Consider the following 144,179-nt stretch of genomic DNA (forward strand, 5'->3'; position numbering starts at 1 on the left):
CATAACGATTCACGAGTTCATGATGACGACCATAAAACTTCTGTAGTGATGACTTCAATAAGTTATCATATTAATCCTGGCTCATACATAAAACACCAAAAACCTTCCACCACTTCTCGCTGTCCTTTGCCATGTAGTGAGCCCCAGGTGAAATCGAGCTCTTGAATGTCTGTTTGGGTTGGCCTTTCCTACATGTAGGTGGTTCGGGGTCTTCCTGGCTTCTTTTCCTTGTGGTGCATGTCCAATGCAAAGCTATCTTTGGTGTTCTCTCATTTAGCATCTTTAGCACGTGAACAATAGTCATCTCAAACGCCACTGTTTAATTTGTGTGGCAATACTATTGCAGTTTTTAATTTGCATAAGATTGAAGTTGCAAAACTTGCTAGGCCAACAGATTTTGTGTATTTTACGACGGCAACTGCTGTTGAATTCCTCTACTTTCTGTATGTCGCTGTGTATTATCCTCCAGTATTCAGACCCGCATAGAAGGAATAATATGATATTACTATTGAATTTGTGGACTTCCAGGTCGGCTGAAGTCCATGGAAGGATGCGCGAGATTTAGCTAGAATGAATTGTATTGTTTAGATTTTTTTTATAATTGTAATACATTCATCCTCTCAAGTCAGGGTTTTGAGTCCACCCTCGCCCCCTCAAACTCCTGCTGATGATGATTGGGGTTTTTTAACGACCTTGAATACCAATACAGGCCTCTCACGGTCGATGTTAGTAGGTTAGTAGAACCAACTGGTGTTGGTGGCGGAGCCCAGCCTTTGGGATACCTGACCAAAGAACTCGGTCAGAGTATGTCCTCCTAGCGGCTGGGTTGCTGTGTTGACGCTCTGGGCTACTCCCAAACCCCACGTGGGTCCGAGAGCGTTTCCACACTCTAACTGTTTGGGAGTACGTCAACGTGTAGCGTGCTCAAACCCCTGACATCACTCATTCATATTTAGCGGGTATCGTCCAGCCAATTCCGATTGGTTGCTTCTCCGGGTGCGAAGCACCAATGAAAATCGATTTAATACATTTATTATTCTTTCATTATGTCAAATTTTAGCTACTGCCCTTAGACCTAGCACTTCTGTAGCGAAACAAATTCAGCAAAAATTGAGAAAATTCAAGAACGTGCGCTCCGTTTTATTTATGACGACTTTGACAGTACATTTGATTCGCTTTTGGACAAATCAAAATTACCATCTCTGAAAACAAGAAGGATGCGTACAATTGCCTTGAAGACCTTCAAAATAATTAATAAAATGAGCCCTTCTTTTATACAAGATTTTGTCGAAATAAGAAATAATTCTTATAATTTCAGGTATGTAAAAATAGCAGTGGTACCCCAGCCCAGAACTACAGCATAAGGTAAAAAGTCTTTCAGGTACGAGGCAGCCAAATTATGGAACGAACTACCAAATTCGGCCAGAGAGATCACATCTTTTGACCAAAACTACATTAATAGCTGATGCGGTGATCAAAAATGTTTTTGTAGTTCATGCAAGTTTCATGGTGATCTGCCTCCTGCCTGAGAAACTTAAACCTGTTTCATTTTGCTCTGCTGTCTGTCCCATTATTTTAAACTCCACAGTTTTAGTTGCCCATGCTTATTTTATATTTTAGTTTTCCTCTTTGTTTTATTATGTTTTGTTTCTAATACATTATGCTTTATTTTCTGGTGTTACAGTGATCACTGATCAGCGAGGCATAGCCACCTGCTCACTGGCATTGTAAGATTATAAAACTTTCGTTTTCACTCCTTTAGTTTGTGCATGCATGTTTTTTATTTATTTGTAGTCGGTTAAAGAGAACTTCAGTGCTCGTGTTATTTTATTATTTGTACATATATGCGACTTTAAATAAAATTTACTTTACTTTTACTTTACTTTACTTTTTATTTAGCATAAAATGTCTGTGGAAAGGTAAACAATAATACTAGGTAATGGACGATCCGACATAGTAACTGAAAGTTGTATGATGTCACAAATGATGCAATATGAGCAAAAATAATAACTGTAGATTCCGTTTAGAGTCTTTACTGAAAAAAATGACATTATGTAAAGCTATTTTGTAAGTTATATCGAAGAGTTTCTATTACGAGTGATTTGATTGGATTTTGGATCCGGGTTAAAATTTGAGTAATTCACTAGATGGCGCTGAACAATACCCTCTAAATATGAATGAATGATATCAGGGGTTTGAGGGAGCGAGAGTGGACTCAAGACCCTGACTTGGGAGGATGTAAATCAATAAGTATTTAATTATATTTCGTTCAAATATACTATATGTCCAATATATTAACCAGTTTCAGAGGAAATATACAAATACTGATAAGGTAACAGAAATTGCACACGAAAAGAAATTGTTCGTGTATTGAAATTACCCAAGATTAATAACTTAAATAATGTAAATAATTATCAACTCTTCCAGTTGAGATTCAGGTAACTGTATGTCTTCCCACATTCTCCCAAGTCAGTGTTTTGAGTCTTCCCTTTGAGGGGGCGAGGGTGGACTCAAAACCCTGACTTGGGAGGATGGTCTTCCCAATTGTAATTAAAATAAGACCTATCAATTATTCCATTTGATTGATTGATTTATTCCATTTCGTCCATGGGTGGACATAGGGCGACTACAGTTTCTCTCCATTCGCGTCGGTTTTGGGCGATGGTGTTACAATTCTTCCACGTTAGTCCTACTCTCTTCAGTTCAGAGTTCAAACCCCTCCTCCAGGTGTTCTTTGGTCCTCCTCTTTTTCTTTGCCCTTGGGGATTCCAATCTAAAGATTGCTTTGTAGTGTTTTGATTGTTCTTCCTTAAAGTATGACCAATCCATTTCCATTTTCGGGTTCGAATGGTGTTTTCTATTGGTTGTTGTTTTGTTCTTTGCCAGAGTTTCTTGTTTGTTATTTTTTCTGGCCATCTGATATTCAGTATATTTCTTAGGCACTTGTTAACAAAGACTTGTATAGATTTCATGGTGTTTTCTGTTTCTCTCCAGGTCTCGCAACCATATAACAGGACAGACTTAACGTTGCTGTTGAAAATTCTGATCTTAGTAGCCGTTCTCAGTGTTCTACTTTTCCATACTGGCTTTAGAATGGAAAAAGCCTGTAATGCTTTCATCTTTCTGGCTTGTACATCTTCGTCAGTGCCTCCAGTTGTACTCATGACACTTCCAAGGTACGTAAATTTATCTACATTCTCTATCTGTTGGTTATTTACCAATATTGGATCCATCTGGTTTTGTTGGATTCTCATGGCTTTGGTTTTGGCTGTGTTGATATACAATCCTGTTCTTTTAGCTGTTTCTTCGAGATGGTTGACCTGGTGTTGGGAATCTTGAAGACGATGCGATAGTGTGCATATGTCGTCTGCAAATTCGAGGTCTTCTAGACGAGATGTTAGTGTCCATTGTATACCATGAGGGTCGTTGTAAGCTGTTGTTGCTATCCAGTCGATGACTATGAGAAAGAGAAGGGGAGAGAGAATGCATCCTTGCCTTACGCCAGTTGTTACAGGGAAAGGATCCGTCAATGTACCAGCATGTATGACCTGACAAGAGAATTCTTCATACAGTAACTTAATCATGGAAATAATCTTAGGTGGAATCCCATAGTGTCCTAGAATGTTCCACAAGACCTGATGATCTATGCTGTCAAATGCTTTCTGGAAGTCAATAAAGTTTAGATATAGGGATGACTGCCATTCGATCGTTTGCTCAATTGTTCCATTTAGTCATTGTGAATATCTAGCAATATTCCATTCTACTTTTTGTTCAGGTGACCTTTCCAGACTCCTCAGGGTTTTCCCGTTGAATAATGCTGTCAAAATCATGAAAGATAAAATCCGGTTGGCTGTTCAGAAGACACCCGAACAGAAAGTAGAATGGAGGGTTGTTAGATCCTAATTCTTATTAGATTGTATGTCTTCCCAGTGTATAGATAGTATTTTCTTCACCAGACATAACTGTTGAAATTATATTCTGAGACTGGCGTTCATTTTAATGTTCGTGCCTCTAGAACTATTGAACGCCTTTTCATGACACGCATATATATATGGGTGTCTATGGCACGATTTGTAGCAATTGAGATAAATATTTATTTATATACATTGTTGTAGCTTAGCGACAGAAAAATAGTTGTAGCTGGTTGAGAGGCACACCTACCTGTTGATTGATTGATTGATTGATTGTTGGGATTTAACGTCCGAGGAGCAATATTTTAGCTATATTCAGACGATAAACATGAAATGATGATGAAATGAAAAAAAAAGGGGATGGGACACAAGGATAATAGGGTCGAAAAATTTGGATTGCCACTAGAAAAAGGGAGGGGCCGGTAGTTTCGGGCAATTTAGCCTCCTGTGGCGGAGCGCAAAGGTTCCTACTCCTATCGAATACCACATCAGGGTTCTTTAACATGGCGTCTTTCCCAACACGGTGCACCACTATGGTTTGCGGTCAGGTTTTCCGTATTATAGCCTGACAACCCCAGCATGTAAAACCCAGGGGTACCCCATTCCACCACCTGGGTCACACATCCCAGTTGCTCTGTGGGCAGAGCGCCTAGCCCCCGAATAGGTTTCTGAGCACTATTTAATCGCCTTTTACGACAAGCTTAGCGTTGCTGCAGGCATATTCTTTTAACACCCGGACCTGCACGGTGCTACATCTACCCGAGAACAGGATTTATTTCAACTACTGTGGCTTAAGTTCATTAAGGATTTGAAAAACAGTTTCGACCTGAAGTTCGCTAAATCAAATTTTGACTTGAAAATTTAAAAAGTAAGAAATGCAAACTACAGTAGTTTGTAGTTTAATTATGCATGCAGTATGTCGAATATTTTGTGTTCAATTGAAACCGACGACAAACCTGAATATAACATAACCTAGAGCACTGCTACGATGCCGTGTGGTTTTTATGAATGCCCGTCGTAATCAGATTGATTGATTGTTTAGCATCCAAGCAGCATTGTTTCAGCTATATCCGGGCGAGCTTCGTATAACCAGAGTATTGAATTTAAATCAAAGTTCAGTATCAACAATATACAACAATATAAGCTTGTGTTTAGATAATCTGAACTCGACCCCTATTCTCTCAGTTTAGCCCATCTTAATTTTTGCAATTTGACGATTATTTGAGGTGTAAAAAATCAAACGACCGATATAGATTGATTTAGTATAAGAGTAATATGATTTTTCTTTATTGTATATTTCGAAATGATTGTTGTCCCAAAAAATGAAATCTTCCATGCTTTAAACATAATTTATATCAAGGCGAAATGACCCGAGGCAACGGAAGTATTTATGTAAGCGGTCGGCTAGATGCGTCAAAATTTTGGGGCAAGTATGAAAAAATGCCAATATTGCCTACTATATAACCATTTAAAAAATAAACCTTAATCAGGACATGTGAACGTGGATTAGGGAGAAGAAGGGTACATCTTAGCTAGGGGAATAGGAGAAGGAGTGTCGGGGAATGGGTTGTAAGATGGAAGAAATGGTGAAAAATTAAGGTTGATAAGCATCGGATAATAGAATGGGAGACAATTTCAAAGAGATTGAGTAAAAAACGAATTCATTTCAAATGCACACGTACGATTTAACATTAGAAATAGTTCATGACCATAAAATGAGTCAACAGTACACGTTGCTGCCATGGCTGAGCTACTTCTAGTATATTGAAAAAAGGATTTCAAAAATGCATATAGGGCGGGGGATTTGGTCTACTGCCTATTTATAGTTTAATTGATCATGATAGTAGTGTTAAAAAAGACTAAATACTACAAACGTATGTAGATGACGATCCACTTCCATATCTCTTCACACACCGCTTCTTTAACCTTTATTTGATACAGCCCCTACACCGCATTCTTCCTTTCTCCTAAGTATCATATATTTTTTACTATGTATTTTTTAAAGGTATGCAAACATATACATATACATATATACATGTATATATTGTAAACCATTTATTTTTATTGTCAATTTATGGAACCTATATATGTTAGGTACCATTTCATATGTTATAACATTTATGTAATCTACATGAATACCATTGTTCTACAGCGGTTAATCATCAGAAATAAAGTATACACTATAATAGACAAGATGCTCATCCCGGGGATGCTAGTGCGTGCACATATGCACTAAGATTTTAAACTAAGTGTAAATGTGGAAAGGATCAAGTTGCATCAGAAAAAAAGGTAGGCGTGACCAAGAAGTTAAAATTAAATATTTATAAATCCTTGGTGTGAGGTGGCGAATGTAATCATTATATTCACGTCCACCACGACATCAATTTTCATTGTCGACAACACTCTTTAAAGCAGAGTTGAGAGTGACTCGTGTTTCCTTCAGTAATTCGTTCCGCTCAGAAATATATGAAAGTTTTGGTTAAAAGTTCATGCGCACTCTGATGTTGTGTATTCAAAACACATTGCCATTGCACTTGGTAAGTGTTTTATGATGTATTACCGTCACTACTATAAACCCGAAGAGTAAGTACATAATTTGTAACGAATTATGGCATATTGGTAAAAAAGTCGAAGTTTAAAAAGCCAATGTACCCCATTAATGCACCCCAACACAGCTCTTTATCGTCCAGTTCTATAAAGAGGCACTGCAAAGGGAATTCAACCTGGCTATCATGTATAATTCAATTAATTGGCTATATTATTGCGGTTCTGTCTTTTAGTGCTATATTGTCAACTTGACCTCTACCACCTGATATGACAAGTCCAACGTTTATTCATTGCATTAACATGATTAAATGATTCATTGTTTTAGTCCCATTTAAGTATTTTCTTCTGATACTGGATCCCTTTTTAATAATGCTTAATTGTCAGAATAGAGTCCAGAACAAACTCTGCCGTTGGAGGCTATCTTTATTTTGCTTGGTCATTTTCCTGCCACATAATATGTCCGATTTGAACAAAGACACCGCAAAAGTGATTATCTGGACAATATTCAAATTAATGAGCAATTCAAAATTTTAATTTTTTTTGCTGTACCACAGCGTACTGTACAACTCACTCTACAATCACATGCTTCTTACAACTCTGGTTGAAATCATGCATGCCAGATCTACATGTATGTACAATGTACTTAAGTCAGAATAATGTGTCAAATTTGGGTGACAGGGCACCTTGTAGGCTGTTACTTCTGTGACAGAGCACATTTTTTTGGCCTTGGCATGTTGGACAAAGAAGGGTCTGATCAGTATTCATCAACTGTCCTGTCTTGAAATATCTGCCCCAGAACATCAAGCTTCAAAATCAATCAATTAATGAACCCCAGACTTGCAATCTGTATATTACACATGTACAGTGTAATACATTTTTTCTGCACTTGTAGGCATATATTCAATTGTATTTTGAATACTTTAAAAGGCCACAATCATATCATATGGTCTTTACTATTTAAAACCCCTCAAACGTGATGTCAAATTGTTCATAGTACATTTAAATAAAAAATATTCCAAATGAATTTGATAAATGTCCCTTTTTGTTGCCATTATGATTTCCATCTTTTATTGCCATTATGATTTCCATCCTGGGAGATGACTGAAATTGAATGCATGGCCATTTTGGCAATGTGAAACAATTATTTAGTATACTTTTTTCAAAGAAATGTACTCTTTAGAATAAGGAAAACCTGTCAATGAGATTTAATCAATCAAGTTCATACATGTACAAAATGAAGATGTGGCTGAAACTTTTTAAGGATTTAATGTATGTAATCTTAGGGTTAATTGATGGAAACTTCAATTTATTTTTGTTTTGCAACATTTGGGGTGATCACATTATAAGTGGCCTTTTTCATCCTGAATTATAACCTGTATCTAAAATTTGATAATGAAAAAAAGAATTGAATCTTTATATTGTGTCCAAGCCCTATATACACAATGTACATGCACATGTACATACATTTGTACATGTGCCTATGTGACTGTAGTTTCTTAGCTTAAGTTTGAAAGCGTGACGTCTTCCCTTATTTCAAATTTCTACTGAATTAATGATTAAAATACAAATCTAACTCTACATTTGTACATGTGCCTTTGTGACTACATTTGTACAATTTTCTTGTACATGTAATATGTACAAGTACATGTTTTTTTTTTCAATTGTGTCCACATACATGTACATATGTACATATACATTGTACATGTGCATGTAGGTGATTGATTTAGCCCTCAGTTATTGACTCAAGCTACACTACTGTCAGCATAACTTATAATTTCTCCACTCTCCACAGTGGAGTCATCATTTCAAAAATTGTCTGAAATAAACTTCTGTCTTTATACCAAGGTACAGTGTATTTATTGTTCTAGCAGTTTAATAACATTTCAGTTAAAGACAGAAAAGGTAGAAATAAAGTTTAAACTATTGAAATGGAGCAAGTGTATTCCATTTATAACTTTGGTGGGGTCACAATCGAGACCCAGGAGGAAATAAGTGACTCCACTGTGAAGAGTGGAGAAAATTTTGATTGACAGTAATGTACATGTATATGTATATTGTACCTGTATATTTAGTTTCATGCATTTCCTTTTACAATGGTACTGGCATAATGGTACACTCAATTTCTGTCTGAATACGTGTAACATTGTGTAACAATGTATATGCTAAATTGATTGGTTTAGTCTTTAGAGACACAGGAAGACCCTTGCTATTTACGTACATGTACATACATTTACCAGTAATAGTGTTGACAGTCTCTCCGAAGGTTTGCTGGACCGTTGGATATCACCGATAAACTGGAAGTCCTAAATGTTTCTGATGTTAGTCATTCTTGATTCAGGTCAAAATGGACGTTAAAACTTGGTTTGGTCCTAAAAATTGTATGTCATCACAGGACCAAATGTCCTGAAAAAAAAACTGAACCTTTGGAAAGACTGTTGTTTACCTTTAATTACTTCTGAAATAACTTAATATTGCTGTTTCCCCTAGAGAAAGTTTCCCAATTTGCTAAAAAACAGCTTAGTTTTTGTCCCAAAAGGTGTAAACTTTTTCCATCTTAGTAAAGTATTGGTACATAAATTTTAGCTTAAATGTTATCTGAATGATACACAAGTCTACTTACTTATAATACATGTACAATGTACATGTCTCAAAGTTTCCTAATTTCCAGAAAATGACACATACATGTATTTTCCCGAAAATTAAAGGTAAGGTCAGTTTTTAAAAAAAAAGAAATTTTACAATCACTGCATACAAATGTAGTACAAATACAGCAGGGTATGGCTGTCCTATTGCCTAGGACAAGTAAAATTTACATTCGGACATTCAGGTATTGAATTTCAGAATTTTTTCTACTAGCTAAATTTTTCAAGTACTGAAAATTTACACTTGCTAAATTTGAAGTTTTTTGGACTTAACCTACATGACATATAGAATTCCACTAGCAAATTTTAGCAAGAGGAAATAATTTCTATTTGCAAAATTTAATTTCAAATTGCATTTAGCAAGTATTTTGCCTTAAATTCAATCACTGCCAGTAGTAATAGTTCAGTGATACCTGCCCAAGGGACAACTCAATTTCTCTGAATTTTCAACATGGATTATTAGTAGAGGATAATCTTACTTTTACATCAGACAAGTTAACACTTTTCAACCTCTCAAAAAGTAACATCAGTTCACAGTAACTTTGAAACTGTTTCCTCATTTTAGTTAAAATCTTGCAGGTATATTGTTTAGTTTTCCGCTTGATTTTATTTGAGCATATTCATGATTAACTGAGCAGTAAAGCTCCAGTTACCTGTGTTTTAGACCAGATATTGATTTCCAATAGGCAGATTGTGTAATCAAATGGTTGCAATTTCCTATGTCTGAAATCAGCTGATTTATGATGACAGTATTTTTCAAATCATTATATCTGTCTTATCAGATGCTACAGAAGAAATATTGAATCAGTGATAGCTGACTAGAATGATTAGTGTCATGATTATTGTAAAGTATACACAGGTTTGAAAACTTGTCATGTTCTATCATATTCATATATATTGTATATGTACATGTGTACATGTACAGTGTATGTATATGTAGATCCTTCTTTTCCTTTGAATTCTTTTACTCCCCTACTGGCTTTGCTGAAGGGAAATACAGGTTTGTCTTCCAGCCTGTCCGCCTGTGTGTCACACAAGTTTTCCTGACTGTCTTAGTTGATGTTGAGTTGATCATACCATGTCTGCAAGTGTACATGTACATGTTCATATAGTGGTCATGTGTAAACTTGTAATATTGTACATGTACCAAATGTACAACAATATCACTTTCATTGTAGAACTACCACATGTACTTGCAGTAAAAAAAGATGAAATATACAATAATCTTACATCATTGTCAAGCAACCATTTAGTGCCAGAAACATCGGGTCGACCTTAATATAGATTTTGTCAATATAAAATTGATTATTTAAAGTCATTTTGCAGACACCTTACAGCATGATCAGAAACTATTTATAGAACAAGTCAATCATGAATTTTCTTTTCTAGTTCTGGAAAACTGACAATAATAGCAGTGTATGATCCATAAGTAATTATCATATATTTCATGTTGTGGTTTTTTTGTGTTGTTTTTGTAGGAGTATGATTAATAAGTGGGTGAAATGACAATAAGGTGATTGCCTAGCATTTATGGACCACCAGGATAATGGACATGGCTTGAGCTAATATGATCAAAGTGGACCTTATACAATGTTTTAACTGTTGTAGAGAACTACATGTAGTAATGGAGGTAAGCATAAACAGAATATTATTGTTTAAAATTTGGGAGCATATTTGATTTGGGAGAAATTCTTTGTTCCAGCTAATTTTTTTTAAACTGTTCCCTCACAGTAAAGTGACAGGTAGACTTAGAAATGCTGGGCTTCGGTCAGTGCATCTGTCTTTATGACATTGCAAGCAAACTTTTGCTAATATGGATATTTCTCTGTGGACTCACTACTGCCATGAATATCTCAAACAAGTTGAAAATAATCAACAAAATGACTGACTATTATTGTGAGAGTTATCTTCCTTGGAACTTGAATTTTTTGTAAGGGTTCTCATGCCCACACTTTATTTCCTATTAAATATAGGTTAAATCTTAATCAAAAGTTATAATGATTAATCTCTCCAACAATTTCTGGTGGTAGTCATGAAACACTCTTCTTTTACTTACATGAAATATGATAAAAATTTAGTTTTTGTAAAACAAGTTTCAGATCTATTTGTTTTGCAGACTGGTGTATCATATGGGAAACACAATTACTGTATTTTGAAAGAGTTTAAATTAAATTTTAATATATAAGTGCTGCCTGATACATGTACATGTAATGGTGTAACCAAAACTAATTAGGAATGGTTGTTTTAAGCTTTCTTGAAATTTTTTTTCTATCACTTCAACAATGTGTAAATTTAAGATGGGTAGAAACATGTTTCAGCCTAGTCATGCTAGTTGCTAAATTAACCTACATGTTCATTGAGGTTGCAAGAAATGATTTTTTAAAACTTCATTCTAAACTTGTTCATGTTATACTTGTTTACAATTATATATTTGAAATGATTTTTTTATTGGACTTTTTATAAGTGTTCTAAGAATTTGGGATGTTTAAAATTCATGTGTATATACATATACTTTTGTAGACCTCATGTTTTATTTTGTATACCTCATTGTAAATGCATCAGTTACAAATAGGATAATTGTAGTTTTGAATGATACATTATACATGTACATTTAGGTGAAATGCTTTATACATTTATATATGGAATTGTGTGCTAGGGCCAATTATGTTTTTCACACTTGAGAATGTACATGGTACATGTAAGTAGTGATGTCAAGTTATTATATAGATAGCAGTGATTTACTGATTGTTCCCAGTGTATGTTTTTTTTACAATTCTCACTGTGAAATAAATTCAGTAATTTTACTCTCTCGCCTTCTCCCGCCAAAACGTCTAGATAAACACCAATATCAATCCGCTGTTCACAAAATTTTAAATTTGTTTTGAAAATAACAATGAATAATGGAGGAAATCATGTTCTCATCACTAGTGACTTTTTTGTGAAATAAATTTTATAGTTTGAATAGCTCGGTAAGCCTGGCAATCAAAACTATAAAATTTATTTCACTCGATGTGAGAAATTCCATAATGAACTCGTTATCGTTGTAGATTCAATGTATAATAAATAGGATAATCAATTGGTTATCGTGAATGACCAAAATATGATCACTCATGGCTAGAACGCATTAAGATGTAACTCGTTCGCGTAACAAGTTCCGCACACTCGTTAAATCTAGGCATTCTTCGGCACTTGTGATAATATTTTGGTTATATACTCTTTCTAATTAATTATCCTATTATTAAAAATTGTGATACACAAATCAAGATACCATATAAAGTTTAAAATTAATAACTTGTACTTGGTCTTTAACCACATAATTTCAGTTCAGTATTGGACTATGAACAAGTGGTACTTCACCTTATCAATAGAGGTAATCTGTAATGCCCTAATATAGGAATGATTGACGGTCAAACAAACAGCCCGAAGAGATATTTTAAAACCCTTGTTTGTATAGCTAGATAGATAATGTGATAATGATTTCTATACATATAACAAAAATGTATGATTAGTTGTGAATTATATTTGCCCAAGTATCTAATCTTTCAATAATTTGATAAGGATGTCAGTGATAGAAGTGGGAACCGGTGTTAAAACAAAAAAAGGAAGAAATTTGTTGCAGGAAGTGAAACAAGAAATTTTTATCATTGAAAAAATTTGATTAGGTCAGGCGTATTTTGACAAAGGAGGTAGATAGAATGAGCATGTGTATTGGCGTGTAGCGTGAAGAGTTTGACAGATCGGATTTAAAATATTGGCCTACATTTTCCTTTATAATGAGATATATCCGTTGAGGGTAGTTTGTATTGACAAGTTGTGAATTGTATTGGAGTTATTTCGTTCCTTGTTTGGTAAGCAATTTTATATTTTTAATGATTATTTGTTTCGGCAGTGAAAGAAATAGATTGTGCTGTCAGATATTTCAAATCAGTTCATGAAATCAGTGTAAGCAAGGTGTCAGATTTTGTCATGATTTTAACAGCATGTGATCAATAAAATTTTGAAAAAATGCATTAAAAAAAAAAACAAAAAACAAAAAAAACATGCAAATAGACGAAAGGTTTATAATTCTTTTACAATTAAACTCCTAAAAAAAACGTTACATATTTTTTAATGACTTTTGATAATATGATTAAGGATGGAAATTATATTTGTAAATTTTATGTATTGATTTGGGTGTATTATCATGAAACCATTTAGTGCTTCCCCAATCGTGGATTGTTGATAGTTTGAGGTATATGTAGATAAACATTTTAATTGCCTAAAAATGATTTTAAACTGTACATGTACAGTAACTTTTCTGGAAGTATGTCTGTATGATAATCAGACTGATTTAAAGGTGTTGAATATTCGTATAATGTATTGAAGTAGACTGGGACAAGCAGGATTCAAATGTGCTTGAGGCTATTATACCATCTTTATTGCCATATCCTGCTATTTATTTATACTGGTATACATGTATGTGTTCTAGTACACCTACATTTAGTATATAGGGCATAGGGCACCAGAGAGGAAGTCACCATAAATCCACTACTTACGTGATACTCCATAATAGTACATGAACATATGTATGATAAGTAGTGTTTAAAACCCAACATATTGTGGTGGGTAGTCATACTATATCTATTTTTTAGCTTTTCAAATGCTGTCTTGAGTTTTGGTGTGTGAATTGTACAAAGGACTGACCCCTATAACATGTACAAATCGATCCCTGTGACAGTATGTAGTCAGTTCATATATATATTCAATCAATAGAAATTTACCTCACACGAATTTCCTGTACAATATGTATAAAGATATCTGCTTGTTACACATAATATTTAATATTGAAGAGTGTAAATGTCTGTGGTTCATGCATGATACTTAACAACCATGCCTTGAGGCTGGGAAAAATTCAGATCCTACGATGTATGGTCTATATTCTGCTGAGGTTGCATTGACAGATCTTGGTTTGTACAAGATTATTATGCATGTATACAGATATTTTTTTCCACTCCATGTTCGTTGTCCCTGCCTTGGTTTATGCAAATGTAGTTGGTAAGTGTCAATTTCCTTTAATTACAAATTCTTAAAAATGGATTGTTTTCAGGATAATTTTAATGCTCTAAAACAACTAACATGGGGGAGGGGGTTGCATGATGATTTTTTTTCTTTGTCAGAGTCTGTTAAACCTCTAATGTTAGGAGGAGGTCATATTGAATATTTGATGACTTTGTCAGTCTGTTACACCTTAGGTTTTGTGAAGAGTCAAAATCATCATGGAGGTAGGAATGTCCTTCTTTCTGATTGTACTTCATTTCTTCAGTTACACAGAGGGGTACCCATCTCTTATCCATTACTCCTCCTTCTTCTGTTTCACAGAATTTTTATTTGATTATTACATAGTACCATTGTGCACCTCCTATTTAGATTTTGATCCCAATCAATTTGGATGTCAGAAGGTGCATTTTATCAAATGGGTGAGCGAGGGTATAAATTTACTGATCATTGCTCTTAAAATAGTTTAAATTCATGCATAGCATTTCATGGAACTTTCCAACTAAAAAGTATTAATATTGGTATCATCATTCCGTCAACATGTGTTCTTGTTTGAACATCTACTTCTGTAATACAGCTTATTTTCAACTGTGATTCTAATTAACCAATTTTATAATAGGGACATAAAACCCCACTAAGTCCAGGAGCAGATACAGAATCTCAGGCTAGGGGGGGAATAAGTAGAATTAAAGAAAATTTTGTGGGTAAAATTTATGGAAAATCAAGATTTTATGCAAAAATAAAGTTTTTTTTTCAATTCTAGGGTAGGAGGGAGGGGGTACATATGACATGCCCGTCCTTGGATCCGTGCCTGAAGTCTAAGGACAAAGCAAATGATAAATTTGTATCCTGCTGCCAGCAAGAAAAAGTAGGGGAAGTAGGTTGGGAAATTATTTTATTTTTCAAAAAACATTTTACATATTAAATAATACATGTCAAAATCTGTATCACATACTATATCAACCCGAGACTGACTCCTATATCACCCCAAGGGCCACCAGCCTGCGTGGTGATACAGGTCAAGGGTTGATATAGTATGGGATATACGTTTTAACATGTCATATTCATTATATCATATATTTTAACCATATTTCAAGTATGGTCTGTGAAGGGATGTGATATAAGGTATGCGATATAGGTCTAGGGGTGTGATATAGGGTATATGAGATAGGTCTAGATGTGTGATATAGGGTATGATATATAGGTCTAGGGGTGTGATATAGGGTATGCAATATAGGTCTAAAGGTGTGACATAGGATAGATGATATAGGGTTTAAACAAACACTTGTAATGCATATACAAAAAAGTTATATTTTAATCTAAATATATGATATATTGAAGTAATAGGGGAAACAATCTAGAATTTAACACTGCTTGAGCCAAAATATGGCCATGAAATGTTAGGGTAGGTAGGCTAGCAGGAAACAGACATTTTTTTTGGCTTAAGGAGGTAGACCTATGGTAAGGGACACAACTTACAAATCACTTAGACGTTTGTATTCAGGCTCTTAATATCAATCTCATGTAAGCATCAAAGTAACTTGGATTGATTTCACACTGTTTCAAATGAGCGCTTGAAAGGCTTTGATGAAATTGAATGTGATACAAACATATCACTGATTTCAAGAATTATGTCCCTTACCCTAGGTCTACCTCCTTAAGTCTCTACTCAATAGGAAAACCACTGTCGAAATGAAATAAATATTAGGTGTTAGTGGTTGAATCTAATAGTGGTGAAATTAAGTTAATATATCCTAAATCATGAACTAAATAAATTGGTTTACAATAGTAGGTCATGCACATGTAGGCCTAGGCTCTCCTTAATGCAGATCTGAATATCATTTTATTCAACATCAAAAATTGTTATTATATATTACTTTGTAAATAATATCTCTTTTTTATAATAGTTCATGATAGCTTAATCTTCAGTATCTTAGTTTATTTGAAAAGCTTTCATTCACGATTTGATGTGGGTTTATTTTTACAATCTTTTTTTGCACCCTTGGTTTTGTAGTGTATGCCAGAATGTGTTTCTTGGCCAAATAACAATTAAATGATAGTTTAAGTGCCTATTGAGTAATAGACTTTAAAGATTTTTTGGTGTAGATATTGATACATGTATCTGTACATGTATATGTAGCAAATGGTTTTTCTTTTAAGACAATGCAAATGAAGTGAGTGTTTCCTAATACCCCTTTGAAAAAAATAGGCTAGCTTGGTAGTTTTTTTATTTTACAACTTGTTTACATTGAGTCTTTTATGGAAACTTTCTGATATTAAAAAGTGTGTATCAGCATTGAAAAATTCCCCCCCCCCAAAAAAAAAAAAAAAAAAAAAATACGGTACACCATTTTTAGCTGGCAAACTATAGCATGAGTAGGATAACCTCGATAAGTGCATAAGTACCTGTATTTATCATGATTTCATTTAGATGATGTGCATGTATTTTCATTCCCACACTTTTTCTAAGTCTAATTATATTTATCAAAAGTAATAAGCATAGTTTAATGTGTTTGTGTTTCTTTCAATGATATTCTTTAGGAATTTCTCACACCTTCTAATTCTCATTCTATATATATATGTCAGCCAATCCTTTGAGAACATTTCATTTTACCTAATCTTATCTGATAATTTCAGTACATTTTGCGCTCAATAACTGAACTAATTGGAATTTATCTACTTAAAACAGTTTAAAGTACAAGTCTTTTGTCTTATTTGATAAATGGTGTAGCGGTAATAGCTGGTGTCAGTTTTCAAAACAGTCATGTTTATTGACAGATTGATAATTGTTTGTGTACATGTATTGCATGTGGTATTTTGGAAGATTTGAATTCGGTCATCATGATGGACATGACAGCTGTGTTCTAGACGTGTTGCTGAAATTACTGTGAGTATAGGCTTTGATTTTTCTGTGTATTGTGGTCGGCATCTAAATGTCTTTAGTTTTAAAATTGTTTCTGTGTACTGGAAACCTGTATAAATATAGGAATTCTAATGGTTTTCTTTATATTCCAGTGCTAGACTTTAAATCATGAATTATTTCTGTATCAAAATCATGTGGGCATCCTAATGTTGTCATTTGAATTCTTTTGTATATTGAGGGGGGATATTTGCTGGATTTGTGTTACAGAAATATCCATGGAACTAAGCCTTGCACCAGAATTTCTTACATGTCTACTTTAATAATTATAAAGTTGTGTAAATATAATGAGAGTTGGTATGATGAATATGTCAAAGAGACAACAACCCCACCGGAAATAAAATGTTAGCCCATGATCAATCTTCACTGAATGACAGAGAAACACTGACACCACAGGGCAGGCTGCAGCAGGCCCCAAAACATCATTATACACAGGTACATCGAAAGGGTTGCCCTTATTTACTTAAGTAACATAAAAATAAACTATCGGTGAAAACTAAACAAAACAAGACATGCATGTCTGCCTGCAAATTTATCCTCACACGAAATGTTTCACCCAGCAAATTACAAAATGAAGGTGTAATAGGGAGTTTATGGTTTGTGTGTACATGGTGTAGGCATATCATTTTCTGGTGATAAACCTAGTTTTAAATGCAAAATCGCAATTTCTATGGGCTTTCATGTAAGGATTCCAACCCTTAACAACACATAGAAATATGCCTTAAACTTGAGCTGTAACAGTTTATGTTGAAGTTGACAGTAATAGAATACATATCTTCACTTCAAATTATGTTTCTTATACCATTCAGTTGATATTCTAGACTGTTTCCATTCCAAAAATGTACTACAAACATGTAAGCTATACATGTAGGCTTGTTTTAATTAAAGAAAGTTTATCTAACAAGGTCCCCAGACATGTTAAACCCTTGTAATTAATTTTAAGGCTAAATGAAAACTTGGGTACAAACTTGAATGTACATAAGTCACTGACAGAGAATTAAAGAGCTTTTTAAAACCCATATCTTTTGTCATAATTGTTCAGAAAGGGCTTTAAATAATTCAATAGAATTATTTGTCCAAGTGTTTTTATGTCAGTGATCATAAGTCAAAGAATTTATATAGATACACATGTAATGATGATTGTGTATTGACATAAGAAGGAAATATTTGGCAAGGGACTTGGACCTGCCCATGTAAGGTGAAGTTTTTTTGCTTTTAAGTAAACTTTGTATTAAATTTTGCTAGTTTTGTGTTAGTCATAATAGATACCTTGATTAATTATTGGAGTTGAAAGTTTTGTATCATATGGGAAATGTTTAATATTGTCTATCAACTTGTACACGTAATTGTAAAGAAGTCTTCAAGTCAAAAGAGCTAGTTAACTTGTCATTTCAAATAAATGTTTCTGTCTAGTACACTTAGTTTTTGAGATTATTTTATATTTTGTTTGATACTTTTTGAGATTATTTTATATTTTGTTTGGTACTTTTTGAGATTAATTTATATTTTGTTTGCTGTACATGTACTTGTATTAGATTAAGATTGAAAGGCATTAGTTATCAAATGGGTTTTGACTGAGATAAGAAAGTTACTAGGCCGTACTTAAAATAATGTTTGTTTTCCATTACCCTACCCTCTCTCCTGGTTTTTGGTAGATACATGTAGGTAGGGAAAATATTTTTTTCCTAAAGTTCATCTGATTCTATTATCGAGTAATCAAGGGAACCAAGATTCTAGTGAAATCATAAGAACCCATTCCAGACAAAGACCAGACAGGGAAAACAGACACACACACCACAAAGAAAATAAAATAACCAAAATATGTGCAAAGAAACAAGAAAAATATGAGCAAATTGGATTCCACTAAAAACTTTGAGCATGGACCATGGGCACTCAGGTATGGTAAGTGTCTTCTGTTTTTTCTAGAAATACCCGCTGAGTTGCTCATAAAAAGTTGCTTAAAATATTTTTTAAGTATCTTGTTAGAGATTGGCAATAAAATTATTTGGAAAGGGCCAATTGCATGTTTATGCACTTGCTGATTGTCCCAAAGACTTAATTGCAAGTAAAAGCTGGATGGTCTTATTCTTGGTTTACATTTTTATCCCTCACTTGGAAATTGTGTTGATTTTTTTTTTTATTAGAGTGAATCGGATTTTATATTTTTGTCCTTCTGAGGTTTTTCATTCCTACTTGCTATTGATATCCTTACTTGCTGTAGAAGCTTAAATATCTCACAACAAAAGATGGAGCTGAAATTTTAATGCAGGTTCTCCTATTACTGTGAAGATTTGCATATTATTGGCATGTTTTTCCTGTTAAACATTGAACACATGAAGTAAAAGGTTTTAATACCCCACGTTAAGGAAGATACATTTGCATATGTGTGTAGTTTTAATTGTCTTCTTACTCGTTCTGTTTTTTCATAGGTTAAAATTAGCACTAGTCTGAGGTCCAAGACCCTGGACCTTTTGCAGTACCATTTACCTACATTAACTTATACATTTAAGTCCTGGACCTACAATATTAACATGTATGTTTCTCTTATTGAGGACTTTTTACTTTTCTTTAGAAGAAATCTTCATTGAAGATGCAAAGAAGTGCAGAAACTTTCACACTTGAATGTAAAATTGAAACCTTGACAACTATTTGCAGCTGTTTGTTTTGACTAGTACAATGTACTTTGAAGGAATGTATTAAAGTAGACTAATTAACCCTCAGACAAGATTAAATGCTTTTCTGACTGTACTTTTCATACCTTTAGAACTGTAAATGACATTATAATTGTCACATCAAACAAATCCATTCTTTATGTTTAAATTTAAATTTAATGATTTGACTTGTTAACCCTATAAGACTTTAATTGCTCTTAAGACAATTATTGTACTTGTAAAAGTCAGTCAGAGCTTACTGTGAATGCTAATGCCCCACTAAGTACTGATTATACATAAATTTGACTTTTCCTTGCCTGGAGGAGCATGTTTTGGGGTATTAATTAAAGTCTAAGTGTCTATTACATATGACACAGCTGTCAATCACCAGGACATTAATATTTTGTACACTGGTATTGCCATTAGGGGGCGCCAATAGGGGTGTAGTGATACTGTCATTTTTAAAAATTCACAGTTAGTGTAATGTTTTCCATACTAAAGTGTCAAAGTGTACAAATACTTTGTCTTGTCTACAAACAAATTTCAATTTTTTTGTTTAGAGTTGATAATTGTATCAACACCTCATCCCCACTTTGTGCCCCAGGTTGTAAGGAAACAGACAGTGTGAAGATAAAAGATTTTAGAGACTAAAGGATTATATAAGAATTAGAGATGTGACAGATAAAGAGCTATAAAATTACATGTACATGTATGTACAACCTGATACAAGTACTGATAGGACAATTATTAATTTTGGATTTTTCTGAACTGGGCACCACATGTCAGTTTGTGATGATGCAATTTTTGATTGTGAGTTAACACTACATTTTGAGATATTTCTTGCAAGGGGCAGAATGATTGAATATTTTGATAGTTCAGTGATAAATTCTTTATTTTATTGAAGACAGATATCAGTTATTGATTGTTTTTCTGTTTTGTAAATTCTATGGCTTAATATTTAAAAAAATTTACATATGCATGTCTGACATTGATTGTTACTTGAAAATATCTATGCAAGTAAGGTGGATTATTGACATTACACTTATATGTGAATATATAGCTGGTATATTAAAAACTTTATATTTAGCCTGTGTGGGAAAGTATGCTGTAGCTCTAGGCCACTAAACCAAGTTTTTGGATTATACATATACGTGTATTCAGTATGTTATCTATAATCTGATTTTACTTGTAGGAAAATGTACTTAAAACAATGCATTATTTGAGTTTTAAATTATTTTGGTTTTTAGTGAAGGAATCAGAAATTAGAATGCTGAACTTAGCTCTAGAAATTGGGGTTTGTTTGTTTGTTTGTTGGGGTTTAAGGTCCGAGCAGCAATATTTCAGCTATATTCAGACGATAGAAATTGGGGTAATCATGCCATTGCGTAAAGGGTTTAGGTTTAAAATTACATAACAAAAAGGCAGAAAAAGTAATTAAAGCCCTTACTTATAAGTTAGGGTGACCTTATAAACCCAACCCTCTTGGTAAGGTTGCATGAAACTAATATTTTACTCGTTTCTAAAATTCGTAATACATGCATTTCAAAATAAAAAGAATATCTAGTATTATTTATCATACATGTCTATGAGTATACATGTAAAAAAATATCAAAATCAGCCCTGAAAAACGTAAGTGTTTCAAATAAATTTGGAAATTGCATAATTCACTAGTTGAATATGTGACTATTAAAACAATATTTCATTGCTGTGTATGCATGTGTTGCACTAAAATTATTGATGAAAATAAAGCAAAGTAAGAAAATTAGGTCGAAGCGTGTTAAAATAGCTTATTTCAAGACACATTTTTATGTAGACCATATTAAAGGCATATGTCAAACTCTTTAATATTTATACAAAAATAGCCTTGTGTACAATTACAACTCCTGACAAAAGATTTTATTGTTCATATCTTGCACTCTATATTTTTGGATTAAAAAACTACCCCTAATCTTCTCATTTTTGTAAAAATTCTTTGAAATTCATTTAGATTTTTGTGCCTTCCATTTGTCTAAATTATGTCACAACAGCTTGTATTTTCCGTATACATGTATTAGTAATCAAATAGTATTTTAGCTTTAAAATAGGTAAATAGAAATCTCAAATAGTAAGTCGAAACTTTGGGAAAGTAGGCCTGGAACTCATGTTAGTGAATTTACCCTTTTAATGCTGATAGACATATTAAGTAAATGCATACTGGGTTATTTTGATATAAAAGATCTTAGATTTTATATTTAACAAATTTATGAATTATAGATCATCACTGTATAATATCGTGATGAATTGATGCTTAATTTAGATCTAATTTATTTTGATGATTTGAAAAAAAGTTTTCCTTATAAATCAATCCATACATATACATGTACATTTAATGTTAATTGAAAGTAAAGAATGATGGAAATAGTTGATTGCATATTGTTTATTGAAGAAAAGGGAAATAGATGATGTACTGTGGGTACAAGAACACAATTAATTCCCCTTGATTTTAGTTGCACACGAATATAGTTCCAACTGTGGTAGTAGGTACCTTCCACATTTTTTCATATTTTTACTTGAAACTTATTTGCTGAAGTTTTGCCTCTAATTGGTGGAAAATAGGTTAAAATTACATGGGATTTTTTTTCATTAATCAATTCTGACTAAAAGTTGTGATTTGGTTCAGTGGAAAAGGTTAAAATTTAGGACTTTTAACTCGGTTCATTTGTCATGTTTACCCCTATCTCTGAGTTACATGTATTAATTTCAGAAAATGACGGTAAAATTTTCTACAATTTATATATAATATCCTGTTTGTACATATCTTAAGGCCAGAGAAGTTTAATTCAGATTGCGTGGGTGGAATTTTTTTAATCTGCTCAAATGTGTATATTGAAATGCACTTGAAAATTAATTGTGGACTCGTGCCTGTGTACATGTATGTGAGATACACATATTCTCTTGGTCTATGTTGATTTACACATACATGTATGTATTGTTTTCTATTTGATGATTGTGTCTATGAATAGTTTGACTGGAACCTAAATTTTCATTTTGTTAATAAATTGGATATATGGAATTTGTGCATCTACATGTATTTATGTAGGTATTAATATACTTGTATGTATGTATGCAAACCCAAGGGCTAATCGATACATCAATGACAAGGAGAAGTTGAAGTAAATTCTGTTTGAAAAATAACAATATTGACATTTTTGTCAAGGTAATCTATTAAAAAAACTTCACCCTATCAAAGACAAGGGAAAAGTGAACACAAACAAGGAGAAGTTTTTGCTCATTTCTCCCTCAGGTTTAGGCCCTGAAACCTGTTAATAGCAATTAAATTTCTAAAGGAGAAAATTTGTGCTGTAGTTAATTTTTGATTTCTTTTTTCCAGATGTCATGAAGCAGATGTGGTCTAAATTCTATCGACAAGAAGAAAAATGAAACCAGGATCAAATATGGAGAGGACATCTACACCAATACGTCCAATGAAGGTGAAACCAGCAGCCTCTGCAACAGGAATGAAACATTCACAATCAGCAAACTCTGACCTGAGTTCATCTGGTCAGGCAAAAACTCCAGTAAAGGCAATGTCTTCACCTCTTGGTAAACCATTTCTAAGTAAAAGTCATGAAAACTTATCTAGTCACCAGAAAAGAAAATTAACTGCTTACATTGAACACCGACCTAAATCTAGTCTTGGACTTCCAAAAGGAGCGGAGTCAAAAAAGAGTAATAAAGAGAACATGAATAGAGATAAGTCGAATGGAGGATTTGCCAAACCTAAACCTGTGAAGGCAATGCCACTTACACCAATAAGGAAAGCTTCTAGTATCCAGCACATTGACAAAACTAGTTCACAATCAACAAAGACCATGGCTGCCTTTAATAGAATGCAGAGTATGAAAAGAGCACATAGCACCCAGAATGTGAGTAAAGACAAGTTGTCAAGGAAAAGGACGTCTGCTCCTGCAGATGTTATGGCTTACAATGCTGAGCTTTTAGCAAACTTTGAAAAGGACAAGAAGCTGTTAGAGAAAAGGATTTCTGAGCTTATTCAATTGGCTGAAAATAGAAAAGCAGAGATTGAAAAGTATAAATATGAAATTAAAAGGTTAAAGGAACAAATTCCTGCACATGATCTTAAAGATGAATTAGGTTTCTTAAAAAAGGAAAATCAGATGATGAAGGATCAGTTGAAAGAACTAGGTCATCCTATTGACCAAACTACTGACTCTGAGAAGTTATCGAAGCTTCAGAAGAATAACAATAATTCAAATAAAAGCAAATCTTCTGAGGGTGCTACAGGTGAGGCTGCTATGCCTAAAAGCATGAGTTGTGATAGCCTTTCCACTGATGGAGTACGTGCTATAGCTTTCTCTGTAGGAAAGGAAGACAATGTTGAAAGAGAAAGAGCATTATCAATGCCCACTTCAGAACCTGGGAATATTCTAGATCATTGTAGTACTCCAGAACATCCATCAGGATTTTCAGATCATCACTGGGAGAAGGCTAGTAGTAAAAGTAGTGACGCTTTGAGTGAAATCTCCGTTGTATGTCTTACTGAGAGAATTCTGCAAATGGAGGAGAGTCATTATAGTACAAATGAAGAACTTCAGGCTACCCTACAGGAGCTTGGTGATCTTCAACAAAATGTTAATGAATTGACTGACGATAATGAGCAGCTTACAAGTGAAAAACATATCCTGTTAGAATCTTTATGTACACAGACTGAAAAGTTGGAACATTGCCGCACTCAGATTGAGCAGTTGAAAGCTTTACTTATCAGTGGCAATTTTCCTGAAAGGTCTGAAAGAGAGCAACAGCTTTTAGAGCTGTTGAAATGTGCTCAGGAAGAGCGAGAGGAGTTATTGCGGAAACAAATTGAACTCTCTAATGCTTTGAATTCCTATGAAAATGAGCATAAGGAAGCCCAAGATGCTACTGATGCTTTGAGAGACAAAATACAACTCCTTGAAGATAAGAACAATTCACTGAAACAAGAAAAACAGGCACATGACGCAACGATCTTGGAATTGAAACAGTTGGTAGCGAATGAAAAGATTGAAGTTGATCATTTCCAAACTTTGTTCAAAAATGAACAAACAAAAGTTAAAGAGTTAGAACAGTGTTTGAAAACAGATAATCAGTCTGAGTTAGAAGAAGTCTTACATAAGACAAGACAAGAAAAGGACAAAATCGAGGACAAGTTAGCCAATATGAAAGAAGTGCTTCTTCATACTCAAAGTGAAATGGCGAGAGTGAAAGAAATATGTCAGCAAAAAGACGAGGAGATTAAATTACTAAAAAATAATTCTAGGAGTAGTGTTAGTACCTTAGAATTCAAATTAGAAAAATTAGAACTAGAAAAGACGGAAAATCAAACTGAAAACGAGACACTTCGTGAACATATTGATCAGCTACAGCAAGATTGTGATCGGTATTTGAATGAGAAAAAAGAGTATTTGAAAGAGTTGCAAGAAGTCAAAGGTAAATTGAAAGAACTTCAGGCTCAGAAATCAAGTTTAGAAATAGAGCATATTGAGCTGAAAGGAAAATATTCTGAGGAATGTGAAGAATGGAAACAATTTCAGAAAGATTTACAAACTGCAGTGTTAGTTGCAAATGATTTCAGAGTTGAAACACAAGATGACATGGAACATTTACAACAAGAAAATGCTCAACTGAAGGAAAAGTGCAATAAACTTAGTAGTGAAATTGAAAAATTCAAATGTGAAATTGATAATTTGAAAACGCAAAAATATAATGTTGAACCATCTAAATCCACCAGCATTCTGTCTGCAGAGTTAAAGGGAAAAGTGATTAACACTGTTGACAAGGAACTAGGGTCACTACGACAGAGACATGATAAAAATCAGATCCAATCAGTTAAAACATTGATAAGATCCATTGAAGAACAAGTTAAAAGTGGCTGCTCATCAATTCACTCTAGTGGTAGTAGTTCCAGGAGGAATTCAGACTCTAATGATAACTCGCTGAGTGGAATTAGGGAGATTCATGATAGTGTTAATGTTAAATCTCCTACTTCACCTATGAGTGATAGCTCTTTATTGAATGTGACTTCTCCTGAGGTAACGCTGAGATCAGTGTTGAAGAAACCAGGTGACCGACCTCCTCCACTGAGACACTCTATGACTTGCATTCCTTTTGATGCTCCAAGATCGCCTAGTGATGGGCCACCAAAGTCTGCCCCACCAAATTCCAAGTCCGATACTTCACCTACAATCACGTCCATACTGACACGGCCTCCTGCCAGGAGAAGCAGTGGTCATGGTGTTCCAGTTGGGTAAGTACAGTGTACATGTATTCAAAGTTTCATGTAAATATGTGATGATTATTGAAAAAAAAAAAAAAAAAAAATGCATTGGATCATTCTTATTAATATCTTACATCAGGCTGTATTGTATGTTTTAGTTAGCCATAAATTCAATATTATAAAAACTGATAATTTTCACTAATACTTACACACAAACATGATAAAATTTCTTCATCAGTAATTTAGGACATTGGATATTTTAATTAAGCCAAAAATGTGCTATCTTTTACATACATGTATTCAGTAGGAATACTGTACATAAACAAAGAGAAAATTACAAAGAACAAAAGAAAAATTATTACAATAAGAAGAACTGGGTTAAGTGCAAGACTATAAATGTATAGTATTTACGTAAAATTTGCATGCACAATTGAAATTGTAGTCTCAGCTTCAAAAAGATGAAAAAGGTAGAGTCCAGGGTTTGACACTAACAGTAGTCCGGTAGTCCTGTGCCTACCCTATTTGACGGAGTACAGCCTTGAAATTTGAATTAGTAGTTCTTTCTCAAAATTTGATTAGTCCTATGAAGAGCACAGCAAAACAATTTTGAGGACCACTTACAATGTACATGTAATTTATCTATCAAATACACATGTAGTCCTGTGAGGTACCTAGCAAGAAGAGTAAGTGTCAAACCCTGTAGACAAATGATAGAAAAAGTACATGTAACTCTCACAAATCCTTGACCTTAATGATTCCACATGTACATTCTGTACTTGTAGAAGTACATTGTACTTTTTCATGATGAAAATAAACTAAGGGGGACTTTTACTTTACCTTAAAAACAGCAGATGAAGGAATTGGCTAAGGTCTTATATACTTCAAACATTACAATGAATAAAATTTGTCTTGAACTGAACAATAAGAAAATTTGTCTTTAAACTCACACAGGGTTGAAGGAGAGAAGAAGGAAGCCCCAAGTAAAGACCCACTTACAGGTCTGGCCAAACAAATGGGTGGATCTAAGAGAAATGCTCTACTAAAATGGTGTCAACAAAAAACTCTACCATACAATGTAAGTGTTGTGTAAATGTACCTACACATGTACATGTAAATAAAGTTCAGTTTGAAGCAAGTAGGGATAGACCATAACATTTCCCTCTCATTAATCACTACAAAATTTGGGCATTGTTACATATGTATGTACATGTACAAGTGTACATGTAAAATTTAACATGCTTACATTTAGTAGCACTGTAAAGAAATTTGTTTGAACCCCTTTCAAAGACTTTAAGTATTTTTGTTTTTTTGATAAGTTTTGTGTATCATTTTAAGTGCACATGCACTGGAAGGAAGTATCAAGTTAAAGTGGGGCATGAATTAATTGTTTTTCATCTGTTATGTCTGTATATTTGTGTCATGGTGATTAAAATTTCATATAAGGTCAATAGTGGGAGTGCATTTAGGTTTCTTGTGAGACAACTTCTCACCATTTAATTAGATAAGCTGCCCCTGAAGTCATTTCAATGATCTATGTACACAGTGTTTCTGGCTGATTTAAAGTTAAATTGTGTCCTATTATACATGTATTTAGGCATTTTAAGCTGCTTAGTTTAAAATGATCCCCTCTTGGGATTACATGAAAACATGGTAAACATAATATATGTTTATAAACTCTGTAACTTCCCATTCTTAAACTGTAAAAAAGTATGTACACATTAAACTGTTGAACAATTTTGTATCATGGTTTAATGCTAGTAAAATAATGATTTACATACAGTGTACATGTACATTGTTGGAAAATATCTAATTTATTTGTACGAGCTTTAGAAACTGGTCAGATTGTTTTTTCCTGAACTTTTATACTGTTTCACAGCAAGTATAAATGAATTTGATATTTTGTAGCAATGTATATGTATATATTGTTTTTATCCTGCAAGTATATTTTATAGTGACATATGTCAAATACATCTTGGAGAAAGATACTAAAATAGTATACCATCTTTTGAACGTGGATGTACAAATGTTTTAGGAAGCACCCTAAAACTGGCTAGCACTTTTTTCTGCATTAGGAATGTCTAGATAAAGAACAGATACAAAGTATGGTGAAACTTAATAAATGCACCATCATATAACCTGAATTCATAATAGTAAATACTTTCAGAGATCACCAAAAGGTCTTCTAGTGTAAAGAGTTATTGCCCTTGAAAGATTAAAAATGACCTTTTTTTACAGTTTTCAGCCAATATCTAGAAAACTATAATAGATAGAAAGAAACTTTCAATCACTGAAATGATCCTTATGATAGTCCTACCAAAGTCTTCTTGAGTCAAAATTGTTGGACAACTCCTCGTTAAATTTATTTCCCTTGAAATACAAACTAATCAGGTGAGCGATTCATTCAGGCTCCTTAGAGCATCGTGTTTTGTCTATTTACATATAAGTATCAATCTAGCAATAACCTTTAGCTTAGTTATAAGGAAAAAAAGGTCACATTATTCATTCATGATTTTCTTTGGCTTTGAAACATAATTTCCCTTTTTCAGAAATTGATATTACCATTACAGTTCTTCTTTTTAAGCATATTTTCAAATGTACTTCCAATTTTGACAATTTCCACTTCTTTGTTTGCTATTTATCGTGTTTGGTCATCATGAAACTTGCATACAGCACTTTATGGTGTGCTGTTATTAAAAAAAATGACAGGACAAAGAACTGCTCTATCTGTTGTGCTAGTGCTACACATGATGCAATCTTTTATGTCTGTTTTAAATATACATGTACATGTTGTATATATAAGCAATATTTTGCCTATTTCACTTTCTATTAATTGTACATGAAGGCTCTGATTGGAATTTCAATCTTAGTGATTTATATGTGTCAAAAATGTCCTTACATGCTTTTCATGCATAGAAACAAAGTGATGTAATTTTTTGCTAGATCATTATTTGTATTAAACTCGTCATTTTTTAGTGTTATCATTCTTTTCCTTTCATAGTACATGTAGTATTTGAGTAATTTAAATATTGCAAGTATCCACATTATTGGATTAAATGCAGTTACATGTATGTTAAACAGGTGTTTATTAGTCAGTAATTTCAAATTGTAGTATTTATCACTCAGTAGGTGTTTGATGAAATGCAGAAGTCTCTTTGGGATGGATATATGCATGTACATGTAGGACCAATGTTCTGTTACATGTACTTTAAGTTGTTTTGATATTTAATTAAGATACCAAATGGGTCTTCACTGACAAAATTCATTGTAATTAAATGATGCTTTAGTGGATAGAAGTACCTACTTGTACATGTATTGGGCCCTTTTCTTTAATTAAAATATAGTAACAACTTAATGCCTGTGGCCCTTTACTTATTTATGTACTAAGTTGTACATTTGAGCTATTAGGAATTTGAGTTGTTTAATTTTTTATCAACATCTACAAGTAGTTTCAGAAGTTTTCTTAAGTTTTCCTCCTAGCTTTTCTAATTTTTATTTATTATGTAAATTTTAATAAAGACAATGTTTTCTTGATCTTTATTCTTTAGTATGGTTTAGATCACAGGACCAGTAGTTCTTGTTTGAATTTACAGGGTGTCGACATCACTAACTTTAGCAGTAGTTGGAATGATGGTCTAGCTTTTTGTGCCTTGTTACACAGCTATCTACCAGAGAAAATTCCATATGCTGAACTTAACTCGGAAGATAAGGTATATTTATGTAAATGTGGAAAAAAAACCTAATCAAACAAACAAAACTGGAATTTGTGATTACACAGATGTTTTTTCCTATAGTACATATACAAAATTTTGAACTTAATTTTGGAATAAAAATGTATAGAACAATTAATAAAACTGAAAACTAAATGGTATGCCATTAATCCAGAAATTTTAGCAATAACCTAGAGCTCTTTTCCAATTGTTAGTAATCTAACTGCCTTAACCTACATAATTTATGATTTGATATTTAACATACAAATCTTGCAAGACGGGATGTTATAACTGATTTGTAAGTTTAAAATATGTAGTGGAATAATGATAGAACATAGCACAGTGAAGTCATTGCTTATGGTTATATTTCTTTCTTATGGTTCTTTGCTAAAAGTTGGTTTTGTGTTATATCAATCAGATGTACACGTTGTGGTCAGGAAAACATGTCCAACTATTCAACCAAGTGTCACACTGTTTTGATGCTGAATAAGAGGCATTCATCACTGCTTAGGTTTGTTTCTTGGAGCCCTCATTTGAACTACCATTATATGTATGCTTTTATATATTTTTTTTTTTCAGAGGAAGAATTTTACCCTGGCATTTGCTGCAGCAGAAAGTGTAGGAATTAACTCGTCAGTTTTGGTGAGTTTATAGGATTTTGTTGTACGAAATTTTGTTCTGTAAAAATGTGATAATTCACATTTTTGTCCAAGAACTATGATAATTCACATTTTCGTCCAAGATTATTTTGATTAATCACATTCTCGTCCAAGATTATTTTGATTAATCACATGTTCGTCCAAGAATTTTCCTCATACTTAAACTTTTTCTATTGCTACTTCACCTCCCACAGTGCTCACTGTAGATAAGTGATCTGCTTTGCCACGTGGAAACTTATTTTTGTTCAATTAAGCCATACTTGAGATAAAACATGATAGTCACACAATTTTTCAAAGTACTGCAATATTAGATACTAATATTTTGAAAATTATTGTTGTAGAATATTCTGAGTTGTAGTGGTTAATGGGGACATCATAGAGATTCCAATAAAGTTGAATAACATTGACACTTTAAAAAGTTTGGGTTTCAAATTCACAATTTTGAACTAGTACCAGTGCATAGCTTATAGAATATTTTATTTTTTTACCCCATAGTCCATTTTCTTTAAAGATACTTGCCATACTTTAGTCTCTGTTATATGATATATGTATAACATAAGATAGACTAATGCATAATGTAGACAATTAAATTGTGAAGTAACTTTGCAAAAATACAGATTATACAGTATCATAAATATGACATGGACTTTTTAATTTCCTTTTGCCTGCAGTATTATTTAGTGGATCTTTTTTGCAGAATATTAATGACATGGTATCAATTGAAAGACCAGATTGGCAAGCTGTTATGTCTTATGTAACTTCGATCTACAAACATTTTGAAGTGGACAGTAAATCATGATACAGACAAAGTCTCAATAATTAGGATGTCAGTATCATAAAGGTCATTATTTGGGACATAATGTACACAATGTGAGGACCATTGACACAAATTCAAATTTTAGATGTGATTTTGTGCAGATGAGGAACTAATGATGGGATTTTACAGTGCAATGATTTTAACGATACAGAACATTTTTTATTGTCATTTATAGCAGTATTTGTAAGTGATACTTTGACTTCATTTAAATTTTTGAGCACCCTTTTATTCTCATGAACTGAAAAGCATAATAGATGTGGCTGTATTTACACTGAATGGATTGTATCAGATAGCTGCATTTTGTTAATGTGTTGTTTGCTATTGACTAAGCATTGAAATCTTACTTGGTTTAGAAATCCTTTTCTGAAGATATGCATCAACCACATAAGAAGATCTGCATGTTTACGTTTAGTGTTGTATATATATATAAGTGATGGTACAATGGTATATGAATGGCAGATGGTTTTAAATGCCTTGCCTTAATTATAATCTCATGCTGTTAGGTATGGCATTTGAGTGGCAGATGATTTCAAATGTCTTGCCTGAATTATAATCTCTTGCTGTTAGCTATGGCATATCAATGGCAGATGGTTTCAAATGTCTTGCCTGAATTATAATCTCTTGCTGTTAGCTATGGTATATGAATGGCATATGGTTTCAAATGTCTTGCCTGAATTATAATCTCTTGCTGTTAGCTATGGCATATCAATGGCAGATGGTTTCAAATGTCTTGCCTGAATTATAATTTCTTGCTGTAAGCTATGGCATATCAATGGCAGATGGTTTCAAATGTCTTGCCTGAATTATCTCTTGCTGTTAGCTATGGCATATCAATGGCAGATGGTTTCAAATGTCTTGCCTGAATTATCTTTTGCTGTTAGCAGTTGCTGTGAAACTTGTTTAAACAGAACAGGTAGCTATTTTTAAATCTTGTAATGTTGCTAATACTTTCATTCCCTCACACATAAAGTTGAGACAGTGCTTTCTTTCATAACAGCCCTCCAGAATCTACTTTGACTACAATGAAAATCTGGAACCCTATTCATTTTCAAGGTTAAAGTTCATGGTCACTTTAGGGTATCAAATTTCAGGGGCAAATTTTACGCACAAAAAAATGTTGCTGTAGTTTCTGTAGCCTTTGTGAAAAAAAATGTCCATTTGTGTTGAAAGGACTAGGTGATTTTTGAAAATTTAATTGAAAAATTTGATGCTAAAGTCCAGTTACAGGGATTTTCATGATGTTGAAATATTTTCCTCTGAGAAACATGAAACATGTTGTGTTTGACAGTTAAATGGTCCTTACAATAATTCTAGAACCAATTATGTTTTGAAGTATTCAAATTTTACTATAGGTTTTGTACACTCACCTTCCTATCCTTTACAATATCTGAAGTTTTGAATCAGCCCTTTTTACTGGTCTCTCTGTAAAAATACTTGAACTTCTCTAAGTTACATGTGATCTGCATAAGTAAAGAATCAGCTATAAATGATTGAATATTTTTTACAATGTAATAATATAGGGTTATTGCATGAATACTGGTGAATATTTTTCCAGATACCAATGAAAGTTTGCGTGCAAATACAGGGATATATTGCATGCTTTGTTGTCTTTTGATTTGAATAGGAACATATTTATTACTATATAATAATAGAATTTACATAAAGGTAGATTTAAAGTAGATTCATTTATAACATATTGAGATTCCCAAGTTGATTTGAGATTTTTCCTGATTGCTCAAAAGTCCTGTTGGTGTGCCAGTATGTGAGAAATCAAGTAGCATTTATTGCGATGATGTATATATTACATAATGTTAATGGTATGCTTAAATGTGTGATTTCCAAGTTTAATGGCCATGTAGAAAGATAAAAGTGGCGGTGTTACGACAGTTTAAGTGCTTTAATTTATTGATGTATAGTTCGCTTGTATGGTGCTTTTTTTTTTAAAGTAATAATCAAATTGTGTCATAATTTTGCCAAAGATTGCTGTATAATCATACACGACTACAATCTCTTGCATGCATTTAATGTGTAAAAATATAAAGTTAAGGGCTTACATAACATTTGTAGGGACATGATTAAAACATGGTGCTGTGTCTTACATAACGGTTAACTTGTGATTAAGTAGGGTTTCTATATTAAATTTTTTAGGTATTTTTTTTTACTTTAAAACTACATGGTTTTCTAGGAAGTACCCCTTTCTGGTATATGGTAAATATTTGCATGACTAGACAAGCATTTAGTCTTTGTAATTTGCCAATTTTCAGGTGCACAGTGACCAAATTTGTGAAATAAAAATCAAAAAGAAATTGTAAATATTTTATCTTGCATTTTCAGGCTGTCATTTCTAATCTGGCTAAAAACACATTTAAATGACTACATATGATATAGTTAATAGTACTTGCTTATACAACTCTTAAACTGGCAAATTATATGTTTGATCTACATACAAGAGATAGCCATGGTTGAGGCCTGTGAAAATGAAATTATCTAGTAATCCCATTTATTAGTATTGTAAGATTCTGTTGTCTAGGAAATGAACTGAAAGTTACTGTCAAGTACTGATACTGCAGAATGCTGTTATGCTGTTATTATCTGTAATGCATTCAAGAAAAGACTTGAAGATTGTATACTTCTGTTCAAATTTGAGTTCATGATTTACCAGTTTGTAGTCAGATAAAACAGAGGACTGAATGAATTAGATAATTGGTGTGAGTTAGCAAAATCATTTAAGGAGTCAGACCTAGGGTAAGGGGCATAACTCTTGAAATCAATGATATGTATGTATCATAATCAGTTTCACCAAAGCCTATCAAGCTTTCATTTGAAACAGAATGAAATCAGTCCAAGTTACATGTACTTTAATGCTTACATGAGATTGATGTAAAATGCTGAATAAAAACGTTTCAATGATGTGTAAGAGTTGTTTCCATTACCCTAGGTCTACCTCTTTACATAATTGAAATCAAATATCAGAGCATATTGTTATTATTTTAAATGCATTCCAACACCCACAATTTTTCCTGTGGTAGTCAGTTTTGCTAGGGAAAAAAATCAAATTTGCTGTTATAGTATTTTGCATATTTTAAAATTGTTTTAAAAGTGGTACTGTAATTTATTTTTCTGACTGAAGAAATTAAGGGTCAACAAACCATTTAATGTATGTGTCTTTATGTCTAGATTTTTTAGTGTTAGTCTCTGTAAGAATCAGGCAGTGGCGTCACCCAGTGGAACATGGTAAGAAAAAATTTGTCTTTAAACCATCGGAGTCAAGGAAAATTTCAAAGAAATGCACTGAAAATGAACATTTCAAGGGTGGATATCTGTCATAAGCCTCTTTTTTTGACAAAAGTCGGAGCAAATCCAGTTCTGCAGAGATCAGAAAATGTCTTTTCAAATATTGAAAGCATCTTTGAGTTCAATTATATTGTCAGATCAGTAGATTTTTGAAATGCTGATGCTGATTTTTCTCATTATGCCTGATTCTTACAAAAACTTATAAGTACAGTTTCATCTTTGACTCTTGCAGTGTGTGATAAGTCCATATTTTTTTTCAGTTTTTTAAACAGTGTCAAAGAAAGCTGTATGGCATATAAATGATTTGACAGCCAATGAAAATAGTAAAGGAGATTAGGAAAGTGAAGGGAAAAATATTTAATTATATCGTGTTCTATAGTAAATACAAGAACTTGTGGAAAATATTCTTCAATGGAAGGAAACCATATTATTTTTTTTTTTGCCTCAAGTATCATGCAAATTTTACTTACAAGGCTATGATCATTTAGGTATTGGTTAACTAAATATTTAACAATTGAAAATAAAACAACATTAGGTCTAAGTAGTATTTTATTAGTACCTTCTAATTACAACTGCTGAAAAGAGTTTGAGATTGATTTTATTTGTATAAGATTTGTCTTCATGCTTTTCGTTTCTTAATGCATAATATTGTGTCTTCATTTTAAGGCATAATGTAGATTGATGATGCTTGTGCTTGGCTTTATGCTAATTTGATGTGCAATATTATGAGTCTTGGTTTTAATGTTTTGATGCCATTGTTATAATCCAAGTTTTTAGTTTAATGGTGCGTTTGAAAAGTGGATCTATACTTTAAGGTTGTCATATCAATGTAAAACATGTCTTGTTTAGTGAGTGGAGCAAAGTAGTTCATGTGCCCATTGCTTGAAATTGTATTGGAGATGTCAAGAAAATGAAAATACATGTATAAAGTATAGCAAACATTTTCGTTAGTGTTTCAATGTATTTTCTATCTATAAAACTATCAAAGTATCTCTTTCTACTGTGAAATCTGTCTGAACTGAACTCTCTGCTGTGAAATCTGTCTGAAGTGAACTCTCTGTTGTGAAATCTGACTGATTGGAACTCCTTTTGAACTGTGGAATTTCTTAAGCTAAGGCAAGTGTTTTGTTTATCTGGTTAAAAAAAATGTAAACTTGACACATGGTTCAATTAGGAGTGGTCTTACTATGCTTGTCTTTGTTGAACTATTGTCATCCATGACTCCTATCTTCTTCTTCAGCTCTTTCAGACCAGTAGTTATTTGTGTATTTTCCTCGTTCTAAATTGCAAGCTTTGAGTCACAAACAGTGAGAGATCTCCTTCAGGGTCAAAATTTTTTAAGTGAGTTACATTTTTGGCAATATATAGGGTCAGTCTTGTAAAGTGGTCCTTTTACACTACTGTCAACCAAAATTTTAATTTCTCCTCTCTTCACAGTGGAGTCACTCATGTTCTCCACTGCGACTCCACTAAAGTAAAATTTGGGATAAAATTGCTCCATTTCCTACTTTCCAGTATTTATTTCTGTCAATAACTTAAATGTTATTAAACTACTAATATACTTAGGTATAAAGATAGGATTAGTAAACTACAGACAATTTTTGAAATGGTGACTCCACTGTGGAGAGTGGAGACACTGTGACTCCACTCATAATATCTCCACTCTGGAGGGTGGAGAAATTAAAATTTGTGTTGGCAGTAGTGTTTGTACATTCCTTAATCATATCAAACAAATGTTGTGTTTCATAAGATATTCTGAACTTGGTTTTACTGTAAATCAATTTGTTTTTGTGAACAATTCACTTTTTCTGACTTTGCATTGATGTAATAATCACAAAACCTAGATTGTTAGGACTAAAGAATTTCTTTAAAGTCATAACACCCATTTAGATTTTTTGTTTGAAGCAGGTTTGTATGTGTTCCTCAGTTTTATACTAAAATACTAAAATGAGATGAAGAGGCCATTTACCCACATTTAATATTGTATGAGGTAATTTTGCACCGTATTCTTAAAATGCAAAAAAAACTTGTGCAAAAAAGAAGTTGGTTAAGAGTCACACAATGTACTTAGATATTACGGTTGCTCTTAATGAAATCCACTACTGTTTGATGTCAAGGGTTCAAGTATAGGAAATATAAGACTCAGATTCTAAAGTATCAACATCTATGTTTACATGTATAATTGTACTTGGAAATTCTTGTGAGTAATCTGCCCTTGGCTGTAATATTTTCAAAACAGATTACTGCTTGTTTGCCAATGTTTGGTACAGGTTGAAATGTAAAGCACTAGGTAAAGTTCAGTTCATATAGCCATTTATTTTCAAATGTAATACTCAAGTTAACTCCCAGTTTGGAAATTTAAAACTGAGAATATATTTTTTAATGATAGAACTTGGTAACCTTTCATTTCACAAGGAGTCTTCTTTATTTAGAACTCTATTAATCTAGATGGTATAAATATATACATTTGTATACATGTGCATGTATTCCATGGGAACCTATTATACTTTTAAAGTAGCATACTTTAATTGATGGGTATCATTTTTCAGGGTTATAAAGTAATGTTGTGCCTATTTTAATTGGATTACATATCTTTGAAAATATATGAATCACCACCCCTATTTTGAAAGTTAGATAATTTTGAAATTGAGTTGAATGGCTAGACGGCATGTATTTGAACTTACCGTATGTTTTATATGATTGATTACCAATAGGGCCACATTTAGATATAACCTTGTTTCCTGACTCTGAATATTTTTGTCAAACTTATCTTTGGGCTCTTTTTTGGTCATGTAAAGCTTGTTTTGGTCTGATTATAAAGATGTCAGTCACCGTACCAAATGTCCAGTAGTACTGATACATCCTTGGGAATCACTGTTGGTGGAAAACCCTTTTATGTTTCCCTTTTTTCAATGCAAAATTTTTTCCTGCAAAGATACAATTTTTTTTTTTAACAAAATGGCAATGAATTTAAAAAGTTTACGATGGGTGTGAGAAACAGAGTTGATTTTATCTTTTTCCTATTTTGTGTATTAGTAATGACTTGGTGGTGAGACATATTGTTATTGTACTGTCTTGTCACACTAGTTAGCTCAACTCTTTAGAAACTACTGCAATTATATTCATGAAACTTTGCAGGTAGTTAGGACATGATATATAGCTTCGCCTATTTCCAGGACTTGATGATCCACATAATTTTGTGGGCGTTATTCCCCTAGGAACTTAAATGAAGGTGGGGGGAGACATGTTTTTGAAGGCAACTGTTCCTGTTCTTGACTAACTGTCTCATTAAATACAGAAATAATCAAGAGTTTGATCTCATTGTATGTGTACATATATTGTTGTTTTCTTGCTCATATTACAATGGTATCTGAAATGAATTAATAAAACAGTGAAATCTTTTGTCTTGTATTGGCATCTTGCTTATAAATTATACCTTATTCTTTTTCTATTGAACTGCAAGAAAATTGCAGTTATATAATGGTATGGCACTGTTGTCATCTTAGTCCTTGTTCAATGTTGTCCATGTAGTCTTTTGTGTGTATTCGTTAATTTATCATAATATTTTACTTGGTACCAAACAACAAATGGAAAGTTAGTATTGATTTTTGGGGTTATGACCCAAAATGTTTTTGAAAGAGTAATCAAGGGAACCAAGGTTATAGCGGTAATCAAAAGAATGTAATCCAGGGACAAAGACCAGACATGGGAAACAGACATACACAACAAAGAACATAAAGTAACTAAAATCATACATATGAAGTAACAAAAGTAAATGAGCAACTCGGACTCCACTAAAAACTGGGAGCATGGACCAGGTGCACCGGTAGGGTAAGCGTCCTACCGAATTAAGGGTCTAAAAAAGGCAAAAATCAAACTTTTCGTAACATTTTACTATATGCTATATAACTCCAGTAAAGTACATGGATCTCTTTTCTTCGAATGAGGTGCCAGAAGCAAATATTTTCCTGAGAGAATAAATTGAGAAATTAGTGAATGAATTGCTATTGATTTGTACAACAAGGTATCATACCACAAAAAAAACCAAAAAAACAAAAAACAAAAAAAAAAGAAACTGACAGAGTCAATTGTGGCTTGAGGGGAATAAGAATTAGAAGTGAAAAAAGGGCCATAACAAATATTTTCATGATTTCTTAAATTTTAGATTGTTCTCTTTGTTATCGAACCACTAAAGGAAGGAATAAAGGACCAGCAACAAGCATTTTACTGATGTACATGTATGGGTGATATCTTGATAAAAAGTGAATGGATCTCTTTGAAAGTGTACTAAATTGTAACCAATCCTGGCAAGGATCTTTTTGAGAAAAAAAATTTACTTGTCCATTAAAAAAAAAAACAATTCTATATTTTCTCTGTTACTAAACAAGGTAGATTTTCAAATAAAAATATCGATTTTGTTTGCTTCTTGCATGGAAATAAAGATTTGCACAAGAAAAAAAATCTTATCCAACATCAAATCCCAGTCGCCCTACCCGACATCATAATAAAAATGGTTGTTACCTTAGTATAGGGAACTGACAAAACCTTTTGTTACCATCAAATGATATGACTACATGATTTTAAATTATCCAGGTTATCAATACAGGCAATTATCGTCTCTAGTTTTTGCTTTCCTTTTCAAAGTTTTGGAACTTTTTAAAACACCAAGAGGGGGATTGGGCATCTCATCTGTTCAGTATAGTTAATAATACATTGTCAAAACCAATCACAAAATTACAGGACTTAGTTAGCACTCCCTGAAACATATAAATAACCCCCTTTAGGTTACTCAGTCCTAGAAAGTGGTTCCGAACTAATGGTTTTCTGTAGAATTCTATGCAATATGAAATAAAAAAGGCACTATCAACTATACGATTTTTACCGAAGTCCTACAAAACGGATCTGTGTGAATATCAATCCATCTAACTTAATCAAGGTTTGAGGGAAATTCAATGTCTTAATGTTACCAATACCATATCTATTATTGAAGGAAAACGAGACAGATCGACAAAAAAGTTGAACACATTGAAGATTGAAGCGGAAATCAAAAGAACGTAATCCAGGGACAAAGACTAGACATGGAAAACACACACGCAATAAAGAACGTAAGATACCAAAATAATCCAAATTAACAAAAGTAAATGAGTAACTCAGACTCGACTAAAAACTAGGAGCATGGACCAGGTGCAGTGGTAGGGTAAGTGTCCTCTGCTTTTCTAGAAACACCTGCCAAGAAACTCAACAAAAAGGTTTACTCTCAATTTTGGTTATCTTCCTTGGCAAGCCCCTGTATCTGAAAAAAGCAAGGAGACTATAATTAGAACAAAGAACAAGGTATTCATGATCCCTGGACAAAGACTAGAAAAAAAAACAAACAAAAAACAGACAAAATACCATAAAAATCACATTTACAAAAAAGAATACAGATTCAGACAAAAAAGACAAACAAGCATCCCAGGTTCCACTGAAGACTAAGATATGGACCAGTTGAATCAGTAGGGTAAGCATCCTCAGCTTTTCCAGTAACACATTGAAGGTATAAAGTGAAGTGATGAAGTATAAATAGAAATGGTGGATTTGTGTTGTAGTTACAACAAAGAAATCATAAGTTAGGTGGACAAAAGAATGGACTAATTAACAAAAAGACAGATTAATTTTGGGATTTAGATCTTCAATCTTCCTGTATATTAAATTTGATTTTAATGCTGCTGATGAGAGGTTACTCCTTGAAATATGTGTATCAAAATTGGCAATATATATGATTGGTATTTTCGTCCCCCGTGACATGTCGCAAGGGGACGTGGAAATGCAGGGCATCTCAGTTTTTGTGCACCTTTTTTTGGAATACTCCTACCAAATGAGTTTTTTTTAGTATGTAGCCTTATTATGAAGTGTTACTGATTAAGTTTGAGTTTGGTAACAGTTGAATGATTTTTACAGAAGTTACAGCCCTTGGACTTAGAAAATTTCCACATTTTTTGTAATGCTTTGGAACGCTGTTCTTTTATTGTATTTAAAGACCATTTAAGAACCCTGACTTTTTGTTCAGTGGGTGAATAAAAAGATCAATAAATAAATAAACAATTCATGTCATAATACTTTATTTTCCCTAAATGACAAAAATCAACATAAATAACAAACAATAAGATATAACAAAACAAAAACGATATGCAATAAACACAAATAATACCCAAATTGTCATGGATAAAAATATCAATGGTATGATCCAAATACCTAAATATTAAAATATTGATTTTTACCTCAGTTGCTACTAGTGATGACCAAACTTACAGGATAAAGAAAGGACTCCTGAATAAAAATGACTGAGTTGAGAAACACATCTCTTGAGTTTTCCTTGTCTCCTCACAAATAAATCAAATGAAAATTACACATTAAGCATAGATAGCTAAATCATAAAAAATGTTCAAGTTGATTTTGATAAGTGCCACTGGTTTTTTTCTTTATCTGATAAAGTTTACACAAAATTTCATGAGTTATCTACCTTTGCAGGGCATGCAAGGAAAATGATATAGAATTCATAGTAGAGGTGTAATAAAGGTTCAGCCATGCTATAAAGTGGTGTGATAAAAATTAATTATTTGATAAAGAGTATGACATCACACTCTTTATCAAACTTTTATCACACTACTTTATAGCATGGCTGAACCTTTATCACACCTCTACTCAGAATTCTCTATCATTTTCCTTGCAGAGTTTTTCAAACAATGTGCGTATATTGTAATACTTTCCTGTTTAAATACATGATAAAGTATATATTACATGGCAAATCTGTACCACTTGTCATATCATCCTTGATCAATATCAGCCCCTGAGCCAGAGGCCCTCCTGCTGATATAAATATCTTTGGATAATACAGCATGTGATACACATTTTACCTTGTATTATTCTCCATGTATCACATAAGATGGAATAACTATCAAAATAGGGGGTCCAGACGTCTTCCCAAAAATTAAGCCAAAATTAAATCACTTCAAAAATAACTACTTAGACAGTATATTCTATACAATGATATAAACATGGAATTTCCCTACTATTCTCATAGTGTGATTAAATATGCATGCAACTTTAAAAAGTTCAATGTTGGCAAAGCAGTTTTAAGTTATCTCACATTTCAAAAGTTTTCTCCATTTCCATTTGAAAGACTGATAGCCCCTAATTCAAATCTTGAAAACAAATTATTTTTCAACTCTCCTTAGTAAAATTTAAATTTTTACATGCTAACCAAAGCTCACATATCAAAATTTCAAATTTTACTATCATGGTTGGAGAACTTATTCAAACAACATATACATGATAAAACTAATAATTGATTCTGTTTATAAACGATAACTTTATATTGTAAAAGTCATCTTGAATAATTTTAGGATATCAATAGTAGCAGTCATTGTAAAAACCTTGTAAAAAAAGCAAGACCAAAATAAAGCATGGATTTCATAAAATTAAAATGCAACAGTTTAACTACATTTTTAGTACATGTGTATATGTATTTCCCTCATTATCAATAATAACATTTTGATTTTCCAGGATTTTTAAAAATTTCAATGATTTTGAGAAATATATTTGTATAAACATTCAGAATTCAGTTGTTTTGCATTAAAAGAAATCATATAAGGAAAAAAACTCACTACTTCAACACTATAAAGCTATCCCTTAGAATTCTTGGTGTGTTGTTATTCATGGACTATCACAAAACCTACAAACATGATTTTTTCCTTTAATTTCTGGCCATGGCTTTCCTCACATGAAGAAATAAAACATCTAACTACCTAACCACATCTAAAGTTGTGAGTCGTAAAGCAATAAATCAACATCTTTTTTAAGAATGGCGAAAAAGTATAAAATTTAAAAAAATGCACTTATACCCAGGTATATAATACAGGTATCCTTAAAAAAAAAGATTATTTTAAACAGCATCTCTTGGTTTGGCATTTAGCTGTTGAATTATAGGGCAGAAAACATTAGCAAATACTTTCAAAACCACAAGTTTCATTTAATTTTACAATATTTCTCTCTTAAAAACCTTTGTCTGTTACAGGTAACATTGATGTCATGGGTTATCTACCTTTGCTGGGCATGCAGACAGCCTTGACATACAAGAGGAGTGGATAAAGAAAAGAAAAAACTATTACAATTTTCCAGAGATACATGTTACTCTGGTATACGACTAATAAATAAAAACTTTTTCTTTTTATCTAAGGATGAACAACATTCAAATCAATGTACTGCATCAAAACACATGGTTTTGTTGAAAAATATTAAAATTCAATATATGAACTATGAGACTTTTTTCTGGAAAATTGTATTAAATAACAAAATTCTAAATTAAGCCAGCATCTTTGTCTCCAGGTTCAGTATTAAAGGGCTATAAATGCAATAAAATAAATGCAGACATAAAGTTTTGTTTTTGTAAATGAAACTTAAACCATAAGCTAAATTTGATAATACTTACAGCATTGACAATGACAAAAAAAATTACTCTTCATTATTTTGCCCTGCATTGATATAAAAAATATCCCTGATTATTAAAAATAATGTGTCAAACAATTTTTAACTCTTTAGGCTTTACAAGTAAACAGTACTAAGTCAAACAAACACAATACAACAACACATGAATAACAATTTCAATTGTAATGTAATTTTAACGAGCCCCGTTTCATAAAAAATCTCAGATTGACGGATTTGAGAAGTTTTATCAAACTGGCACTGAATCTTATATTTTAAATGATTCTACAGCCTGTACACATAATATCATATAAGTCTAGACAAATACAATGTATAAAGTCTACATAATATTTATGTGGCAAGTAATTTTATTGATCCTTAGCATGAACTGAATCAGATATTAATAATTTAAGTTAAATGAACACTCCATGCAAAAAAATATCAATACAGTATTTTTTCTTCTGAGACAATAAAAGCATTTTAATATCAATTTTACACAAATAATATCTGAGCTAAAATATATCACAAATAATTTTTAGATATGGAATGAAAAAAAAAATATATATATATATATATCTGAGGAAGGATATCTGTTATCCGAAATATTCAATTTAAATTTTACCATCTTCTGGTGATGTTATGTTATATCATGAAGTAATAACAACATGAAAATTAGAGTTACTGAAAAAAATAAAATACAAAGTCTAACTCTTGGAATGACCCGGCATCGAACCTCTAATCTCTGAGTAACGATAATAATAAAAACAAGGGCTACTAAAATTTATCGAATTGGATTTAAAGTTATTAGTATACAGTTGGGCACTTGTTCTGTTTCACCTTATCAATTCCTTTTCCATCTTTCTTACTAAGTATTTTTTATGTAAGAGTATTTTTCTCTTTAATTAGATAACTAATCAAATTAAGATATTGATTTTTAATAATTCTTAAATTGCAACCAAACAGAGTGAAGATTAAATGCAATTCAAGAATGAATGATGAATACATGTATTAAACTTTTTGCCTGTCCAAATAAAGATAGTTTCTTTTTTCTTTTAAAAATCGTAAAAAAATAATTTAAGGATTTAACTCAAAATTTTCTACATTAAGTAACAGTTGATAGGAAAAATGTAACTCGAAAATATATATTTTTTGTTTCCAGGAATTTTCCAGGTACTATTGGGTGTCACTCTGAAGTTCTTCAATTAACTCTATTTCATTCTTTTATTTACTTTTTGCCAGATTTTCCAAGTAATCCTAGTCAATGCTTATATATAAAGAGAATAAATATGGTGAATATGTCAGGAGACAACAACTGAGCTGAAAATGTCAGCCCAAGGCACCCCATCTATCTTCAATGAATGACGAGGAAACTCTCGCACCACAGGGCAGGCTGCAGCTGGCCCCAAAATACATTATACACAAGTACAGCAAAGAGGTGCCCCTATATACTCAAGTAACATAAAAATAAACAAAAGATGAAAAAGAAATAAGATACACAGTGACCAGAAATTCCTGACTTGGGACAGGTGCAAAAAAATGGCAGGGTTAAAGTACTTTGGCATGATAACAACCCTCCCCTTTAAAATCTGGCTATATATTCATGTACACATAATATAAAACTGTCCCCCGATATAACCTCTGATTAAAGCAACATTAACAATTAAAAATAAGGTGCAACATCCCAGCAGCAAAATAAAAACAAGTTTGAATACATTCTGCAAATATCGCAATTCTTCGGCATTGCAAAACAACAACAAAAAAAAAAAAAAAACAATGTATAAAAATATACAACAAAACTGTTTTACATAAAAATAGTTTTGTACATAAAATCATTTTTCAAAAATGACCACTATAAGGTTAATCTAAGCTGCAAAAAGTCACCAAATCAAAATTAGCAGAACACTTAGCAATACAATGACAAATTAATATCAAGATTGTATAGTTTTTAATCAAATAGATTATGAGATCAACCAAACCCTGAATATATATGAACTATGCTATATAGAACACATGTTATGCATGTTTTTTTTTTTAAATTAAAATTCATATTTGTTGAGAAGCTATTACTGAGTGATATGAATACACTTGTATGCACTGTAAACATAACCAATTTTGTGGGAAACCATTTTACCCCTGGTAAGAAAAAAGTTGGTTCTTTCGTTTTCAATAGCAATTTTACATTTCATTGGAAATTTATATCTGCTGTTTATCATTTATAAAATACAGAGTTTTTTTTATGTTATATGCCCCTCCACACAGTTCAGAAGTTCAAAAATAGGTATAACTCCCACATATTCAGCAGAGCATAAATTCCAGGTTTTATGCACAATTACATATCATGTCCTTACCGCCTACAAAATTTCATGAAATTTGATACAGTACAGACAGACAGATAGATAGACAGACTAACAGACAAATTCTGAATAAATACCCTTCAAATGAAATATTGTCTATCATAAATATACATACATGTATGCTCTAAAACATAAAGCAGCACAAAATATCTTTACACAAGCAACAGGATAAAATATAAATACATATACTATACATGAGATCATATGTGGGAGAATACATCACATGAACTATATCTAAATAATGTGGAATTACTATTGTTTGTGGGGTACCAATTTTTGTAGTTTCCGTGGTATCAGTAAACCATGAAATTCAGTTCCCCATGAGAAAAATATTAACCATTCATTTGTATCATGGAGTTGTCAAATCCACAAATTCAAGAATCTATGACCTGATGATTTTCCCATTAACCATTAAATTTGGTACCCACTAATAAAAGTACTTTCACAGTACAATAATGATTTCAAAATAAATATCTGAGGAATCTATACACTATTCTGACTGATAACAGCTAAATGATTAATAAAGAAGATGCATTCTAATCACTTTTAGTAAATGAAAGCATAAAAATGTAATTGCAGTTACTCTTACTCTATTATTTCTATTTTTACAGGCTGTTTTTTTTTACAAAAAATATTTCTTCTCATTTGTGAGTACATATTTTACAGAGATGATTGGCAAATTTTTACTGCCAACGACAGGATAATATTTGCATGCTCAATTTATGCTTAAACATGTATGTTTTACGAAAGAACATTCAACACTGAAATTCAAATATTAGCATTATTACCAAAATCACTGTTTTTTCCTTTGTGCTATAAATTGCAAGCTCTGTGATGTCAAGCAAGGATTGTAGCAATGGTATAAAATACTGTGAAGACACTATTTCAAAAATTTAAAACATAACAAAATCTAACTCTGAGAACTATTGACTATCCTATTTCTACAATTTTGAAAGTTGAACATTGGAATTTCTAGGCATAACCTTGAAATTCTAAAGTTTCAATGCTCAATTGTAGAAAACATTAATTAATTATTCACAGAATAAGATTCTACATGTATTTTTAAAAGAACCATTTCTTGGCCCTTATTGTATCCCAAAACATACATGCACATTCACAGACAAATGTGCCACACAGGAAAATCATATGGTTTGACACACATGATTATCATGTGTTGATCATAATAATTATATATAATTCAGTTTACATATTGTGTGATTATCATGTTTCCAAGCCAAAATCAAGATATGGGAATCATATGATATTCATATGACTATCATGTGTAAATTATCATATGAATACAAAAATGTATCACATGTGGCAAATTTGGCTGTGTAGTAAAACTTGTGTAAAGGAGTAAGATTTAGGGTAAGGGACACAACTCTTAAAAATCATTTGAACATTTGTATGCAGCATTTTACATCAAACTTTAGTAAGCATCTAATTAACTTGGATTGATTTTTATTCCGCTTCAAGCGAAAGCTTGAGAGACTTTGGTGAAATTGAATACGATACAAACATATCACTGATTTCAAGAGTTATGTCCCTTATCCTAGATCTACCTCTTTAACTGAACCCTATATGACTATACAATATGTTTGGTTAAGACAAGTGTTTAGCTTATACTTATTCAATGTACACTGATTTTAAAAGAAGGGACCTCAGAATATGTCTTGTTAAGACAGGTTTTCACTTTATTCAGATTAGACAGGTTTAACTGTAATTAAATAGCAGTCTAGGTAAGAATCATGCAAATAATGTAATATGTAATACAAATTTTTATTTTTGTTATTAAGTTGCTTTATGGGTCTATATGATGAAATGTATAATCATTCACTCTTAGCAGCTAATCCATATGGAAAACAGTTTCGATTGAACTTAAGTGTCATTTACAGAGTCATTTCCCTTAATTTTGAATTTTATAGTGCATTCCTTATAGTTTTTATCTCCGAAGAAGTTTCTATGAAAAGCCACATAATATTTTCTGTTTACTTAAGCATTTTAAATAAAATTATAAAAAATAAAAATATATAGGCTTTCCAACCATGTATCACATTTTACATGATTCTTAGCTGGAGTGCTACTTAAACTTTATTTTAATATCTATATTTAGTATCTGGAGAACACCATGTAGTATTAAATACATATACACTTTATTACATTCAAGATTAAAAACATTTACAAAAGATTTAAAAAGCTTCTTTCAACAACAATAAATATACTTTAATTTCAAGTGATCATGAGGTATATAAGGTAAAGCCCCAGAAACAGAGAGGTAAAATATATACATGTTCATAATGTTTTCATCTATGACTTAACAGTTAACCTACAAATCTACATACTGTATACTGTAACCAACATTTGTCTTCTAGAACAAAAAAGTTACGAAATAAAATAACCTAGAAAAACCAGTTGCAATACAGCACATATCTATCTATAACTTCCTAATCAAATATGTTTTAACCTTTTTATTGCCCTATGCTACTATTAAGGGACATAGTATGATATGGCCCTTATTTGGCCCCCAGCAATGCTGGAAATTAGAAATTTGATATGGAGAAGTTTCTTTTTCTGTTGTTAAGAATGCTAAGAGAATGATTTTAATAAGCACGTTCAATAACAATTATAATCATATCATCTTTCAATGATTGACTCTATCATGTCTCGATTTGGCAAATCTGGAAATTTTCTATAAAATATGCTGAAATTGGGCACTTATCTTTAACATTTTTGCAATTTTTTAGTGCCTCTATCACCTTGACCACTCCCCAAAAAGATTTCTTGATGCAACTATCAAAGGAGTGCAAACCAGTTAAGATATCCCAGGGTCACGTTGCTGGAGACTTTTGAAAATAACAAAATTAGCATTTTTACCAATTTTGTTGTTTTTGGCAGATTTTGGCAACAAAACAGAAAATTAATGAAATGGTGAAAATTTAAAACCATACTGGAAAAATTTGAATCACCCATTTAACAGGTATATATTTAACTTACTTCAAACTTATTTGGGGCCAATTATGGCCATTATCATACAAAGTCCTTTCTTTGGTTTCTGTTTCATAACAGAGGAATTTTAATTACCCTAAAATGTTTTATTTTTTTTCAGTTTCAAGAATTATCATTAACAAAATGTTTGTTTATACTTCAGTTCTGTCTATTTTCACAGAAAATGTAGAACATAGTCACATGGTGCACCAATGATTTAGACCAACCCCAACTTTTCCTTTGACAATCATAATTTTTGTCTGATTTGTAACCTCATCAAAAATCATAATTTTGTTAGCAGCAAATATTTAATACTAACATCTAATAAAAATCAACTCAAGTTCCTTCTACTGGTGTCGAGTAAAAAAAAAGGGGGTGGTCAGAACCATCGATGTCCTTTTATGTGTATGTGTCTATAGTGTACACATACTGATTATTCCATAAAATTTGTTTTTTCTAATTTAAAAACAGAAATTTAGTAACTATATAAAATTCAATAATGGCACATAATTACAGTTATATACTCCAATTTGTTATATATGACAACAACAAAGATAAATATTGAACTCCTTATTGACAATATCAATATTTCTATTGTTATATGCACTATATAACCTATCGGTACATACATATATATATAGATATTTCCTTAAGGTGCAAAATCTTCTATTTTCATTTTCCTCTTTAAAATATTGCCTCTACTATCTTCAATCAGAACAACCAGAGTTATGGCACTTGATGGCATGTTGTGAACACGGGAATGTTTCAAGGTGAAGGTCACAGGAGGCGGATCATGTAGGAATTCCCAGTGATGAAATACAACTCCCTCCGGGTCCTTCCTTAGTTCAATCAATCTCAAACCACATGGTGCTGTAATTTTATTTCTGAAGTAAACAGGGATAAAAAATTACACACTTATAAATATATTTATCTGCAAAGTTCAAGGTTGTGTTTGAAATGTAACAAGTTTTTTTTCTAGAATTGATTCTTGCATATCCCCACTGGTTGAGACAGCATCCACATGAAATGGAGCATCATAAAAAAAAGTTATAATTGAGTATTACAACTGGACAATTAAATGTGTTTTGACAATGAATCAAGAAAGTGACTTTTCCAGGAACTTTAAAGCCCCGATAATTAAAATATAGTTACAAAATTTCAAATGAGGTCACTGGGTCTTTTTATATAACACAGTTATCTCCCTTTGAATGCCATTGTGAAAAGTGTTTTCATTAAGCCATATTCAGGGTAAATAATTTGCAGCTCTTAAATAATCATTGACTGCTATTCAAAACACAATTTCTTACTACCTGTCAGGAAACACAGTCTAAAAATAAAAAAGAAATAATTCAATAAATATCCCCAAGTCTTTATTAACACACTGTCCCAAATGGGTGCTATTTCCTACATAATGCTTTAATATGTCAGCGTGCAAAAAGAGTGAATTAACATAAAATTAAAATCAAATTGCTCCTGTCTAAGCCTTATATCATATTATTGATGACTTACCCTGAAACAGAAGGTAATTCTTTCTGACAACATGGTTTGAACAAGTTAAACCATCTGCAATTAAAAATTATAGACTTAAATGAAGTATTGCAATAATTGAATGGAAGGAAGCAGGGGTATTGCCAAATGAGGTTTGCTCACAGTTTCTCTAGTGCTTATATGTATGTAATTGAATGTAAGATATACACATGACAAACAGCCATAAAAGCCAAACTACTTAATTGTAAGAAAGTTTTTTTATTTAAACTTGCAACTTGAAATTTTAACTATTACGGAGGTAAATCTTTCCCTGAATTCTGAAGTAAAAACAAATGGTTTTCAAAAAAATATTATAATAGCAATAAAAAATGAAGAGAATTTTTTAAAATCAAATTTTCCTGAAGGTAAGCATCAATCATTTCAATCTCCGTTTTTCTTCCATAAGCTTGTTCATATCACATATCTCCTTCAAAGTAAGCTCAATTACTCTTTTAATTCAAAATTTCAAGTACCCATTTTTCTATATTTGCCGGCCTCTGTCAGTGTTTCATAAAATATCTCAAAATGAGATCTTCCTCAATTCTGTGAGTTTGTCCTCAAATTTTTATATTTCTAGTGATCTGATTGGTTGAAATTTGAATTGAGGAAGGATTTGAGGAATGAAGATCTCAATTTGAGATTCTTTATGGAACTGGGGCCATATTAAACTCAATTAAATAATTATCACTGGAGTTTACATACTTATGGTAACATAAAAGAACAGCAGACGACCTGTACCAGTGAGCACCACCATCTTGGAACATTATATCAGGAATTCTGATTGGCTCCTCTGGAGAGTTTGGTAACCTGGCTGGTAATGTTCTCATTGGAGACAGAGACATAGACCGGGAACCAGCATGGGCTGGTGACTGAGGAGCTGAGGTAGAACTGGTAGATGAACACGAACTGTTCCTTTCTGAGAATGAAAAGGATGAAAATTTGACTTATTGATTAATTAACCGTAATTCAACAAGCTTTGGAAGATATTTATAGCCTTTCAGAATATCCTATCAACTGTAATGGATCTGCTTCATAGATGACTGATAAACTGAGCTGGAGATCATGATCAGTACCCTTGATCTCAAAAGAAACAAACAGAGGAAATCTACTTGCCAGATCAGGTACTAAGTTTACCTAGGTCATGCAAATTCAAAAAGAGAAAACATGTGCTGGTTTACTTAAAGAAACCTTCACCAGGAACTGTCATTTATGATAGAAACTCTTCATTTTGGTACAATGAATTCCACTTGATTGCATAACTGTTAATTATATATTCCTGTTAATTGCATAGAAACTCAATGAACAAAAACATTTTCCTTCATATCCATGTAAAAAATTCCTCTCATTTGCATAAGATAAGACCAAAAATTAAAATATGCCCCACATAAACATTGAAAAATATGAGGTAATTTCCCTAGAAATTAATATTTTCTAATTGCATATTCCTGTTAATCGCATATTTTTTTCTGACACATAGGCTATGCCATTAACAGGAATCCAAAGTATCAAATTAGAATTCTTCAAGATTAAGATAAAAAGTAGAGTTAGTAAAACATTAAGAACAACTAGTATCTAATATTACAAGTAAAATGCAACATGTTTCCAATGTGACAGCATACATATACATGTATGAAGTCAGCTGACAATATGTACCAATTACAAGTAGCATTTTTTCATTATAAATATCGGAATCAATACACATTATACATGTACCTCTGACTTACATATGGGTTGGTACTAAAAACTACATGTAGAATCAATACACATTATACATGTACCTCTGACTTACATATGGGTTGGTACTAAAAACTACATGTAGAATCAATACACATTATAAATGTACCTCTGACTTACATATGGGTTGGTACTAAAAACTACATGTAGAATCAATACACATTATACATGTACCTCTGACTTACATATGGGTTGGTACTTAAAACTACATGTAGAATCAATACACATTATACAAGTACCTCTTTTACTTGTTTTATTCAGGACTTTTCCATCACTACTCAGAAGCATTTCAGTGACCACTTCATATCCTTCCTCATGCTGTACTGTGTGATGTTTCTCTGTACCGTCATAATTCTTGATGCTTACTGTCAGGGCAGAAGGGGATTTTGCTCTTTTGAACCCTGTCTCTAATTTAACTATAACAGGAGAGGGTGATGTGAAATCGCTGCCATTTGGAGAAGGCTAAAATACATGCAGATTGAAACATAGAATCTAGTAGTGCAGTTGCATACATGTACATAAACTATAGTTAGTGATTTTTAAAAGACACAAAAAAATTTTCAAAATCTTTTAAACAGGTGATTTATTTTGAAATTTTCATTACTTACAAATACATTATACAGGCAAAAAGTTTTTGTCCAGCAGCAGATGTAACTTACCTTTCTTATTGGATTTTTGAAAAAAAGCTTTGAGGGTGAACTTGACTGGCTGGAATGTCCTCTGTTACTACGGTTACCAGAAGACGCACTTTCTTCACCGGAGCTTCCTGAATTGGAATGCTTTGATTTAGAATTCTCACCGTGGCTGCCTACTGAAATATTTGCAACTAATTTAGGAAGACTATCACTGCTGCTGCTATTCTCTCTGCTTCCCTCTGAACTTTGTCTGCTAATCTTTAACCTTTGAACTGTAAACACCATATGGATATCATCAAAGCCCCTAGCCATTATTCCTGTTGGTGTATGTGCGAGATCAAACGTATGACCAAGTTCATGTAGAGAAGCTCCTAATCCAGTGGCAAAGTTTGCCCAATAGGTCTCTCTAGAAAATAACAAAAGGAAAAAATCCAAATTCATGCTACACAAATGTATAAGCATGTACATTTTTATACACCCTACTCATACACAAATTGATGTTGCAACTATCTCTTTAGATGTATAAACCAGAATATTAAGATTTATCTGATAGATTTTCCTGTTTTCAGGGTATGGTCTTTTACTCTCTTATTTAAAAAAAAAAACCGAAAAAGCAAAAAAAAACAAAATAGAAGTTGCACTTCTTTTTCCTTTTCCAATATCTGATTTAGAAAAGGACAAACACAACTTGAATCATGATTTGAAAGGGATAATCAGTAAGTTCTATGTAGCAGTGTTTAATTACAGGCACATGTAGCAATGGCTCATACAAATGTAAGTGTGAAGTAAAATTGGCCGATCGGTACATTTTTGAAAGGTAGAGGAACATGACCTAAATTATCTTTTAAACAATATTCGCTGTAGCACAATTGGCCGTGAGTATACATTATTTTGAAAAAAAAATGTAATTTCTATCATCCTCTAAAAACATGTATTTACCTATATGCACTATCATCCATGAACTTAGTTCGGTCTATCTTTCTCCTGTCTGTAAATCTATCTGTTATTTCATCTATCTTCCTGGCCCATGTATGGAGACTTCCAGTACCAAACAAGGCTAAACCACCACCTCCTGTAAATGACAAAAACAAAATCGTTTAATTAAATGTAAATGTAACAAAACCACTATTAGGCCAACTGACATATTTTTTTTTTGGAACCTCCATTATTTTAACTGCTTGATCAATAAGTTGTAGTTAGTATGCTAATTAGGCACCCTTCCCCCCAAAAAAATGATCGGTTTCCTACTACCATATTTTTTCTTATGTCTACCTTAAACATTTTATGGCCATTTTGGCTCAAGCACTATAAAGTCTGGATTGTTTTCTCAATAACACAATGTAAAATGTTTTTGAAAAATAAAATAATTTCCCTATCTAATTACCTATTTTTTTCTTGCTGGTAACAGGAAACAAGACTATTAATTTTTTGGCCTTACAATTATTCATTATTCTTCAGACCCTCCTGTAACTCTTGTAAGAATGTTTTTTTAAAAAAAAAGTTTTTATCATTTCAATCCAATAATTCATATTTTTCATCAAGGTTTGTGATATGTATATTTAAAAAAGTTCAACAGCACTCATTCCTCTTCAGTGTTTTTACTTAAAACTGGCTTGAAATAAAAAAAATTACTAACATTTATTAAAATATGAATGCAGGCTTTAGCAAGCACATGTAATCATTCATACAAGTTTAAGCATGCAAATGATTTCTAAACAAATAATATTTTTCATCTACAAAAATTGTTCACAGTACTACAATATTTACATGTACTAACCAAGAGCAGTGTGACCTTTAGTAGACTTGAGAATATCTCCATGAGTTTTTGGCACAAAGTTTTCAGGAGGAAAATATCTTGTAAAAGACATGAAGCAGAACCATTTGCAGTATTCTTTTGAAGGTGAATCAAACTCAATCAATTCCCGAGCAAAATAGGCCCACAGCTCATCTCCACTTAGTTTATGTGCTTCTTCTAATTTCAGCTTGGTTTTGAAAATCTTGCAGACTGGCTCACCATTCAAATCATGTTCTAGCTGGAATGTACATTTTTGGAAACCATGTTCTGACATTTTCTCTGCGGTAAATGACTGGATCAGCATAGCTGCAAGAGTTATCCTCTCCTGAGCACCTTCCGATGAACAATCTTCATCATCTGGACCTTGGAATTGCCCATCATCGTCACAGCAGACAATGTAAACAGGACGTACAAATCTTCTCGTCTTTGGTAGATGGAAGTAAAGGGTCAAGGTCAAAAGTTCGCTTCCCCATTCTATACTAATGGAGTTCTTTCCGCTAAAAAGTTTTATTAAGGCTTTGAACTTCCCATCAATAACTGGCCATTCAATCTTTGTCTTTTTCTTATCCGATGAATTCCACACAGTAACATCACCTTGGCAACAAAGTTCAAGGTCACCAACAATCAATGGCAGATGGTAACAAAAAGTATCACCATCATTAACATTCAAAATTTTCATAATTTCCTGTCACAGCTAAAACATCTACCAAACATGTGAATGTACATCTTCTGTAAATAATAAAAATACATGTATGTACTGGATAAGAATAACTTACAAATGACATTAATCTCAAAGCAGGTTTGCATAACAATTTTTAAAAATAAAGCATTAATGGAACATTAAGTAATACCCTACCGTGTACATTGTAATGGTGAAAAAATGTTCAAAATGGCCTAACTTGATATCTTCATTTTTGGTCCAGATGAAAATTTAATCCAAAATCTTGATCGCTCATTCAACAGACTCTTAAATGTAACATGTATTTCGTGGTACTAAAATACTTTGCAAAATTTTCAAAAACATTCATTTATATGTTCTCAAGATCTCATCTTGAAAACATCAGGGGAAGGGCAGTCAGACTTACACATAACTTTTTGGAGGGTTTCTCGGCATTTTGTGTGGCGGGTATAAAAAGAGGCTGACATTGTAAAGAAAACTACATTTTTAGGACACTCTTAATCTCCTACAGCTAGTTGAAACAGACCAGTTCCAATTTCAATATAAATTTAAGTAGGCTGGTGAGTAATTTAAATAGGTCTGTAGGTAGAAATCTATCCTGCATTACACCAATATGTCCTACCAAACTACCAGAGAACACATGTGTGATATTTTGGACACTGTCTTTTAATATTGTTGTTGTACATGTACATGAAAATGAAAGTTCATGAGTTGCTTTGCATTTACAAATGTATATGTACAGTCCACAGGACCATATGTCATGATCAGTGGCGGATTCAGGCTGGGGTCCCCACTAAAAGTTGCAAAGGATGAGTTGTCAGGGGTAGATTTAGGTGGTTTCAGGTTGAAGCTTTGATTTCTTGCTAATTTTACCAAAATAGATATCTACCTTGCACCCACTCTAGAAGAATATTTCAAAAATATAACCTCAAAAATTTTTTTGCTTTGCTCTGCGAAATTCTTTAATGTGCCCCCCCCAATCTAAAATCCTGGATCCACCCCTGATGGTAATTGCTAAGCCATTATTTTAATCTGAGGTTTAAGGGAGGCAATCAAGCAAAATAAAAATTAACCTCCCAAAAAGGCATAACTATTTGGGCTAAATAAAACTGATATATTGGATAAATATGGAATATAATGGACATAAACTAAAGTGACACCTTTCTCATTTTGCAGATAATCGAATGTTGTATAATTAAATTTGGACTCCACCCTCTATAGTCTATAGTATAGACCAATGTATTCATTGTATTCTTGAGCAGTGCTCATATTAATTTTTTTTAAACAACTACTGTATATCACACGAAAATGTAAAATATTCCTTCATTCCTGGTAAAAGAACTTGGAAGTTTAAATACGTGGTTCCCTGTTCCCTAGAAATTACCTAGTTCTTCTTTAAATAACCTGACAATAAATAAAAGTTCCAAAATTTGTCAATAAACAATTTTGTCTCCCTTGGTGTAGCTGCATGATTAGCTCCCTTTGAAAGATTAAAACTAAAACCGCATACCGGTTATAACAACAACGCACAAAAACTTTACATGGTTGCTTATAAATATATATAACACATTGGTCTATAGAGGGTGGAGTCCAAATTGAATTATACAACATTCGATTGTCTGTAAAATGAGAAAGGTGAAATCTGCAATAGATTGATGTCATAAGCATGATATGTGTATCATATAATCTGTCACTTGTGTCCCGTTTTATTAATAATCGAATATCATTTAGGTTACAGACCACCAATTCAACCAATGAGCATTTGGAACGTACGCAAAAATAGTCCTACGCAGAAATTACCCCTGTTCCTCATAGTGCTGTGAAAAAAGTTCTCATCTCATTTAAAAAATTTAAACAGTTTCTGAAAGGAAAAACATTTCTGTACATTTTATAGGTGCATTTTGCTTCTTGTGATGTGAAGCCTAATCTCCATAATGATTTCTAAATATACCCCTATCTTGTGAAAACACTGGGATTCCCCATGCTATTTACAGACACTTCACTTCCGGTGACCAGTACTGCACTGCAAGTCTGCTAACCCCACATGCCATTTTGAGGATTGTGAGCTGACATATGTAGAATCATGCTGATATATAGTCCTCTGCAGGTTAAAGTTAAGGTAAAGTCCAGAGAAGCCATTGAATATTGTGAAATTAGCATAGAAGCCTATGGGAAGTGGAATTAGTGGTTTTTAGCCTATAATTAGTGCAGCGGACGGATAAGGATTTTTCGAATTTTTGGTGGGCTTAAAATAGGTCTTGGTTTAAAAGAGTAATCAAGGGAACCAATGTCATAGTGATAATCAAAAGAATGCAATCCAGGGACAAAGACCAGACATGGAAAACAGACACAATCATTTTATATATACACTTATTGGACTTTGATAGTGCTCAACGAAAAAATGGTAGATACAATGTGCTAAGGAAAGCCAAAAAAAAAAATAAAAAATAAAAAATAAAAAAAAATAGGGTAGGTAAAGAAACCTTAAACAGTCAATTTTTTTATCTGGACCCCTCCACATACTAGTAAAAACAAAGCTTTATCATTCAGCCAGTAAGTTTAATTGTATAGTCAAATGATACAACAGTAATCAAGGAAACCAAGGTTATAGCGGTAATAAAAAAATGGAATGCAGGGACAAAGAGCAGACACGGAAAACAGACATACACAACAAAGAACATAAAGTAACTAAGATCATACATGTAGGATTTAAAATCTGAGACAAAGTTCAGAGCGGCCATAAATAAACAGATTGAAGAAGACTTTAACCACATTAATTAAATATTTAATTCTAACATTTTGACTTTTCATTGGTTACATTCTACTCTTTTCCATAAATAAGGCGGGTTTAGTTTTGTATTTCTGAGTTGTTCATTTACGTTTGTTGCTTTGTATGTATTATTTTGGTTCCCTGTCTGGTCTTTGTTATTTTATTTCCACCAGAATCTTGGTTCCCTTGATTACTAAATTAGTTGTATTTATAATTGATATAATTTTACTTAAGGCCATAGTTATTACATTTTTAGTTTTACTTTTTTTTGTATAAAACCCATGGGTAGGAGGACGAAAACATTCAACTGCTGACGATCGTCTTATCAAGAATAATAGTTTGAGTTATTTTATTCCTATATGAAATTATCTAACAATGAAAAAATTCTAACTATTTTTCTTAAAATCTTGACAAGGTTTGAATTTAAAAACAAAGTCCAACAACTTTCTATTTAACTTTCTATTTTTCTATTTCTATCCATATACACCAGGTAAACCACAAAAAAAAGATAACCTGCCCTCACTATTTCATTGACTCCAACACCACTCCATTCATTTTAACAAACAAATATTTAGGGCGGAACCTCTCTTGTGGTGGAACTTCTATAATAGAATACAGGTACCTATGGAACCGCTAACGGGCCGGAACTTATATTATGCGACACCGTCTATCCACCCCTATTATATTCATTGCAAAACTAAGCAAAACCATTTTTTTTTTAAATCGCCTCTCTAATGGAGTTAATATTGGTGCCATATGGTTAGCTTAAATGGATTTTAACCAAAGTTAGAACAATGAATATGCATAGGAAGATCTTGAGCCATATTTTCAAGCTGGTGCATCAAAGGTCATGGTTGATATAGGAATACTTGATTAATTGCCTATATATATATCGTTATATGAACGTTGTAGAATAAACATCCATCGATAAATTTTAACCAGACTTATTCAGATGAATAATTTACAAAGACAAGCTCATTACGGGATATATATTTTTTTAGGAGATATCTGTGGTAAGTGTGTTTTATTTTGTGCAATAATTGTAATGTTTCCATTATGTATTCTAGTTTTAGCGGCTTATATCGTTAGTAACACATGGTAGTTAACCATAGACTTTTGGACATAGACAACATAGGTGACGACGACGTTTGAAGCTGATGGATTTCCATAGTTTTGATTTTGACTTTCCGGAGTACTTCGGGTATCTCCGTCTCATGGTTGAGTTGGTCGCACTGTCTTGACTTTTTGATTGGTTGCTACTTTTGGCGGTTTATTTTCCTCGTGCAATTTAATTTTGTGTACTTGTTCTTATGTTGTCGAAGAGTTCACAACGAAACCTTTACTTGCATTATTCTGGACATCACCTTTTTTTTTTTAGATAGCTTCGAGTTAGGTTCGTTACTTACTTGCATGTACATATCTTGCATAGTTTTGTTCATATTTGCCGGACTATACTATTTAATTCGTTATGGAAGTCTGGTATGAATGCGTTCGTAAATGATGAACTGGTTTGTTTAATTAATTGTTTAACTTTTTATTCATAGTTTATTTTCATTATTCTTTAATTGCAATAACCTTTCTATTAAAATAGCAAACCCGTTCCATGAGATTTGCATAGATGTACATATTTAGGGTGTTGAGCGAAGCGGTTAATTTTAACAATATTGATTAAAGGTAAAGTTTATAACTGGTTCATTTTTACGGCAATTTAAGCCGGTACTTTTACTCTCCTCAAAGCTATAGAAAGTATATCATGGGTTAATTGTTATTGACGGGTATGTCATGGGGTGGCCCCATTATTCAACTTTATGATGTTTATGACGTAGAAGCACTTGCACGATTTTGTGAGGTAACTGCTCTTTAATTTTCTCGGTATAGTTTTGTTGTGTATTTTATTCCTTACGACATATGCAAGCATATGCAAGCTTCACGCATCTGTATTTTTTATTCAATTAGAAATCTGGTCAATTTACTTAAGATTTTTCCATGATTAGTTTTGAATACCGTCGATTAATGACGAATCATTAACATATTAATTTATTTCATTTGTTCTTTTAAAAATAACGCATATTATTTCGTTTCTTTTGTATTTTTGCAATTTTTAGTTAAGATTAACTTTACTGAGTATTACGCTTAATGTTATATCCGTTAAATGCTAGATGTATATATATTGAAATGTTCATTTTTGTAACAGTGCCCTTTTATTCTGAAATTGATCAATAAATTGAATGAACCCTAACAGCGTTTTGTTTGGAAGACCACCCCAAAAATTAACGCTACCACATATCATCAATGTTCTACAGGATAACCTAGCCATTTTTCCTGGTGGTTTTAAAAAGAGCTTTTCAAGCACTTAACAAGCACTAACCCAATTCAGTTAAAAAATTCCATGAGGTCTGACAAATACTGCATGTTTTAGTAGATTGCCTTTACATAGTTTAAGCATACAATATGTATAGTCCGTCTACCCTTTTCTACGTCTATCAGAAACTTATTAGAGTGTCCAAATTGGTTCTTAAAATATTTCGGGGCGAGGGGAAGCAAAGCTCATGCGTTGCTGTTGTTATTTCAGAATCTGTTCTAAAGGGAGGATGCTTTAAATTCAAAGCAAAGAGAAGCGTAAAATATTTATATTGTATTGAGCCACTGACCCGGAGTCTTCTGTTTTCCTGGACATGGAATTTTTTTGCAATTTTCAACAATTAGCAAAATCTTTCTGTTGCTCTTGATTTATTCTTTATGTATCCTATGATAAAACATATGTACATGCATATAAGGGTGTAAACCTCTTCTAATACTCTGCATTTTGCCTGTTTTTAAGGACTACTCGGTACTCCGAACATTGAGTACCGTACCCTGAATTTTTAAAAAATTGTACCCGGTAATCCAAATATTTCTTACTTGATACTCAATGCAGTTAGCATTACTCGGTACAGTTTTACTGTTAATTTCAAAATTTACTAGCACGTCTTATGATTTGTTCAATTCCGCTGGATTGGATTTTTTTTCAACGTTATTTTGAAATGTTGAAACAACTACCAACAACGATCAATGTCAAAAAATGTACACTGAGATACAAAATTAAGACATGAAATAAGCCTCAAGCTAGGACACTGTACGGGTGCTTGCTGATTTACGAAAGCAAGGATATGGAACCAACCAAGAAAAGTTAAGACAGTTCAAAATAAATACCAGTAGTACATGACAAAATATTTCTAGTAAATAAGAGACCCCCCTAAAGTGTATGCACACCCCACTAACTGATAAGAAATGCCGATTAAGTATTTAATTTCTTATAAAAGGCCATATTTAAGGTATATTCCTTCTCTCCTATCTGCACTGAGGATTGTACCCCAGTCGCCACACCCAATATTTTGATTTTTGCGTCTAGTGACGGCTTTAAAGTTCCAATTTTGTTTTTGTTTTTTTTTTTATATTTTAGATCGTTCAAGTGGGCTTAATAAAAGTAAAATAAATTATTATTGAAACAAACCACAGGAAAACGATTAAGAATTATACATTTTGTTATGTTCGCACTGACCTCCCACCCTGAACTATTGATATGTTTGACCTTTTATGAAACGCTTCCAACACCAGAAACACAATGTAACATGGACGTGAAAAATCATAGAGTTCCGTAAAATAATCGCTTCTTCAAATAACTATTTCATTTTTTTTAAACAAGACCTAAAGTTGACTTTCCTGTGTCCGTACCGCCTCGATTTTGTACCCCCGGTATCCACGTATTCATACCCCCAAATGTGTGCCTGTACACAGTGATATAGACGAAATGTGACAAAGACGAATGCTGCTTTCAATAGTTGTTAAACCAAAATTAAGGTAAAAAAACAATAGGAAAACGAAAAAAATAAACAGAATAACTGAATGAATCTAGCTTCTCATTAATCATTAAAAGAGAGAGAGAGAGAGAGAGAGAGAGAGAGAGAGAGAGAGAGAGAGAGAGAGAGAGAGAGAGAGAGAAGAAACGTAGAGAAAACGAAAAAAATAAGCAGAATAACTGAATGAATCTAGCTTCTCATTAATTATTAAGAGAGAGAGAGAGAGAGAGAGAGAGAGAGAGAGAGAGAGAGAGAAAAGAAAAGAAACGCAGAGAAAAGCATATTATTATGCATGAAACATTTACAATGTATGTTCACCGAAGTATGTACCACATTTTAGTTTTTGCACATTTACAATGTAAAAGTTATTACCGTTTGGATACTCATAATGTTTTAAAAATATTGGATTGCTACGTCAGAACACGCTGTTCAGTTTATATTGATTTATTTTGAGCAAACGACACAGTATACCTCAGTTCCATCTTTGTATGGTGGACATCTGAGGCTTCCACATTTAGCTCTTACTGGACAGAATAACCCTTCATTGTCATTGGAGCTCCTACTGTCCAGGGGCTCGGCGGTTTTGTCAATGCAGGTGTATTCGCTTCTGTAAGCAGCTTTGTGGTTTGACGTTAAAAATCCACTATACTCCACATTCCAGCCATCGTAACACGTCTTACGCCCTACAAAAGTAAAAAATGTAACATATTTTCATTAAGATTAAAACTTTTTTTGCTTGAATAATAATAAAATAAGTAATATAACAAACAATGACATCAAAATTTCTAGGTGAATATCCCCCTCCAAAAAATGAATAGATATACCTGGAATCATGATAACAGACGATGCCTGTCGTCGTCGACAAACTGCACATGGCACTTCTTTCTGAAATAAACTTGATGGTAATCCAGATGTTTTTGACGGACTTGCAATCTCATACTCTGATCCGTACAGTAAATCATTTGGATAGGAATAAGCATGTCCGTTCTCCGGGTCATTTGGTAAGCATAACGTATTAACTCCTCCGCCTACTACATCATGTTTCATGCCTCCAGCTTGTCCTTGTAATGTAATAAACATCACAGAAATGTAAAGTACAACGCATTAATGCACAAGTATGCAAGATATACATGCAGGACTGAATACAACTTTAATGTCGGTCATTATTATCCCACAAATAAAATACCTGGTCGAACTATGGCTTATGACTACATGTACGTCTTAAAATATTATAGAATTCAATCATACGAAATTATTTCTTTTATGACATCATAAAATGCATACAGACATACTTGAATAGCTGCGTAATTCTGTAAAGGTATACACGTTACCATAAAAATAAAGATGTATCCGTATATATCATATGTTTAGATAAAAATATACACTTTTTGTATATGCATTATAATTGTTTGTTTAAACCCTATATCATTTGCCCTATATCGCATACCCTGTACTACAACTGTAGACCTATATATCGCATACATTATATCGCACCTCTAGACCTATATCGCATACCACAATACTTGTTACTCTCGTAGTGGTATTAATTCAATGTGGATCCTGAAAAATTCGAAAGATCTTTTGGAGACGATCAGTTCAAGAATATTATCTGAACATAATAGCATTAAAACCTATGATTTTTCAACACTGTATACTTCTATTGCCCATACTCAGTTAAAATCCCGACTTAAAAACATTATACATCGTTGTTTTTCCAAAAAAGATGGTACACCTAGATACAAATATATAGTTCTTGGTAGAGATTCCTCATATTTTTTAAAATATAGTTCCAAATCATCTTCCGAATATACAGAGGAAGATGTTTACAAAATGCTGGAATTTTTAATTGACAACAACAAACGGTCGGCATTCCAATGGGAACAATTTGTGCTCCTTTACTTGCTGACCTATGCCTTCACTCTTATGGGGCTGACTATATAGCTGATCTGGTCCAAAAGAAAGAATATCGTTTGGCTAGATACTTTAATCTCAGTTTCCGCTATATAGATGACGTATTATCTTTAACCAATCCTAATGTCGGGGATTTGATACATCGCATCTACCCAAAAGAACTTGAGATACAGACACTGTGAAGTCAGCCTCATATCTTGACCTACTCTTAGAAATCGATGGTAAAGGAAAACAACTGACCAAACTTGATGACTTTTCATTCAGGATTGTTAACTTTCCTTTCATCTGTGGCAACATCCATTCAGCACCTGCATATGGAGTGTTTATATCACAACTCATACGTTATGCCAGAGCTTGCCGAAACTACGCAGACTTTTTGTATCGAGCTAGAACTCTAACAAATAAGCTTCTGGAACAGGGTTATGTTGCTACAAGATTGAAGTCGTCACTACAGAAGTTTTATGGTCGTCCTCATGAACTCGTGGATCGTTATGGTGTATCCATCTGCACCATGAAAAGTGATTTATTCAACGGGTCACAGTTTTCCTTTCCTCGTTTGTCTATCCCGGACTTGATTTTTTATGAGCAACTCGGCGGGTGTTTCTAGAAAAGCAGAGGACGCTTACCCTACCGGTGCACCTGGTCCATGCTCCCAGTTTTCAGTGGAGTCCGAGTTGTTCGTTTGGTTTTGTTACTTTGTATGTATGATTTTAGTTACTTTATGTTCTTTGTTGTGTATGTCTGTTTTCCATGTCTGTTCTTTGTCCCTGGATTGCATTCTTTTGATTACCGCTATAACCTTGGTTCACTTGATTACTGTTATATCGCACCCCCTTTATTACTCCCCTTCACCATGCAACCATACTTAAAGTAGTTAAATGTATGATATAATGAAAATGACATGTCAAAATCTGTATTACCTTCCGTATCAACCCTCGACCTATATCACCCCACGGGCCGGTGGTCCTTGTGATATAGGAGTCACTGGTTGATACCGCATGCGATATAGTTTTGACATGTAATATGAGGTATTGAATGTTCATTCCCTAAAATTCCTAATGCGCATCGGTTATAACCTGAAGACCAGCACACACACACACACACACACACACATATATATGACTGAACACAGTTTGTTTTCTAAGACCTGAAAACGTCAGTAATTTTGATCAAATATTCACCTGAATACACCAAATCTGTCGAATTTGGACAGGTTTTCCGTCCCCATCTTGTGAATGTCGTACCAATATCTATATAAAACATAAGTATTTAGCTTCCGAGGCGTGACATAAATTGTCGTAAGTCAATTGATATTTGTGTACGTTTTTAGAGGTGCAAAGTGTAAAGATCACTTAGAATAATTGCGAGTTTATAACGACAAATCTTCGCTCAAATTTCAACTAGTTGGCATAATTTGTAAATGACGATAGTTATTTGCCGAGGCTATAAAACATACTGGATATTTATCTTAAATTTTATATTTGTATCAATTAATAATATTTTATCCGAAAACATATACACTTACCAGTTGATTTGCTTGGAACTTTACCTCCCGACTTCCGGGAAGAGTATAAATAATGCTGCATCATGTCAATTAACAGTTGGTCCGATGGAGTCAGGTTGTATCGTTTACAGTCATGACTGTTAACAGACATACTGGCCAAGAAAAACGTCAATGCTATTCTAATAACCATATCTCCTAAGAAAATTTTTAAACTCAATCGTAGTGAAGATAGGCATTTGTAAAAACATGTCTACCCACTTAGTTAATCGAAAAAAAGCCAAGCAAACAAAAAAAAAAAACAAAAAAACAAAAAAAAAAAAAAAACAAAACAAAAAAAAACAAACAAAAAAACAAAAAAACAAAAAACAAAACAAAAAACAAAACAAAACAAAACAAAACAAAAAATAGAAAAGCAAACAAAAAACGAAAAAAAAAAATTAGATAAAAATAAAACTAAATAAATTAATATATATATAAGATAAATACATAATAAAAAAAATGACATTTGGCTTTGTGCAATAAATACCATCTCCAACCAATGTAAAGCATTTGAATAGAAGCAACGATGCATTTTAAACAGTTCATGTGTTACAAACTAATGCAATGAAATGTGAAGTTCAAATTGCGGCAAAGTTTAACATTGACTATACCACATGTTTTTGACCGCTTCAACATTCACTGAGTGTTTGTAGTACGAATAGAAAAAAAGAGTTTTTGTAAGATGAGTTCTGTAACAGATGTGATATCCTAACTACAATTTTGCGTGTGTGTCTACTGTTTGATTTTTGTAGTTTATATAGTTTAGGTATATATTTTATATTAGTATACCATAGACTGAGTGCTTTAGAAAACTTTTTGTTTTGCATTTGTATATACTGTGACACATTTTGTTTTACTTGTGCTACAAACGCCTCAATTCCCGCATGATTCAGGACAAAATGCAGAATATTTGTCAAAGCTGCCTTATATAATCCTATATGTGTGTAAAGATATTTTAGGTCTTTTAAATGTTCTTAAAAATTAAGAAATAAGCCAAGTGTCATACTGTTACGTGAAATATGTAAAGTATGCCCTTTCGATTTATATTCTGCACAATTTTTCGAGCTGAAACTGCTTTTAATTACTGCATGCATTTTAATGCAGTAGATTGTCTACTGTCTAACTGCGTTGGATCTTTACAAGACCCGATTGAGACTTGTAAAAGATGTTCGCTGTTCGTGTTCGGCAATTTTGGTTAGATTTGTGTACCCCGCTGGTTTTATCCATTTCATAGCATTGATATTTTTTGCCGGGTGACCCCACTTTTCTTATCATTATTTCATTTAACACACGTTAGAATGTTATGTTGGAATTTTTATGAAATCCTTGTTAATTTTGCAGTATTTTAATAAATAAAATCTACTGAGAGTATACTTATGAAACATCAAGAGAATTTTTTTCCGCCAAAATTTCAAATGCTTATATCAAAAACTTTTTTTCTTATAATATTGTTTTAGCATGAAAGATCTTAAAGAATTTCACACCCTTTAACATCCTTGTTTTTCTTTAACAGAGTAGTGAACATCCCAGTTTTTAGTGGAATCCGAGTTGCTCGTTTGGTTTTGTTACTTTGTATGTATGATTTTAGTTACTTAATGTTCTTTGTTGTGTATGTCTGTTTTCCATGTCTGGTCTTTGTCCCTGGATTACATTCTTTTGATTACCGCTATAACCTTGGTTCCCTTTATTACTCTTTTCCAATACGTCATATTGGCTCAGGCCAATTTAGATTTTAATCAGGCCAAAATGACGTATTGGACGGAAAAAAGCCGTATTAGCCAACTAAATTCCGTATTGGACGGCTACATCCCGTATTGGTTCACTTTTGTATTTTTTATAGTATCGACAGTTTTGATCATATTTAGGCTAATATTCGAAAGTTAGATAATAATAATTATTATTAACCGACTTACTACAATATGTATAGAAATGCCCATCCTTTATGAACCGAAAATTTCGACAACTGGTCATTACGAACCGGAAATTCCTATACCCATTCATTACGAAATCACAGTCATGCATTACGAATTTCAAAACTGGGCATCAATACGGGGCCATTATGAACTAAATCAAAATGGCGTACATTTCTTAAAATTAGTGACAACTTTAATGAAGAGTGACCTAATAATTTAATTACTTAGATTAGGATATGTAATGTTCGCTTAAAGATGGTACTGGGCATAAGTATAATAAATTGTTAGGTTTGCGATTTGGGAGGATCATTGGAAAAGACAACAAAAATGAAACCTCGAAATGGGAGCACATACTTTTCTATACAGAAATGCTAAAAAAGGCGACTTTCGTGTTTAGTGATTTTTAAAAACGGAATGTGAAGTCAAATCTCATTGTTTTGCACGAATCTAGGTGTTGAAATTAATCTTCAAAGTAAATTTCTTTTCTCCTTTAACTCTCCTACCTTGTGCGCTCCTCTGTCAAAACGACATTAGAAAATAGCTTGATTCCAGATGAAAATGCACACACGAGAATTGTTAAATATAAACAAAAATAGCACGCACGCAAGAATACAAAAGCACGCAAGGAATCATATGTTACTTTTGGAAAAGAAATTCATTACAATTAAAATAAAGTCAAACATTCAAAATAAGTTTGAACAACACACAAGAATAATTCAATACAAGCAAAAAAATGGCACACACGCCAGAATATTATAAGCACGCAGGGAATCATTGCTCTTCAATAGAGGTTCTTTATTCATCATGAAGGCACACAAGAAATGACAAGTTCATTATGCACACAAGCTTCTGAATCAATTATAGTATTTCGGCACAGTTGAATTACGGGTTGTTGTACTTGACTCTAAGATCAGTAGTCAAGACAAAAGTTCAAGGTGACATGAATCTGCGCCGCGCTTTCGCCATCAGGAAAGAATGATGGATTCACTCCATCAAATCAACTGTACAACCGTGTCGGGGGACATCATTACCTACATAGATCGTCAGGCATCACAATTAAGGCATACAAGCTTAAGCTGAAAATAAACACAGAAACAAAGAGCAGTACATGTTTTCTAGAACATATATAAGTTTGCTTCAGGGTGGGAATGGGTGCTTTATTTTACTAATCTTAAAATGAAACAACAATGTATTGGTGCGTACCTGTCAGAAGTTTGCAGAAAAAGGTACCGGAAATCCCGGGGCGATCCCTTTTATATCGATTAAGGGAAGTATCTCGCTAAAAGGTACCGATTTTGCGCCTTAACATTAATGACCAGTGGACAGTTTCAAGCAGACACAGAAGAACAACTCAATCGCGTTTCATGATAAATGTATTTATTCTGTTAGTCGAATAGATGCTAGTATGTCACTAAGTGACATGTGGACTTGAAGTATTACTCGTCATTTTCCCATTTGATTTTGGCATTATCATCTACCATATTCATCTATCGAAAGATAAGGTATGCATGATAAAAAATTACTCAATTAGTTAGTTTGCCAAATTCAATAGTTTGAGACTACCCCTAGGACTTTATTTTTTATTTCTTATTTGTATGATTAAAAATTATTATTGCCATAGAAGTAAAAAACCCACTTTACTTTTCTGTAATATTCAAATTCACTTTTTTTGTAGTCAATATTTACCAGTTAATTCGTATAAACTGATAAATAAAATAATAATTAAAAAAATAACAAATACAAAAACAAAAACAAAAACATCAAGTATGATTCTCTAATTTTGTTCTTTTCAAAAAAAAAAAAAAAAAAAACAGAAAAGAAAATTGTCAAATTTGCAAGAACCGTTTTGTATTGAAACCGTCACGTTTTACAAGATTACAATTTTGAAAGGTATAAGCGATCTAACTTTTGAAAGGGATATTAGAATAACATATCTAATATGAATATCACATGCAGAAAGACAAGCAGGTAGTATGTTTGCATGCAAAATAGGATATCCCAGCTGTTGGAACGTGTATTATAGAAAAAAACCACGATGGTGATTTGACAATCCAAAATCTTTCTGTGTGGAAACAGTAAAACTCAAGGTAAATTTAGTTCTTATGAACATGCTTATAATTTGAATACAAATAGAATAAAGTTAGCTGTGCTCTTATCTTCTAACAGACAAACATTTTAAGATGAAGTGCATTATTGTCAATGGCGCTTAATATTTTGTTTTATTTTCACAATACAGGTATCATGTTGTTTTTGTTCATACACGTTTATTATGAATTAAGGTACCCTTGGGCCAACATCTAGTATTTTTAAATATTATGATGTGAGCATTGAGTGATTCATGTGAAATAAACGTCTTTAATATTCCATTTACATGCATTTTATCGATAAAAAAAATATTCTTTAAGGCAGTATAATATAATTCTATCTTCTAACTTATCTTTTTCAACAACACACAAATTTGATTACTTGTTTATTTATTTGCCCTTTACCATGTTTTATTTCCAATCTTATTTATTTATCTTCCCTTTTTTTGCAGTTTATATACATATATTTCAATCATCGAAGGTAAATATTATCTTTCATTATGAAAAGGTAAGGTACACAAACAAACTAGTTCAAATCTCAGTTTGCTAATTTTCAGATGATGGTTATGATAAATGCAGCCATGATAGTTTTGGTGTTTAGCGTATACGTCAGCAGTCATGATTGTAAGAGGTACAATCTGACACCATCGGGCCAGATGTTAATAGACATGATGAAACATTACCTTCATTCCTCCAGGAAAACTGAATGCAAAACTAAGAAGTTGTCAGGAGGTGACATGAAATGCTGCCAACAGTCATTTTCATCCTTAACCAATTATTTGTTAAAGCATCTTCTTTTCTGTACATGTAATACAGACTAAGATCAGTCATCCATAACATTTAGGAAATAATTCATATACTACCAATGGAGAAAATCAAATACGTACAAATTCGATATCTGTATAATTCTAATATTGAAAACCAACGCAAATTTTCATTTGTCTTTCGAAACACTTTGTTTGGTGTTTATTAAAACAGTTTTTGCTGCTCTGTCGTATTATCAACCTAAGTTTAACTTGTATATATAGTACGGGAAATTCCTTCAATAGCCTTTTGATAATTCAATCGTCAAAGTTTGGAAGCAATAATTTGTGTATCGACAGTGATATTATTATCATGTTTTTTTTTGTTTTTTTTTTAAATTCGGGTGTCAATCATATATTTCATATGAAATTTAAGACGTATGAACAGGAAACATATACTTTTCGTGTTTTATTTTAATAATGATGATTCATGTTCAAATTCATTTGGGGTAACTCCAGTCATGTTTTCCCCATTATGTAAAGAAAGCATATGATTAATTATTGACGAGAGCATTGCTGTTACCAAATTGTTTTCTTCTACAATATATATGTGTTCTTTATTTAAATTTACTTGACATAAACTCTTGTAAGTATTATCATAAACAAAAATAATCATTTCAAAAAAAACAAAAAAAAAAACGCTATTTATAAGAAACAATTTTGTTCACATGATTACATAATAGTTTTACGTATTTATAGTGTTAACCAATTTCTGTCGTACCGATGTTCTTTGTTTTGTTGAACGATACGCCTCCGAAGAGATTGTAATAGTTGTATTTTCTACTTGATCCATCATACCTATGTATAGAAAAAGTATCAATATCCGGTTTGTATCTTCATTCATGAGCTAAACAAAATTCTATTTTCGTACACGAAGAAGGGTTTTGTAAATGGATTTGAGAACCAAACCAGTCTTTGAAATCATTAGCTAGCTTTGATGTTTCAAAACAAATCGAATCAGAAGTTTTTTCTTGGATATGGATAGTCAAAACAGTCAACAACTTCTGAACAATTTGGACTAAAGCTTTTCGGACCATGATAATAATACGGACAATTAAAACCTGATTGAAGGTTATTAGAATAATAGGAAAGATCGAGCGAACAAATTTAAAGGTGGTACATGTATAAATTTGCTTTTCATCGGTAGCGTTTCAAGATTCACCTGTTTCATTTTAGACATATAGTTTAATAGTGGAATGTAAGAATTTCAAGTGTTTCAGCGAATAATGTATGACATAATTCGCTTCCCATACATAATAGTCGACATGTCAGAGTTATACAATCGTCACTTTCGTCACCATAACCTGTTGGATCATTTAAAGATCATTTTCAATAATGATAATAAAAGAACTTGACCTTCAATGAATGTTCTTTGAGTCTTAATAATGGACTGTCCTGCGTTGCCTAGTCATGATTTCCACGCATTGGCACTCATACTACCTTTTCTCTTACAGAAAATTTTACTGCTCTTTTGTAAAACCACCAAAACTTGTAAATGGATCATTTAGTTATATTTGTGTTTTTTTTTTTTAAATTTTATAACTCGCCAATTTTCGCTTTTACCTTTCCAGATTTCGCTACGACATATACACAATGGGGTCGCAAAACATGTCCTGGTTCTGCCGAGATTGTGTATTCAGGTAAATATTTCTCAATGTATACCCCAACCCAAACCATATTTTAGCCTTAATTGGAACTTTAATACATGTGTTTACTTGTTTTTATGACATTTGAACTAAATTGTATTTAAGTGATATCGGAGTTTACGCGGGTAGTTACCTTACAACTTTATTTTCGTTGTTTAAAAAAAAGGTGAAATGATTTGAGATATATATGCGAAAAATATGAATGTGTTTTTTAACATTTGTGATAAATATTGGAATAAGGCAAGAAATGACACGAACCGGCGATCAGCACCCTTATACAAATGCACATGACGCTACACAGTCTCGTACGTTTTTGTACCATTCTTTTCATGCTAATGCATGTTGTAATCAATTCCTGAGTATATTTTACAGCGAAACATGTCTTAAAGGCACTCTGAATATTCCAAAACGTATTTAAACCTTACATATATAGACACTTTTAACCTTGTGAGAACCTTGGCAAATCGAAGAATTCTTGTCTACACCGAATTGATTTAAGGGTCCATAAGGGTTTAAATCTGACAGGCTTCAATGTATATATACACAGGTTTAGCTCATATCATAGGTAAAGCATGGTGTTCCCCAAATGTGTGTATTGTATTTCATACATCATAATTTATATACACTGTATACATGTATATATATTCAATATAACTAAAATATTTACTAACTGTATGACATGATTTATAAAGTAAGAGTTATCACTCTATTATTATGCACTTTATGTAAGGCAACAGTAATCATGGTATACAAAGTTATGTTTTTAACAGGTTACATTTAAAAGTGTTTACATGTCGTCATTGATATGATTGTCCAAGTATCAGATTGTAGGTGACATTTTTTTACCATGATATAGTATTTATTTACTTATGTTCATGTTGACATTTTGTTTAACATAGATGGCAAAAAGGAGTAAGTTGTAATGATTTAAGTCGATTTTTTTCTTTCTGTTCCCTTTTTAAACCATATTACGCTTAAACAATGTATCAGTTTTACACGCACATTGAAGTCTAGTGAAAGTATGATTCATTTCTGATATATATGTACAGTGATCATCTAAGTAGAATAATGATTTTGTAATTATTATTAATAATTGAAAGAGTGAATAACCAAAATATGATCACGAGTACCGAAGAACGTCCAAATTGAACGAATACATGGAGTTTTAACTTGACACGAATACTTTTATTTTGGTTATTCACGAGAAATAACTATGCATCATATATTTTGTATATATATATAGCTGTTTTTATCCATAATTAATAGTTTTTATCAACTTTTTCCAATGTTGTGATCACTGGACTGATATCTGTATATTGACGTTTTTGAGGGAGAAAGTCTGGCTCTCAAATAACAGAATTAATTTCACAATATAATTTTCAAAAAATTAATAAACAAGTCATCTAGTTAAATCACTGCTTTCTATATAATAAAGGTTAACGTTGCGAAATGCGAAGAGCTTACAATAATGTAGCATCAATAAACCCTATCGGTTTTGGTCTAATCTAAAAAGTGTATTTGTTACATTAATATTTCGAGTCGAAGAAATGTCAATTGTATATATAAGTATAAGTTTTTGTAACAATCAGGCAAAATGGGAAAACAATTATAAAAAAAACGTCGATCTGATAATATAATTTCCCTAAAAGATACAGGAAGACTTTATTCGTAATACCTGAGCATGGTGAAGTTATCTTTTAAGGCCAGTCTGGAGGTATGAAACACAATGTTCAAGGTGGAGGGATAAATACACTATGCCTTCCAAAAGACCCTGAAAATGGACCTGCATATTCCTACGACAATGATGTGCTTTACGGGTTAGAGTATCAACATGGCGGTTCCACTAAACTGTCTGGACTACCCTAAAGTTTGTACCAGAAAGAAGTGCCATGCGCTATTTGCCGGCGACGTCGTGTGTCGTCTGTTATCATGATACCAGGTTCGTTTGACCAAATATCGTTAGCTTTTTTCGCTTTTTTACTATTTCTAACTAGCATTTCAAATGAGGTTATGCAATGTTATTGGTTCGAAGTCGATTATTTAAGGGGTATATTTCTAATATTATTTATGGAGTTCACTAGGTATTCTCTATGTATTACTAGTCCTTTTCTGATGCCGCTTCAAAGTGTGAATCCAAAGCACGTCCTAACATTATCAGTTTTAAACTGTTTTTCTTGAATTTGTGATAGGACATAAGACGTGTTGCAAAGGTTGGAATACGAATACGGCAAACCATAAAACCCGTTACAATTACGACTGCCTGGACAAAACTGCAGAACCACTAGATAGCAGAACGACTAACGATAATGAGATGTTGTTATACCCTGTTAAAGCAAAATGTGGAAGTTTGAGATGTCCACCGTACAAAGATGGAACTGAGATTTACTGTGCTGTATGTTCAAAATAAAAATGATTTTGATTTTTCTATTCGGATTACTTTATTTTTGAAACAGATGATTACTTAAACAATGTAAAATAGTCTTTAAAGAATAATCAATAAGTTACTTAAATCCTTACCAGGTCCTTAATAAAAAGCAAAACATTTATAAATATGAATAAGTTGCCCAAAAAATCAAAGAATATAAACATTCACGTTGTCAAAAGTATCAGGAAGTTTTTTTCCCGACAGTACAATCATATCATCTTAGTTTTAAGTGTTTTTTTCTGTTTATCAGGAAAACAGAAGAGACAAGGTTCAACCTGTCTCGTCGTTTGATTTTATTTTGCAATTATGTAGTTTTTTAATAGATGATGACAAAAGATATCTAGGACATATATAGATATTTTAGTGTTGAAGACTTGTTTTGTTTTCCTGATTTAGTAAATGTTTTGGTGTTTACCTGCCAATAAACTTTTCAAAACGTCTGAAAATGATTTGAGAAATTTATGGCATGCCCAGTGTTAAATATCTTCAGTGTCGCGCAATGAGAAAATGGCGGATTGGAAAGGCTAATAAAAATATCATATTGACTGCCCTGCATATAATATATTTTAATTTAGACTTATCAACTGTTCCATGTGGGACCAAACAACGTTATTTCATGAATTTACAAGCGTTATTCGAAAGGGGAAAACCCAAGCATTCTGAAAAGGTAGTTTGAACAGAGAGTAGAGTGGAGTGTTGTTAGATCCTACATGCAGTGACTGCATGGAACAATTGATAGGTCTAATCACAATTACATTGGTCCTGCATGAAGCTTGATACAGGTAACAATGTCAGTTCATATCATGATATAATTTGATATATACACTAGAATTGCCACATATAATGACCGTTCGATTGCACAAAGTGAAAATTGGTAACAACAACATTACCGAACACTTATCCAATCCATAATCAAATCAAGTCCATAATAAACCAAACAAAATAGATATTACATCAATGGAGTAGCTGGTAGCACAATGATCCTGACTTCGTTCAGGCATTTCAAACGAAATGGTGATAACGTCTAGGTTTTACAGCGCGTTAAACATCCATCTTCAATTGAGGTGTGAATATACCGGTTGAGATTTACTAGCAACATTGGTATACTGTTATTTAAAACATTTAACATCATAGAAAATCCATGCAATGTTTTAAACATATTAAACAATTGATTACAGTCGCCTGAATTTATGTAAAAGGTCACGTGCATTATTGTTCTTACAGTAGCACTGAATTATAGGCTTAACATGTTCATATCTATCATAACTATTCGGACCGCTCCATTATGACATTAAAAATGTCATGTTACATCACAAGGTAATCACAAAATAGAATGTATACATGTAGGGATTTCAATTTCAAATTTCAAAGTAATGTGATAAAAAAATCTAATACTTGCTTTGCCATTTTGATTTTGAGCTGAGCACTGTGTAAATACATTGTTTAAAATTCCATGCACATTTAAAATAGCTAGTTAGTAAACGTGTTATGGATTTTCATAAATCAAGGGAATGACGTTTAGTCGATTGCGTGGCCATGGATCATTACATTCCCCCTTTAGCCATTATAACAGACATTTGACATTTAACTGTCTATTTATTGAAACACTTTCATTTATACTTAAATTAAACAAAATTAAAAAAAAGAAGATATATCTACTAATAAATGCACTAAAGGATACTTTGGTATTTGTAAAATCTGCCTGTGTGCATGATAGAATGAGTTTTTATTGTAAAATACGTCTTACTATACAATTTGCAAAACATGCTATTGAAAAATCCCAATAATTCATATGTGGAGCTTGAAAAAAACCCTCGCTAGACGAGACACCTACCGAAAGACACTATTCTCCATACATGTATTTAGCTGACTTTGTATTTATATATTCCCTATAATGCAATGTATTATACACATGCTTTAAGAATGCTACCATATCCAAGATAAAAAGATAATCGTTATGAGACGTTTTTATATTTCAATACAGTGACATGAATGAACGCTCTCCCTTTTTCCGTAAAATAAAACTTAGGAATGTATTATAAACAATTTGTATGTGAAAATACTTTACTCAGGTTCTTCTTAAACAGTGATTGATTGATTGATCGTTGGGATTTAACGCCCGAGCAGTAATATTTCAGATGTATTCAGGCGTTGAACATGAAGTGGATGATAAAATGAACATGAAATGATGATGAAATGAAAAATGGGATGGGACACAAGGATAATAAGGTCGACAAATTTTGATTGCCACTGGAAATAGGGAGAGGGTAGGGTCGGACAATTTTACCTCCTGTGGCGGAGCCCTATGGTTCCTACTCCAGGAGAATACCATAGTAGGATTTTTGAATGTGCGAAGAACGTGACATCTTTCCCAACACGGTGCACCACTATGGTTTGCGGTCAGGTTTTCCGTATTATAACCCGACAACCCCAGCACGTAACACGCCAGGGGTACCCCATTCTACCATCTAGGGCACACAACCCAGTTGCTCTGTGGGCAGAGCGCTCTAGCCCCCGGCTAGGGTTCTGAGCACTATTTAGTCGCCTTTTACGACAAGCTTAGCGCTGCTGCAGTCCTATTGTTTCGACAACCGGACCTTCACGGGACTCTTAAACAATGAGTAATGTTAGTGTATTGTAATTGTTTTAGTGCTGATGTGACCGCTGATTTACCGATTATACTTTACGACAAACGTGATGACTTTTCATTCAGAATTGTCAACTTTCATTTCATCTGTGGCAACATCCATTCAGCACCTGCGTATGGAGTGTTCATATCACAACTCGTACGTTATGCCAAAGATTGCCGAAACTACGCAGACTTTTTGTATCGCACTAGAACTCTAACAAATAGGCTTCTGGAACAGGGTTATGTTGCTACAAGATTGAAGTCATCACAACAGACGTTCTATGGTCGTCCTCATGAACTCGTGGATCGTTATGGTGTATCCATCTGCACCATGAAAAGTGATTTATTCAACGGGTCATAGTTTTCCTTTCCTCGTTTGTCTACCCCGGACTTGACTTTTTATGAGCAACTCGGCGGGTGTTTCTAGAAAAGCAGAGGACGTTTACCCTACCGGTGCACCTGGTCCATGCTCCCAGTTTTTAGTGGAGTCCGAGTTGCTCATTTGCTCTTGTTACTTTGTGTGTATGGTTTTAGTTACTTTATGTTCTTTGTTGTGTATGTCTGTTTTCCATGTCTGGTCTTTGTCCCTGGATTACATTCTTTGGATTACTGCTATAACCTTGGTTCCCTTGATTACTCTTACAATAGCATGCAAATGCTTTTTAATCACCACTCGTATATTCATGCCGCAATGCAAGAGTGACATTTAACTAGATACTAGATTTAACACACCATTTCGGTTTAAGTGCCTGTACCAAATACCAATTGTTCCGGTGGTGTAATATACATTTTGATAGATTTTGTTAGAAAGGGGATTTGAATTGTACATTACATTGTTGTTTCATCTTATTTCCGTATATAAGACCTATATTATTAGTCTCCGAATAAAAAGTTCATTTTAGAAATCAAAACTTAAATTTTCGATAATCTACTACAGTATCTAACTAAAGGTCAAATGTTGATACATCTGAATCGTTAATGAAAATATAAGATGCTTCTGAATAAAACTCCGAATAAATTATTTTCATTTGCTACCGTTCAAAAACGGTCAATCATCAAAATTCGATTTGAGGACGACTAATAGTCAAATCTGCCAGTCTAATGTGAATTAAAATAGTAATTTGTTAAATGCAGTAAAATGTGGATTTCTTAATATTGTAATGATCTTATTTTTGAAAAAATAGTTTCTTGTTTTTGTTTTTGTTTTTGTTTTTTTTTTTATTTTTTTACTTTTTGTTTTTGTTTTTTGTTTTTTTTTGTGCATTTAGTTTTGGTCGTTTATTCATTACAATTTTACTGTTTTGTTTTGTTTGGTTTTGTTTTCTTTCCTCATTTTTCTTGCTGTAGAATTATGGCTAATTGAAACCATATTTGAGTAAATTGGTTCAAAATAACGGAGTACGTCTTAAAGTTATATCACTAGTGGCTTATATTGGTAACTAACTAGGTCATGATTGAAAAAGACCTGATTCTTACAACGACAGACACTAACGCTTCAGTTCTGACATGACTTAGTTTGCCATCGACCATGAATAATGAATTCCAGAATGATAACCACCTTTAAAAAGGGAAATGAAAGTAATGCACAAACAAAGCATTACCAATGGAAATGACTACCCTGTAAGCGTTCATCACTGAGTATCCGTGGCAAAAACACATCAATCGGGCTGTTTCTATTGTGATGGGGATTTTGCAATGAGGAATGGGGACAATGGGAAATGAATAATTGGGGATGGTATATGGTATCTGGGGTAAATGGGAAGTTAAAACCATTCAGGAGCGGTTAATTTGAAGCAAAATAATTATACTTTTTCTTTCATTATTGCGGCAAATTAATTAAGCATCAGATAAAAAATGTTCATTTAACTGTCCTATAAATGTACACAGTTTGCATCATATTGACAATCCGCCTAATTTTTTATTTAGTAATATTTTTAAAAATACTTTTTATACTCAATTTGTTTTATTTTCATTTTATCAGCAAATCGGTACTTGTTTGTAGAAGAGTACTGGGCGCTTATCCTCATAATTCCTGGTCCATGATCCTGGTTGTTTTAATGAAGGCCGGGTTGCTCATGTACCTCTTTTTCTTTGTATATGTAATTTTATGTTTTTTGTTGCGTGTGTTTGTTTTCCCGGTGCAGGTTTTGACCTCGGAGTGCACTCTTTTGATTTTCACTCGAATCTTGGTGCCCATGATTGCTCTTCCATAAATAATTTCATGAAACGTTACATTTTATATCCATGTCTTATCTGAATATAGTTACACTCTTCGACCATTATAGCAAATGTAAATGTGATTAAACATCTGCTTTTATATAAGTGTTTCTTGTTTCAAAGATAATACATATTAAACGGAACATAAGTAAAGTAATTATTATCTTATTATATCACACTAAGAGAGGAAGGCACAAACAAAGGATTACTTTATGTGAAATTGTCCAAAAGGACAGAAGAATCCATCAATACACGACAATCTGGTTGGCGGTCTCATTGGGAAAAGGGAGAACAGTTATAATTTTTATTGGAAACTTTAACTATTTTCACTTCGGTAAGTACCTGTATGGTTTGAAACAAATTGATTTAAATTATCCAAGTACTGACTGCGACTCTAGTGAATTGAATTTTCGAATTTGACGTCTACTGCTGCCCATTACTCTTATTTGGCAGTAAACCAGGCTATGGAATTACCCCCCCCCCCAAAAAAAAAAAAAAAAAAAAGTGTAGAAAGTCACCTCCGTTTGCTTACATTCTTAAACAAAACAAAGTCAAAATCAGGAATATAAAAAAGATCTATTGACCTTGTCGTGTTTCCGTATGGAATTTTTATGTGGAAATTGTTGGTGCAGTCATTGGGGATAAAAACAACATATAATGGCGCTTAAGTTTCAGCTTCTAGCATTGTCAATAAGTAATTATATGGTAATTAATATGTTTCTTTGTTTTTCCTATCAAAGAAGAAGATATCAAGATTGCACAGATTTAAAAATGTAGTTTTATTTCATTTAGTTTGATGGGAGAAAGAGATGATAATGTATTTTTTTAAAAAATAGATGAATATCTGTTAAATATCTGGAGTGCCTAAGATTATTACATTAAGAAGTAGTCAAGGGAACCAAGATTCTAAAAAGGACGCAATCTGTGGACGAAGGCATGACGGCATAAAATATCCAAAATAAAAACAAAAGTAATAAGTACAAAAAAGTAAATAACGAGTTACGTCTTAAAATCATATCAGTAGTGGCTTATATTGGCAACTAACTAGGTCATGATTGAAAAAGATCAAAGTCTAAAATGACAAATGGAGGTCACGGTTTAAAACTTAGTGAAAGATTGTAAATTGTAATTAAGTGAAAGTCTTTGTAAGAACTAGGCAACATGGGAATATTCAGAAAGATACATGCCAAAACCTATTAATCAGACAATATATGTTTAGTCGAAGACGATTTCTGTATTTGGAAAGACCACAATTTTGTTCTCTGCATCACTGGATATATTCAGAAATTTACAACAGAATGTTAAAAAAAATAGTTTTTTTGACAGAGTTGGCTGCCCTTGAAATGCTTATTTTCAGTGCATTTCAATGGAATTATAGCTCAAATGATATGGACAATTTTGCCTTTTTTAACTTGATTCTGAAGGAGCAAATAGTCAAAACACTAACAAAATTGTGTTTTTTTTCATGCCATGTTTCAATCACCCCATGTTTCTTACAAAGACAGACTAACACTTAAGTTCTGACATGACTTAGTTTACCATCGACCATGAATAATGATAACCACCTTTAAAAAGGGAAATGAAAGTAATGCACAAACAAAGCATTACCAATGGAAATGACTACCCTGTAAGCGTTCATCACTGAGTATCCGTGGCAAAAACATATCAATCCAGCTGTTTCTATTGTGAATGGGGAATTTGCAATGAGGAATGGGGACAATGGGAAATGAATAATTAGGAATGGTATATGGTATATGAGCAACTTGGACTCCAGTAAAACTGGACGCATGGACAAGGTGCACCGGCAGAGTAAGCGTCCTTTTCTTTTCTAGAAACACCCGCCGAGTTACCCATAAAAAGTCAAGTCCGGGTTAGACGAAAGTGTCGCTTTGATTTTTCATAATAACTGTTTTGTTATATATATCTCTGAACTTACTTTCAACAGGTAATAATTGCTGTACTAAAGATGTTTGTAGCAAAGTTTATTTTGGCATCACTTGTCATCAAACTGTCATCCGAACTTCATTTAAGCAATGGTATGAATTTATGTACAATGGTTATTAAGGAAACGAAGATTCAAATAGTAATCAAAAGATAACTGATCCATGGATAACTGTACGACAAAAAAAATATATACACATAACATAAAATTTGAAATGAAAAAAAAGGTGTAATCACTAAGATAAAATGAGCAATCCGGACTCCATAAAAAATGTAACATTGTACATGTATCGCACCACATAAACAATAAAAAATCGTAACACTTTTCTTTTAACAAACAAATCAGGGTGAAATAATGTTTTATTGTATGGATTTTGTCTATCATTGAAGACCGTGTGATGACCTGTATGAGTTTAATTGTTCGCTGCTTGGCATTTTGTGGAAGACTATTTATTTAGCAATTATACTACATCTCGTATTTTTATAAAGTCAAGATAAGATTATAGACGAATACATATTCGATTACATGTACCCATCCTTTTTTTAATATAGATTTTGTTTTAAAATAATTATATTTTCCATAGCAGTAGATTATGACGTGTTACGAGTAATTGTCTCATGCTTTGTCAAAACAACCTTTTAACAAAATGAAATTAGTCATCATTCATATTTAAAAACCACAAGATATAGCGAGTGCTTTAAGGATCAAAATTTCACAAAGAAGTAGACAAATGGATTGTATTTTTGTGTTATGAGAGCATATTTCATATGGTGTAGCATTTTTCATTGGATATCATGATCACTTGATTCAAAGGAGACTTCCGCAAGTGACATTAAATACATCCCTTTCGATGAAGTAAAAAAAAAAAAAAAAAAAAGTGCGTAACCATTGCACATCAGTTTTTGAATTATTTCATTAAATAAAAATATGTTGAAACAAGTGCACTGGCGACCAAAGATATAATAATAGGTTACAGAAATGTAGCTACGTAAGAGTCCAGTGGAATTGTGATTGCAACGATATGTTACCACAATTAATAGTTTATGTAAAACAAAAATGTGCAAAATTGTAATGACGCGTATTCATTGTTGCCAATAATTCTGTGAGATCATATTTTTAGACTCTTTAGGTTAAATTTTTCAGTCTTTTTGAATGAATGTGCCAAATATTAACAGGCTATTTCAGACTCTTAAAATTGCTTTTTTTAAAAATATCTCTTAAATCATTTTATAGACGTTTTAATATTTACGACTTCCCTTGTATAATTTTACGTAAACTATGTGAAATTGGACCGTTATTCTAGTCATGAATATTTATTCTTCAACAGATGATCGGCGTTGCACAGCTGCAAATGGAATATGTGTAGCCAAAGATAAATGCGATAATGAACCGATCGTAGGAATTCATTGCTGTAATGGCAATATCTGCTGTAAAAATTCAGCGCAATGTATGAGTATAAAATATTAATAGGAGATGTACCTAATGCATTAAATGTACTTTATATATACCGATTCATGATACAAAACACAATTTAAATGAATGTACTGATATGTCTACGTGTAATACATCAACATTTATGTTATAAAGTATATTAATGAGTTTCTATACCGGTTCATGAATAATTTTCACTATTTAAAAAAAATCTAACTGAAATTTGTATATTATCATTTGGTAATTTTTATAACCAACAAGAAAAAAATTGTGTAGGTCACGTAATTTTGTAACAATCAAAGTTTAATATTTGCACGCGTCCTTAGTCGTTTATCGTCCAATACATTTTCGAATTGACGCTCAAAAAGTTTGTTTTACGAAAGGGTTTTCTGTTATAACCGATTATTTTTCTTTATTTTTGTATATGGCAACATCCATTCAGCACCTGCATATGGACTTTTCATATCACAACTCATTTTTTATACCAGAGCTTGCCTGAAAGCAGATGTTTTGTACCATGACGTTTTACAATTAGGCTTTTTATACTAAAGAAACACTCTTTCATGAACTTATGAATCATGATGCTTTTTCGGTCTTCACCACTAGAACTGATTTGTTTACACCACTTTCACACCTCTGGGTCGATACCTCTGCTGGTGGATTTTGTCCCCGAGGGTATCATCAACCCAGTAACACAATTTTTAAAATTAATGGTTTTAAAATGAGGAATGGAAGTAAAACTGGCTCGGACGTCGCCCGGTATAAAAAGGTCCGAACCTGACAGCAGGTCGGACATTCTGTTGTCTTGTAAGAATGTGGTGTCCCCAGATGGGAATCTTAGCACACTCACATCTTGTATGGAAAGTGCCCCGACCAATTCAACTAAAAGTACCCAATCACACGTTCAGTCTGCAGACCATCTATTCCAGTACAAACATTCGGACTATTTCAAAATTGTCAAACCATGTCTTATCACTTTAAATGATATATTTGACGACAACGATGACGAACAACATCGTACCATATCAAAATATGGTATTAAAAATTGCAAAACATGCAACATTCTTATAACCGACCCTTACTTCTCCAGTTCCCTTACAAACAAAACATTCCATACACGAAGTCACGATGACTTAAGTTGCAAATCAACAAACTTAATATATGGATTAGAATGAAACTTATGTGGTTTAGTTTATGTCGGAGAAACGCACGAACGATTAAACAACAGAATGTGCTGTCATCGTTTGGGAATTAATACCACCGAATTCCCGACAGTTTATCAACACTTTAATCAACAAGATCATTCAATCCTCTCTATGAAAGTTCGTATTTTAGAAAAAAAAATTACCATCCTACGAACAGTCCTGTTCCAAGTAAAAACTATCGTAGGGAAAGAGAGGAGTACTGGATACGCAGACTAGGTACTGCAATACATTATGGATGCAATGACAACATCAAAAGTATAGGAATCCTTTCAAGCCAATATAACTATAGCATAAATGATGAATTTATGTGACAAAAATCCAAGACGGGAAAGGAGTCATGGCCATCGCCACTATACGTCACCTAGGTAACACGATGTCTCCATAGATGGTCTCCTTCCTTTCATACAAAAACCTCTGGGACTTCATCACATTAAAACTTTATTATATATCTCTCACTCTACTACACCCCCATTACAAAACAAGTCTCGACACTCATGTTTCTGACCCCACCTTATCATTATACAGACTTGGTGCCATCATTTTGGATATTGGTTTCCACAGACTCTTTAAACAAGTTTCCATAAATTGGAATTATAACTTTAAAGTTCTTATGGATGCCGTCGAGGACTATGCAAGAAAATGGATAAAACGAGAACAAGAAGACATTGATTCTCTGTGGTTAAAGGCCGTGAGGTCTTTAATTTTGAAACGAACTTGAGTTTTAAGTAGGTCAATGACTGAAAAGATTACATCAGTTTTCAAAAATCCCGATGTAGCAAAAACATTGTCTACTATACATGACAAATATGTTGTCGTACCAGCAGACATAGCCCAAAACAACATTGTTTTTGTCTGCAAAACGTTTTACATCCAATGTTTATTATCAGAGGTTGACCAGAAAATAATAGCAGTGATAAGACCTATACTACTACCACACTCTCCAAAGAAGAGATTGTAGAAAACCATAAATCTGTGCTATCCTCTTTTTGGTCTCTCTACCAAGGACGATGATAGTGATTTACCGTCTATTTAATGCATTCCTAAACTCCACAAGAATCCATACAAAAAACGTGTCATAGCTGGATCTGCAAAATGTACCACCAAACCTCTTTCATAACTTTTAACTTCTATACTCACAACTGTATGCAGTCCTACCACAACACTTGTTACCCCCGTAGTAGTATTAATTCAATGTGGATCCTGATAAATTCCAAAGATCTTTTGGAGACAATCAGTTTAAGAATATTATCTGAATATTATAGCATTAAAACCTATGATTTTTCAACACTGTATACGTGCACTTCTATTCCCCGTACTCAGTTAAAATCCCGACTTAAAACATTATATATCGTTGTTTTTCCAAAAAAAAAGATGGTACACCAAGATATAAATATAGTTCTTGGTAGAGATTCCTCATACTTTGTAAGAAATAATTTCAAATCATCTTCCAAATATACAGAGAAAGATGTTTACAAAATGTTGGAATTTTTTGTTGGACGTGTTTTTCAACAAACGGCCGGCATTACAATGGGAACAAATTGTGCTCCTTAATTTGCTGACCTATTCCTTCACTCTTATGAGGCTGGCTTAATAGATGATCTGATCCGAAGAAAGAATATCGTTTAGCTAGATCCTTTAATCTCAGTTTCCGCTATATAGATGACGTATTATCTTTAAACAATCCTAATTTTGGGGATTTGATACATCGCATCTACCCAAAAGAACTTGAGATAAAGGATTCTACAGACACTGTGAAGTCAGCCTAATATCTTAACCTACCCTTAGAAATCGATGGTAAAGGAAAACTATTGACCAAACTTTACGACAAACGTGATGACTTTTCATTCAGAATTGTCAACTTTTCTTTCATCTGTGGCAACATCCCTTCAGCACCTGCGTATGGAGTGTTCATATCACAACTCATACGTTACGCCAGAGCTTGCCGAAACTACGCAGATTTTTTGTATCGCGCTAGAACTCTAACAAATAGGCTTCTGGAACAGGGTTATGTTGCTACAAGATTGAAGTCATCACTACAGAAGTTTTATGGTCGTCATCATGAACTCGTGGATCGTTATGGTGTATCCATCAGCACCATGAAAAGTGATTTATTCAACGGGTCATAGTTTTCCTGTCATCGTTTGTCTACCCCGGACTTGACTTTTTATGAAAAACTCGGCGGGTGTTTCTAGAAAAGCAGAGGACGCGTACCCTACCGGTGGACCTGATCTATGCTCCCTGTTTTTAGTGGAGTCCGAGTTGCTCATTTGCTTTTGTTACTTTGTATGTATGATTTTAGTTACTTTATGTTCTTTGCTGTGTATGTCTGTTTTTCATATTTTGTCTTTATCCCTTGATTACATTCTTTTGATTACCGCTTTGGTTCCCTTGATTACTCTTTCACACCGTGTCATAATTTTTTTTCTCGTTCGTCGACGTGACATTTCATGAGCACTTTGCCAAGTGTTTCTGGAGAAGCAGAGGAGACCTCCACTACCAGTAGTAGTGCACCTTGTTGTTAACCCTAGTTATTAATGGAGTTTGGGTGTTTTAGGTATTTCATGTCATTATTTGTAAGCGTCTTTTTTTCATGCCTAGTCTTTATTCTTGGAGTATTCCTATTGTTTATCTGCGATAATTGGATCCCTTGATTACGCTTTTGAATTTTATTTTTGACACTATATTTGCCTATATGTATGAATATGGGCTTAATCTTAGAAAAAAGAAATACATTAAAACTCAGATTTAGATACGTCTATTGTACAACCAAGTTATACATATACGATATGAAATGATTATGATAATCTGAAAAAATGTATCATTTTAGGTGTTAAGGCCAATGAACGATGCAGCAATGCCCAGAATGACCGAGTGTGTGTTTTTTCGTGTGGTGGCGTTGGTTTGCAACCAGTCGAAGCTGATATTGGCTTAGAATGTTGTGCGGATCTTACTTGTTGTCTTTATATAAATTAAAATATAACGAATATCTTTTCTGAAATTGTCATTACCTTAAAATGACTCACAAGAAGGCAAAAAGAAAATGTATAGATAATGTAATTGCCAAAAATAGAGTGTTCCTTTTTTGAACGTTTGAAATTTGGTTATTTCGAATCCAAAAGTATACGAAGTGGCTTTCCTTTGCGACATACATTTTAGCACATCCACACTTACCGCTATTATACGCCAAAATCAGAACCACGTAAAGTTTTCCCACTACATGGTTATTGAAAGATCAATTTGTAAATTCATCCTGAGATACCCTGTCACTAAAAAGAATAATCAAGGGAACCAAGATTTTAGCGGGAAATAATAAGAATGTAATCCAGTGACAATTAAAGTAACTCTAGTTATAATAAGTTAAATAAATCGAATTTGTGTCTAATAATGGGGAATCCATGGACGTTGATTGCAATTGCCTATGTATAATGACATATTTTACATACACTAACGTTTCGATTGTTTTTAGAAAAAAAAAATAAACAAACAGATGTCGCTTACCCCAACGGTACACCTGGTCGAAGTCATTAAATATTTAGTTGAGTCCTGGTTGTTCAGTTACCTCAGTTTCTTTGTATGTGTTATTTTGGTCTATTAATATTTTCCAGTCTTTCCCATATATCATATTATTTGAGTTTCGCTTGAATCTTGGTTTCTTTGATTTCTCATTCATTTCAACGGACATGAGCTAGTCGGGCAGAACGGTGAATGTCTAACAAAACAAAAACTGAAATTACCCATCCTTAGCACGCGAACTCACTTTGTGTTTAATTGAGGTTATTGCTTCTAGTCGCTGAGTGTTTTTCTTCATTTTTGTTTTTGTCCGTCTTTTTGTGGGTCCTTTCAACATGTTTTCAACCGAATTTAGATCCAATAATTTATCATTTTATTTTTCATATTTCACATTATCGATGGAACTCCAGTATGTTTGATTAAATTAAATGGGAAATGGAAATATTATATAGAAATGCCCAACGATCAACGACAAGGTGGCAGTATCCCTTTGACAGGTCTATCATTCATTTAATTTCCATCACTGAAAGGTACAATTATACAGAGATATAGCTGCAACTAGTTAACATAATACTCCAAATTGATTAAATCTTCAGACAAAATGTTTCTTGCTTAATGCTAGTACAAAATAAGGTATTTAATCAAGTTAAATGACCTCAAGATACTACGAAAGTTGAAAAGACAGTTTAAAATGTATCCATCTTGAACAAAACTTTTCCCTAAGAATATGGGCTATAACCAGTCTACATATATATTACTATGTAAAGCTTTTATCAATGACTCAAAAACATCAGTTATCTATGTCAGATTATAAGATTACAACAATTCTGTCGAATTTGGACAGGTTTTCCGTCCCCATCTTGTAAAAGTCGTACCGTCATCTATATAACAGAGAAGTTTTTAGCTTCCGAGATTGTCAATTGATATTTGTGTGTGTTTTAAGAGAAAAGTACAAAGTGTAAAGATCATTTCGATTTATTGCGAGTTTATAACGACACAATATCATTAAACACCTTAGATCACATGTTAACTGGTTGGTATTATTTAATTATTGACGATAGTCAGTCGTCGAGATTTAGAAAACTGTATATTCAAATCAAATATTATATTTGTATCAATTATTAATTTTAATATATAAAAAACTTATCAATTGATTTGCTTGGTATATACATTCCAACTTACGGAAAGAGTGTAGATAATGCTGCATCATATCAATCAAAAGTTGGTCCGATGGAGTAAAAAAAAAATCGTTTACAGTCCTGACTGTTGACAGACACTGAACAAGAAAAACGTCACTGTTATGCATGTACTAATAACCAATTCTTCTAAAAAAAAACAAAAAAAAAAAAAAAAAAACATCAATATGATAAAATCAAGTGTAACTTAATAATTGAAATAAAATAAACTGAATAATATATAGTAGAATGAATTAAGAAGTGACATTGAACGAAAGTGCAATAAGTATCAAGAGTAAGCATATTATGCTCCGCCTGCAGCACCTGCCATATTGTAAGTGGTTAAAATGATAACGAAGCCGTTTGTTACAGGGGATAGACAACGTTTATAGCTAGCGATTATTTATGTTCTTAGATATATTTTTTATAATGTTTACGTATGTATCTTATTCAGCACACAATAAACAATAGTATTAGGTTTATACATGTATACAATATTATTTGTCGCTACATACCTTTCTTCTTGTTATTTTAATTTCGATGAAGCAGTGTAATTAAATGTTTCTCTGTCTCTTGTAAGCAAATATGATGTCCTTTAAACTGCTAGAAATAAATATAATTAACCTTTGAAAATAAGGAAAAGAAGACGTCACACAAAAACCCTTTTTTAAATTCAATGAAACAAAGTAATTAGATGTTTCTCAGTTTTTTAAGCAAACATGATGCCCCTTCAAAATGCTAGAAAAGAATGTAATTAAACATTGAAAAGAATGGAAACAAGACGTCACACGAATAACATTTTTTTTAAACATTGTTTACAAATATCATATAAAATGTAAAATTAATCAATATATTATATACACGCTAAAAATACTGTTACAAAATTACATATTACTAAAAATATTTATGAAGTTTTAATCAATATCAGTGCAGTAGAAATTATGCGTTAAAATAATAATTAAATTTTGCGAATTACTTATATGTCCGTATATTATTGTAGAAATAATGCAACTTTAAATTCTAAACTCAAATTAATCTTATAAAAAATCCATCGATATGTTTGAAAGCTAAAAATTTCTAGATAGCATAATTCAAATTACACTGTACTTGGGTTAATATTGATCATTTGTTTTTGTTAGTTTTTCTTTCTTGACTTTGTTATTGATGTCTAATATTTTTATCTGTTCGTTGTGTTTGTTTTTATTTATTTGTGTATTTTGTCGTGGTTAAAGAGACAACTTTAATTTTTTGTAAGATAGTGAGTTAAACGATTAAAAAAGGAAGATTGAAAACAAAATATGTTAGTAAATTAATCTGGAAGGACAATTGAAATACTAAAAGCTGTTGTTCAACGTCCAATTTTGCAATCACAAAGATCTAGGACTGAGTCATCAGTGGAACAGGTGTGAATTTGTGAGGTAACCCCCCCCCCCAACACCATACTTTAAAATTGGTTTAAGTCAAATGTAATTGAAAAAATATTATTTCGCTATATCACTCAAAATCCTTGAATTTGACAGGAATATTAATGACATAATTAGTTTTGATTACAGATGTTTTGCGGATACTGATTGTTCTAGTTGACCACTTATTAATACTAAGCTTTGAAATAACCATGAACAGATTTATTTAGCACGTACAAGCTCTTATGTGGTTTCCACTGGTTACATAAGGTAAAAAGGGGTAAAATCAATACAAATTTCTCGCTAGTGCATTAATCTGTAGGTTGTCAAACACCAAAAATAGATAACTTTAAATATGAAACACTTCGTTTGATCTTTCAATACATTTGACTGAAACAACTGCTCGCCAAAATTGTTTTCTGAATAGTGTTGTATAGTTTTATATAATTTGTTTTTTATAATCCTCAATCATCAATATACATGCATTCTATGTTTGGTTGTGTACAAAATAATTTTTGTTGGGTTTTTAATATGCATTAACATGCACCTTTCTGATTCTGATGTACATATATTCGTATACTTAAAAGAGTAATCAAGGGAACCAAGGTTTTAGCGGTAATTAAACGAATGTAATCCAAGGACAAAGACCAGACATTAAAAACAGACACACACAACAAAGAACATAAAGTAATTAAAATCATACATACAAAGTAACAAAAGCAAACGAGCAATTCGAACTCCACTAAAAAGTGGGAGCATGGATCAGATGCACTGGTAGGGTAAGCATCCTCTGCTTTTCTAGAATCACCCGCCGAGTTGCTTATAAAAAGTCAAGTCCGGGGTAGACAATAAAGGAAAGGAAAACTATGACTCGTTGAACAAATCAGTTTTTATGGCGCAGATGGATACACCGCAACGATCCAATAATTCATGATGACGACCATAAAACTTCTGTAGTGATGACTTCATTGTTGTAGCAACATAACCTTGTTCCATTTGTTAGAACTCTAGCGCGATACGAAACGTCTGCGTAGTTTCGGCAAGCTCTGGCATAACGTATGAGTTGTGATATGAACGCTCCATACGCAGGTGGTGAAGGGATGTTGCCACAGATGAAAGGAAAGTTGACAATTTTGAATGAAAAGTCATCACGTTTGTCGTAAAGTTTGGTCAATAGTTTTCCTTTACCATCGATTTCTACGTGCAGGTCCAGCTATGAGACTGACTTCATATTGTCTGTAGTATCCTTTATTTAAAGTTCTTTGGGGTAGATGCGATGTATCAAATCCCCGACATTAGAATTGTTTACGAAATAATACGTCATCTATATAGCGGAAACTGAGATTGAAGGATCTAGCAAAACGATATTTTTTCTTTCGGATCAGATCAGCTATTAAGTCAGCCTTATAACAGTGAAGGAATGGGTCAGCAAGTAGAGGAGCACAATTTGTTTCCATTGAAATGCTGACCGTTTGTTGAAAAACGCGTCCATCGCACTGGACAAATATGTTGTCGATTAAACATTCAAGCATTTTGTAAAAATCCTCTTCAGTACATTTGGAAGATGATTTGGAATTATTTCTTACGAAGTATGATGAATCTCTACCAAGAACTAAATATTTGTATCTAGGTGTACCTTTTTGGAAAGACAACGATGTATAATGTTTTTAAGTCGGGATTTTAACTGAGTGTGTGGAATAGAAGTATACAGTGTTGAAAAGCATAGGTTTTAATGCTATTATATTCTGATAATAGTCTTGAACTGATTGTTTCTAAATGACTGTTCGAATTTTTAGGATCCACATTGAATTAATAACACTACAGGAGTAAAATGTGGTAGGACTGCAAACCGTCTTTGACAGCTGTGAATATAGAAGTTAAAAGTTTTGAAAGAGGTTTGATGGTACATTTTGCAGATCCAGCTATGTAACGTTGTTTTAATGGATTCTTGTGGAGTTTAGGAATCCAGTACATAGACGGTAAATTACAGTCGTCGTCCTTGGGAAGCAGACCAACAGAGGATAGCACAAATTTAAGTTTTTCTTCAATTTCGTCTTTGGAGAGTGTGGTAGCGGTATACGTCTTATCACTGCTATTATTTTCTACGTCTACTTCTGATAATAAACATTAGATGTAAAGCGTTTTGCAGACAAAAACAATGTTGCATTGGGGTTTGTCTGCTAGTACGGCATCATATTAGTCATGTATAGTAGAAAGGAAAAAGTATGAATACCAGGTATTCTTTAATTGTTATGTAGAACGTTCCCTTGTTTCAAAACAGAAGCAATACAATTTGTGAAATAAAAATACTTTTATTTTGAGCAAACAACACAGTAAACTTCAGTTACATTTTTGTATGGAGGACATCTCAGGCTTTCACATTTAGCTCTTACTGGATAAAAGTACATATCATTATCATTAGTTGATCTGCTGTCAAGGGGCTCAGCAGTCTTGTCAATAGAAATGAAGTCACTTCTGTAATGGGTTTTATGGTTTGCAAACAAAAACCCGGTATACTCCATATTCCATCCCTTGTAACAGGTCTTACGTCCTATCATAAATTGAAAAACAAAAACTTGAATTTGTCCATACTGTAGAACAAATATCTATTTTCACACTTCGAAAAAAAAATTATTGTCATTACTGAGTAAAACACAAATACCACAACACAACAAGTATACAAACAATGCAGTCGTAATATTTCTCTTACATTTCTTGAATGTCAAGCGATCAAATACGAAAAGATAAGACAATTGTGATTGATCGTACCTGGTATCAAGATGATAGATGAGACACAATGTCGTCCACAAACAGCACATGGTACTTCTTTTTAATCTAAACTTAAGGATAATCCAGATGGTCTCACTGTCCTGTGATGCTCATATTCTGACCCATAAAGTACATCATTCTCATAAGAGTAAACATGTCCGTTTTCCGGATCATTTGGTAGGCAGAGCGTGTTTACGCCTCCACCTTAAACAGAATGCTTCGTATCTCCAGCCTGGTTAGATATATAGAAAATATATTGCCCCATACTTGCTGTAGAATAAGTATTGGGATAATTTTAACCTCAAGCGAAACGTCCTGCAGTAAGTTAATCTTTTGGTTGATCTCTAAGTAAAAGTACTGAATATATCCACACCATTTCAGAAGCTGTAGAACTATTTTACACATGTTGGGCGCACAAATTCGTAAATTAGTTCTCTTTTTCATGATGCAATATAGAATCGATCATCGGCAAAGACAAGATAAGACTTCTCCTTAACGTAAAATATAAAAGTGAAAACCGACATTGGTATGAGTTATGAAAACTCATGAATACACGGATCGATGTATACGATCAAGCTTGTAGTTATTGAAAGTGACAGCAGGATTCCCTAAGTATAATCAATGATGTTTTTAGCAATAAAGCAGAAAAATTAACTGAAATTAGATAATGTTACATGTATATCACTCGATGTAAGGTAAATGTTTCTTTTCTGCCGTTGTCTGACATACAAAAAAAGAAAAACAAAAAGAAACAAAACAAAACAAACAAAACAAAAATAAATAGAAAAAAAATAATAAAAATAAAGAGAGAAAAATTTCAGATGCACATTTGTAATCATTATATATTTTCATTTTAAACAACGAAATATATATTTCCGAGATTAACAAACGTAACAACAAGTCTCACACCTTTTAAATTAACATGTATTTAAGTTCATTAATCCAATTTGTTTGATGAATACTTTTAAACAATTGACTGTATATGTTTCATATTATATACTAATGATGTATGTTATCTATGAAGTCTTACCTTTTTTACTTTATAGAAGCCAAACATGATAATATATGTACCTGAATAAACTAGTTCTGTGGAATCAGGACACGTTTTACGACCCCATCGTGTATATGTCGAAGCATTATCTGGAATGATAACATTTAAAAATGTTGTGTTTATTAGTTATAAAAAGGTATTAAAATTACATTGAAAAAATGATAATTTTTACAGAATAATGATAGTATTCTGTATTGTATAGAGTGAAATGTAAATACAGTTTGAACTTATTACACAATTCTACAATAAAAACGAACACACTTTGATCTGAAAAAAAATTGGGGAAAGTTACACAGAATGCTAATCCATGAAAACTTAATACAGGTCAAAATGGGAAATACATCCACTCTTTTTTGCCAGTAAAATTCTACAATAATGTAATTAAGGCTAGAATTGCGTTTATTAAATATAATTTAACAATTGGAAAAAGAGCATATCTGTATTCCTTCTAGATAAAATCATAGAAATAAATTTATCTATCTAATACGTTAAAAATGTAGGTATATATTTTCTGTCTTATACTCGAAGCTAGCATATCAATTTTAAATACATGTAAACACATATATTGAATTTTGACAAATTAAAGTAATGCCATAATATTAAACATAGCGATTTGTATGACATACATATAGGAATAATATAATTTGATTGTTAATTTCTCATCTGGGCAAGCTAGGTTATTTTCCAATAACTAATTTGGTACTTTAACATCATTAACGTTCATCGGTCCGTGATTCAAATAATTCCAAACTAAACAGAGCATTGATGAACGGACACATGGTACTTTTTATTTTAATCGTTTAGAAATTAAATTATAAGATTGTTTTTACTTTCTGACCAAGTTATTACCTTAATTTTCTATCTCAGATTGTAAACAACCAAATGCCGACCGGATTTAAAAAAAAAGGTCATCTATCAAAATTGTCAATATCTTAAAAACAACTTTGGTATTTTAAAGACAATTGATTTTGAATCGTGTTCTGTTATCTTTTGGGTAAGAACGATGTTTATTATGCCTGAGTCAGGATATCAGCTGAGTATGGGGAATAGTAGTTTGATAAGTTAAAAGTTCATGTTTTGATGCCATTAAACTTCGATGATAATTTAGCTGTTAGGATTTTCATAAGATTTTTTGAATTATGCAGATTTCTCATTAACGGAGGTACACCTAGGGTAAGGGACATAACTCATGAAATCACTGATATATTCAATGTCACCAAAGCCTCTCAAGCTTTCGTTTGAAGCAGAATAAAATGAATCCAAGTTAATTAGATGCTTACTTAAAATTGGTGTAAAATGCTGAATACAACCGTTCCAATGATTTTTAAGAGTTATTTCCCTAACCCTAGGTCTACCTCTTTAAATGATACCACTGTAGGAGTAACAATTGTCGTGGTTAGACTGGAGACCTCTTTGTCAGTATGAAAGTCAATAGGTTTTACATTTTGCATCTATGAATCGTTGTTTGTATAAGAACTTCTTGCGTTTCGGAATTCAATATCTGGACGAAAGATCACAACTAATTCAAGGTTTTCCAAGGTCTTTATCTTTGGAGACAGTGATAGCAGTATAAATCTTATGAGTGCTATTATTTTCTATGTCTACACCGATGATAAAAATTGGATATAATGCGTCTTGCAGAAGAGTATAACGAAAATAGGTATTGTGTATATGGCAAACCTCACCGGGATGAAAATATCAGTCCAAAGCTACCCATTGGTCTTCAACGAAAGACGAATAAACCCTCATACCACAGGGCAGGCTGCAGCTGACCCCTAAACATCATATTACACATGTACTAAAGATTTGTCCGTATATACTCAAGTAACATAAACATGAACAAAAGGTGAAATCGAAACAAGGAGGAAATTCCTGCTTTGGAATGTCCACAACCCTGCCCTTTCAACTGTGGAAAAAATATTACACAATTAAACACACCTAAAATAAGTTTTAAAAAAGTTAAAAATTGTTGTTTTGAGCCTTGTCTGCTTGTACAAGACCATACCTATATTTGCCATGTAAAGTAGACAGTATTTTGGCAACATCAATATCATTAAAAAAGGAATTTACACTCACTGACCTACTCAGAATTCTCATACGGTTTAAGAGTAACGACCACAGCATTTACCTACCCAGACAGCGTATTGACGTCTTCTTGTTCTCCTCGTTTTATCGATGTTGAAAATATCATTTAAATAAAGGCCTACGCATTTTGAAATTAGCTACACAATTCTGAATCATTGCAAAAGTGTTAAATGTCGTTCATGTTTTAATGTTCTGAAATATATTTGTACCTGTATACACTAGTTCTGCAGAACCCGGACATTTTTTCCGCCCCATACACTGCACACATATCTATCATCATAATACGAATTACGGTTATCATTACGAATACTGTAGTTGAGTTTAGTATGAGTAATATCTATTTTGTCTATTTGCATGAAAAGGTTTGAATTTCTAAATTAAAAACTTTCTATTGTTTAGTAACTTCATATTTTTGTTGTGTATGTGTATTTTCCATGTCTGGTCTTTGTCCCTGGATTACATTCTTTTGATTACCGCTATTACCTTTGTTCCCTTGATTATCCTTCCAAAAGTTGACAAACCGAATGGTTTGATTTGATTGACAATGAAACTACATAAATGCGCTTTAAAAGTATCAGATAAATAAGCGTTAATGAATCATGTATGGTAAATTTCATTGGTAGATCAAACTGCATTGCATAAACATGCATAAATATGAGACTATATTGCTTTTTACTGAACATTTACCTTAAAGGAATGCATTTCAATTTAAGAATTTCCATGTATTGTCATTTATTTCATGTACAACTTCTTATATTTCTCAATCAACATTTAAAATAAATCGTACAAAAATGAGTTTTGAATATATATATATATGTTTCGTTTAGGAGGTTTATTTACATCATTGATTTATATTGGCATTTGACCTGTGTAAAACCTAAATCACTGGCAGTGTCTGAATTTTATAAGGATGTGCACTCGAAGAATTAATTACTTATTTGTGTTGTCACAAAAACGAAAATAACATGAATCTCCATTATGACTTATTTAAATGAATTTAATTATTTTAAGGAGAGAGTTCAATGTACAATATACATATTTGATTAAATTAGTTCATTGGGTAATTTTATTTAAAAAAAAACATTGCGTCGACAGATCAATCAAACTTTATGTCAGGGTGTATATTTTCCTTGTATACTTATGATTTCATTATGCTAAACCCTAAAATAGGAGGATTATGATTGATTTGCAATATGGTGAGATGTTATACAGTGGAGGTCTTGATCTTGCATGCCAGTAACTGCAAGTTGTCCTGTGGTTTTTGTTGCTAACTGTGTTTATGCTTGTTTGTTGATGTTCTTTGATTTACTGTGGACTTAGACCTCTAAGAGTTTCATACCGTGTCATTTTTAACATTGAGGTGTTTGCATTTGTTAGAGGTAGGCTATAGATTATGTCCCGTCAAATTAGTAATACCAGCTGCAATTTATTTTTAGCTTGTTTAAATTTAGTAATATATAGTCTTTGTACATTTCGTGTGATGTGATTTTGTTATATGTTAAGTGTTATGTATGATTCCAATTGTCGTTTTAGTGTCCGGTCGAAGGCATATTCTGGATTTAAAAAAATCTTACCGTTTATTGAAGGGCCATTGATCTATTTTGGTCGTTTGTCTTATTGTTTGGTAAAATATTTGTCCAAATAAAGAAGGACTTAAAATTCTGAGTAAATATTTAAGTAATTGACGATTGACACATTTAGATATGCAAATGAGTAGATGTCACATAAGGCTTAGTTATTCGTCTGAATATCCAAATAGCTCTCTCAATACTTGAGCATACAAAGAATTATAGAAATATATAAGATTAAAATTACATCAAGCCTAATATAAAAGGTTTTTGTGTGCAGGAGAAAATATTTTCAAAAATGAGTTTTTAGGATTTTTTTTTTCGAAGCTTGTTTTAAACAGAAACGGACTATAAATTGTAAAGATAACAAAAATAAGTGCAAATGTAGGGATTTCAAATTCTTATCAAAATGATACAGAAATAAACTAATAATTGCTTTGCCATTTGTATTTTGAGCTGAGCATAAAAAAAAACATTGTTTAGATTTCCATGTACATTAAAATTTTCATAATAAACCGATAGTTAAGTTTATACATATTTTTCATATTTATAAAGTAATGTACCTGACACAAGTTAAATCAACTTATGTAGTCTTCTCAAATATATCATATTTAACAATTAATATTATAATTATAATCATTATAGCATGACAAACATGTACAAGTAAACATTTTATCAACAGAAGAATGCATGAAAAATAAAACGTAATACTCTATCAACAGATGTTTATTCCGATGACGATGTGATGATGATAATGTCTTTAAGATCAAACATTAAGCAACTATTTAGATAGAAGAAAACATTTTTTGATATATTAAGACGTATTTAAAAAACTAGTTCGTTCTGTTCCACAGTCAACGACTAAAAGTTTCAGCTAGTAATAAAATCGATGTTTATAATTCAGTTTTGAAGAAGCCATCTCAGATTTTGAAGTAAGTCATGTCTCGCGTCAGTATACCGGAGCAATTCAAAGAAGTTATGATAAACATCTTCTCTCTAGTGCCCACATTGACAACTACAATTGCTAATGATGCTGACGCAAAAAATGTCGTAATTCAGGACAGAAGCTTAGCATCGCAGCTGTGTTAACAATACATTTAATCTTCTAGGACTATTCTTTCTACACGAGAAATATACAGGGACTTGAATATTGTTAAGTGATGATTCTTATTTTGATTCACAATTTAAATTTTGAAATAGTTTCTGAATTTCTTGTCAATTTATCAAGTGCATTCCATTCAGGTATACTTGATGGAATGAAGGAATTGCATGTTTTTGATAGTGTACAGAACAGTTCCATTATATCATTACCGTTTCGTAAAGGATATGTACTCAAACTTTGAATACCAGGGGGTATAAGCTCGCATAAACATTCAGTAGCAACTCCTTGCTTGACGTTACAGAATAAATGGTTTTCTACGTTTTCTACGTTTCGACAACAGCTCCCATCCCAGTTTATTATAAATCTTTTCTGATTTTGCAAACAATGTAAATCCAGTTATTATCTAGATGAAGCCTTTTTAGTATTTGACTGTTGACCTCTCTGCAATAATCACATAGATCAGATACAAACTCTAGTATAGTGCTTTTTTAGACTAGGTATTTTTTTTCTATTTTTTTTGTCTATTTAGGGAATATCTTAGTTTTCTCAAGACATTAATGTGTCTGGAAAATTATATTTTGAATGTGAGGAAGTTATTCCTAAGTGAGAATTACTGACAGAGATGTCGTTCCCATAAAATTCAAAATGCCTCTCCGGTAATATGTCCTCGATAAGTAAAAGGGCCCTTGGAAGAGTGAAGTTTAGATGTTTACGTTGCCAGGGACCATTACATTCTTCCATGAACTGTTATTAGAGGCATTTGACATATAACTGGCCCGTTATTGAAAAACATGTTCATTTATTAAATAACACAATAACAAAAAGTGGAAAAAGTTCCGTATATCCGTTACTCATTCTCTTGTTTTGCCTCTCTGAATGCATTTTTTTTTAATAAATGTTCTGTTGTATGACTTAAAGCACACAAGTGACCTTCCACTCACATACATGCACAAAATATTGTTTCAAAGAGCAATTTCCTACTAACCTGGCAAATAAAACATCTTTTTACATTGTTTCTAATGTCTAGGATTTACCTTTAAAAGAAGTTGGCTAGTTAAAATGTAATACATCTATGCACTATTAACAACACTTTATGAACGTTTTGTTATGAAATGGAAAACTGGTACCCAACGGTGCCCCTTTCAATATCAATAAAGTTCCAAAGCGAAAGTTTAAACAATTCTGCAGAATGTATTACAAAGTTACATTCTGCGAAAATTTCTTCCACGAATGGTAAGTATTTATATAATTATTTATATGTTTTAACATTATATATTCTTAACTTCTTGTATTTCGTATGATGTACAATCAAAAGAGAAGTCCTTGATTTACAGAAATGCAACTTGGATTTGTTAAACACTTTAGTCCCTTGGACAACTGCATATAAGAAACGTTTCAATAAGTGTTTAGCGTTTATGCATAAACTGATTCTAAAACATTTCTGGGGATGTTGTACATTTCAGACAATCAAATTTTCAGTTTAATATGCGTGGTTTATTATATGTTTTCATATCATCAAAAATTTTACATAATGAACTTAACATTGAGTTAACAATTAAGATTTTGATGATTATAGTACAAGTGCATTAGATTGTAAGTTATGCCAGTCTAATCCAATTTGTGCGGTAAACCGATTTTATTTTGTTCTTAGAAGGAGACTTACCAGTTTAATAGGTAAGTTTTTTCACTATTCAAAAAGTGTTAAGCTTTATGAACATATGTAAGTTCTTGTTGTTATCAAAATTAATCTTTTATTGTTGTTTATTCATGACATTTTCATCATGTTAAAGCTATTTATAAGGATTTTCTTTGGAATCCCATGTAACATTGTTTTCCTTTTGTAAATCTGAATGTAGACTTTCTCAATTTAATCAATAAATAATGCTCCATCACTCTTTGATGTGTTTACTCATCGTTCAATAGTTGTATTTCAGCTTACAGTATCCCAAAAAAATCTAAGATACTGAACATTGAACTCTACAGATAAACATATACACCGATATAGCACCCTACAGTAATATTTCGTTTATTTTCTGGTTTCTGAAGATCTAGTGTTGACATGGAAAGAACTTTGCTGCTTATAAATAATAAATTATCCTTACAAAAATGTGCAAGTTTCTAAATTAAAATGTTGGCTTCATTGTCTTCTTTTTCTAAACAAATATTGTTTTAAAGTTTGAAAATTCATATACATAATTTCACGACTTGTCATAGTTTTTCCTTTCCTCTTTTGTCTAACGTAGACTTGCCTTTTATGAGCAACTTAGCAGGTGTATTTAGAAAAGCAGATGACGCTTACCCTACCGTTGCATCAGATCCATGCTCCTAATTTGTAGTGGAGCCCGAGTTGCTTAATTACTTTCGTTCCTTTGTATGTATTATTTTGGTTATTTTATTATGTTGTGTGCGTCTGTTTTCCATGTCTAGTCTTTGCCCTTGGATTACATTCTTTTGATTTCCGCTAGAATCTTGGTTCCCTTGATCTATCTCTCTAAATCCCTTGCAGCAGTGTCAATTAAACTTCTTAATTGTATTATTTCAATGACGTAAGCCCTTTGTTCATTTTTATAACATTCCTAATTTTTATTTTGATTTATCGGACTTTGCTCATAAAAAGGGTGGATGTACTGATTTTGCTATTGAATTCTGTAGTTGTTTTCCTTTTTGGACTTGTTCATGATAATGGCAAGATTACACAATAAACTGAAAACGCTTTTGAAGAAGCTTTAAAAAAATTATTTTGTTTGTTTTTACTTATAAATTGGATGTAAGATCTTATCGAGTATATATTTTTAAGGATTATTGATTTGTAGCGCAATCAAAATTTAGAGCTAAATAAAGCTTGCTTTTTGTGTCCAATTTTGCACTATCTGTTCAGGGTACTACCTCTGCGGGCGTATCTAACTGCGTTCTGCAAAACAGTTTTTGTTTTGTTTTGTTTTTTTGGTTTTATATGCGATAGCTTCAGTGGTAGTTAACTATTTGTCATGATATATTAGCGGTAGTTTTTTTTCATTTTCTCGGTAAAAAATCAAACGCAAAAAGTATGATGTGATTAAGGGAAAGATCATGAATTTAAAACAGCGCGAAGGTAGGTTGATCGCAGAAACTGCGAAAAGAAAAGACGATAGAAAAATTACTGGATTTACAGTATTGTGTACTGATGCTAGAGAAAACTTACTATGTAAAATAGAATCATTGAGTACTCAGGTTCCTAAAAGGGTATAACATATTATTTAAATTTGAAATTGAAGGAGGAACAGGTCCAACTCAATTTACCATCTGTGTCCAGGACCACAAAAAAACTTACAGTATTATAATCGTATCTGCTGTCAACGTCGGTTTCCAGGCATTAATCAAATAGAAGTGGGTGGATCAACTTGAAATTATACCACGTAAAAGACTGTGATTAATTTTGTGGATTGACACTTGAACCGTTTCAAAAATAGTAACCATTATCATGATATCCTGACAGTGAGTATAAACGAAAGGTTCTCTTCGAAATTGTAGCACATTTTTCCGGGGTGAGGGGGGAGGGGGACATATTTATCTGTTATTGAAGACAAACTATTTCATTTTCAACTTCCTGCTATGGCGATACCAATTTGTGCCCACTCGTACACCTCGGGCAACACCTATCTGTGTCCACACTTATACTTTAAGTATGGTTCTGTCCAAAAATCAGGCAGGGGTGATTCACCATATCTTAAAATAATCAATGAAATTGTATAAATACATTCGATAAGTCCTAAAGACAACTCTTGCAGTAGAACGTAACCAAACTTTACGTGCTGATATCCCCAGTAGGCAATTTGCGCGTTTATTTTTGAATACATTTTCTGTGGGGCCTATTAAATGATTTCCAATAAAACATATTTGGGATCTCCTAAATATCTTGAAATATTTTTTGACTGGTTATAGTATAAAAACCCTGTCGGGAAATTTTCACGCATTTTTGTCTGTAGTAGAACAGAAAAACATAGAACGTTTTAGTATTGATATGTCCAGGGACTACTTTTAAATGAACTTATATATCATAAGACAGTTTGTATGGGCCTACAGAAGGATTTGCAATAAAAAAAATATTTGGGGTTATGAAAAGCATGAATCATCCATCATAAGCCTCTGACTGGTTTTAAGGCAGGATTGTAATTAAAACTATTAAACAAAAGAAATTTAAAAACGTACAGTATTTCTTCCAATTAATCACACACACACACACACACACACACACACACACACACACACCAAAACAACAATTGACTAAAATGGGCCTGACTGTATAAAGTTTGCCAAAACTGTTATAGAAAAAGGTCGATCATTTATATTTACCGATTGCAAAAACCCTCGCTAGACAGAATATCTACCGAAAAAGGCCGTTTTTCTTATATCTAACATTGTTTTGATATTTTCCAGTATAAAATATTTGTATATTTGTTTCTTAATAATTGCTTTAAAAATGCAGCAATGTCCATGATTATAAATTTAGACCTAAAACATCATTCATGCAGTATTTTTGTGATGTCAATACATCGACATGCATGAATGTTTTACTTTTATTCGTAAAGTAAAATTTAGGAATATTGTAAATATTGTAAACAATTTTACGTAAATATACTTTACACATATCAAATGATACAAAACTTTCAATCAATAAATGAAAATACATGCACGCTAAAATATACTTAGTATGTCACAACTGTTACAAGTTATTACAAACAATATTATTTCTATCATGTACACTTTCAAACGATATAAGTGGTGTACATTTATATTCAAAGTGTAATTGTATGTACCACAGAGAAGATTTATACTTAACTGTAGCATAGCATGTTAAACATTTTATATTATTATTACAATTATCATCCACTGCATTTTTTATAAAACCACCAATTTCAATGTTTTTCAAAGTATTTGTTTAAATGTCTTCAAAATCTTTTTACACTAGTCAATGTCGATAATTTGTTGGTTTTTTTCATTCGAATAAACTTAATATATATCACAGTTTAAGACAGAAACAAAAACCACAATTACACAAACTATTCGTTCACCCTTGTTTTTATTTAAACTCTCAAATTCATGTTTCCCATAGAAATGGTGATAATCAGTGTGATATTGTTTCCTTCATGACTGTTGGGAATACAGCTTGACCCTATGGCAACTATTGCAGCATGATATTAGTACAACGATACCTGGACTATAAAGCATGTGACATTGTGCCACCGATTGGCTTCATTTGTTTAATTTCCTTTTACACAATCTTCTTCTGTTTTAATTAAATGCTAAAAACAATGAAATAACCTCCTCTATAGATCGAGAATTAGATGTTTGTTCTGCTTTATTAAATTGTACACCTATCAGATATCTATTTCTTTCAGGTGAGCGATTCCGGTTGTATATGTATTTTCATTCTTGAAGGAAAACTTAAGTGACAAATCGAAATTTTAATCATTTGTGATAGTTCGCACCAATGTTGTTTTTTAAACATAGATTCATCACCAATAGAATTCTTAAAGATTTTATAAACTAACTAATGTAGCATTAAACTGGTTATATGTTATTGTTTACTTGTCACATACCGCTGTAGTCTCATGAGCATGAATATTCAGTTCTGGTATTATTTTGTTTGTGAGATTATTCATATTTGCATGTAAAATTATCGAGATACACACTACATATAAGCCAATAATAGAAAATATCATCATTTTGCATGAGACTGAGGACGAATAGTAGCTATAGGATTACTACTTTTTCTAGTATCTGAGACAGCTACAAATTAATAAAAGTATAAAATTGGCGAATTATAGTCACGGATCACAATGATTGGACGGCTACATTTTTGGAATCTGCGACATTATCAATATGAATCATAACTAACCATAATTATCATTATCATTGATTAAATGTCGATTTTTAAATATCAGAATTATTCGACATAGTTAAAGTCTAAGACGTACATTTTTATTAACATAACCACAAAAAAATCCGAACTGGCCGTTTGAAATAAAACTCAGTTATTAGGTATCAGAGTATATTACAGAGACAATGATGCTTCCCTAGGTTGGTGAAATGTCCCGGTTTGGCCCATTGAAAACACACGATTTCAACCACAAATATCGTCCATTGACAGTTATGTACAAGCAAAAGCATCCATATACTTAGTATCCAACAAATCCAGTAGTGAACACGACGAGGAAACTGACAAAACATTTTGTTTTCTTTCTTCGAATTGTCTCTACAATATATCAAAACACCTACATTTTTTAGTCATGTAAACATAGGATGGGTTAATTCAAGTAAAATTTCATACAAACAATTTGCGCAAATGATATATAAACACCACACTACAGCATTTGGCGCAAAATGAGACGGATAACGTCACCATAAAGGCTTTGTGTATGAATGCTAAGAGATTACATTTTCAGAAAACAGCCTACATTGGTACCCTCATTGTTCAGAAGCTTAGAATTTTGTGTCTCAATTTTACGTATAATTAAGTCAATGAAAAGATCAATTTCAGGATGAATGAATGAACTTTATTCTCATAAACTACACATTACATAGTTAAAGAGAAACATATCTTCAATAATGTATAACAATTATATGTATGTGTGAAATATACAATACGTAATAAATTTAGAAGATTAACCTGGAGGACTGACTTTCATATTTATCAACTTTACAAATCTGCTTAATTTTTCTAAAACAATAATATTTTTGTGTTGAACAGATTATCGAACTTAAAAATATTATGATTTTTCCAACAATACTGAGGAAGTAATTTTTTTTTCTAACTAAAACAAAATATTTGCAAGATAGAATAAAATGGAATTCGTCACTCGAGTCGCAAAGACAGAGCCTCTTTCCTAGGAAAGCCTTGCCACCTTCCAGTCTCGATTGGCAAACGGTGACTACCGCATATTTGCATAGAGTAAATAACAAATTGTCTGGTAATAATTCAAGATATTTTTCAAATTGAACATTTTTTTTGTATATTCTATAACAAAGACATTTTGGTGATTCGTTTATCTAAGATAAACACAAATGAGCAAACTGATCTTTAAGAATCTGTTCAATATATTTTGAAGCACCTCTGTCAACATATTGCATATTCCATAAACCAGACACGCCACAGTTGTCTAAAATGTTTTTGATAAATGATAGCCACTTGTTATTAATACCATAGTTATTATAGTTAATAAACAGTAACTTGTATAACAGACTAGACACTTTGCTGTCTTTCCCTGTTGTAAGGCTACCCCAAAAATTTACCAATTTAGCCTTTGCTGTTACCTATAAAGGATATCGTCCCAGCTCGGCATATACAATACAGTCTGGAGTAGATTGTTTTAAATGTAAAATATTTTTGCAAAATGTTAAATGTAAACGCTCTAAAATGTCCATGTTTTCAAATGCCCAAATCTCAGAACCATATAATAATATATAGGAACAACACATTTATAAACAAATGTCTAGTTGACAATCTATAGATAGCTTGTTTCGTCTACATTTTCTCAGTACACCATACATCGCTTTCAAACCTTTTCCGTATAGATATTTTCGGGTTGTTAAAAAGGACCTACCTTTAGCGAAATATAAACCAAGAAATTTGTTATCTTTTACAATCTCAACTTCTTTACCATTTAGAGTAAAATGGAGGTTATTTGCTGTTGCACCTCGTGAACATATAAGTATTTTTGTTTTGTCGACATTGACAAGTAAATGCAACTGTTCACAGTAGTTTTGAAACTCATCTAACATGCTTTGCAACTCTGCGCTGCAATCCGCAAGTAATACCGTGTCATCGGCATATAAACAAAATATTTTTAAATACATATCAAGTTCAGATTCTAAATCCGCTGTGTTAGAATCAAGACCCACCAAATTTTTAAAAGGAGAATATTTTGTAAATCATGTAAATAAACAGAAAATTGGCGAACACCTATTTCACATAGGAAATAGTCTGATTTGTTTGAATTGAGCATAATTCTGGATTTAATGCTATTATACTGAATAATGTTACCAGTTAGTCATGCTTCTGGCATTATTCCTGTATCAAGTATATTATTAAATACATTCATATACATCAGACATAACATCAACAGTAGCACATAAATATTCTTTTATTACAAAATCATCTGCTGGAGACTTGTTATTTTTAGCATTTTTGATAGCTCTAATAACTTCCTCCTTAGTAATAGCTTTGTTAAGCTCAGCATTTACAATAATATCGCCAGATGAATTACTGTTGGTATATCTTCATAATTCTTATTTACCTCCTGAAAATAATCAAATAAAGTATCGATTTCTATATCATTACTGTGCACTAGTCTATCCCTATTCAGGACCTTCCAGTATTCACAAGATTTTATCTATTTCTTCAGTTCAAACTTATAATTCTTAATACTATTATGTATAGTTTTCTTATAGATCTTTTCACTAGCCTTAAGGCGTGGTTTAAAAATATTAGAACCAAAATGTTTGTACAATCTTTGCGCTTTTCGAAAATCTTTTCTCTTTCTATAACACTCCTTGTCAAACCAATCTTTGGTTTGATTTTTATCAGGATTATTTTTCACGACATTTATATTCCGCCGAACACCAAATGTTTGTTTTGCCGAATTAGGCAAAACATCTGTTATTTCAAGCACAATATTATTCATACAATTCTCATCAACACTTTGTTAAACATTAGTTTTTGATAAAATATTAGTATAATTTTAGCTCTTCAACTCCGTTAAGATCAATATTATTTTTATAGTCGTTAATCTGTTTTGGTCCCAGTGACCTATTTTGTCAGAATAAGTAGTTTGCATTTCTTCATAACTCTTGTTCAAGTCATGATGTTTATGAATATCAACAACTAAATGTAAAGGAGAATGTATATCTGAATAGAGAATGCTAAAATCAATCACCTCAAAATTATTAACCCTGTGCATTATATATGCAGTACAAAACGTATAATCAACAACACTGGTATTTATGCTCGTTGCATTACCATTTCTATCCCCAGGTATTCGCCCATTTAATATAAACACATTGTTGTTTTTACAAAATGATAAAAATTTCCTTCCATAGTTATTTATAGTTTTGTCTACTGAAATTCTATCTCTTTGGATATTCAAAATGTCTAATTCCTGTATATCAGAAAACTGTTCACAAACAGAAAATTCATAATCAAAATTATTATTTTCTGTCTCACTAGAAATGTAACAGTCTGGCAAAGTACCAGTTCTACTATTGAAATCGCCAAAAAGAAAAATGTTTGAAAAATCCTTTTACAAAATTTTAAAATCCAATTCAGTCTCATTAAATGCATCATTTGATGCATATCGAGAATTTTTAGGTGGAATGTAAACTAATCCATACACAACATCATTAGGCACATTTACAAGATTTTTATTCAGCTTGAATCAATAAATATCTGGGCAGTTGTCTCGATCGGAACTATATGTTTTTCAACCAACAATAATACCACCAGATTTATGATTCCAACAAGTTTTTCTATTTTTGTAGAAAAATGCATAATTATCTAAATTTATAACATCCAAGTCATTTAATTTAGAATCTGAACAAATAATATCTCTAAACTCTGAACTCAGGGTATAAAATTATATTTTTAACACCACAGACGTTTAAGACTAAAGTGTAAACACTGTTCAAGAAAAACATTCTTATTATTGACAAGGTTTTCATAATGAAAGTCAGTTACGGTAGAGTTGGTCTCGTCATAACTCTGTCTGTTAACCGTTGATCCTCCTTGACCGGATTAAGTCTGTCTCTGGGGTCCTCTGCGGGGTATACCACGTCCTCGAGTTTGAAATTCAAACTTAGGTCGGGCTCCTTGTTCACGGGTTGGAAGTCTCTCATTTGTTTCCATATCGGCTTCGCTTGTAACTAGTGACATAAATTCATTACCATCAATAAACTATCCCCATAGAACAAAGCCCCAATCTCACTGGAATTTCTGTTGTCATGTGGTTCGGCAGCCATATCAATAATAATAATGAGCTCTATTTTCTGTCATCAAATATCCCGTTGTACTCCTTATTCCAGCCTTTGTAACATGACTTGCGTCCTATCAAATTGAGACACATGATAAATACTCTTATTCGTTTCATTGAAAAGGAGGAAATTAAAATGTTGGCATTTGTTTGAGATTAAAGTAAAATTGTAAGACATATAGAATACTTTGGAATACATGAAGAGAAAAAAAATAAAGAAAAGAAACTGTTTAAAACAATGAAGATGAATGCATAAGTAATTTAGTTTATTAGAACTATTAAAATATAATCATGAAAATACGCCTACCTGGTATCATAATTAATGACGTTACACGTCGTCGGCGATACACAACGCATGGTACTTCTTTATCATGTAAGCCCTATGGTAGTCCAGATGGTTTAGCCCCACTAACCTCATACCCTGACCCATAAAGAGCATCGTATTTAACTGAGAATGCATGCCCATTTTCTGTATCATTTGGTATGCATTGTTTATTTACGCCTCCCCCTTCAACATTGTATCCCATAACCCCAACTTATCCTAATCATAAAACAGAAAGCATGACATATTATTTAATTATATTTTATAAGTGTTATTTTAATTAATATCAAACAATTAATCTTATTTATAAGAATATTCTTGCCAGTTTACTCTTAATGACACGGAACTTTGCATAAGCTATCTAGCATCTTTCCGAATCCTACCATGTTTGTTCGTTTGTTGGGGTTTAACGCCCGAGCAGCAATATTTCATCTATATTCAGGCGATGAACTTGAAGTGGATGATAAAATGAACATGAAATGATGATGAAATAAAAAATGGGATGGGACACAAGGATAATGGAGGTCGAGAAATTTTTGATTGCCACTTGAAATAGGGAGAGTTGGGTAGGGTCGGGCAATGTAGCCTCCTGTGGCGGAGCCCTATGGTTCCTACTGCTAGAGAATACCACAGTAGATTTCTTTAACGTGCGTGGAACGTGGCATTTTTCCCAACACGATGCTCCACTATGGTTTGCGGTCAGGTTTTCCGTATTATGGCCTGACAACCCCAGCATGTTACACGCCAGGGGTACCCCATTCCACCACCTGGGGCACACAACCCAATTGCTCTGTGCGCAGAGCGCCCTAGCCCCCGGCTAGGGTTCTGAGCACTATTTAGTCGCCTTTTACGACAAGCTTAGGGCTGCAGCAGGCCTATTCTTTTGACACCCGGACCTGCACGGGGCGGCATCATTGAGGATAAATATACTTTTTGTTGTTGATTTTAAAGTGAAGTGATCTAAAATATAAGATTATTAATAACGCTCTAATAAAAATAACCTTGTTTTTGGTTGACGCCCAAAGGTCATTCGGAAACTCTGGTATAATCTTGAGCAAAACGTCAAAAGACGTTCATGTGTTATACAATTTAGATATTTCATCGAAATTTATCCTACCACTTGCATCTGGTTTGTTTGGTACTTTACATTCCGATTTCCGAGAAGAATAGAGATAATGCTGCATCATTTCAATTAACATTTTGTCCGATGGAGTAAACTTGCATCGTTTACAGTCATGGCTGATTAACGGAACTATTAGCAACACAACTGTCACTACTGTTTCCTTCAAAGCAATCATCTGAAACAAAAAAGTATCATTCAGGAAAAGGTTCAGTTAACAAAAAATAAATAAATAAATAAATAAATAAATAATAAAATAAATTAAAATAATAATAAAAAATGTAAATAAATAAATAAATAAATGAATAAATAATAATAATAATAATAATAATAATAATAATAATAATAATAATAATAATAATAATAATAATAATAATAATAATAAAAATAATCTTTACAATAACGATTTAAAAAGATAATACGAGTTAAGCAAAAAAACTAAATGAAACCAAACAAAGAATTAAACCGTCATTGACCAATCAATGTATTAATAGATTCTTCATACCTTGCACATCTATACAACTATACCTCAATCTAACGTGTCTTTGCCGTCCCAATAAAATATTGTTCCATTATTCCAACAGAGGCAGCACAGTTTTTAACTCACTTCTTCACAACATATGTGATATCCTAAATATATTTGTGCCTGTTTGTTAGTCCATATTTGTTTTCAGTGTTTTTTATCTAACTGAAGTCTTTGTAAGAATCAGGCAAGATTGGAACAATCAGTAACATCCTTGTCATAAACCCACAATCTTACTATTTTGTTTCACTTAACGATGATTTTTTTTTGTCTCTCTGCATCACTGGATTTGTCCAGAAATGTTTAAAAAGAGAATGTTAGAAAAATGAGATTTTTACCAGAGTTACCTGTCCTTAAAATATTCCTTTCCATTATTCAAATATTTCAACTATTCATTGTATTTCTATGAAATTATGACTCAATGTACAGAAACTATATTGATAATCTTGTTTTTTCCTTAGATATCTGATGATAGATGGTACAAAAAGTCAAACTACACTTTCCTACAATGTTTCACAGACTTCCTGGTCTTAACAGAGACTGACACTAAAACCTAACAAGACTCATTGCAAAGAGTGATATTGCCAGATCTCAAAACAGCAAAAGCAATAGTATATTCTAGAAAAGTATTGATTTGTGATATTGACGTAAATTAATAGCTGTATTTTATTGCCCTTTCTGAATATTGTACAGTTTATAAACCACTGCTACTGACACTTTCCAAAGGCTTCAATGCTTCTTTTACTAAGTTTCATTATGTTACGGAGCTTTTATCCCAATTTTGATATGAAGTAGGTGGCATGAATACGCCAAAATATAAAAAAGACCCTTTTACACTGCAATCGTTCTATTTGAGCAATGAAAATGTGTTGAATGTAGATTTATTGGTGATATACGGTCAGTGACAGTATATAGCACTTTGGCCCCGCCTACTTTTCTACTTTTGCATGAAATACCTGTTTATCGTAGCGTCACTATCGGGGCCACAAGTACTGAAGAATTGAGAAAAAAAAAACACGTCGTATAAAAATATAACTTGATTTTAAAATGATAAGGATTGCAGTATAAAGAAAATAACTGTATATTGACTAGAAATAAAAACAATATATGAATTCGGCACGAATCGGAAAGAAAGCTCGGCGAGCCTCGCGTTTCACACCGATTCTAAACCTCATCCGTATATTGTTTTTATTTCTAGTCAATATACAGTTATTTCCTATTCATAACCTTGAAGAAGAACACCGGCTTCATTGAAGTCAATAATCGAAGTAAAGTATGTGAATTCCTCCAGAACTTTAAATAAAGGATACTACAGACAATGTGAAGTCAGTCTCAGATCTTGACCTACACTTAGAAATCGATGGTAAGGAAAACTATTGACCAAACTTTACGACAAACGTGATGACTTTTCATTCAGAATTGTCAACTTTCTTTTCATCTGTGGCAATATCCCTTCAGCACCTGCGTATGGACTGTTCATATCACAACTCATACGTTATGCCAGAGCTTGCCGAAACTACGCAGACCTTTTGTATCGCACTAGAACTCTTAGAAAATATGTTTCTGGAACAGGGTAATGTTGCTACAAGATTGAAGGCATCACTACAGGAGTTTTATGGTCGTCATCATGAACTCATGGATCGTTATATTGTATCCATCTGCACGATGAAAACTGGTTTATTCAATGGGTCATAGTTTTCCGGACTTGACTTGACTTGACTTGACTTTTTATGAGCAACTCGGCGGGTGTTTCTAGAAAAGCAGATGACGCTTACCCTACCGGTACACCTGGTCCATGCTTCCAGTTTTTAGTGGAGTCCGAGTTGCTCATTTACTTTTGTTACTTTGTATGTATGATTTTAGTTACTTTATGTTCTTTGTTGTGTATATCTGTTTTCCATGTCTGGTCTTTGTCCCTGAATTACATTCTTTTGATTACCGCTATAACCTTGGTTCCCTTGATTACTCTTTGCCCTTGTTTTACAAAAAAGCATTATAAATATATTGAAGGAAAGACTTGTCAGTACGGTCATATCTAATACCATGAGCACTTTCTACTGTTCTAATGGACATCCATCACAACCAAGCTACAAATAAAACGTTATGCTTTTGTAATGATGAAGTTGTTGTTACATGTAACAGCAGATAATTGCCAAGCATCAAAACTAACTCTTTGTGCTTAAGTATTTGTTCTTCTGCTTCAGCACAGAAACGTTTTCTGATGTGGCATTTTCCAGGAGAAAATAGTGTAAGCAGAAATGGTCGAAGGCGTTTATTTAAAATTTGAAGTAATTATCAAAAATATTGTTGGGTGATATATCTAAGCCATAATGCCTTTTATTTTAAAAGCAAAATGTTCGTTCCCTCAGACAAACGTAATAGTTTTCACCCAGGTGGATGAACAAAAAGACAAACACTGAATCAATCAAATTCCCAAGTCTCCGTGTACCGTATACAAGATAACTCTGTGAATCTATGAAGCATGAAATAGCTAAATGACAAAACAATGATTGTTACAAAGAGTATATAAAAAGATATAACATTACAGAAACAAGTAACCCAATTTGTACTGCTGATTAACTTCTTCACAATGCGCACGTCACATTACACAGGCTAAAAAAGGAATTTTTACAGACTGTTTGTAGCAGATTACCTTTACATAAAATGGTTAGTAATTTACTGAATTTATTTTTTTAAAGAGTTTGTTGACTTTGTGATGTTGAGGATTTACCGTCCTATATTTAGTTGTCATCTTCCATTTCTTTTTTACATGTTTTGTCGGATTGTCCTTTAAGGATGTTCGTAAGTCATGTTCAGCCATTTTTGTCAGATTTTCGGAATTATCTGATTTTATCCATTTTATAGCTTATATGTTTACAATATACCCCAACTTTTGTTACTCTCCATATGTAGTTTGAAAGTTTCTATGAAATTCTTGCATTTTCTGCAATGTTTTGTTAAGCGTGTAAGTTCTCCTCCTGCTTTAAAGGTGGTTCGTGCTTTCCGCTTTATGTGTACTCTTAAGTTCCTTGAACGGGGGTTTTGTTTGGGAGTTTGGGATGTTGAATGTAGAAATCAGTTTAAATTAAGTAACTTTGAATTATAAAAGAATAAGACTAAAGTTCAAAAATTTAAACAAATCTTAATATACATTTTATAGGATTTTTAATGGGGAGGAAAAAGTATCTATGAACTAATTAAAATGCAATTTTATACTCATGTATATATTTGATAAAGAGAAAAGCAATACGAATTCTATGGAGAATGAGATTTTTTTCTACTGGAATGGGGAATAATTTAGGAATAATTGGGGAACGGGGACGGTATATGACGTTAATAGGAAATTTATACCATTTAACAGCTTTATGCATAGAAGATATAATAAACATTAATACCACCCATCACAAAATAAATAAATAAATAAAAGAAAATAAAAGAAAATAAAAATAAATAAAAGAAAAAAAAAATAAAAATGAAAAAAAATAAAGTGCTGGTATAGCTGATTGAAAAACTGTGTAACAATGTTGACGAGGAAATCAATCATGTATGTACCATAAATGCAAGTGTTTTCGTTTTTTTTTTTAAATTTTTAAAAAATATTTTTATATAATATAAATACAGTGTATTCATTGTTCGCTTAAAGGTCACTGAAAGTAAACAACAATTTGGTTCATTTAATTTCCTACTCTTGCATGCACTACCTGTTTATCGTAGCGTTACTATTGGACCCCAGGTGAGGATACAATATAATAGACACAATGTATAAAAATTTTAAAAAATAATATTAGGATTGCAATATAACAGTCATAACAGTGTATTCTCTAAAAATTGAATACGTTATTCAAATTTGGCACGATATGGAATAAGAAAATACCCCGCAAAGCCCTGTGCTTTTCCTCGATTGTATGCCCAGGTAAGTACACTGTTATTGGTGATATACCGTGTATAATTTTTTGCAACTAACAATAACATTATCGTGTAATTTGTTTGGTAAATTGACGAAATAAATATGTTATTCCCTCAGTGGTTGCGTCAAATTAATTTTGCAACAATGGAAAAATTCTCGGTGTTTAGTAGAATTTGGAAACTCATTTAATTTTTATTTTTTGTATGTATTATTTTGAATGTATTAGTTCTGTGTTGTGTGCTCCTGTTTTCATTGTCTTGCCTTTATCTTTGGATTGTAATCTTTTGGTTGATCCTCGAACCTAGTTGAAGTATATAATTTGTTATTTTCAGAACGAATTATGGTGGAGAAGATGCGAACAGAGATAAAGTAGTCTTATATTCATTTTTGTGAAAACAATGTTTTTTTTATAAGAAATCAAAACTTAAATCTTCGATAATCTATTACAGTATTTGATGCTTTGAACGGCTCTAACCAAACGTTAAATGCGTGAACATCTGTATCTTTAAAGAGAAGATAAGATTCATCTGAACAAAATTCCGAAAAAAGATCGATATCTAAATAACCCATTTCTATAGTCGAGTTTTGTCAAATGCTTCCGATTAAAAATGGCCAATAATTAAAATTCAAAATTAAGAATCACATCTGTCACTCTAATGTGAACTGAAATGGTAATTTGTTACATGTAGTAAAATGTAATAAAAAACACAAGTTTTTTTTGTTTTCTTTGTTTTATGCATTTAGTTTTAGTCGCTTACGTATCTTAGTTTTATTGTCTTGCTTTTTGTTGTTTTTCGTTCGTTTTCTTCGATTGAATTAGTGGCTAATCGAAAAATGGGTCAAAGGAACACGCTACGTCTTAAAATCCTATCACTAGTAACTTATATTGGAAACTGACTTGGTCATGACTGGAAAAAATCAACGTCTAAAATGACAAATGAAGGTCAATGTTTTAAACTGCATTTAAAATGTGTAAGTAATGATTAAGTGTAAGTACGAAAATGTATTTGTAAGAACCCGGCAGCATGGAAAAAAAAATCAGAAACAAACTTGCAAAACAACATAATAATCTGACAATAAAATTTTACTCAAAGGTGAAAAAAAAGACAAGTTCATCTATGTATAATTGGATTTGTTCACAAACTTTTCTGCCTTGAAACGTTCACTTTCAGTGCATTTCAATGGAATTATAACTCAAAATGATGAGGAAAATCTTTCCTTTCTTACTTGATCTGAAGGTGCAAATAGTCAAATTACACTTACAAAATGTTCTGTTTCATTCATATCATGTTTCAATCACTTCTTGATTCTTACAGAGATTGACACATAAGTTGTGACATGACTTAGTTCGCCATTGACCATGAATAATGACTTTGTGAATAAAAGCTACCTTAAAAAAGTAAAATATAAAGTAGAGCACCAACAAAGCAATTACCGATGGAAATAACTACCAAGTCAGTGTTCAACACTGAATATCAGTGGCGAAAGAGACATCAACGATTATTTACCTAAGAGACACTTGTATGTTAGAGACTATGAACGTCTCCTCCAAAATGAACATTGACTGTGCAGTCATTTCAATTGGTAATGCTTTGTTTGTGCTCTACAAATCAACAACCCATTTCCAATTAGTTATATCATTTTTGGTGATTGTGAACCACAGCATAAGTGATATTTAGTGACTCTGATGTAGAACCATCCTTTTCATTTAATATAAAAGTTGGCACGACTAACGACCTCATCGGTATCCAAGGTTAACGGATATGTATAAGAAAGTGAGGGCATATTATTTCTATATTGACCAGAAATGAAAAGGATATTCGAATTCGATTTTGCCTTACAATGCTTCACGCAGACCACCTTAGCCTTCGAACATGACACTTTTATTGTTCATATGTCTTATATAAGTTTTGAAAGAGTAATCAAGGGAACCAAGGTTATAGCGGTAATCAAAAGAATGTATCCAGGGACAAAGACCAGACATGGAAAAACAGACATACACAATAAAGAACATAAAGTAACTAAAATCATACATACAAAGTAACAAAAGCAAATGAGCAACTCGGACTCCACTAAAACTGGGAGCATGGACCAGGTGCACCGGTAGGGTAAGCATTCTCTGTTACAATGGGAAAATAATCATGTTGTTACAATGCTTGTATGGAGAAAACGTCCCATGTTTTGGTATATGAGGGGAAGAGGAATTGGAATTGGGTTTGGAGTGTGACGGGGATGTGAATTCTATTGAGAAAGATGGGGTAATTATTTTCCTAAAAGTATTTTCAAGTGAAAAATATTTCAAATTGAATTAAGAAATAACAGCTTAAAAAATTTAAAAATATATATATCAAATTCGATGTTCTAAATATTTAAAAATGAAAATGCAACTGGAAAGATATGGGCAAACTGGAATTTTTCTACAGAGAAATGGAAATTGACAATTGGGAATGGGAATATGGATAATGGGAAATGAAATAAAGGAGATGGTATAGTGTGTAAATGGGAAGTTTATACCATTCAAGAGCAGTAATCTGAAGCAAAATAAATATGCTTTTTCTTTCACTATTGCAACAAATTAATTATGCATTTTACTCTACTGTTCAGCAAAACTTGACTTCACCAAAGTACAAATCTTACTTTTTCATTTAACTGCCCTTTGAATGTACACAGTTAGCATCAACTTTTGACAAAAATGCATCATTCTATATTTTATTATATTTTAAAAGAAATATTATGAGAAATCAAAACAAAAATTTAAGGAGATAGTATCTCATTTCTTTTTATTTCATTGTTTTAATTTTAAATTTTTCAACTTATACTGAAATAATATTTCTCATTTATATATAGTTATTTGCTTATGTTCATATAAGGTAAATAACCTGATATTGAATTAACCTTTTTTTATGTTTTTTTGTCTTTTTTATTTAGTTTTGTAAGTTTTCTTACTTTAATGTTATTCGTTTTTCCTTTTTATTTGTTGTTTACTTTTTCTTCATAGGTATCCTAGGTATCTCAAAAGAATACATAAAGAGTAGCGCTGTCAGAATCTTCCCTTTTTAAATGTGAAAATTATGGACACTTTTTAAAACTGATTACACAAATTCGTCTTTTTGTCTATTTGAGAATTATATTTTATGAAAATATTTACTGCTCGTTTTTAATGAAGACCGAGTTGCTCATTTATCCCTGTTTCTTCGTATATGTAATTTCATGTTTTTGTTATGTGTGTCTGTTTTCCCTGCGCAATGTGTGACCTTGGAGTACACTCTTTTAATTTTACTTTGATTACTCTTTCATAAATAATTTCGTGAAACGTCACATTTCATATCCGTGTCTTATTTGAATATAGTTACGCTTTTCGACCATTATAACGAATCTAAAATAAATTAAACATCTGCTACTTATTCCTGTTCCAAAGATAATACATATTAAACGAACATAAGTTAAGTATCATTATCTTGTTATATCACACGTAGAGTGAAAGGCTTAACAAAGGATTACTGTATTTTGAAGCTTTTAAATATATGTATTGTTTTGTATAAATGTCTTCTTTAAAACAAGAAAGAAAGAAAATGAGGCTAAATAGATATGGACAAATCGTTGTTGAAAGTTAATAGAATATGAGCATTTATCGTTTCTGCTTCCCTTTTTGACCCTCAGGGAAGTAATCACGGAAGGAAATGATATTTTTGATAAGCATTCATTCAGCATATTTCCAAAATACAGTGTAGTTTTTGACAGCTGATTAGAATAAGGTAGGGGATTGCAAAGAGACTGATTACTTCACGTATTTACGCATTTCTACCACCTTTTAGGTATGACTGTGGTGACTAAACAGATTGCACGAAAGTAACATGCAAACAAATTATTTTGATAAGGTTAATGAAGTAACTCCAAAAAAGTATTGTCACTGATTGACTTATATGGAATGTCCGTTTTACGATATACCATACATCCAAGCATCTTTTATCTATAAGCTGCTTCCATTTTTTAACCAGACGTTAATCTCAACGACCTAACCACCGGTGCTTTGCAAGAAGCAATAACTTATTATAATAGGCAACTGAGTTCTTCCGCTTTCCTAATGGTCCATCCTGTACAATGGTGTGTTTTCTGTCATATTATTTTTGTTGGTATGAATTTAAAATTTTTAATACTCCATTTTACTGTTTATGGAATGCAAGATATCAGCAAGTTATGTACATGAACATAACCCATCAACACACAAAAACCGGGTTGGCGGTCGTATTAGGGAAAGGGAGCAGATAACATTTTTCTTGGAAACTTAAACTATTTACACTTCGGTAAATATTTGAATGATTTGAAATAAGTTGTTTTAGAGTATCCAAGTACTTTCAGTGGCTCTAGTTAATTAAAAATTCGAAGTGGACGTCTGCTAATGATTCTTAAACGAAACTAAGTCCAAGACGGGTATATGAAAAAGGATTATTGTCCTTGTTGTGTTTCCGTAAGGATTTTTTTGTGTAAAAATTGTTGGCGCCGTCATTGAGAAGAACAACAACCCATTTTGCCGTTGGAGTATCCGCTTTTTAGCTTTTAGCAATAAGTAATTATATCATAATTAAGATGTTTCTTTGTTTTAATGATTATGATTGCAAAGATTTAAACATCTTTTTTTTAAATATTGTGATTAAAGAAAGAGATGAAAGTGTAATTTTCTGAAAATAAGTAAATGTCTGTTATAAATTTGTAGTGTCTAAACTGATAGCATTAAAGAGTAACTAGTGAGCCAAAATTCTAGCGAAAATCCACGGAAGCAATGTAAGGACAACTACCAGAGAGGAAAAATCGACTCAAACCACAAAGAAAATAAAAAAAAAATAACATATATACATGTACAAAGAAGCGAAAGTAAAAATATAAACAACTATGATTCCACAAAAACCGATGTATGAACCAGAAGCAAGGATAAGGTAAGCGTCCTCTGTTTCCTTTTAGAAACACACGCCGATTGCTCATAAAAGTCAAGTGCGCGATAGGTAGATGGAAATAATGCATGATGACCTTGGTTTTCCATCATTTCAATTCTAATATTCATCTTGATTGTACCTCTAACAGATAAAACTTGCTGTACTAAAGATGTTAGTAGTGAAATTCATGTTGGCATCACTTGTCATCAAACTGTCATCCGAACTTCATCTAAACAATGGTATGACTTTATGTATAATGGTTATCAAGGAAACGGAGATTCAAATTGTGATCACAAGAACTCTGATAAAAAAAAAGAAAAAAAAAAAAAGAAAAGAAATGAAAAAGAAATACGATGCAACTAGAATGCAATGATAAATTTCGGCCCAACAAAAATTGTTACAATGACCAGCTTCTCTGGTAGAGTATACATTACCTCTACATATTAACGCTATAATCGGAATACTACATTTTTAACAAACAAAACAGAGTAAAAATGTTTTCGTCTTTTATAAATAGTTTCATATAATTTTATTGGGGTATTTTATGTTTGTTTGTTTGTTTGTTGGAGTTTAACGTCCGAGCAGCAATATTTCAGCTATATTCAGACGATGAGCATGAAATTGATGATAAAATGAACATGAAATTGATGATAAAATGAACATGAAATGATGATGAAATGACAAAGGGATGGAACACAAGGACAATGGGGTCGACAAATTTTGATTGCCACTGGAAATAGGGAGAGTTGGGTAGGGTCGGGCAATTTAGCATCCTGTGGCGGAGCCCTATGGTTCCTACTTCGGGAGAATATTGGGATATTTTACAACTTGCTTTAAGGTATGGGTTTTGCTCATCATTAAGGACTGTGTGATAACCTGTAACTGTTTTATATTTCGTTGCTTGACATTTGGTGAAAGACTATCTCATTAGCAGTAATTTCCTATTTTGATATAGTGAAAATAAAATAAAATAATAGATGAATACATAATGTAATATTTATCATGTAGTTTTAAAACTAGTATTTTCTGAAGCACAGACAGATGGATTGTATTTGCGTGTTATGAGAAATTATTGGTTTTGTATTTGGAAGATGTTTAAAAACAAATATCGATAATTTATAGCTTTCCGCTAAAATTGTAAAAGTGAAATTAAATGATTCCCTTAAGATGAAGTAAAAAAAGAAAAACAATAAAGAGTTCATACCATTGCACATTTGTTTTTAAAATGCATCATGAAACACAGTATATGGAAACAAGTGCACTGGTGACCTACGATAAGATGACAGGTTACAAATATGAAGCGACGTGAGAGGCCGGTATAATTTTTATTGCAACGACATTGTTATCATAATAAATTGCTAATACATTGTTCCAAATAATTGTGCCGTGTGTTTATTGTTGCTAATTATTCTGTGAAATAATATATAGACTCATATGGTTAATTTTGACAGGCTTTTGGAATGAATGTGCCGGACATTAACACATTATTTCAGACTTAAAATTGTCGTCTTTTTTTAATTGAATCTTTATTCTAGTCATTGATATTTATTCATTAACAGATGACAGGCGCTGTACAGCTGCAGATGGAATGTGTGTAGCCAATGATAAATGCGATAATGACCAAATAGAAGGAATCCATTGCTGTAATGGCAATATCTGCTGTAAAAATTCAGCGCAATGTATGAGTATAAACATTGATATAAGATATACCTACTGCTTTAATTATACTTAAGACAAACCGATTCACTATACAAAATAACATTCAAATAAATGTACTGATATTAACATATCGTATAGCCGGTAATCTTCGGAGGGTGCTAATTTTGGCGTATTTTAGCGGTCGGTATAAAAATGCCAAAAATACATCCAACGAAATATTTACCCTGAGCTCATCATGAACTCGTGAATCGTTATGGTGTATCCATCAGCACCATGAAAACTGATTTATTCAACGGGTCATAGTTTTCCTTTCCTCGTTTGTCTATCCCAGACTTGACTTTTTATGAGCAACTCGGCGGGTGTTCCTAGAACAGCAGAGGACGCTTACCCTACCGGTGCACCTGGTCCATGCTCCCAGTTTTTAGTGGAATCCGAGTTGCTCATTTACTTTTGTTACTTTGTATGTATGATTTTAGTTACTTTATATTCTTTGTTATGTATGTCTGTTTTCCATGTCTGGTTTTTGTCCCTGGATTACATTCTTTTGATTACCGCTATAACCTTGGTTCCCTTGATTACTCTCTCAAGTACTTAATACCTAACTTAGCGTCCGCCAAATTTAGAATCGCAAAATTCTACACCCACCAACGTAACCCGCTATATGGTATTTCATTGTAAGTATATCAATGAGTTTCTATATCGGTTTACAAATAATTTCCACTATTTTCAAAATATTCTATATGCAAATTGTAGATTACCATATAGTTATAACAAAAAAATAAACACTTTTGTTTAGGTCATATGAGTATATATTAACAATCTAATGTTTAATATTGGACGAATCCTTAGTCATTTATCGTCCAAAACATTTTCCCATTGACGCGCAAAAATTAGGGTTTACAAAAGGGTGTGTCCATCATAAGTGATTATTTTTCTTTCCCAGTAACAAAGTTCTTTATTTTTGTATGTGACAAATTCGGCACATGTGTAAAGATTTATTTCACAACTCGTGGTTTACACAAGAGTTTGCCAAAACTAGTCAAACAAACAAAAACAAACAAACAAAACACAGATATCAATACGACCCTTGCGAAGATGAATGGGATCAATACGATATTAAGTAATCATGATGATACGAATAATTCATCATTTTAGGTGTTAACGTCAATGAACGATGCAGTAATACCATTAATGATCGAGCGTGTTATTCGTCGTGTAGTGGTGGTTTGCAACCAGCCCAAGCTGATACTGGCTTTGAATGCTGTGCAGATCTTACTTGTTGTCTATATTTCAATTAAAAATAACGAACAGTGTTGTTGGAGTTATTATCTTATTTTTATATTTATCCTAAGATAATGTCACAAGGAGACAAAACAGAAATGTGCAGATACTTTTGTAATTGCCGAAAAACGTCGTTTTAGGGTTCGAAATTTGAACATTCCGAATCCAAAAGTAAGCGAAAAGGTTTGACCCTTCTTTGCGACTTTCTTTTTAACACATTTAAATTTACTGTTAACATACGCCAAAATTTTATGGAAATCAAAGAAATTAAATTTGTAAAGTTATACTAAAATACCTTGCCACTGAGCTATGTTTAGCGAGTTTCTCTGATAAGAAAAGGTTCAATTAATCGAATTGTATCTGATTATAGGGAATCTTTGGACGCCGGCAGGTATGAGTTGATTGTAATGGCCTAGCAAAACAAAACAGAGAACGCTAATTCCACCGGTACACCTGGACAATGTCGCTAGCTTTTTAGTTGAGTCCTGGTTTTTCGTTTACCTCAGTTTCTTGTACGTTATTATTTGGTCATTTCATTTTCTATGTTATGCTTATCTTTTTTCTCTGTCAAGTCTTTACCCTTATATCATATTATTTGAGTTTCGCACGAATTTTCCCCGACTTTCCATCCTCTTCCTTCTACTCCAAATAACTTGGGATAAATAATACTACAGACTGTGAAGTCAGATTAATAACTAAACTTCGATAGTAAAGGAAACCTTTGCCCAAAGAATACGATAAACGTGAGAACTTTTCATACCGTATAGTCAACTTCCCTTCAGCACCTGCATAATGAGTTTTCAAATCATATCTCATATGTTATGCCAAGCTTTCTGTAACTATGCAGACGTTTTGCACCACGCTAGACTTCTTACAATTAGTCACCTGGATCAGGCTTAAATTGCTACAAGATTGAAGTCATCACAACAGATGTTTTATGGTCGTCATCAAGAACTTGTGATTCGTTACGGTGTATCCATTTGCACCATGATAAACGATTAGTTAAACTTCTCATATTCTTCCTAATCTCTTTCGTCTACTCCGGACTGGAGTTTTCATGTGCACCCTTAGAAAAGCAGAGGACGCTAACCCTATCTGTGCACACGGTCCATGCTCGCATTATTTAGTGGAATCTGGCTTTTATTTGTTACTATTTACAGGACATGTACTCATCAGGCAGAACAGTGGATGTCTCAAACAGCCAAAAAAAAAAAATAAATAAAATAAAAAAAAAAATAAATAAATAATAATAATAAAAAAAGCTCGAACCCGTTTTTCTCTTTCTTTTATTTTTGACTTTCGTTTTGTGTGTCCTTGTAAGTTTATCTCATGTTTTCAACCGAATTCAGACCCAAGGTTATATATATACAATTTCATTTTTCATATCCAGTTTTGGAAATCGACTTGAGTGTTGTAAATATCCGCCATGATTGGCTGAGACTAATTCAGGAACGGAACGGGTTATTTCCGGATCTAAATTAATTGAAAATCACAGCGTCAATATACATTTAAATAGAAACATAGCGTCTGTATATTGATAAATTAAAAAAAAAGGCTTCATGTACGTGGAATATCCTTTGCATCACGTGATCATGATAACCAATGAACAAGGAAGTCTGTTGCACCATATGTAATATAAAAACATATAATCTTATCAGCAGTTAACCTTAGTACTTAACATCCTGACTTCAGGGAAGAGTGTAGAAAATGTCACACAATATCAATAAAAACGTGGTCAAATAAATTGGGAACCCTGCTGTTTAAAATACTAATGACAAATGGAAAAGACAATGTGTTATTTTCCCGAATCAAAAATGAAGCATTATTAATTCTAAAAGGAGTTGGATTAATCTGCATAACAAACTGAAAAAAAAAATGAAATTCAAAACAATAATAAAAAAATGAGGGAATATAAAATACATATTATTCATATCACAGTATATGATTATATAACAAATTTGGCAAATAAATAATAAATAAAAACTTTATTACTTAAGTTTTACACGGAGGATTAACAATGGTGTATTTCAATGGTGTGCGGAATAAGCATAAACAATCATTATAATTAAAACGCCAAGATTCTCAGATATCATTCAAATCAAATGTTGTTTGACAATTGGACAGTGTCGCAAAAACCACTCACATTTTCAGGACTACATTATTCAAGCATTTTCTGAGAGGGCAGACTGCCGCGTCAAAAGTGAATTGCATGGTCAGACATTGCCCGGTGCTTGGAATATTTCCTTCCTTAATGTTTTCCTCCTGTTTATTAAAATACCAAATATTTATTTATTTTAAAATTATTTTTATAAAATGATGTAATGATAAAAACGAGTGACAGTGAATATGGTTTACGATGACACAAAATCAATGAAACCAAGACACGGAAAAGTGTACCTATAATAGTATGTATCTAGATAAATATTTATTGTGGAGAGCATGCTAACCCAATATCAGTTGAAAGGGGAAAGAAAAGAAAAGATATTAATCTTAATTTCTTTTGGGTAGATGCGATGTATCAAATCCCCGTCATCTATATATCGGAAACTGAGATTGAAGGATCTAACTTATACCCGATGGGGTCGCAAAACATGTGCGAATTCTGCAGAACTAGTGTAATCGGGTTAGTAACTTTCATCACGTATTTCTGTTCAGAAACGGATATTAAAGCAATTTATATTATTTTCCTAAAGCTGTCGTTCTTCTACATATCTAATTGATATCAATTTGTTTGTAAAAACGTATATGTATAAGTACATATATCAATTTCGTAATAAAACATCTTCTTCAAATGGAGACAAATGCGCAATAGTTAATATTATTGTTTTATATGTTGAAAACTATTCTAACAGACATTGTCGTTCTTTTCAACTCGGCGGGTGTTTCTAGAAAACAGAGGACGCTTACCCTATCGGTGCACCTGGTCCATGCTCCCAGTTTTTAGTGGAGTCCGAGTTGCTCATTTGCTTTTGTTACTTTGTATGTATATTTTAGTTACTTTAGGTTCTCTGTTGTGCATGTCTGTTTTCCATGTCTGGTCTTTGTCCCTGGATTACCGCTATAGCCTTGGTTCCCTTGATTATTCTTTCACTTTGTTTTACTGTATTGAGTTAAGTTTGTCTCCCATATCTTAAATCTGTTTTGCTGGATCTGTGTTGATTTGGCCTAAAATAAAGACCACTATACAACATATATACTACCAACAACTGCCAATTTGTGTAGAGTGTTCATTTTTGCTAGACCTATACTTTTACAGTACAAGACTTAAAGGCAATTATTTTCATCAATAAACATCATTCTTTTGTCAGATATTTTTTTCTTTCACAAATTAGCATCTGACAAGTAGGAACAAGTATCGGTAAAATCAGGCTGCCGTACAGCACAATAAAAAAAGCAAAACCCGAAATAAACATATATCAACAAACAAAGATAACAAAGAAACACACACATAAAAAAGAAACAAAACACTTTCACAATGTGAATTCACTTTTGTTCTTTGTTTTTTTTTTTAGCTTTTTTTTTTGTTTTTTTTTTCAATTTCGTCAGGCCCCATGCAGGTCCGGGTGTTAAAAGAATAGGCCTGCAGCAGCGCTAAGCTTGTCGTAAAAGGCGACTAAATTGTGCTCAGAACCCTAGCCGGGGGCTAGGGCGCTCTGCCCACAGAGCAACTGGGATGTGTGCCCCAGGTGGTGGAATGGGGTACCCCTGGCGTGTAACATGCTGGGGTTGTCAGGCTATAATACGGAAAACCTGACCGCAAACCACAGTGGTACACCGTGTTGGGAATGATGCCACGTTCCTCGCACGTTAAAGAACCCTACTGTGGTATTCTCCCGGGGTAGGAACCATAGGGCTCCGCCTCAGGAGGCTAAATTGCCCGACCCTACCCACCTCTCCCTATTTCTAGTGGCAATCATAATTTGTCGACCCCATTGTCCTTGTGTCCCATCCCTTTTTCCTTTCATCATCAATTCTTGTTCATTTTATCATCAATTTCATGTTCATCGTCGGAATATAGCTGAAATATTGCTGCTCGGACGTTAAACACAAACAATCAAACAAACAAACAATTTCGTCAGATGTATATAAATGATGGTCAATGTTTTAATTATGAAATGTGTATAAATGAATCTTGTCCGATTCTTACAATGATTTCTACAGGTGAATTAGCTAAAATAATGAACTAAAAAAATTTTTCTTATCCTTCTTTTTTTCACAGTTTCATGTTTAAATTTAAACTTTTAAAAAGGAAATAATTTCAGTTGATGTAAAGGAAAACAGTTATACCAAATTACATGTTGACAAACGATTCAGATCTGTTTGGAGGAATGCGACATATCGAAAAAGGCGGTAGTGTGAATAAACTATGTCTCCCAAATGATCCAGTAAATGGACGTGCTTACTCCTATGACAACGATGCGCTATATGTATCTGAGAATGAAATAAATAGCAGTTCAAAATCTTCAGCACTGCCAACAAGTCTGCACAATAAAGAAGTGCCAAGTGCTGTTTTTTGGCGAAGACGTGCGTCAATCATAATATCAGGTAACTTATATATATTTATCAAACTTTATTTCCGACAGTAAAGAAAGTGTAACATTTAAACTAATTACTCCAAAAGGCCTGGAAGGTACTGTTTCCCAGGTCAATATTTTTTTAAACATTTTTCCCCCTTTTTCCATTCGATTCTCATCGGTTTATCAAAGTACAGATGTTCTAAAGGTTTATCCGTGAACGTTAGAACGCTATTAATTTCTTCATTTTGTCGACTATTCATTCGAGGAACAGTCAGTACATTTATTATCCCTTGATACCAACTACAACCTTAGGGGTTGCATCAGGTAATAGTTGGTACCTCAGTTGGTACCTCGGGGTTATAAATTAACTGTTCTTCTTCACGAGCATTCATGTATAATACCGGTCATATATTAAAAAAAAACTTCTTTTTTTTTTACAATAGACTCACATAAAACATACGAAAATGTGCATCTTAAAAAAAAAAAACACAAGGTTTGCAATAGCATTGTTTGTCATATCTACCACAAAATCTATTGAAGACAATTAACCATCACGTGATTGCGATGCACAATACAAATCGCCATCACCAGTACTCTGTTATTAATTCGGATCCGATAGAGATTTTTTGTTAGAAATACGTAAGCGTTTTAATGGCAACTGTTAAGTTTAGACTGGTTGATAAAGTTTATTTTTAGTATGTAGATAGAAATGCAATGCATATTCGCTACTGACTTGTTCAATTTTGGGTCGAATTGGAATTGTTACAAGCAACGTTTTAAAAAGTGTTCCTTATATGGTGGAGTAAAAAAACCATATGACAAACAAATGTCATGCACGAATCTAAATGAATCAAATTCGAGAATTATTTCTTGAAAAAGGTCATTTGTTATATAAGTTTCATTGTTATCACAATATAAATACGATTCCTTATTTGTAGACTTACAGTTTATATTCAGAGAGCAGGACAGAAATAATAGTTTCATGTTGATTTGATTTTAATCACTAAATGTTTTCAGATATTTAGCTTATTCTGCAAAGGTTTTATCAAATATGAATAAAATAAGAAATTTATCATTGTTCTTCAAAATGTTGCTTCCCACTATATACAACCTTTCTAGGCTTCTGTCTCTGGAAAGCGTTTATAGCTACTAGAAAACCCCACTTTTTGTTCATTTAGCAGTATGGAGACATGGAAAATAGTGGCTGTTTAATATTCTTCAGATTGAAGGAAATATAAATAAAATTCTCAGTTTTAATCTCATGGTGGAAAGTATAAAATTATTCGAACCATTGTATATTTGTTTTGTATTGCCTCTGAATTGTTTTCGTTTTCAATTTATTTCATTATTTTTTTTGTGCTGGCATTTGTTTCTTGTTCTCTACAACATTTCACACAAACTGTAGATCCTTTTCTCAATATGCACAGTAAACGTTTTTTCACAACGTTTCTTTTTTTTCTTTTTCTTCAAGGAAAAATTTGGTTTAGATGGAAAAGTTATTAAAGCCCTAATGATTATTCTTCCGAATTATAATTTTGAATCTTTGTAGGAAGAAAGTCGTGCTACAAAGGTTGGAATATGAAATACAACGGATTTCTGATGGCCGATCACATAGGTCATCACAAGAGCGAGTATACTTGTATTGATATCGTTGCCGATTCCCTTGATAACATAAATTCTGATGATAAAAGTGAACTTTTTTATCCAGTCAGAGAGAGATGTGAAAGCATGAGATGTCCTCCTTACAAAGACAGAACTGTATTTTATTGTGTCGTTTGTACGAAATAAAGATATTACCGAATACATTTTTTTTCTTTTTTAAAAACTGATCATACTTTTATTCCATTGGAAATGCATGAGCATAGTTTAAACATAAACAAAATGTAAAAGATCTCTATATATAAATATATATACGATGAGTGGATCATCGGCTGAAAAATAACAGATGCAGTGCATTGTATCGCAAAATCTACCTATGATCTTCTAAATTATATAGGGCATTTTGCTTGGTTTTAATTATATGCCCTGAAGTGAGGAAAGTAGTAGAGAACTTTATAAAAAAGGTACCGTGAATTTGGATATTCAAGGCTGAAGAAAAACAGGTGTCAGGATAGTGTATACGAAATGCACTCTTTCATTATCTTTAACTTATTTTTTTGTATTATTAATTCAATTGTATATATGTCTCAGCAATGAAACACACAACCTTGCAGACTTGGTAATTAGCATACACATGTATGTAGATTTTCTATCAGTTTAACAGAATGGTATATATTGTTTTTCCTATAGGTGCAGTCAATGCTTTAGCCACTATAGCTAGCCCTATGCCTACGACTAGCACTGATTGTCGTCAGCCACTATAGCTAGCCCTATGCCCGCGACTAGCAGTCAATGCCTTAAGCACTATAGATTGATTGATTGATAGTTGGGGTTTAACGTCCGAGCAGCAATATTTCAGCTATATTCAGACGATGAACATGAAACGGATGATAAAATGAACATGAAATGATGAAATGAAAAACGGGATGGGACACAAGGACAGTAGGGTCGACAAATTTTGATTGCCACTAGAAAAAGGGAGGGATGGGTAAGGTCGGGCAATTTAGCCTCCTGTGGCGGAGCGCAAAGGTTCCTACTCCTATCCCACAGCAGGGTTCTTTAACGTGCGAGGAACATGGCATCTTTCCCAACACGGTGCACCACTATGGTTTGCGGTCAGGTTTTCCGTATTATAGCCTGACAACCCCAGCATATAACATGCCAGGGGGTACCCCATTCCACCACCTTGGGCACGCATCCCAGTTGCTCTGTAAGCACTATAGATAGCCATATGCCGGCGACTAACAGTCAATGCCTTTAGCCCCTATCGCTAGCCCTATTCCCGCGACTAGCAGTCACTACTTTTAGCCACTATAGCTAGTCAAATGCCCGCAACTAGTAAAATTGGTGAGGGATAGTAAAAATTAATGAAAATTTATTTTATGCCGTAACCGACTACGCAGACTTTTTGCATCGCACTAGACTTCCTACAATTAGGCTTCTAGAACAGGGTTATGTTGCTACAAGATTGAATGCATCAATACAAAAGTGAAGTTTTATAGTCGTGATCATGAACTCAAAGATCATTACAGTGTATCCATCTGCACCATTAAAACTGATTTGTTCAACGTGTAATAGTTTTATTTTCCCCTTTCGTCTACCCCGGACTTGACTTTTTATTATCGACTTGGCGGGTGTTTCTGAACCTACCGGTGCACTTGGTCCAAGCTCCCAGTTGCTCATTTACTTTTGTTACTTTGTATATATTATTTTAGTTACCTGATGATCTTTGTTATGTTTTTCTGTTTTTCCATGTCTGGTCTTTGTCCAATTGTTTTAATCTTTTAATTTCCGCTGGAATCTTGGTTCCCTTGATTACTAAATCGAATAAATAAGAGACACTTGTCAAATTTTGAAAATAAGTGGCTAAAAGGGAAAAAGCGTGGTATCATTAAATTGTATGTGAAAAGTTTGTTCTAATCCGATTTGTTTTATTCAGATGTCAATGTGTTCCTTTGACAATTCTTCTGTAAATTTTGAACAAGATACATCTATCTTTTGAGTTAAAGGGATGCGATATGGACCACATCCAAAATATTGACTTTATTATTTGTGGTCTGAGTTTAATTGCTTTGTTTATGGGCTGCGTTTTTTAATCATATTTCAAATATCTCTCACGATTTTCGACTTAAAAGGGGAAAAGGTGCAATACCCTTTTTTGAAGATTGAATGAACTCGATTATTCTTATAAGAAGTTCACAGGATCTCATATTTTTAAGTGATCAAATGTGTATCAAGAGCTGTTTCTAAACTGTGTTCATACTTCCTTTTTGTGTTCTTTCGAAGAAATGCAATGGTCTTCTTTTAGGTATTTTTTTTGCTTGTAACACCATAAATGATTTTAAGAACAAGAAAAAGGAGGGCACTAGACAAGCATACCGATAGATATTGTTTAATGCCTCAAGAATGTCAATTGTTATGTCAAACTGGAATTTTTTAAGCGCAGTTTATATTTTATTTTGTGTTTACTGGCTCTTTTCCGTCACTTTTGTGTTGTTTAATATTGATCACTCGTTGTTCACTTTATTTGTTTATTGCTTGATAACTGAATATTAACTTTCGTTATTCGTGAATGCAAAAGTGTTCTGAGTACCGCATATCCTTAAAATATGTGACACCAATGTCGCATGCGTTTTAGGGAGCGCGTTGATCAATGGAGTTACACAGCAACTAAAATAAATTTATCTAATGATTAGAAAAGAAGGCATAATACGCCTGTTCTCCCAACTGAAAATAGAAACCTTCAACAATATTATTTATTGAAACAGAGAGATAGCGCTACATTCATGGTTTCTTCACTTTCCCTGTGTTTGCCTAATTATTTCCGATTAAAATTGAAAAAAAAACTTGAGTGTAAAAGAAGAAGTATATTATGACGTCAAAGTACTTTGATCTATTATGACGTCATAACTTACGGCTATTTTTTCACTTCACATTCAAACTGGTGGTGCTAACAGTGACCCTGTCCTTAAAGAAGCTTTTTTTTAAACATAATTCCTGTTCATAGGTAAGCAGATGTTATGCTTATAGGGTTTAAATGTATTGAAACTAACATAGAGTGACGTCAGAAGTTGCAACTTTAGACATGTTTCCGATTTATAATTTATGTGAAGACAAATTTCAAGGTAACCTAGACAAAAAAGGCAAATATACAAGTGAAATGCAATTTTTAAGTTAGAACAGTGGACATATATTTAGATATTCCTAAATGTTTCTTCCTCTATTTATTGTATTGTATTGCATACGGACAATTCTGTTACATATATATGTTACGTACAGCTGCATTGTAAGTTGTATATACACCACATAAGAATTTCAGTCTATTATATGCATCATACATATTTTTTTTGTGAATTTCTAAATTATGGTCAGTCTCAAAACAGTATTTTTTTTTCAAAATAAAATTGACTTTCTGAACTATCTTTAAAATGATTAAGAATTAAAGTACTGTTGAATTTCCTCTTAAAATAATAAATAGTTTCCGTCAAATGTAACTTTCATTATTATGTTGTCCATCCTTGTTTATCACAATAAGCAATTAAGGTTGCCGTTGTTGTTTTTGCAACGATATACTCATTTATAGTAAGAAGTCTTACAACTCTGGATATCAAATTTTGAAGAAGATCTTAGAGTCTTATTTTTTCTAATATTTCTTCTGTGGTGTCAATAATTAAATTTACATTCTTTGAATTTTTAATGTTTGTAAACTTGATAATTAAGGCATACCATGATTTGACTCTGTTGATGTAACAACTCAAGGGAAGGCTAGGATTAAATCATCACAAATCTGTTAACGAGGTTTGTTAGGTGAAAAGTCCACTACTACATCGGATTAGTTTCCAGATGACAAAACAGGTAATGATTACACTGAGATACCCAGTATCGTACTGAGGTTGTATAAATGACAGAATCCTTCTTAGCACACTTCGCTATAGGATTCATTATCTCAAGTCCAAGTGAATCCTGTTTAACAAATCGACCAGAATTTCCAAGTATATGAACGGAGGCGGACAACATGGCACATCATGAAAATATGATAATAGCAATCTTTCAGAAAACTGCACAGGAATGAAAACGACCAACCCGCGTTTTCATCTGTATGGCAGCACCACAGGAAATCAGAGGTTGTCATATTATAAACACTACATAGAGATCAAGGTAATTATGAACTTTATGCTACACAAGTAGAATGAAAGGCAGTAATAATCATGGTATCTTAAACTTTGTTTTTAAACAAGACATATGTAAAAGTGGTTCTTTTCATTGTTAAAATCAGTTTCTTTAGGATCATATTGTAATGAATATATTTTTCATCATAATATGATAATGTAATATTAACTTATTCGTATGCATTGATTTGCATTTTCATACATAAATGCCATGAAATAATTTAGCCTAACTTCTTTTTCATGACGTTAAGTGTTTATAACAGAACCAGCTTATATAAAAATACAGCTTCACAAAGAAGTATAAGTTTTCAATCACTCTAATAGGACGTGAAAAAATCTGTTCTATCTAATAAAAGTTATTGTAAGCCGTATGCAAACAAACACGTATGAAACTAAAAAAAAACAAAAAACAAAAAACAAAAATGTAATTTTTGAAATAGCCAAACAATGAAGGAACAAAAGAAATTTGCAATGAACTGATTTCATTGTTTGGGGATATTTGGAAGACTGATCAATGGAATCAAGGCTATAGCGGTAATCAAAAGAATGTAATCGAGGGACAAAGACCAGACATGGAAAACAGACATACACAACAAAGAACATAAAGTAACTAAAATCATACATACAAAGTAACAAAAGCAAATGAGCAACTCAGACTCCACTAAAAACTGAAAGCATGGACCAAGTGCACCGGTAGGGTAAGGTCCTCTGCATTTTTAGAAACAACCACCGAGTTACTCCTAAAAAGTCAAGTCCAGGGTAAACGAAAGAGGGAAGGAAAACTATGACACGTAGAACAAATCAGTTTTTTATAGTGCAGGTGGATACACCGTATCGATCCACGAGTTCATGATGACGACCATAACAAGTTTGTAGTGATGACTTCAATCTTATAGCTACGTAACCTTGTTGCAAAAGTTTATTTGTTAGAATTCTAGTTCGATACAAAAAGCCTGCGTAGTCTCGGCAAGCTCTGGCATAACTTATGAGGTGTAATATGAAAACTCCATACGCAGGTGCTGAAGGGATGTTGCTACAGATGAAAGGAAAGTTGACAATTCGGAATGAAAAGTCGTCATGTTTGTCGTAAAGTTTGGTCAACAGTTTTCCTCTACCGTCGTTTCTAAGTGTAGGTCAAGATATGAGGCTGACCTCACAGTGTCTGTAGTATGAGTATGGGGAATAGAAGTATACAGTGTTGAAAAATCATAGGTTTTAACGCTATAATATTCAGATAATAGTCTTGAACTGACAGTCTCCAAAAGATATTTCGAATTGTTCAGGATCCACATTGAATTAATACCACTATGGGAGTAACAAGTGTTGTGGTAGGATTGCAGACTCTGTTTGACAGCTGTAAGTGTAGCAGTTAAAGGTTTTGAAATTTTGAAAGAGGTTTGGTGGTACATTTTGCATATCCAACTATGTAACGTTGTAAGTATGGATTCTTGTGGAATTTAGGAATCCAGTACATAGACGATAAATCACAATCATCGTCCTTGGTAGAGAGACCAAAAGAGGATAGCACACATTTATGGTTTGTTTTCCATAATCTCTTCTTTGGAGAGTGTGGTAGCAGTATAGGTCGTACCACTGTTATTATTTGTTACGTCTACCTATGATAATAAACATTGGACGTAAAACGTTTTTCAGACAAAAAAAAGTGTTGTTTTGGGCTTTGTCTGCTTGTACGACAACACATTTGTCATGTGAAGTAGACAATGTTTTCGCTATATCGGGGTCCTCATTGACCTACTTAAAACTTTCAAGACCACGGCCTTTAACCATTCTGACCGAGAATCAATGTCTTCATGCTTTCGTTTTATCCATTTTTTGTGTAGTCTTCCACGGCATCAATAAGAACTTAAAAGTTGTAATTCCAATTCACGGAGCGTGGTTCACGGTACTTGGGACCTTTAGAAAGGATATTGCACAGAGATTCGTTTTCGATGATGGTTAAATCTCCCGTAACGACGTGACCGGAAGGACCATATTTGAATTGAGAGTTTATGCAAGAACAGTCAGGTAGTTTAGCCTTGAAGTCCTCGATCTCGTGGTCCTGCTATAGTCTTTTGTAATTGACAATTTTTGATGCATTGGATGAAGTATTGTTTTATGGAGCGGATTTGTCATTCATTCTGGAATGTGGATTGAGAGTTACAAATGTACATGCACTTTTATACTTAATTTTCATACAACATGTTGCAAGTAAAAGAAAGTTAAAAAAGATTTTGTTTTGTGTTATTTGAAATGTTGAAGAAGCTTTTATATTTTCAAAATATTATCATTTTCATTTAAGCAATGATTGATACAATAGGCGGTCCTTGGGTCGTTAAAATGTTTTTCAACACCTATATCACATTAAAACCTCGAAGTCATTATAAGACGACCAGGAAAAATGTTTGAAGACTTCATCAATCTTAGCATGGGACAAATGGTTAAAGAAGCTATTTGAAGCTGAAAAGAGGTATTTTTTTATTTGTATATGGAAGATTATTTCAGAATATGTCCAAGTCAAAATATAACAATAAACATATAAGTATTTACCAGGTTTTGTTTTTGAATGTATTTGTTTTTTGTTAGTTTAAAAAATATTATACAACAGCATGCTATTTTTCATGCATTGTATACCATGTAGACAAACCATGTACATTTACATTTTTGGCCATGGAAAATGTTTAAAATATACATTTTATTCTAATTATATCTATAAATTAATTCATAATGAAAGATAAAGATAACAAGTGTATTATTTGGAATATACAAACTAATTTTGATACATCTGGAATTACCAAATTTTTAGTTAAGATAAGATCTTTTTTTTGCACTAGTGAGCCAAAAACCGGCCTAAATGCTCTGAACATACAATGAATTCACTGGACCAAAATATGTTCAGTGTATTTCAGTGTTTCTGTGCAAATTCAGTGCGTTTTACTCAAGTCGTGTTCAGTGTTTTCAGTAAAGTGTTCAGCATGTTCAATAACCGTTTGGTAATTTTCAGTGAATGAAAATTACTTGTGTCAAGTAGCAAGCAAGAGAGTGTTCAGAATGTTTCAGTATACAGAAATATTAATTAAGTTATATCCCTTTGACCTCCAATTTAATTTTACATGTATTAATACAAGGAGTCGCACACTTTGTAAAAAATCGTTCATGATGAATATGATAAAATTCACCTTGCAATTTTAAATATTCTTCACGTGTTGATGATTTTATTTTATTTTATTATTATTGTATTTTATTAATTTATCAAGCTGTGCAATTAAATGTTTTCTAGTTTTGCAAACAAACAACACGCATATTCAATTTGCTAGAAACAATTTTAATTTAACATTGTTTACAAATATCATGTATAATGATGTTTGAAAAAAATCAATAAATTATATAAAAAAATACTAAAGATGTCCAAGCTGTTTCAAAATTATATACCACTTAACGTATTCATGAACGTCATATCAATATCAGTGCGGTAGATAATATGTATTACAATAATAATTACATGTTTAGCATTACTGAAATGTCAGCAAATAAATGCAGAGAAAATGCAACTTTATATTCTGAACTTACATTGATCCTGCAAGAAGTATTCATCAATATGCTTGAAAATTATAAATTTCTAGCTAGCATTATTCAAATAAAACTATACGTTAATTGCTAAATATCGACAGTTCGTTCTTTTTTTTGTTTTTTTTTGTTTTTTTTTCTATAAATTATGTTTTTGATGTGTTTGTTTTTTGTTTATTTTTGTATTTTACAGTGGTTATATACACAACTTTACTTTAATGAAAAAGCAAAATAAGACAAAACAAAGATTGAAAACAAAATATGTAAATTCTGGTAACACAATAAAAATACTAATTCCCGCAACATATCTAAACAGCCAATGATATTAATTGTATTGTATATGACAATAGAAACTGTGCTGCGTTATTCGTTGGGGAAAATGTATGCTTAGTTGATATGATATAAAATACAAAATATTTTTTGTCATTTTTCTATTCAAATTTACTATCCAGTATAACGTATGTAAACATCGGAAGGAAAGCTATGCCATATTTTATCAATATTTTTTTCATGTCGCCTTCCAGCCATGAGACAATTCTATTAAGTTGATTTCTTTGTCAAGGGTTGAACACCTTGTTATGCAATTTACAAATATGATATAAAAAACAATATCATATACTGTTTGGCATATATTATGAACTGCAGAAAAGTAAATCATATCTGTTACTGATCAAGTCAACCATGATTTTCCTCCTACAACAATCACTCTGCTGAGTAGGTACAAAAATGTTCAGTCAATCAATGATTGTAACACTGCTGCCCTTGAATAACAAAACAAAATGTCAAATGTTATGACTAATATTGAATATAGTACTAAATACTACAATAATAAACGTGTAGAACGAACTAGAAGAAAATTTTTGTTTAGCAGTCACTTTCAACCAGTTTGTGTTAAAGGTCAAGATGAAGAAAAACAATCATTTCTTCCACCAAATAAAAAAAAACTATCGAACAAACTAAACGACAAGTGCGACGTCTTTTCATTCCGCATTGTCAACTTTGCTTTTTCTATGGCAATCCCTTTATGGAGTGTTCATATCACAACTCATACGTTATGCCAGAGATAGCCGTAACTACGCAGAATTTTTGCGCCATACTTGTTAAAATTAGATTTCTAGAACAGCATTACGTTGCTAAAAGATTGAAATCACGACTACAGAAATTTATGGTCGTCATCATGAACTCTAGGACCGTTACAGTGTATTCATCTGCACCATGAGTGTCATAGTTTTCCTTTCCCTCCTTCTTCTACCCCGAAAGTGGATGATTACCGTACCGGTGGTCCTGGTCCATGCTCCCAGTTTTAAGTGGAGCCTGAGTTGGTCATATTCATTGCTTTTTACAACATGAATTTTTAAATTTTGTGAACAGCAGATTGATATTCGTGTCATGAAATTTTGGCAGAAGAAAGTCCGAGAGTGCAATTACCGAATTCATTGCACGGTACGAATCATTAAAATTACAATGGGAACACCTGATAAAACACTGCTATTAATAAAATAATAATTAGTAATACAACTCCTTCGTTATTCTACCAATGTTATCAGGTATGCTGTTAGAATATCAATTGACAAAGTTACACTTATAAGAGAGAAACGAGCGGTTTACAAGTCATGATAACCTTTAAAATATGTGTTGCGCTTAACCTTGACTGACTGTTTATTTAGAAATTTTGCGTGCAATACTTAACACATTGCTGTATTCATGTATATCAATATGAACAAACAAAAACTGCTACTCGTTTCTATACCTTGAAGACCAATATTTTTTTTGTAACCTTGAAAAACCCGAAAAAAACCGCCTGAAAATAGCAGATATGTTCGATACATCGATATTGAAGTACTTTTCTGTATCATAATCTGGCAAAATGTGTATGAGCTATGGCAAATGAAGAAAAAAAAATGATTTTATTGCATTATCCAAGTTTAGCAATCGATAAATTCCGACTATGAAACTTGCCACATGCCACCAGAAGGACACCTTAAAACATAAATAGACACTGACACTTAAAAATATATGAACACTAAATATTTTTTATATTCGAATTATTTCCGTTTTCCAAAAGGATGTCATACATGTAGTGAATAAAATGTGTATTATCTTTATTTTGAACAAATAACACGGTAAACATCGGTTCCGTCTTTGTATGGTGGACATCTCAGGCTTCCATATTTAGCTCTGACTGGATAAAACAACCCATCATTATCATTAGTTGCTTTGTTTTCGAGGTTTTCAGTGGTCTTGTCAATGCAGGTGAAATCGCTTCTGTAAAAGGATTTTTTGCTTGCCATCAAAAACCCGGTGTACTCCATATTCCAACTTGTGTAACACGTCTTACGTCCAATCATAAATTAAAAAAAGCAAAACAAAACAATACAAACAAAAACAAACAACAAAAAACAAAACAAACAAAAATAAATATAGAAAAAAAAACAAAAAAAAAACAAAAAACAAAAAAACCAAAAGGTTGAATCTGACCATGTTCAAACGGTGGTATAAATGTTCATTTTGACACTTCAAAAGAATACGTATAATTAGTGAGTAAAACACAAGTACCACAAACCAAAAGGAAAAAACAAACAAACAAACAAACAAACAAACAAACAAACAAAAACAAAAAACAAAAAAACAAACAATATACATTCAATAAGTAAGCCTCCCCTTAAGATAGAGTTGTAATATTTCTTTGACTTTTTCTTGTAGATCTAGCAATCAAAGACGAAGAGACAAGATAATTATGATTGAGTGTACCTGGTATCATTGTTGTAGATGAGACACGATGTCTGGCCCATAAACTACATCATTGTCATAGGAGCAAGCATGTCCGTTCTCCGGGTCATTTGGTAGGCAAAGCGTATTAACCCCTTCACCTCGAACATTGTGCTTCATACCACCAGCTTGACTTTGAATGACATACACGCTTGGATAAGGTATAAAAATATTTAAAAAAATCATTAAGGAAATTTAAGGTTAAGGTGAATTTTCCTAACTTTTTACTACAAGTTTTATTTAAAACTTTTGATACGGTTAAGCGTACAATAGTGTAATTTTCAGCAAGTGCAATGTCAGACATTATCGACCTTGGTAATGGACTGCTTATGTTGGGTTTTGGCATCCATGTTAGAAAACGTTATTTAAAACACAAGTTTATATAATGCTGTTATTATTTGTAATGTTTGCAGACAATGCTATATGTACTGTGATTAAGCCATAAACACACGACTCAATTGAAAAAGGACAGTGTTATATCACTCAATACATATGCATATGTTTCTGCTATGCCGCTGTCTGACAAAATTAAAATAGTAAAAGAAAACAAAACAAAACAAAAAACAAAAGAAAAGAAAAAACAAACAAACAAACAAACAAAAAAAAAAAAAAAAAAAAAAAAAAAAAACACACAAAAACAAAACAAAAAAAGAGCATATGAAATTATTGTATATTCCATTTTATACAACGCAACAGATATTTTTGAGATTAACAAATGGATCAAGAAGTTACATTCTCTTTAAATTATAATGTATATAAATTCAAAAAGTGGATTTTTTTTAAATGAATACTTTAAAAGAATTACCTGTATATGTTTCATATTATATGCTATTTATTATGTTACCTATGAACGCCATATCTTTTTACTATATAGAAGGCAAACATGATAATAGATGTACCTGAATACACTAGTTCCGCGGAACCAGGACACGTTTTGCGACCCCATCGTGTATATGTCGAAGCATTATCCGGAGTGATAACATTTAATAGGTCGTGTTTTATAAATGATAAAAAATGCGTTAAAATTATAGTGAAAAAGTGATACCTTTCACAGAAATGGTCTTTGTTTTTTTATTGTATAGAGGTAAATATCAATGAAATTTGAACTTATTACACATCAACTTTTTCATGCAACTCTACAATAAAACGAACACACTTAGATCAGAAAAAAAAGTTTAGGAAAATTAGTCACAATTTTAATCCATTTAAACTTATTACATGACAAAATATGTATGCAATGATACATCCACTCTTTTTTTTTCATAATAAAGTTCTGCATTAATGTAATTAAGGCTAGAATTACGTATATTAAAAAAATGAAATTGAGAAAGAGTATAGCTGTATTCCCTCGGGATAGATTCATAGAAATATATTAACCTATCTAATAAGTCAACAAATTAAATATATATTTTCTGTCAAATACTCAAAGCTAGCATATCAATTTTAAATACATGTAATCAGATATTTTGAATTTGGACAGTTTAAAGTCACGCCACAATATTAAACATAACGATTTATATGACATACACACATACAGGAATAATATAAATTGATTGTTAATTTCTCATCAGGATTGTAGGTTATTTTCATAAACATTCCTAAGGAATGTCTTCCTTATTTACTAACAATAAGAAAAGATGGATTATAAGATATGTTTACTTTACATGAATACGCGTACAGAATTTAAGCCATATATATGAATTAACAGGGTTAAACTCTTCTTCACTGTCAAAGTTAAATTACAATATGAGAAACAATATAGAAAGGAAACTAAAAAGTTTAGCTACCTGATATGTGCAAATTATCTTCTTAAAAATAACATATTGATAGCTTTAATGACAAAACACTGTCCATAGTTTTGTTTCTATCTATCAGATTTGAAATTGAAAACATTTAAAACAAAACTTACCTTTGTTTTTCACTGGGAACAAAACTGAAAGATTTTAGATTGACCGTAGGGAATATAGAATCATGATCATGTCGCCTCTTTTATAAGTACTCGTTCCAAAAGAAGTGTATTGTATCACTGGTTTGCGTGTAACAAAGACATCTTTTAATTATCATTTCAATATCAATTTTCATTTCAATTTCAATATTTTCCCCTTAACTCGGCATTCTCGAATTTGTCCGTTGCAGTGATAGATAAACTTTCCTTGCAAAAGCAGTTTTGATCTTTTTAAGATGTGAGCTTTCGAATATAAGAAACATCATTGTTTTTGATACCAATAAGAAGTAAACATAAGTGGAAGGGTAGTAATTGTTGTGTTAAAAGTCAAGTAGACATTGACTTTTTGAAAACCATGTATTTTGTATCATCATCCAAAATATGATTTTCAGCTACCCTTATACTTCCCATTAACGAAGCATTTTGTGACAAAAAAATAAACTGAAGCATTTTTTTAATTTTTTGGCTACTTTTTATGGAGAGTTGAAGCAAAAATCCATTTTTAATGTTTTTTGTTCTCCGAACTTCTACTGTCCAAGTAAATTGACATATAAAAGTATCAACGTGTAGCCTAAGGTCTCATCATTTATAATGGTATCAAGAAAAGTGCGGTAACACTTAGGGTTTGGAAGAAAAATACACTCCTACCCCAGCGAAAAATGATTTTACATATTTTTCAATGTCCCTAGAGTATTTATACTTTAGTAAAAATGACTTTTTCCGTTTAGTATTATCACAAATAATACTTCTGGGGTTCTTTTGTTGATTTGTTGCGATTTTCGTAGTCAGAATTCATACAAAAATTTTTTAAAAATGGGATTTTCGATTTTCCCCTTTAAAGTAGCATAAATTGGTCTCTTCAAGTAAATGCTTAATTATAACGTATAAGTTTGGCATCATTCGATAGATGATGAAATTTTCCACATGAATAAAACACGAAAAACTAATTCTAAATAAAGAATTAGAAAAAAAAAGATAAAAATATCACCCAAATCCCTAGAAAACTGGTCTCAGTATCTAACATACCCCGTGTAGGTCCGGGTGTTAAAATAATAACCCTGCAGCGACTAAATAGTGCTCAGAACCGTAGCCGGGGGTCTAGGGCGCTCTGCCCACAGAGCAACTGGGATGTGTGCCCCAGGTAGTGGAATTGGGTACCCCTGGCGTGTTACATGCTGGGGTTGTCAGGCTATAATACGGAAAACCTGACCGCAAACCATAGTGGTGCACCGTGTTGGGAAAGATGCCACGTTCCTTGCACGCTAAAGAACCCTACTGTGGTATTCTTCCGGAGTAGGAACCATAGGGCGCCGCCACAGGAGGCTAAATTGCTCGACCCTACCCACCTCTCCCTATTTTCAGTGGCAATCAAAATTTGTCGACCCCATTGTCCTTGCGTCCCATCCCTTTTTCATTTCATCATCATTTCATCATCAATTTCATGTTCATCGTCTGAATATAGCTGAAATATTGCTGCTCGGACGTTAAACCCCAACAAACAAACAAACAAACAAACAAACAGTATCTAACATAATTTTCATTCACAACATAAAGACACTGTTAACTCATATTTCAGGCATTCATTATTAAGATAATGATATCTCAAGATAGTTGATCAGTTAAGGCGCTTAAATTTAATGTTTTGGGTCGCAATTGCTATACAATTGTATGATGGGGCATTTTCAGAATTTTCAGCATTTCTTGTCATTTTTGTTTTCAATTTTCGTATTTTTCAGTTTCAATGTGACAATAATGAGTTTTTCATTAAAAAGAGGAATTTTTGGAATTTTATATTTTCATCCATTTCACCGGTAGTTAGCAAAAATTTTCGAATAACGTTCTTCAAACAAGCTTTTGAATGTTCGTATACAATTATATGAGGTAGAAGATTTTTATTTATTCCAAGTTATAAAAATTTGAAATTTTTAGTCCTTTTAGGTGAAAAATTGAAAAATTGCACCCCTTTTCCATAAAAACAATTGATCAACATGACACCAAATGTTAGGTTTTAGCATATAAAAAATGTCTTATTGGGTACTTGTGTTTCCATTATCGGTGTATGCAATATATTTGCTCATTTCTGGTGCGTATTTTTCAGTTTCAAGGTGACAAATATATGTTTCTTCAATTTCATCTGCTATGTGCAATTTTTTTTCAAGTACCCTACTTCAAACAAGCTTTTGCATATTCAAACACATCCATGTACCATCTTAGCTTTCTAATGAGGAAAGAAATTCGTAATTTAACGTATTCCATAACATATAGGCAAAAGAATGGTACCAAATTCACCTTTTTTAACTTTATATTCAACTTTTACTCAATATAAAACTTATAAACTGCATATACTATACAGCTAGGTCAGGCATATGCAAAAACAAACGTTTCCTTGTTTGGATTTGTATGAAGCGGTTTATGTCGATATTCAATATCTACCAAAAACAAAAAACAAAAACAAAAACCAAAAAAAACCCAAAAAATAAATAAATAAATAAATAAAAATACACACAAAAAAACAAACAAAAAAAGAAACAAAATACAAAAAAAGAAACAAAAAAGGAAACAAAATACAAAAAAAAACAAAAAAAAAAGAAACAAAATACAAAAAAAAATAATAAAATAAATAAATAAATAAATAAAAAAAACAAAAAACAAAAAAAAAACAAATTTGTTTAATACTTTTGCTAATTTTTTTGATACATTGCTTGCTTCAATCTCAAAAAAGCTATTTTTCATTAGTACTGGTCTGTTAAGTAACTTCTGGTTTTGTTAAACTATATCATTCAAACCAGTTTAGACACGTATCTTTAGGCTGAAAAATAAACTGATGATTTTTCTACAACCATACCATTGAAATTTACCTGTTTACTTCATCTTTGTCATTTACCTTTATTTCTATCTGAGATTGTAAACAACAACTATATGTAAGGATGCCATAGCATTTATTTTGAACAAATGACACAGTAAACTTCGGTTCCGTCTTTATACGGTGGACATCTCAAGCTTCCACATTTAACTCTAACTGGATAGAACAACACACCATTCTCATCAGCATTTTTATTGTCTAGTGGTTCGGCACCCATATCAATGCAAGTATAGTCTGTTCTGTGATGACTTTTGTGTTCTGTCATCAGAAATCCATCATATTCCATATTCCAGCCTCGGTAACAAGATGTCCGTCCTATTGAAACAAGGTATGGGAAAAAATCAGAAATACGTTAATCGGCAATTTCAATATTTAATAAAAAAAAGAAGCAAAAATCATCACACAAACTGTAACCAAGGACATTTAAAACAAAATCCTTGACAATATTTTAGTTGATATCCAAGTTAATGTTGATGTTATACCAAAATAAAAGAGTAAATTAAACACATACAAACAAATCAAATTCAAAACTATCAAGAATAATTAGAAAAAAAAACAATGCCAAGAAGAAGAAAAAAGATGCATAGCTAGTATTCCAGAATATATCTTCACATTTGGTGTTTCGAGAAGCATACCTGGTATCATGATGATAGAGGACACGTGTCGACGTCGACAAACAGCACAAGGCACTTCTTTATCCATAAGGCTCGCAGATAGACCAGACGGTTTTGAATCGGAGTTGATTTGGTATTCTGATCCATAGAGGATATCGTTGTCAAATGAATAGGCTTGTCCATTTTCTGGGTCATTGGGAAGACAAAGCTTATTTGCTCCTCCTCCCCGTACGTTGTATTGCATTCCCCCAACCTGTCCTAAAACAATGAAAACAGAGTAAACATGGCGAATGGGAAATTGAAATTGAAATAGGTCACTTTTATCTTAAATTTAAGAGTAATCAAGGGAACCAAGAATCAAAATGATATTTCAAAGATAAAAAGACAATGAATTCAAACACACATAACGACAAAAATAAAATACCCAAAATAACACGCATGGAAAAAGATATCAATATTTAGCAACCTGGATTCCACTACAAAAAGGTAATATGGAACAAGTTACCGGTGTTGTAAGCGTTTTCTGGAATATACATTGAGCATTATAACCATGTATATATTAGGATCTAAAAAGTTAAGCACCCTACAAAACGTCCGAGTACTTTCGGCCAGCTCTGGCATTAAGCCATCCCTATAGCCAAAAAAAAAAAGAAAAGAAACAAACAAACCAACAAACAAACAAAAAATCCAAAAAAAAAAAAACGGAGAACAACGGCTAAACTATGATCCTTCTTTCGGTTCAGATCTGCTATAAAGTCAGCATC

At 32.5% G+C, this 144,179-nt stretch overlaps 7 protein-coding genes and 3 pseudogenes across 14 annotated transcripts in view; 4 read left to right on the forward strand and 6 right to left on the reverse strand.

Moving 5' to 3' along the window:
* The first annotated feature begins 6,391 nt into the window (after positions 1-6,391).
* Positions 6,392-37,837, forward strand: LOC148607273 (cytospin-A-like). Of its 7 annotated transcripts, none has more exons than XM_088547223.1 (7): positions 6,392-6,448; positions 10,579-10,730; positions 23,076-25,988; positions 26,910-27,033; positions 29,504-29,665; positions 30,245-30,307; positions 31,022-37,837. In XM_088547223.1, exons 3-7 carry the CDS (start codon positions 23,122-23,124, stop codon positions 31,121-31,123), a joined length of 3,318 nt encoding a protein of 1,105 aa, XP_088403349.1. In that variant the 5' UTR covers positions 6,392-6,448; positions 10,579-10,730; positions 23,076-23,121; the 3' UTR covers positions 31,124-37,837. The 7 variants fall into 7 exon arrangements, with proteins under 7 accessions (XP_088403349.1, XP_088403348.1, XP_088403354.1 ...); XM_088547222.1 differs by having other exon boundaries at positions 6,396-6,494; XM_088547228.1 differs by having other exon boundaries at positions 6,396-6,494; positions 29,549-29,665.
* Positions 37,838-40,519: 2,682 nt separating this feature from the next.
* On the reverse strand, positions 40,520-56,073 carry LOC148607274 (uncharacterized). The gene is made up of 8 exons (XM_088544822.1): positions 55,992-56,073; positions 53,911-54,657; positions 53,073-53,205; positions 52,158-52,539; positions 51,738-51,960; positions 50,467-50,680; positions 49,747-49,800; positions 40,520-49,121 (listed from the first exon to the last, which is right to left on the reverse strand). Exons 2-8 carry the CDS (start codon positions 54,605-54,607, stop codon positions 48,887-48,889), a joined length of 1,938 nt encoding a protein of 645 aa, XP_088400948.1. The 5' UTR covers positions 54,608-54,657; positions 55,992-56,073; the 3' UTR covers positions 40,520-48,886.
* Positions 56,074-61,644: 5,571 nt separating this feature from the next.
* On the reverse strand, positions 61,645-65,330 carry LOC148607275 (uncharacterized). 2 transcript variants are annotated; one of them, XM_088546496.1, is made up of 5 exons: positions 65,282-65,330; positions 64,653-64,826; positions 64,309-64,377; positions 62,041-62,277; positions 61,645-61,899 (listed from the first exon to the last, which is right to left on the reverse strand). In XM_088546496.1, exons 1-5 carry the CDS (start codon positions 65,304-65,306, stop codon positions 61,661-61,663), a joined length of 744 nt encoding a protein of 247 aa, XP_088402622.1. In that variant the 5' UTR covers positions 65,307-65,330; the 3' UTR covers positions 61,645-61,660. The 2 variants fall into 2 exon arrangements, with proteins under 2 accessions (XP_088402622.1, XP_088402623.1); XM_088546497.1 differs by having other exon boundaries at positions 64,653-64,823; positions 65,282-65,320.
* Positions 65,331-69,229: 3,899 nt separating this feature from the next.
* On the forward strand, positions 69,230-73,523 carry LOC148607276 (uncharacterized; annotated as a pseudogene).
* Positions 73,524-78,554: 5,031 nt separating this feature from the next.
* Positions 78,555-85,943, forward strand: LOC148607277 (uncharacterized). Its single transcript, XM_088545995.1, has 4 exons — positions 78,555-78,721; positions 80,333-80,423; positions 81,657-81,776; positions 85,793-85,943. Exons 2-4 carry the CDS (start codon positions 80,354-80,356, stop codon positions 85,936-85,938), a joined length of 336 nt encoding a protein of 111 aa, XP_088402121.1. The 5' UTR covers positions 78,555-78,721; positions 80,333-80,353; the 3' UTR covers positions 85,939-85,943.
* Positions 85,944-91,365: 5,422 nt separating this feature from the next.
* LOC148607278 (uncharacterized) lies at positions 91,366-107,621 on the reverse strand (annotated as a pseudogene).
* A 20-nt stretch (positions 107,622-107,641) lies between these two features.
* On the reverse strand, positions 107,642-109,262 carry LOC148607279 (uncharacterized; annotated as a pseudogene).
* Positions 109,263-117,186: 7,924 nt separating this feature from the next.
* On the forward strand, positions 117,187-121,401 carry LOC148607280 (uncharacterized). The gene is made up of 4 exons (XM_088545996.1): positions 117,187-117,259; positions 118,584-118,674; positions 119,995-120,114; positions 121,250-121,401. Exons 2-4 carry the CDS (start codon positions 118,605-118,607, stop codon positions 121,390-121,392), a joined length of 333 nt encoding a protein of 110 aa, XP_088402122.1. The 5' UTR covers positions 117,187-117,259; positions 118,584-118,604; the 3' UTR covers positions 121,393-121,401.
* A 15,925-nt stretch (positions 121,402-137,326) lies between these two features.
* On the reverse strand, positions 137,327-138,397 carry LOC148607281 (uncharacterized). The gene is made up of 2 exons (XM_088543513.1): positions 137,984-138,397; positions 137,327-137,574 (listed from the first exon to the last, which is right to left on the reverse strand). Exons 1-2 carry the CDS (start codon positions 138,177-138,179, stop codon positions 137,327-137,329), a joined length of 444 nt encoding a protein of 147 aa, XP_088399639.1. The 5' UTR covers positions 138,180-138,397.
* Positions 138,398-142,860: 4,463 nt separating this feature from the next.
* The window catches only part of LOC148607282 (uncharacterized), a 3,669-nt gene continuing 2,350 nt past the window's right edge, over positions 142,861-144,179 (reverse strand). The window contains exons 2-3 of the mRNA XM_088544045.1: positions 143,437-143,673; positions 142,861-143,116 (exon numbers count right to left, since the gene is read on the reverse strand). Coding sequence (XP_088400171.1) covers positions 142,878-143,116; positions 143,437-143,673 — 476 coding nt within the window. The 3' untranslated portion in view covers positions 142,861-142,877. The remainder of the gene's footprint in view (positions 143,117-143,436; positions 143,674-144,179) is intronic.

The sequence above is a fragment of the Perna viridis genome, chromosome 9, assembly GCF_037379345.1.
Source record: "Perna viridis isolate PV_CMFRI_1.1 ecotype Kerala chromosome 9, ASM3737934v1, whole genome shotgun sequence".
In the NCBI taxonomy this organism is placed as follows: Eukaryota; Metazoa; Mollusca; class Bivalvia; order Mytilida; family Mytilidae; genus Perna; species Perna viridis.

What these genes read in the sequence shown, in the direction of transcription:
- LOC148607273 (XM_088547223.1), top strand. Translation starts at nt 23,122, where the DNA reads ATGAAACCAGGATCAAATATGGAGAGGACATCTACACCAATACGTCCA. An exon ending in AACTTAACTCGGAAGATAAG is followed by an intron (nt 29,666 to 30,244) that starts GTATATTTATGT and finishes TTTTTTTTTCAG; the next exon opens with AGGAAGAATTTTACCCTGGC. An exon ending in GAATTAACTCGTCAGTTTTG is followed by an intron (nt 30,308 to 31,021) that starts GTGAGTTTATAG and finishes TCTTTTTTGCAG; the next exon opens with AATATTAATGACATGGTATC.
- LOC148607274 (XM_088544822.1), bottom strand. Translation starts at nt 54,607, where the DNA reads ATGAAAATTTTGAATGTTAATGATGGTGATACTTTTTGTTACCATCTG. An exon ending in TAAAGGTCACACTGCTCTTG is followed by an intron (nt 53,206 to 53,910) that starts GTTAGTACATGT and finishes TGTCATTTACAG; the next exon opens with GAGGTGGTGGTTTAGCCTTG. An exon ending in TCAAAAATCCAATAAGAAAG is followed by an intron (nt 51,961 to 52,157) that starts GTAAGTTACATC and finishes CATGTATTTTAG; the next exon opens with CCTTCTCCAAATGGCAGCGA.
- LOC148607275 (XM_088546496.1), bottom strand. Translation starts at nt 65,306, where the DNA reads ATGTTGAAGCGGTCAAAAACATGTG. An exon ending in AGTTCCAAGCAAATCAACTG is followed by an intron (nt 64,378 to 64,652) that starts GTAAGTGTATAT and finishes TGTTTTATATAG; the next exon opens with ATATTGGTACGACATTCACA. An exon ending in GACAGATTTGGTGTATTCAG is followed by an intron (nt 62,278 to 64,308) that starts GTGAATATTTGA and finishes TTACATTACAAG; the next exon opens with GACAAGCTGGAGGCATGAAA.
- LOC148607277 (XM_088545995.1), top strand. Translation starts at nt 80,354, where the DNA reads ATGTTTGTAGCAAAGTTTATTTTGGCATCACTTGTCATCAAACTGTCA. An exon ending in CGAACTTCATTTAAGCAATG is followed by an intron (nt 80,424 to 81,656) that starts GTATGAATTTAT and finishes ATTCTTCAACAG; the next exon opens with ATGATCGGCGTTGCACAGCT. An exon ending in CTGTAAAAATTCAGCGCAAT is followed by an intron (nt 81,777 to 85,792) that starts GTATGAGTATAA and finishes GTATCATTTTAG; the next exon opens with GTGTTAAGGCCAATGAACGA.
- LOC148607280 (XM_088545996.1), top strand. Translation starts at nt 118,605, where the DNA reads ATGTTAGTAGTGAAATTCATGTTGGCATCACTTGTCATCAAACTGTCA. An exon ending in CGAACTTCATCTAAACAATG is followed by an intron (nt 118,675 to 119,994) that starts GTATGACTTTAT and finishes ATTCATTAACAG; the next exon opens with ATGACAGGCGCTGTACAGCT. An exon ending in CTGTAAAAATTCAGCGCAAT is followed by an intron (nt 120,115 to 121,249) that starts GTATGAGTATAA and finishes TCATCATTTTAG; the next exon opens with GTGTTAACGTCAATGAACGA.
- LOC148607281 (XM_088543513.1), bottom strand. Translation starts at nt 138,179, where the DNA reads ATGATTTTTTTAAATATTTTTATACCTTATCCAAGCGTGTATGTCATT. An exon ending in CGTGTCTCATCTACAACAAT is followed by an intron (nt 137,575 to 137,983) that starts GATACCAGGTAC and finishes GCTTTTTTTAAT; the next exon opens with TTATGATTGGACGTAAGACG.